This window comes from Neovison vison, chromosome 1 (genome assembly GCF_020171115.1).
Source record: "Neovison vison isolate M4711 chromosome 1, ASM_NN_V1, whole genome shotgun sequence".
Taxonomy (NCBI): Eukaryota; Metazoa; Chordata; class Mammalia; order Carnivora; family Mustelidae; genus Neogale; species Neogale vison.
Genome location: NC_058091.1, coordinates 181,584,648 through 181,728,826, shown reverse-complemented (window position 1 = coordinate 181,728,826; position 144,179 = coordinate 181,584,648). Strand labels below are relative to the sequence as shown.

Below are 144,179 nucleotides of genomic sequence, written 5' to 3'. Positions count from 1 at the left end.
TAATTTTAGCCATTCTGTCAGGTGTGAGGTGGTATCTCACTGTGGTTTGATTTGTATTTCTCTGATGCTGAGTGATGCTGGGCAGTTTTTCATGTGTCTGTTGGCCATCTGGATGACTTCTTTGCAGAAGTGTCTGTTCATATCTTCTGCCCATTTCTTTTTTTTTTTTTTTAAGATTTTATTTATTTATTGGACAGGGAGAGAGATCACAAGTAGGCAGAGAGTAGATCCCAGCACCCTGGGATCATGACCTGAGCTGAAGGCAGAGGCTTAACCCACTGAGCCCACTGAGCCACCCAGGCGCTCCATCTGCCCATTTCTTGATTAGAGTATTTGTTCTTTGGGTATTGAGTTTGAGTATTTGTTCTTTGGGTATTGAGTTTGGGTATTCAGTTTGAGAATCTGTAAAAAATCTTTACAGATTTTGGATACTAGCCCTTTATCTGATATGTCACTTGTGAATATCTTCTCCCATTCTGTCAGTTATCTTTTGGTTTTGTTGACTGTTTCCTTTGCTGTGCAAAAGCTTTTGATCTTGATGAAGTACTGGTGGTTCATTTTTGTCTGCTTCCCTTGCTTTTGGCAATATTTCTAGGAAAAAGTTGCCGCAGCTGAGGTCGAAGAGGTTACTGCCTGTGTTCTTCTCTAGGATTTTGTTGGATTCCTCTCTCACATTGAGGTCTTTCATCCATTTTGAGTCTGTTTTTGTATGTGGTATAAGGAAATGATCCAGTTTCATTCTTCTGCGTGTGGCTGTCCAATTTTCCCAACACCATTTGTTGAAGAAACGGTCTTTTTTCTGTTGGACATTTTTCCCTGCTTTGTCGAAGATTAGTTGACCATAGAGTTGAGGGTCAATTTTTGGGCTCTCTATTCTGTTTTATTGATCTATGTATCTGTTTTTGTGCCAGTACCATACTGTCTTGATGATGACAGCTTTGTGATAGAGCTTGAAGTCTGAAATTGTGATGCCACCATCTTTGGTTTTTCTTTTTCATTATTCCTCTAGCTATTTGGGGTCTTTTCTGGTTCCATACAAATTTTAGGATTATTTGTTCCATTTCTTTGAAAAAAGTTGATGGTATTTTGATAGGGATTGTGTTAAATGTATAGATTGCTTTTGGTAGTATAGACATTTTCACAGTTTTCTTCTAATCCATGAGCATGGAACATTTTTCCATTTCTTTGTGTCGTCCTCAATTTCTTTCATGAATACTTTATAGTTCTCGAGTACAAATTCTTTGCCTCTTCAGTTAGGTTTATTCCTAGGTATCTTGCTAAGAAAAAGCAGGCTCAGGAAGAACCTTTCACCTCCCCACTAACTGCCTAAAGGAACCTAAGTAGAGAACCATCTTCAGGAAAGAAGCTATCATCATAGAAAACTGTAATATAATATGAACTATGGTAGACAGAAGGAACCTACCAGTATCTGTTTGATCAAAGTACTCTCTCTGTCCCATTGTTTTTGGATGGCCCCATAAACATTTATTTACTAAACATTTATTCTTTACATTATTCCTGCGAATTGTCTTTCTTCCTATAGAACAGAGCCACATCCTCTCTTCCTTAGTCCGGAATGATGTATAAATCTCATTTTGCCTGACTGTCCTTGGAATATCCTATGTTTATGTGGATTCCCTGTGCTTGTGTAATTAGATTTGATTTTTGCCTGTTTATTCGTCTTATGTCAATTTAATTCATAGACCAGCCAGAGAAACCTTGAAAGTACAGGCAAATTTTCCCCTCCAGCAAAAATTACCAGTGACAAAAATATAATCAGAAGCGAAGGAAAAATCACTCTCTACCCTTCAAGGTCTTCTGGGTAGAGTAAGACTTAAATTGATGTGAGACAGATAACATGAGCAAAACCCAAGGTTTTATTATATGCTCACAGAGGCCCAGTAATGAAATTGAGACCAAAGAAATGAACAAGGCAGGTGGGCAGTTTTTACACTTTTTAGACAAAGAGACAATAAATCTGTGAGGAGTTGGCAGGACAAAGAAAACTTAATTTTGAGAACTTCAGTTAATAAGGAACTCTAAACAGAATTTGGGCTGTGGTAGTAAGTTGGTTAAAAAAAATTATCTATCTATCTATCTATCTATCTATCTCCAGGGTTGTTTAAACAGCCTTCTTAGTTCTAAATTTCCCATCTCTGGGGATAAACATGTCTCTTTACCTCCTGGTATAGGAAGGTCCTTTCACATGGGAGATTGACTTCCTGCTTTCAGGGGGACAGAGGAGGTTCTGAATGACCTTGTTGAATAACTTTTATTTAAAATAATATGCCAGAGTAGCATGTGTTGGGACAGGCTTTGGCCCTTACAATCACAAATAATGGTCTTAAAATTGAATCTAAACCTCACATCTCCATGATGTCTTAGGATCACCATGCTAAATGGGTTTTGAAAGGCAATTGAGCAAACATTCTTCTCTTAAGCCAAGGCAAGTTGTTCCAACAAGATCTAAATAAAATATATTTTAGAATTTCTGGGGAAGGTTTGCATGACCTGAGGCAAAATGTAAATTCTTGAGCTTTTGTCATATTTAACAGAAAATGCAAACTGAGGGGCACCTGGGTGGCTCAGTCGTTAAGTGGCTGCCTTCAGCTCAGGTCACAATTCCAGGGTCCTGGGATTGAGCCCCACATCAGGATCCCTACTCAGTGGGAAGTCTGCTTCTCCTTCTCCCTCTCTCTGGCTGCCACTCCCCCTGCTTGTGTGCTTTCTATCTCTGTCAAATAAATAAATAAAATCTTTAAAAAAAAAAGTACAAACTGAGTTAAAGAATGGTTGTATTCATCTTGTACATATGATAGTCTATGATATGTTTGATGGTTAATGAGTTGTGATAGAACATGTAGTCTGTGATAATGTTATTTTGGGATATCTTTGGAATTTGTTTTTTTTTTTCCCTACTAATTATGAGATTTTTCTAAGTATTATACTTTGGATTTAGGACAAATCCACAAGGTACCAACTATGGTAAGAAGAGCATGGGATTTGGAATTAGAACACGATTCAAGTGCTTTTCCTTGATTTATTCCCTTGGGTAAGTCCCTTAGCTTGGACTTTGCCTTCCTTGTCTGTAGAATGGTAATACTAACGTGTGCCTCAGTTTTTAAATCATTTTCTTTGTGTGTAGCTTGAAGGCAAATCATACAAAAGGGCTGTGTAACAGGTTCCCGTTACTATTGTATGAGGAGGCGTGTTCATATGTTTGTCTCTTATAAGGAGGAACTGCAGATTTGTTGTTAATTCCATTCATTTATGAGGTGCACATCTCCGAGAAGAGTGATCCTTAAGTTAGAAAATAAAAAAGGGAGGGGCGCCTGGGTACCTCAGTTACTCAGGTTTGTCCTGGGATGGAGCTCAGCATGGGGCTCCCTGCTTGGCAGGGAGCCTGCCTCTCCCTTCCCCCCACTTGTGCTCTCTCTTTCCCTCTCTCCCTCAAATATATAAATAAATCTTTTTTTTTTTTTTTTTTAAATAAGTGAAGGGGCGCCTGGGTGGCTCCGTGGGTTAAAGCCTCTGCCTTCAGCTCAGGTCATGATCTCAGGGTCCTGGGATCGAGTCCCACATTGGGCTCTCTGCTCAGCAGGGAGCCTGCTTCCTCCTCTCTCTCTGCCTGCCTCTCTGCCTACTTGTGATCTCTCTGTCAAATAAATAAATAAAATCTTTTAAAAAAATGGAAAATTCTTTTTTTGTCTTTCTAATGGATGAGCATCACAAATTTTTATGGACCTTACCTGATATTTAAGTGGAGGGAAAATTTTCCTCTACCTCTTAGGTTCAGTAATGGTGGCATGTGAATTAAATGGATAAAGAGCAGATTAACGAGAGAAAAAATACACAGATACTAATTATAATATTGCATATTATAATTATATATAATATAGAATTATACTATAATTGATTATAAACTATGTTACAGAAAGTAGGCCTTGATGCTGAGGATGCTGGCTGGCCTGAAGTGCATACTTGGGAAGGGTCACATGGTGTGAGCCAGGACCTTGGCAAAAGGCAGACTTGAAGCAACTGACGGGGGCAGGAGGGAGAGCAGTGTGATAGCCCAAGGCTGAACAGTACATGATAAACGCTTTGCCCTGGACTTCTCACATCACAGGTGAATCTGTATATTTAGGAACTTAAGTTGGATCTTTTGAGGAAACTGGTGAAGACAGTGGAGTCCAGGACCCAGAACTGGCAACACAGGTACCACAAAGAAGCAGTAAACCTATCAAACCAAAAAAGTGTTCTTTTAGAGCAAAAACTAAGGAAAAAACACAACAAACCACACATAAAATGGTTAATTTTATGTGTCAGTTTGAATGGGTTACAGGCTGTGTCTGTGACAGTGTCTTGGGAAGAGGTTAGCATTTGAGTCTGTAAATTCAAGTCAAAAACACGTTCACCAGTGTGAGGACATCCGACCCTGTGGGGCCAAATAGAATTTGAGCTGTGACAGCCATCTCCTGCCGTTGCACGTCAGTGCTCCATGTTCCCAGGCTTTTGAGCTCAGACTGAAATATACCTCAGGCTTTTCTGAATTTCCAGCTTGCAGATGGCATATTAAGAGGCTTCGTATCTTCTCTAATTGCGTGATCCAATTCCTATAATTAATCTCCACTTAATGTATCTCTATATATCCTATCAATTCTGTTTCTGTGGGAAATTCTAATATAATACACTATGCTATATCTGGTACCTTAAATTCCAAAAGGAACAATATCATCCAGAATATATTATCTGACCATACTTGTCACTAAAATTCGAAATCAGTAACAGAAGAATAACTTAAACATCTCACATGTTAGAAACCAAATACCATCACTAAATAAAGCTTAGATTTAAAAAGAACTCAAATTTAGAGAAAGACAGATACCATATGATTTCACTCCTGTGTGGAATTGAGGAAACAAACAGATGAAAAGAGATGGGGAGGCAGACTGGCCTGGTGGTGGGTATTATGGAGGGCACGTAATGCATGGAGCACTGGGTGCGGTGCATAAACAATGAATCTTGGAACACTGAAAAAATAAAACTAAAAAAAGGAGCAAACTAAGGTTTGGTGGAGAGAGGTGGGTGGGCAAGATCAGAGACGGGCATTACGGAAGGCACTTGTGATGGTCACTGGGTGTTGTATGTAAGCGATGAATCATTGAATCTATTCCAGAAACGAGTCTTCTACTCCCTATTAACTAACTAGAATTTAAATAAAATTTGAAAGGAAAAAATAAACTTAAAAATATATTTTAAAAAAGAACTCAAATTAAAAAAAAATTAAGCAATATTTGGAACCAAGTGACATGAGAGATGAGACAGCTGCATATTGGACCCTCATGGACTGAAGTCAAGTTGACAGATCTTTAAGGTGCAAGAAGACCAAAACTGTCATGTGAGTCTTTGAGCACTAGAATCAGCCTATTGCTAGAGAATTCTGAGGCCTTACTTTCAGCATTTTACCACCAATAATGTTGCAAAGCCTTTACCAAGTAAGTACCCACCTAGATACTGGGAATACCCCTGCTTTTATGGAAGGATATGTTGTTGGTGTATGATCACTTGGTGACCTTAAGTCCTGGATGTCCTGGGACAGGTGCCATTTATACCTGCTATCCTGATGAAACCACCATTTACTCTTAGAAGTGTCTTGATGTTGGGGCACCTGGGTGGCTCAGTGGGTTAAGTCTCTGTCTTCAGCTCAGGTTGTGATCCCAGGGTCTTGGGATTGAGCCCTGCATCGGGCTCTCTGCTTGGCAGGGAGCCTGCTTCCCCCACCGCACCCCCTACCTGCCTCTCTGCCTACTTGTGATCTGTCTCTGTCTAATAAATAAATAAAATCTTAAAAAAAAAAAAAAAAGAAATGTCTTGGTGTGAATGATGGTCGTGATCTGGAGATATTGGTATTTTTGTATTAAATAATGCATTTGTAGGGGCGCCTGGGTGGCTCAGTGGGTTAAGCCACTGCCTTCGGCTCAGGTCATGATCTCAGGGTCCTGGGATCAAGTCCCACATTGGGCTCTCTGCTCAGCGGGGAGCCTGCTTCCCTCTCTCTCTCTGCCTGCCTCTCTGCCTACTTGTGATTTCTCTCTGTCAAATAAATAAATAAAATCTTAAAAAAAAATAATGCATTTGTAAAACCATTATTATGGTTTTCTTTTGGTATTGTCTTGTGTAATTGTTCCATTATTACCATTTTGACTGATTTGTTCCTCTCTTCATTCTTTGTTACCGAGCTTTTCCTCCCCTGTGGGAAAGTTGGAAAGGCTGAAGTGGGCAGGCTGTGGGAGACTTTGTCCCCTCTAATGGAATACGGTAAAAAAAAAGTGTGAGTCCTCTTTCTCTGTGGCCCCTCCCTGTTGTGAGGCTGACTTCCTGTTTCCATGTATTTTCATTTCTGTAGAAGAGCACACATCTGGGGATTCCTTACACTTAAATATACCAAGAAATTTCCTTGATGTGGATGTAGCATATTTAAATTTAAATTTAAATTTAAATTTCACCACTCCTGTATTTGTATTTCCTCAGGAGTACAAAGCACAAGTTGATGTGAATGACCATCTAGGCCCCGAGAGGCTCCCCATTCTGAGAGCCAACAATATGCTATTTCAAGGACTTCTTTCTTTGGTTTGGGAACACAAACATCTCCTTACCTCTGGAGATGCTCTCAGCTCATGATCTGCTTTCGACATGCACTGATGAGTTTGCGTCAGGGAAATTTGTGGTTTGAAATGTGTTCTGACATCCCTCAATGAACATTTTTCTTCGTGCTCTGTGTTTATGTTGATTTAGATATCTGTCTTTCCATAAATAAATCACGAACGGGCATAACCAGTGTATTGTGTAACCATGAAGGCAGGTCCTAGGTTACATCCTCAGCCCAAAAGAGGAATATGGGATAGCCTAAAGGAATTTGGGGGCTGATCTGAGCTGAATACAATGTTGGCTGCTGCTTCCTACTTCTTAGAACCCACGGACATGGATTTTGCTTGTATTGAATGGTCCTTCATTTCCTAAAGGACCTCATGGTGTCCAGCCAGGGTCAATTTGGATTTAATCTATGGCTCTGGCGTAAGTGAGTGGCACTAGATTCCCACACCCAGCACTAGAGACTTTAATTCAGGAGATTTGATAAAGATGTCAGGATCTGTTTCAACAAACATCTTTCTCCCAAGGGTTCTGTCACAGGCATTCCTTGGACACTAAAAGAGTGTCCAGGCACTCTTTTAGGGTAGGGATGGGGTGATGCTGTTAAAATCTCAGTGAGGTAATCCCAGGGAAGGACATAGTTACTGACTAGAACAGTCAAATCAAGAAATTCCTCCTCTGGGGTGCCTGGGTGGCTCAGAGGGTTAAGCCTCTGCCTTTAGCGCAGGTCATGATCTCAGGGTCCTGGGATCCAGCCCCGCATCGGGCTCTCTGCTCAGTGAGAGCTTGCTTCCTCCTCTCTCTCTCTGCCTGCCTCTCTGCCTACTTGTGATCTCTGTCTATCAAATAAATAAATAAAATCTTAAAAAAAAAAAAAAGAAAGAAATTCCTTCTCAGGGGCACCTGGGTGGCTCAGTCGTTAAGCGCCTGCCTTCAGCTCAGGTCATCATCCCAGATTCCTGGGATCAAGCCCTGCATCAGGCTCTCTGCTCAGCGGAGAGTCTCCTTCTCTCTCCCTCTGCCTGCCTCTCTGCCTACTTGTGCTCTCTGTCTGCCTGTCAAATAAATAAATAAAATCTTTAAAAAAGAAGAAAAATAATAAAAATGAAAAAAGAAAAATTCCTCCTCAGAGTGGGCCTCATGGTCTCAGCATCATCAAATACAGGAGGGTGTGTTGAGGCAGGCCTGTGTTTTTTCCAGGACCAGACAAAGTTAGGAGAGCAAGGGTCCTGTGACAGCTTGAAAGGTAGATGAAATTTAATACCTAGGAAAATGAGCAGCTGATGCTTCAAGTGTTTCATCCTGGGCAGTGTTTGTGTCCTAGCTGATTAAATTAGGGTCTCATCAGGGAATTACAGTGTCTAGTTATACTGTTTGGGGTGTGTATTCATTACTAGTGTCAAATACCAAATATAAATAATACCATTAAATGTGACATAAGAAAGTGTTTATAGGATCCTAACTCCGTAATGAAAACCATATTTTTGGGAGGAAGAACTATCTTCCATCTTTTGATCTCAAACCAGGATAGGTGTGTACAAACAAAAGCATCTACGTGATAAGCTCCCAGATTTGAAAGGAAACAAAACCACCTACAGCAAGTTCCCTTTGCTCAGGCCTCCAGAAAACTATTTCACCTCACCATCTCAGGTTCTGTTTGCAAAGTTGGAAGCAGAGGGTGGGAGCGATGTCTTTTGTCCTTTATAAATGTCACGGGTTGATTTATTAATATTTATCCACATGTCAGGAAGTCTTTCATTTGCAAAAAGCTTGATGGTACCCAAACAAAAGACTGTAAAAATATTGATTTAGATAGAGATACACCCCCTCTTTTTTCCAGGAAGACCGTGTTCCTCGTTCTCTGCGTTCACCTCAGTAGCAGGTGTGGTACCATAGGAATATTTACCTGGAACGGAACCAGATAGAAAGCTGATGGCCTTTACCACAAATCTATTCGAGTCATCATGGGTTCTGATCTCAGAGCTAATATCATCAGACTGTAGTTCTGTGCCATTGTATAACTTCAAGGGCTTTTCAGGGGCCCTGGCTTCCTATTCACCACCACTGCCACAGACGGTATTTAGAACTTTGAACCTTCCCTTTGGCTCCATGTAAAAATGGGCTACTCTAGTTCTTTTTTCTGGGGGATAGGGGAGATGCTAGTTCTGATTGGACTCAGTCATGTTCTTCCTTCCCTGGCTAAGTCAGGGCAGGATATGTTGCAAGAATCATCTTCTTTTCTTTTCTTTCTTTCTTTTTTTTTTTTTAAGATTTTATTTATTTATTTGACAGGGAGAGAGATCACAAGTAGGCAGGGAGGCAGGCAGAAAGAGAGAGGGAAGCAGGAGCCCTGCCGAGCAGAGAGCCTGATGCGGGGCTTGATCCCAGGACCCTGAGATCATGACCTGAGCCAAAGTCAGAGGCTTTAACCCACTGAGCCACCCAGGGGCCCCGTAAGAATCATCTTCTGGTGAAGACAATTTGACATGGCATTTGGATCCCCACCAAACTTCACATTCTGCCCCTTAAAAGGAGAAACGATTCAGGGTGCCTGGGTGGCTCAGTGGGTAAAATCTCTGCCTTTGGCTCAGGTCATGATCTCAGGGTCCTGGGATGGAGTCCCGCATCGGACTCTCTGCTTGTCGGGGAGCCTGCTTCCTCCTCTCCCTGCCTGCCTCCCTGCCTCCCTGCCTACTTGTGATCTCTGTCTATCAAATAAATAAATAAAATCTTAAAAAAAAAAAAAAAAGAGGAGAAACGATTCAATTGCTTGAGAAGGTTTACAGTTGTTACAGACCTGTTTTTATATCGTTTATTCTTTGAAACGAATTATTCCTGACATTGAAAATACACGGAAAAAAACTCGGGAGCCCCGAGGGGGCTCAAGCCACTCAGAAAGTCCATCCCTCGTGTTACTTTCTTCTGAAACATCCTTCACAAATCTGTTCATGCAGTAGGGTCACAAACCTTCCAGACAGACAGTACGTAAGCTGGATTTCGTGTGGTGGCATCACAGAAAGCAGTGTTCAAGGAGAGCCTGAAAATCATACACGACTCCCTGAGCATACAAAAGGATGTGAAATACAACGGAAAATCTCTCTGAAGTTTTTTCGAGAGTTAAACAGTGGCAGCAAAAGGAGGTGTATGCTGACCCAAAGCTTGTTGGCTTCTTTTTTACCAAGATTGCCAGTAAGATTTTGTTCATGAGCCTCTGGATGGAGACAGCTGGACGGGGATGAGCCTACCAGGTCAGTGCAGGTCAAGATCACCTCGTATTTCCTTGTGAGTTAATCCCTCTTCCTCCTTGTTATTTCATTTTCTTCATGCCATGGTGACAGCTGGATTTACACAGCGTTTTATTCACTTCAGCAGACACTCGGCTTTGAGGGTCCAGTCAGTCCTCTGCCTTCGGTTCTCTTCCGTCAGTAGACTACCTCCCAGGAACACCTGCCTGGTGAATGAATTGGGTCACAATACGCTTGTCTGTAAAGCCCAGAGCACCTCACAGCATCCACACAAAGTTACGCACATCAGCCATGTCAGAGCCCTGGCGTTCTCATGAGACTGTTGTTCTTAGTGTAGCACAAAACGGTTTCGTTTCCCGTGGGCGAGGTTAACCCTTGAACAGAATGCTGCCACCGCTTTCACCATGTGGGGACGTGTCGTGGAAGATACGCAATTGCTCAGTTGTCCCCAGAACTATGGAATGCCAAGCAATCTAGGAAATTTCTTCATAGCCTCCCCGGCAGCTGACTGGCTCTGAATGACTTCCTCACTGAGCACTTAATAAATACCATTTTAACAAGTCCAATGCTGAGCAAGGCAGAGCAGAGCCTATAAATCGCTCTTTTTGGGGGGTTGCTGAGGGGAAGGGTAGCTCTAAGGGCTAGAATCCTTGTCCTGCGTTCAATCTGAAATAACCTATTCAAATTTTAATCTTTAAAAATAGAGAATATTGATGGGGAACCTGGATGGCTCAGTCGTTAGGCGTCTGCCTTTGGCTCAGGTCATGATCTCAGGGTCCTGGGATCAAGCCCCACATCAGGCTTGCTGCTCAGCTGGAAGCCCGCTTTTCCCTCTCCCACTTTGCTTGCTTGTATTCCCTCTCTCGGTCTGTGCCTCTCTCTCTCTATCGAATAAATAAATAAAGTATTTTAAAAAAATAGAGAATATTGATGGTCATTGAGTTTTTTCCTGGCTTCAGCCTACATGAACCTTCCTTCACTATGGTTGACAGAGCTTCAGACCAGACCTGGCAACAGCCTTGGGTGTAGCCTCGTCCTCCTGCAGACCTGCCAGCGCCTGCGGGATCTCTTCCCGCACAGAAGGCAAAGAGATTTGTCTTCTTTGGAATAGATAGGTATTCTCAGTATTGACCTGCCTTCCTTGCCCGTAATGTTTCTGCCTTGTTCGTGGTCATGGTCATTCCACACCATAGTGTTTCTGATCGGGAAGCTCATTTCACAGCAAAAGACTTTCAGCAGAGGGCTCGTGTCCATCGAGTCCACTGGGTTTTTTTGTTGCTGTCATTTTTTGTTTGTTTGTTTTTTTGTTTTTTTGTTTTTTACCACATACTTAGAGCTGCTGGCTTAATAAGCAATGGTGTGGCCTTATGGAAGACCCTATTAGGCTCCCCGTTAGGAGAGACACCCTGAAAGCACGGGGTTTTTTTCTTTTTTCTTTTTTAAAATATTTTATTTATTTATTTGACAGAGAGAGATCACAAGTAGGCAGAGAGGCAGGCAGAGAGAAGGGGAAGCAGGCTCCCTACTGAGCAGAGAGCCTGATGCAAGGGCTCGATCCCAGGACCCTGAGATCACGACCTGAGCTGAAGGCAGAGGCTTAACCTACTGAGCCACCCAGGCGCCCCGAGATTCTTGCTTTTTATCTCTCCAGTGTTGAGCTCTGAGACTGTGGTTCCCAGTGGACACTTTTTCCATTGAACTAGAAGTGAACACTGCCAAATACCCATTTTAGTCTACTAACACCATTGAACCAACAGGCAACCAACACAGCAACAACAACAAAAAATGAAGAAAGAAAAAGGTTTGGGAATTGAGAGCCTTCAAGAATGGAGATTTAGATCACCTGACCTCATAAAGAATAGTGAACAGCTATAGTTCTTTATGAGGGCAAAGAGAAAATGAAATGGATAGTGAAAGGGGGTTATAATATCTTTGTGATTACTTATAGAAATGAAGACTAGCAGCCATGCATTTTTTTTTCTCTGTGTGTGTGTGTGTGTGTGTGTACAAACATCTGTGTGGTATATTAGCATAGAAGTGTGTGTAGTAACAGTTTTTTTCTTTCCTCTCATCCTTCCCTTTAATATTTTATTCAGGTTTTGCTGGAGGCTAACTTTAGAATATAGTCATTAAGGAACACAATTTTCTGATGGGGATGTGATCAAATATGAGGAATAATTAATAAAAATAATATTATCTGTTACTTTGAATTATTTAAAAGAAACTCATTATTGTCTAAAGGGAGCTTTGAATTCATTATTTTTCCCAGTCTCTGCCTAGTTACACACAGAAATATCCTCCTGGGGTGGTAAGACCAGGAGACAGGGGCAGGCACCAGGGAGACAGAGGGCAAGTCGGTGGCAGGCATTGGAAGAACTGGTGTCCTGGGGAAGGATCCCGTCTCTTTCAGGGCGGGAGTGGGGGAGGTGCAGGTGCCGGATTTCCTCTGCCTGCTTCAGGTGCCCGGCTACCGTTTCCACCTTCTCCTGGCAGGCATCGCACGTGTCACTGGGAATTGCGCACCACGCGCATGCCACCTGTGCTGGTAGCCCTCCAGAGCGGCAGGGCCTGGCTGATGGGCTCTGAGGCTCAGTGCAGATAGCAAGAGCAGGCCCTCCTACCGCTTCCTCCTTTTGCCTTCCTGGCCCCCAAGAGGCCTGCTGCAGCCTCTTGGACTCTGCCTGCATCGCTGCCCACTTGGTTAACGTGGGGTCCGACTGGAGCCTGCACCGTCTTCCCTGGAGAAGGGGTCAAAGAGGGCAACCTTGGCCTCAGTGCGTGGGGCACTGCAACTCGGAGCCTCTGTGCTCCCACAAAGAGCAGAGCCAGGCTCCAGAGCCAGGCTTGGAATCGTCTACACCTGGGCCCCCTGGTAGCAGGAAGCCCCCGGCGGCGTTGTTTGGAGGCTGGGTCTGCGCGCAGCTCGTCCAAGTAGCGGTACCGCCGGGACCTACCCTGCGCAGGCTGGGAGTCCGCGTCGCATCGTTTTCAGATAAGGACAAGGGTGGCTTCTGTGAAACATAGTTGCATCACTTGTTCTCCCGGAACCTGCAGGTGAGTTTCTTGCATGAGAGCTCACATAGGTATAGAAGAGCGTGCATGACTCCTGGGGAGCCAGAGGGGTGGCTAGTAGCCAGTCATGAAGCTGTCGTCCATCAGCTCGAAGCCCGCCTTTCTAGATTCCGCTTTGTCGTGGTAGTGTGGAAACTTCTAGAAACCATGTTTCCGAGCCTCCAGCTGCTCCGTGTTAGATTTCTGCTAAAAGGGGCGTTAAAGAGAGCCGTGAGGCCGGAAGAAGGGACTGCTCCTTCCTATTTGTTCCTGAGACCTCAACTGCTTTCTGTGCAGGTGAGTGTCCGCTTATCCTCACTTCTTCATCCTGATGGTCGCAGTTGATTTCTGCAGCAGCCGCTGAATCCACTTTGCATTTGTCCCCGAATTTGCAGAAGCAGCGTCACTGGGTCCCTCTGAGACATGAGCACCACCTGTGAGCCCCTTGGATGGCTGCCTTTCAGCTCCCTGGAGCCCTTCCTGAGCGTCCAAGCTTTATAATAGTCTCAGCCACTTCTCTCTTGTTCCCCAAAGCCTAGATTAGCTACCTGTGTGCTTTGTGTTCCATTTCCCTTTTCTGTTACCAAGTTGACAATTCTTTCAACCCGCTTCGTAGTCCGTGGGACGGGGTGTTCTCTGGTGTGGGATTTCCATTTCTTCCCAAGATGGAGTTAACAGGGACGAGATTTAACTTCTCACCAGTGTGGAAAGTTGGAAGTAAAACCATTGTATCACTGAAGTAGTTACAAGTAAAAACTTACTGTGCATACTCCAAAAAGGCTGAAACCTGGATGGCTCGGACTGAATATAGAATGAGAACCAGGGATTTTAAAGAGGTGCTCTTACAGCATCTGTATTGTTATACAGATGTATAACACCTGTATTGTTATAAAGTATATAAGGTTATACTTTGAGAAAACAGGGACTGTTCATTCTTCACAGTGATTGGTTATAATATTAGAATATTCTCAAGTAATAGGGAATTGGTTCGTGGTTATCTTTTACCAACCTTTGGGAAACCAGTCAGGTTTTGCCTCGGATTTTCAGACGTCTATACAAGAAATGACTCGGGTGAAGTTAGTCTTGCCAAATAAGTTCAGTTAAGCTTGTCTTGTATGACTAACCTAGTTCTGTTGACTCAGAATTTTCAGGGCTGGTCACCACTTGTTTTTTGTTATTAACACTTGAAACGACCAAGTAATACTGACAAATTATAGGAACAATGGTTTTGGAAGACTCTGGAGATCAGGTAATGAGGGACAGTCATGCCTGAGAGGAGGGAGACAAAGGAGATGAGCCCTTCTACAATCGGTCCCACTGACTTCCTGGAGAGAGCTTTCAAGCTGCGGTGGGGGGAGGAGAACCTAGCTGGAAATGGATCTGGGAGTCAGCCCAAGAGGCTGGAGTTCGCAGAGCAGAGCCCTGGCTGGAAGAGAATCTCTCTCTCTTTTTTTTTTTTTTTAAAGATTTTATTTATTTATTTGACAGAGAGAAATCACAAGTAGGCAGAGAGGCAGGCAGAGAGAGAGAGGAGGCAGAGAGAGAGAGGAGGAAGCAGGCTCCCCGCTGAGCAGAGAGCCCGATGTGGGACTCGATCCCAGGACCCTGAGATCATGACCTGAGCCGAAGGCAGTGGCTTAACCCACTGAGCCACCCAGGTGCCCGAGAATCTCTCTTTAAAAGACGTTAAGGGAAGGAAAAGATAGGGGAGCCTGGGTGGCTCAGGTGGTTGGGCATCTGCCTTTGACTTACTTAGGTCGTGATCCCAGAGTCCCAGGATCGAGTCCTGCTCAGTGGGGTGTCTACTTTTCCCCCTCCCCCTACTTGTGTGCACTGTCTCTCTCAAATAAATAAATCTTTTAAAAATGGCGGGGGGGAGAGAAGAAAAGGATAAACCACAGTCTGGAAAAAAAAATAGTTGCAAATCACATATCTCATAAAGGACTGGAATCCAAAATAATGAAATGTCAAACCTCAATAATAAAAAATATGGTTCTAGGAGCGCCTGGGTGGCTCAATGGGTTAAAGCCTCTGCCTTCAGCTCAGGTCATGATCCCAGAGTCCTGGGATCGAGCCCCGCATCAGGCTTTCTGCTCAGCAGGGAGCCTGCTTCCTCCTCTCTCTCTGCCTGCTTCTCTGTCTACTTGTGATCTCTGTCTGTCAAATAAATAGATAAAATCTTTAAAAAAAATGGTTCTATAAAAATGGACAAAAGATTTGAACAGACTTCACCAAAGAAGATACACAGATGGTGTCAAGTAACACGGGAAAAGATGTACAGCATCTGTAGTCATTAGGGAATGTAGATTAGAGCTGCAACGAGGAACCCCAGTGCACTAGTATTAGAAAGTCTGCGCTCGTAAAGACAGGTCATATCGGGTGCTGGTGGGGATGTAGAGGAGCTGGCCTTTTCATACACCGCCGGTGGAAATGTCAGCACACTTGGGAACAAGTTTGGCAGTTTCTTAACAAGTGAAGCATATCCCTTCTGTATGACCCAGCCATTCCACTGCTAGGTGCTTAGCTGAGAGAACTAAAGTGGCCGTCCCTATGGAGGCTTGTACAGGAAAATTCACAGATGTTCTGTTTCTAGTGAAGAAAAACTAGAAGCAACCCAAGTAGCCATCCACAGGCTGATATACAGTGTGTGGTGCACACACACACACACACATTATTCAACAATAAAAAGGAATCAATTATTGAAACATGCAAAAAGTTGATAAATGTTAAACTACTCTGAAAGGAAAAAATAGGCGAAAGAGTACTTATGGAATTGTTCATTTATATAAAATTCTAGAAAATACAAATATGGAGACAACACATCAGTGGTTGCTTGGGAATGGGCATTGTAGAGGGGGGTATGACAGAGGAGTTGCAAAGGAATTACTTTTGGGGGTGATGGCTATGTTTATTATCTTGATTGTGGTGACAGTTTTGCAAGCGTGTACTTAGGTCAAAACTTAAATTCTACACTTTAGACATGGATAGGTTACTGGATATAAATTATACCTCAATAGGGGTATTAAAAATTAGAAACAAAACGAATTAGCATGCTTTGACAGTGATTCTGGTTAGATAAAAACCACACACGTATTCCTTTTGGCCGCTAACAACCCTGTTTCTCTCCTGTTTCTACTGCTTTGGAACACACTCTCACTAGGGTGGCTTACGCTGGGGTAAGCCCCCAGCTCTAGGTCCTGGGCAGGAATTTTTTTGCTTTCTTTCTTTCTTTTTTCTTTTCTTTCTTTTTTTTTTTTTTTAAGATTTTTGTTTGTTTGTTTGTTTATTTGACAGAGATCACAAGTAGGCAGAGAGGCAGGCAGAGAGAGAGAGAAGCAGGCTCCCTACTGAGCAGAGAGCCTGACGTGGGGCTCCATCCCAGGACCCTGGGATCATGATCTGAGCTGAAGGCAGAGGCTTTAATCCACTGAGCCACCCAGGCGTCCTTTTGCTTTCTTTTTTAAGTGGAAACATTGTAAAGGTGTAGTGAGATCACTGCCTGGCCAGGGCATAAAAGTGAAGGAGGGCAAGAGCCTACATTGCTTAGGTTCAGAGGTTAATGGTTATTCTATCATCCCATTATCATATGGGGAGAGAAAATGAAAAAAAATATATAGGGTTGAATTTATTTATGGGCATGTAGCTTAAGGACAATTAGAAACAGAGTGAGGAAAATGTGTAACTGTAGCTTTCTAGACACAGAAAGGGGCTTACTAACCAGATCAGTGCAGTGGAGGCCAGAGGGATAAACACGCTTCCCTGTATGACATACTTTGTCACTTTTGCGTCTCAAAAGGCCTTTTATAGTCAGTTTCAGGAAGAACAGTGAAAGTGACTTTCTGGAGGAACATATATGAGAGAAGTTTTTTTTTTTCCCCTAAAGATTTTATTTACTTATTTGACAGAGAGATCACAAGTAGGCAGAGAGAGAGAGAGAGAGAGAGAGGGGAGGAAGCAGGCTCCCTGCCAGGCAGAGAGCCCAATGTGGGGCTCAACCCCATGACCCTGGGACCATGACCTAAGCTGAAGGCAGAGGCTTTAACCCACTGGAGCCATCCAGGTGCCCCATATTTGAGAAAAAATTTTTTTTTAAAAGATTTTATTTATTTATCAGAGAGAGAGAGGGGGAGAGAGCAAGCACAGGCAGACAGAATGGCAGGCAGAGGCAGATGGAGAAGCAGGCTCCCCGCTGAGCAAGGAGCCCGATGTGGGACTCGATCTCAGGACGCTGGGATCATGACCTGAGCCGAAGGCAGCTGCTTAACCAACTGAGCCACCCAGGCGTCCCCATATTTGAGAAATTTTTAAAGGTTGAAGGAGAATGGGCTACCTGGTTCACTAAGACCCCCTGAGCTAGTGGTTTTGTCTGTGCCAAGACAGGGCCATCTTCCCCTCCCAGTTTTCATTACCACATACCTGGATTATTGATATGGTGGAGTGCGTGTGTGAGAGAGTGAGAGAAAGAGAGAGAAGGTAGTTTATATAAAGTGGTTAGAAACATAAAGAAATAAGAGAAACTATAACAATTCGTGACAACTATCCTGTCTGGTGTTTTTCAAGTTAGGAAAAGTAGCATTTCAAAAAAAAAAAAATATTACCTTCTGTAATTATCAGATAATAGCAGTATTAAAAGGAACTGTTTTGCAATGGGCAATTTCATCACCTTAACAAAAACACGTATTTTCATTCCTAGGTATTCCCTTCCAAGGATTTGTCCATATAGCTGAGTATTTTTACCTGGATGTTGTTGTGTAACTTCACACCCACATGTTTTTCACTAAACATTTTAACATCAGGCATCCTCTTTGCTGCTTTTTAAAAATGTTCTGGGAAAGGCTCAGTGGGTTAAGCCTCTGCCTTCAGCTCGGGGTCATGATCCCAGCGTCCTGGGATCGAGTCCCACATCGGGCTCCTTGCTCTGCAGGGAGCCTGCTTCTCCCTCTGCCTCTGCCTGCCTCTCTGTCTGCCTGTGCTCGCTCTCTCTCTCTCTGACAAATAAATAAATAAATAAAATCTTTAAAATAAAATGAAATGTTCTGGGAGGGGGAAAAATGTTCTTTGAGGAAATTCACTTCCCTAGAAGGTAGAGTTAGGCCTGTAACAGCTATTTAGGTGGTTGTAAATTGGGCTTTGCTCATCACGGGTGGAGCTGCCATCTGTCACAGTACACCAGTGTTACAATACCATCGACTTCAGGCCCTGTGCTTGTACCTCCCCTCCCTTGCGCATCCCATAACTAGAGTCTGTACTCCCCACCCCTCCCTTCACCTTTTTTTGCTCCTCTCCCCACACCTCTCCTCTTTGGCAACCACCAGTTTGTCCTGTGGGTTTCTTTCTGCTGCTTTTGTGGATTTAGTTTGTTTTTTAGATTTCACACTTCAGTCAAAGCGTAGTATTTGTCTTTCTCTGATGTACTTCATTTAGCATAATACCCTCTAGGTCCAGCCATCTTCTTTTCTTTTTTCTTTTTTTTCCCCCATTTTTTTCCCAATTTATTTATTTTCAGAAAATAAATTTTCCCAATTTATTTATTTTCATTATTTTTTCACCACACCCAGTGCTCCATGCCAGCTGTGCCCTCTATAATACCCAGGTTGGTACCCCAGCCTCCCACCCCCCCACCACTTTAAACCCCTCAGATTGTTTTTCAGAGTCCATAGTCTCTCATGGTTCACCTCCCCTTCCAATTTACCCAAAAGCACATACCCTCCCCAATGTCCATAACCTACCCCCCTTCTCCCAACCCCCCTCCCCCCAGCAACCCACTTCAAGCTCTTTTTTCCCCCATTTTAACTATTTTATTTATTTATTTAATTTCTTTTCAGTGTTCCAGAATTCATTGTTTATGCACCATACCCAGTGCTCCATGCAATACGTGCCCTCCACCATACCCACCACCAGGCCCTCCCAAACCACCCCCCCCAAAATCCCCAGTTTGTTTCTCAGAGGCCACAGTCTCTGATGGTTTGTCTCCCCCTCTGATTTCCCTCAACTCACTTCTCCTCTCCATCTCCTAATGTCCTCCATGTTATTCCTTATGCTCCACAGGTAAGTGAAACGTGATGATTGACTCTCTCTGCTTGACTTATTTCACTCAACATAATCTCCTCCAGTTCCATCCAGGTTGATACAGAAGTTGGGTATTCATCCTTTCTGATGGAGGCACAATACTCCATTGTATATATGGACCACATCGTCTTTATCCATTCGTCCGTTGAAGGGCATCTTGGTTCCTTCCACACTTTGGCGACTATGGCTGTTATTGCTATGGACATTGGGGTACAGATGGCCCTTCTTTGCACTACATCTGTGTCTTTGGGGTAAATACCCAGTAGTGCAATTGCAGGGTCATAGGGAAGCTCTATTTTTAATTTCTTAAGGAATCTCCACACTGTTTTCCAAAGTGCCAGCCATGTTCTTTATCCATTCCTCCATCAGCGATTCCCTTGGGTCACTTCCCCAGCTTGGCTATTGTAAATAATGCTGCAGTAAACATAGGGGAGCCGGTATCCTTTCACAATAGTGTTTTAGTTTTCTTTGGGTAGATACTCAGTAATTAAAAAAAAATTAAGGAACCTCCATACTGTGTCCACAGTGGCTGTACCAATTTATGTTCCCAGCAGCAGTGCATGAGGGCTCCCTTTCCTCCACGTCCTCACCAACACTTGTTGTCTCTTGTGGTTTTTCGTAGTAGCCATTCTGACAGGTGTCAAATGACCCCTCTTTGTGGATGTCTTCTTTAGAAAAATGTCCGTTTGGGTCCTTGCTCATTTTTAAAAAAAAAGTATTTATTTATTTGTCGGAGAGAGAGAGAGAGCACAAGCAGGGGGAGCAGCAGGCAGAGGGAGAAGCAGACTCCCTGCTGAGCAAGGAGCCCGATGTAGGGCTCGATCCCAGGACCCTGGGACCATGATCTGATCTGAAGGCAGTCACTTGACCAACTGAACCTCCCAGGTGTCCCAGGTCCTTGCTCATTTTAAATCAGGTTATGTGGGAGTTTTTGGTGTTGAGTCATATAAGTTCCTTATATATTTTGGATATCAACCCTTTATCCACTATGTCATTTACAAATACCTTCTTCCATTCGGTAGGAAGCCTTTCTGTTTGGTGTTGGTTTCCTTCACTGTGCAAATGCTTTTTATGTTGATGTAGTCCCAATAGCTTGTTTTTGCTTTTGTTTCTTTTGTCTGAGGAGCCATTATCTAGAAACATGTTGTTAAGATCAGTGCCAAGGAGGTTATTGACTATTATTTTCTTCTAGGAATTTTATGCTTCCAAGTCTCACATTTAGGTTTTTAATCTATTTTGAGTTTATTTTTGTGTATGGTGTTAGAAAGTGGTCTAGTTTTATTCTTTCACATGTAGCCATCCAGTTTTCCCAGCACCATTTACTGAAGAGACCGTTTTTTCCCCAATTGTACATTCTGGCCACCTTAGTCGTAGGTTAATTGACTGTGTAAGTGTATGTTTATTTTTGGGCTCTCTATTCTGTTCCATTGCTCTGTGTGTCTGTTTTTATTCCTGTGCCATACTGTTCTGATGATTATAATATTATAATAATCTTGAAGTTTGGAATTATGATACCTCCAGTTTTGTTGTTCTTTCCCAAGATTGATCTATTATATGTACGGATTCTTTTGTAGTTCGATACAAATTTCAGGATTGTTCTAGTTCTGAGAAGAATGCTGTTGGTATTTTGATAGGGATTGGCTGGAATACGTAGATAGCTTTGTGCAGTATTCGCATTTTAACAGTATTAATTCTTCCAGTCCATGAGCATGGGGCATCTTTCCATTTGTTTGTGTTGTCTTTAGTTTCTCTCATCAGTGTTTTATAATTTCAGAGTACAGGTCTTTCACCTATGCGTTTAAGTTTATTCCCAGGTATTTTAGGCTTGTTGGTGTAATTTTAAATGTAATTGTTATGTTAATTTTTCTTTCTGCTGCTTCATTATTAGTGTAAAGAAATGCAACAGATTTCTGTAGATTGATTTTATATTCTGCAACGTTACTAAATTTACTTTCAGCAGGTTTTTTGGGTGGAGTTTTTAGGGTTTTCTATGTGCAGTGTCATGTCACCTGAGAACAGTGACAGCTTTACTTCTTCCTTACCAGTCTGGATGCCTTTTATTTCTTTATCTTGTCTGGCTGTCGTGGCTTAGACTTCCAGTACTATGTTGAATAGAAGTGACAAAGTGTACATCCTTGTCTTATTCCTGACCTTAGGAGAAAAGCTCTTAGTTTTTCATCACTGAGTATGATATTAGCTGTGGGTTTTTCATAATATGGCCTTTATTATGTTGAGGAGTGTTTTTTCAAAACCCAATTTTTTGAGAGTTTTTTTTTTTTTATCATGAAGTCAGATTTTTGTCAAAAACTTTTTCTGCTTATGTTGAGATGATCATATGATTTTTATCCTTCCTTTTGTTAATGTGGCATGGTCTACTGATTGATTTATAGATAGTAAACTATCCTTACATTAGCAGAATAAATCCCACTTGATTGTGTGTGAAAGATACTTCTAATGTATTGTTTTATGCAGTTTGCTAGTATTTTGTTGAAGATTTTTGAATCTGTGGTCATCAGGAATTTTGGCTCTAGTTTTCTGTTTTTTGTAGTGCCTTTGTCTGGATTTAGTATGAAGGTAATGGTGGCTTCTTATAATGTCTTTGAAAGCTTTCCTTCCTCTTCTATATTTTGAAATAGTTTGACAGTGCTGTTAACCCTTCTTTAAGTGTTTGGTAGAACTCACCTATGAGTCCATCTGGTCCTGGACTTTACTTTGTTGGGAGTTTTTTGATGACCGATTCGATTTTATTATGATAAACTGGTCTGTTCAGATTTTCTGTTTCTTCCAGGTTCAGTTTTAAAAGATGGTATGTTTCTAGGAACTGATCTATGTCTTCTAGGTTGTCCAGTTTACTGGCATATAATTTTTCACGGTAGTTTTCAAAGAACTAGCTCTTGGTTTCATTGATCTTTTCTATTGTTTTTTTTTTTTTTAGTCTCTGTGTCATTTATTTCTGCTCTAATCCTTATTTTTTCCTTTCTTCTACTAACTTTCCGCTTTTTTTGTTCTTCCTTTTTTAGTTGCTTTACGTGTGTGGCTAGATTAGTTGAGACTTTTTTTTTTTGTTTCTTGAGAAAGGCTTCTGTTGCTGTAAGTTTCCCTCTTAGAACTGCTTTAGCTGTGGCCCCAAGATTTTGGACCATAGTGTTTTCATTTCTGTCCATATATTTTATTGTCCTTTTAATTTCTTTTTAAGATTTTACTTATTTATTTGAGAGAGAACCCTAGAGCATGAGCAGGGGGAAGAGGTGGAGGGAGAGGGAGAAGCAACTCCTTGCTGAGCAGAGAGTACAATGTGGGGCTCAATCTCAGGACCCTGGAATCATGACCTGAATGAAAGGCGGATGCTTAACTGATGGAGCCACCCAGGCGCCCCTCCTCTTTAATTTCTTTATTGATCCGTTAGTCACTTAACAGCATGTTATTTAGCCTCCATGTGTTTGTGGGGTTTTTTCCAGTTTTCAATTTTTCTTGTAACTGATTTCTAGTTTCATAATGTTATGGTTAGAATCAAATGCCTAATATGATTTCAGTCTCATTAAATTTATTGAGACTTGTTTTGTGGCCTAACATGTGATCTGTCCTGGAGGATGTTCTATATACACTTGAAAAGAATGTATATTCTGTTGGTTTGGGAAGGAATGTCCTGTTTATATCTGGTAAGTTTATCTGGTCTAATGTGTTGTTCTGAGACACTGTTTCCTTATTGATCTTCTTCCTGGGTGATCTAGCCATTGAGGTAAGGAGGATGTTGAAGTCTCTTCTATTACTGTATTACTGTCAGTGTCTCCCTTTATGTCTGTTATTATTTGCTCCATATATTTAGGTTCTTTAATGTTGGCTGTATAGATATTTATAATTGTTACATCCTCTTGTTAAAATGATCCCTTCATCATTCTGTAATGTCCTTGTCTGTCTTTTATTACAGCATTTGTTTTAAAATCTGTTTCATCTGCTATAAGTATTGCTATCTAAAATTCTTTCTTCCTCCATTTCTATGGAATATTTTCTTCCACCCCTTCATTTTCAGTCTGTATGTGTCTTTCGGTCTGAAGTGAGTCTCTTGTAGGCAGCACGTAGATGGGTCTTGTTTTTTGTCCATTTCATCACCTCTTTTGATTGGACCACTTAGCCCACTTACATTTAAAACAATTATTCATAGGTATTATGGCCATTTTGTTAACTGTTTTCTGGTTGTTTTTGTAGTTCTCTATTTCTTTCTTTTGTTGCTTTTGTAGTTCTCTATTTCTTCCTTTTCTTACTCTTTCTTTGTGATTAACTTTCTGTTGTGCTATTCTTGGCTTTCTTTTCCTTTTCTTTTCTTTTCTTTTTTTTTTTTTTTTGTGTGTGTGTGTGTGTCTGTAATAGGTCTTTGGTTTGCAGTTACCATGAAGTTCGTATATAACATCTCAAGTATATAGCAGTCTATATTAAGCTGATGGTCACTTAAGACCCACATTCTTTTTCTTTCTTTTCTTTTCTTTTTTTTTTTTCAATGAGAGAGGTACATGAGTGGGGAGGGGCAGAGGGAGAAAGAGAGAGACAATCTTAAGCAGTCTTCACTCGCGTGGAGCTCAGTCTACAACACGGGGCTCAGTCTCACGACCCTGAGGTTATGACCTAAGCTGAAGTCAAGAGTTGGACACAACTGACTGACCCACCCAGGTGCCCCCAGACATGTTCTGAAAGAACTTCATTTATTCTCCCCTCCTCATATTTTCATCTTTTATTTTGTGAATCCCCTTAAGTATCATTTTTTTTTAGATGTATTGATTTTACTCCTTTTGTCTTTTAACCACTATACTAGCTTTATAAGTGATTGGTCTATTACTTTTATAGTGTGTTTGCTTTTCCTCATGAAATTTTTTCCTTTTAATTTTCTTCTAAACATGGTCTTTTCCTTTCCACTTAAACAAGTTCCTTTAACATTCTTACAAGGCCAGTTTACGGGTGATGACCTCCTTTCACTTCTCTTTTCTGGGAAACGTAGTATTTCTCATTCCAGTGAAAATCTTGCCAGGTGGAATATTTTTGGTTGTAGATTTTTTCCTTTCAGCACCTTGAAGGTATCATGCCACTCTCTTCTGATACCTCGAGTTTCTTCTGCAACATCAGCTGACAGCCTTATAGGGTTTTCCCTGTACATAAATAGTTGCTTCTCTTTTGCTGCTTTTGTAATTCTCTTTTTATCTTCCATCTTTGACATTTTATTTTATTTTGAAGATTTATTTATTTGTTTGAGAGAGGAGGGAGGGGCAAAGGAAGAGAGAAAGAGAGACAGTCTCAGGCAGATTCCCTGTGAGCAGGGAGCCTGATGCAGGGCTTGATCCCATGACCCTGAGATCATTAACCTAAGCTGAGATGGAGAGTCGGATGCTTAACTGACTCAGGAGCCCCTCTTTGGCGTTTTAATTATTATATGTTTTGGTATGGATGTCCGTGAGTTCAACTTGTTTGGAATTCCTTGTGTATCCTGAACCTGGATGTCCGTTTACTTTCCCTGGTTAGGGAAGTTGTTAGCTGTTGTTTGTTACTTGAAAAAACAAGTAAGTTTTCTGCCCCACTTATCTCTCTCTTCTCCTTGTGGATCTCTGTAATGCAAATGTTTGTTCCCAGATATCCAAGATATGGATGTTATCCAAGATAACCCATCACCTGTCATTAAAAAAGGAAATTCTTTTCTCCTTTCGCTTTTTATCTTAGATGCTTGCCCTCACCCTGTCTTCCATTTGCTGATCGCTTCTGTAACCTCTAATCTACAGTCGATTCCCGCTAGTGTATTTCCATTTTACTTTTTGTATTCTTCAATTCTCACTGGTTCCTTGTTGTATTTTGTGTTTGTTGCGATTCTCACTGGGTTCATCCACTTTTCTCTCTCATCTGGGGAGGATCTTTATAACCATAACTTTGAACTGTTTATCACATAGACTGGTTTTCTGTGTTTCATTTAGTTCTTTTTCTGAGGTTTTGTCTTGTACTTTCATTTGGAGCACATTCCTCTCTCTCGTCATTTTTAAAAAAAATTTTATTTATTTATTTGACAGAGATCACAAGTAGGCAGAGAGACAGGCAGAGAGAGGGGAAGGGAAGCAGGCTCCTGGCCAAGCAGAGAGCCCAATGCGGGGCTTGATCCTAGGATCCTGGGATCATGACCTGAGCCGAAGGCGGAGGCTTAACCCACTGAGCCACCCAGGCACCCCTCTCTTGTCATTTGTTTTGAATTTCTTTGTATCTGTGAATTAGGTGGAACAACTACTTCTCCAAAACTTGAAGGAATGACCTTGTGTATGCTCATCCCCTGTGGAGACTGTGTGTGCCCACTAACTGTGGTTGGCTGCCTAGAACTGTGATTGGTATGGACTGAGAGTCCCTGGACACTTTGTACTAGGGCTGCCCTGGTGGGATGGCTAGAGCTGATATGTGCATGAGCTGGGGAAGTCCCAGGGCTCTCTGCGCAGAGGGCATCTCTGCAGGATAGCTTAAGCTGAAGTGGGTGCCAACTGTGGGGTCCTGAGGCTCTCCGCTTAGAGGGCACCCTGGAAGGACAGCCCAAACTGAAGTGTGTCTGGGCTGAGTTAGTTCCAGGCTCTGTTGAGGGCATCCGGGAGGTCAGCTGAAGTTGAACTGCATAAAAAGCCAGGATATTCTGGGGTGCTCCATGCCCCCTGTGAGTTGTTTGGAGCCAAAGTGGTGTGGGCCTGGAGTCCTCTGAGGTGCTTTACACCTGTGTCACCTTGGTGGAGAGGCTGGAGCTATGGTGAGCACCGACCAGGTGTCCTGTAGTGTTCCACGCTGAGGCTGGTATGGATTGAGCAAGGGGCTCAGTGAGGCAGCTGGCTGACCCGGGTGCCCATACTCTGCTCCTGTCCATGCCGTCACGGTGGAGATGAAACATAAATTGTGGTGCCCACCAGCCGCTTCAACCCACAGAGAATTCCAGCCACTCCCCTGCTGTGGGTCGGGCCCTAGGGCTGGATCTTTCATGTTGCTCTTAGAAACTGTGGTTTTTTTTGTTTTTGTTTTTTTTTCCCCTGTCCCCCAAGGTCGTTGAATTTGCTCTGGGTCCCCCCACCACTCTCCCTCCTCACTGCAGTTTGCATCATCAAGGGTCAGTTCCCTTTGCACCCATGTCCCCAGCTCTCAGCATTCTCTGTGTGGTTTCTCCATGTTTTGGTGTATGGAAGCTGCTGAGTTAGCACTTAGTTCAAGAGCAACTGATCTATACAAACAGATACAGATTTGGTGTATCCACGGTGAAGGTGAGTTCAGGGTGTTCCTACACTGCCGTCTTGGAGTGGAACTCCCAAGATTGCTTTTTTTTAATGGAATAATACACATATTTAATGGAATAATAGATATTTAATGTGATATCATATTTCGTTGTATATATACACTGCATTTTCTTTATCCATTCAAGTGTATATTCTTCTATATACTTAGCTTGTTTCCATATTTTGGCTGTTAGGATTAATGCCACAATGTCCCATTTACATAGGAGCATGTGTATATTTTTGAGTTAGTGTTTTTAGGTTTTACTGGATAAATATACAGCAGTGGAGTTACTGGATCCTATGGTAGCTCTCTGTTTAATTTTTTGAGGACTCTTCATATGTTTTCTATAGTGATTGCACCAGTTTACATAGTCATCACCAGTGTAAGAGGGCTCCCACTTTTCATGTCCTAACCAGCATTTACCATGTCTTGTTCTTTTGATAATAGCCATTCTAAAGGTAAAGGTGATATCTCACGGTGATACTGATTTACATTTACTTGATGGTTAGTGATGCTGAGAATCTTTTCACACACCTGTTGGTTATCTGTATGTCTTTAGAAAAATGTCTGTTCAGTCCTTCAGCCCATCTTTTAATCAAGTTGTTTGTTTTGCTATTCAGTTGTGTGAGCTTATGTATTAAATGTTATTCCCTTCTCAGATCTATGATTTGCAAATATTTTCTCTTATTCAATAAGTTGCCTTTTCATTTTCTTGATGGTTTCCTTTGCTGTGGAGAAGCTTTTTCGTTTGATGGAGTCCCACTTGTTTATTTTTTTCTTTTATGGTATTTGTTTCTGGTGTCAGGTCTTAAAAGTCATTGCCACGACCAGTGTCAAGAAGCACACCGCCTATGTTTTCTTCTAGAAATTTTATGGTTTCAGGTTCTATGTTCAAGTCTTTAATCAATTTTGAGTTGAATTTTGTGTACAGAGTAAGATAGAGGTCCATTTCCATTCTTTTGCATGTGACTGTCCTGTTTTTCCAAAACTTTATTGAAAACACTTATTTTTTCATGATAAATTTTTGGCTCCTTTGTCATAAATTACTGGCCATATATGCATGGGTTTATTTCTGGACTCTATTCTTTTCCATTCATCCATATGTCTGTTTTTATCCCAATAGCATACTGTGTTGATTACTATAGTTTCATAATACAGTTTGAAATCAGGGAGCATGATGCTTCCATCTTTGTTCTTTCTCAAGATGCTTTCTATATGTTTTTTTGTGATTCCATGCGAATGTTATTTGCATGCGGTTCCATGCTGTTCTATTTCTGTGAAAAATGGCATTGGAATTTTGATGGGGATTGCATTACATCTACAGATTTCTTTGGTAAGGCTTAGCATTTGGAAAACACAAAGGATGGTAGAAACTCAGTGGTCAGAGATGCTTTATTTAATGTCCTTAATTTTTTAGTTTAGTTAAAAACTCCTAATATGGGGCACCTGGGTGGCTCAGTGGGTTAGGCCTCTGCCTTCGGCTCAGGTCATGATCTCAGGGTCCTGGGATCTAGCCCCGCATGGGTCTCTCTGCTCAGCAGGGAACCTGCTTCCCCCTCTCTTTCTGCCTGCCTCTGCCTACTTGTGATCTCTGCCTGTCAAATTAAAAAAAAAAAAACAAAAACAAAAAACCCCAAACAAACTGCTAATATTAACATTATTTGTAGGGATAGGTTTAAAAGAGGCACGTAAAAAGAACATTATACCACTGGGCTCCTTTGTGAGACGATCAGGCTATGAATCCCAAATGATAGCATAACTATTACCAGGGTGTAGAATTTTGACTTAAAAAAATGCTTGAGGGGTGCCTCACTGGCTCAGTCAGTGGAGCATGCAACTCTTGATCTTAGGGCTGTGAGTTCAAGCCCCACAATGCGTGTATTTTTACCTAAAAATAAAATCTTAAAAAAAAGTAATATTTGAGAGTAAAATCACCTGAGCTATCTATAATCTGTTAGTGTCCCTAACCTTCAGGTCACCAGAAACAAACAAGGAGAGCATCACTCGAATTTCACTATTAAGACACATAAAACAAAACTACGAAAGAGAAAATTTACACTTAAGTGGGAAAATTTTCAATCTGATGCCATGAATTTATGAATTAGGATGAGTTGTGGAAGACAAAAAAACAAATGTGCCTGGCTGGCTTAGGCAGAGGAGCGTGGGACTCTTGATCTCAGGATTGTGAGTCTGAGCCCCACTTTGGGTGTAGATTATTTAAAAATAAAAAATAAGGGACGCCTGGGTGGCTCAGTTGGTTGGACGACTGCCTTCGGCTCAGGGCGTGATCCTGGAGTCCCGGGATCGAGTCCCACATCAGGCTCCCAGCTCCATGGGGAGTCTGCTTCGCTCTCTGACCTTCTCCTCGCTCATGCTCTCTCTCACTGTCTCTCTCTCTCAAATAAATAAATAAAATCTTTAAAAAAAAATAAAATCCTTTTTTTTTTTTAAAAAGATTTTATTTATTTGACAGACGGAGATCACGAAGAGGCAGAGAGGCAGGCAGAGAGAGAGGGGAAAGCAGGCTCTCCGTTGAGCAGAGAGCCCGATGCGGGGCTCGATTCCGGGACCCCGGGATCATGACCCGAGCCGAAGGCAGAGGCTCTAATACACTAAGCCACCCAGGAGCCCCTAAAAATAAAATGTTAAAGGAAAATACATCTGTGATGTTTTCAGAGAATTGCATAAATGAATACCTGGGAAATGCCTTGGAGTGTTGTAGAATCTATGTAGGAAAGTATCTTAAATATTCACAAAGCTTGAGAGGTCAATAATAATTGCATTTTTAGTTTAGGTGAAGTTGCTGGTTTCTGCTCATCCAAATAGTATATATTTCATCATACATGAAAATATTAGGATGCACAGAAGTAGAAATACAACCAGTTAATCTCTTTTTTTTTTTTTAAAGATTTTATTTATTTATTTGACAGAGAGAGATTACAAGTAGGCAGAGAGGCAGGCAGAGAGAGAGAGGAGGAAGCAGGCTCCCTGCTGAGCAGAGAGCCCGATGCGGGACTCGATCCCAGGACCCTGAGATCATGACCTGAGCCGAAGGCAGCGGCTTAACCCACTGAGCCACCCAGGTGCCCCAGTTAATCTCTTTTTAAGTTGTCATTTTTTCTGAAAGGTAATGCTGAAGTTTTAAAACATAAGGTATATGCTGGACATTTGCTGTTATTGGGACGGCTCAACGTCTGGAACTCTTTTCTTTAGAATTCCCTAAATTTTTTTTCAAAGATTTTATTTATTTATTTGACAGACAGAGATCACAAGTAGGCAGAGAGACAGGCAGAGAGAAAGGAGGAAGCAGGCTCTGCGCCAAGTGGAGAGCCCGACATGGGGCTCGATCCCAGGACCCTGGGATCATGACCTGAGCCAAAGGCAGAGGCCTTAAACCACTGAGCCACCCAGGCGCCCCATAGAATTCCCTACATTTTTTAATCTCGGTGGTAGAGGCTGAAAAATCCCATATGCTTACTCCCCCATGCTTCCTTGGATTTAATAAGTATGCATATGACCTGCATATTGGACAGGCATATGGACATCATTCAGACCCATCTGTACCAGATTTAGATTTAGGAGTTACTAAAAACAAAACAAAACAAAACAAACAAAAAACCAAGTAACAGCATACCCAGAGCAAAAATAGTCACTATATTTAAAAATGATGTGTTCTCTTTTTGGGAAAAAACTGTAGTGGATGTTGGAATGACAACTAAAGAAGGCGCTCGTGGTACAGAACTAGGGGCTGTGTTATGGGTGGGGTGGGCACAATAGTAAGATCTCATTCCCTGCTGAGAGCCATGTAATGTTTCTGATCAACTTCTCTGATTAAAAAAAGGTAGTAACTGCTCATTGTACCAAATTTAGAGAAGATAGGCAATGTCAGTGTGTGTGTCCTTCTGTATGTACATATATATGTGTATAGACACATATATATATAGGAATTTCTTCAGAAATTATGATCATACCATATAGTTTTGTGCCTCACTTTTTAATGGTATATTTGATGCCATTCTTAGACAATGCTTTGACAGTTCTCCATAGTTCTATGATTTAATTGTTCTGCTATTGAATGCTTAAAATCTATAATATTTTGCAGTCATAATTTCTCAAAGAATATTCTTGCGTATAAATCTTAGATTAGATCTCTGCCTATTGCTTCAGGATAAATTCCTAGATAGATTACCAATTCCTGAAATTCAGACCTTTTTTTTTTTTTTTTGATAAGTGTACTCTTTAATCCTATGTCACTCATCGCCCCCATCTACTCCCCTCCGGTAGCCATCAGTTTGTTCTCCGGGGTTGAGTCTTTTTCTTGGTGTCTCTATTTTTTTCCTTTGTTCTTCTATTTCTTAAATTCCTTATATGAGTGAAATCAGGTGGTTTTGTTTTTCTCTGACAGACTTATTTCACTTAGCATAACACCCTCTAGCTCCATCCATGTGATTGCAAATGGCAAAATTTCATTCCTCTTTATAGATGAATAATATTCCATTTTCCATTGTTATGTATACACACAGTGATATATACGTATTATTCTCTCATATATCACTGCCTCTCTGTATCTATCACTTCTTCATCTTTCAATGGGCACTTGGGCTGCTGCTGTAATTTGGCTATTGTAAATAATGCTGCTACAAACAGGAGTGCATGTCTCCCTTTGAAACAAGTCATTTTGTATCCACGGTGGGTAAATATGCAGTAGTGTGATTCCTGAATCATAGGGTAGTTGTATTTTTAACTTTCTGAGGAAGCGCCGTACTGTTTTCCAGAGTGACTGCACCAGTTTGCATTCCCACCAACAGTGCAGGAGGGTTCTTTTTCCTCCAAATCCTCACTAACACCTGTTGTGTCTTGTGTTTTTTATTTTAGCTATTCTGACAGTTGTGAGGTGATGGCTCATTGTACTTTTCTTTGCATTTCCCTGACGGTCAGTGATGTTGAACATCATTTCATGTGTCTGTTGACTATCTGGATGTCTTCTTTTGGGGGGTATAAGTTCTTTATATTTTTTAGGTACTAACTCTTTATTGGATGTGTTATTTGCAAATACCTTCTCCTATTCTGAAGGTTGCCTTTTAGTTTTGTTTTCTTTACTGTGAAATTTAAACCTTTTAATACATTGGGTATTTAATACATTGGGCATACAAAGCTTTTCATCCGTTGTAAAGTTTCTCTGTATAGGTATAGGTAGTTTACCCATTCTTGAATTCCTAATGGGTTTGGACTATACTGACTTAGAACTTTTATGAAACTGGAATGTCAGACATGAGAACATTTTGAAAAATAATGAATATGGCCCTTGTTATGAGAGTATACTATTGGCATGTCACTGATGGGCTCTGGAGATATCATCACATTTGATCCTCTCAGTGACACTTTTTGTTGGTACTTTTAGTCACATACATAAAATGGGGGAAAACGGCCAAAGATCTCCAGGTCACACAACTTATAAAACATGAACCCAAGAATAAAGCATTATTTTTATGATTTAAGAGTTCATTTTCTTTCCCTTGTATCATTGCCACCCCAGAATTTAAAATTATTTTTAAGTTTTGAAATGGATACTTGGGAAGAGAGAAGTATGGGTGAGTTGGAAATAGTAGAGAGGAGGGAAGAAGCAATTAAAAAGGCCACGTTGTCTTAGTTAAATGAGTTTACAAACTGACAGAACACAGTGTTAGCAGGGCATTTTAGCCAATGAGTATTTATTAAAAGCCGGGGGTGGGGGGTGGTGCACCAGGCACAGTTCTTGTCCAACAGGCTGACAAATATAAATGATGTAACCAATTCATTTATTAGCTTATCTGATTAAACAAAGTACATTTCATAGAAATGATTATAAAATGCATTGCCAATAGAAACAGAGTATCATTTATATTACAGATCTTATGGTACCTAAATAATTATTAATAAAAACCAGCCAACCCATATGGTAAATAGAAGTTAGGAAACTGCCAGTCACTTCTGGTCAGTAAGAGAGAGAAGCATTCATTTGTCGTGCTGGGAGGGGTTTCAGCATTCCATGTAGGCAGCCTGTTTCAAAACTAACATCATCCACCTATAAACTTAAAAACTCAGGGTTTTTCATCCAGTATCAAATCATATTGTACTTTTTGGTTTAAAGATTAGTTTTGGTTTTGAGTAAGTTTAATTTAGTACTTCAGCTGCATGTGGTCATAGATTCTTGATCTGGGCTGGGTGACGATCAGTCCAATTAAGTATTAGTTACAGGAACAAAGCACAACATAAACAGGGTACTTTTAATCTGCTTTGTGATATTCTTGTCCGTACTGAATTGAGAAGATACGCAGGGTGATTTAAAGCAGAACAGAACAGCAGAAGGGTGGAAAAGAAAAAAAAAAAATGCTGGTGTTCTTTGAGGGAAGTCTGTTTTGGAGAAGCAGGGCTCATTCTTGAAAGGACCGTATCAGGTTTTTGGCACATGATCTCTCCCTTTGTTGGAACGCTGGTTCAGAGAGGTGTAAAGGAGAGAAAAGGAGCACAGAAAGGACTAAAAAGGCACGGAGTGGAGTGTGTTTGCTGATACAGTCACGAGAACCGTGGCACCACAATCACCAGAGTGTCCACCAGGCCCTTCCAGAGACCTCCAGACATGGGTCTGTTTTGTTCGGGCAGCAGCACTGAAAACTTCCTCAGAGAGACAGGGTCAATGTTTATTGCACAGGAACCAGAATTATTCCCCCTCCCCCACTTCCTGAGCTGGAGACCTCCAAGTGCAAACATGGCTGGGGATGCTGGTCCGCCCGCTCCTCTGGCCAGCAGGGAGCGCTCCACCAGAATGCCTCGGGGAGCACCTCCAAAGGGACGCGCGATCGAGGTATCATGTCGGCCTGAACGATTGACCCGGTCTGTCAGTCACCATTCTCAAGCAGCTTCTGGAGGTTGTTTTGTATCTGGAAATAACAAGAGAAGTTCCTGTTCTTAAACAGAATGGCTTCTACCAAGAGCCCATTTGCCATGATCTGGATAATGTCTGAGATTCATCTATTCTACATTGAATAAAAAGTGGCTCCCACATTCAGTTGAGATCAGGCAAATGCTGCTTAATGGAAGTAAACTCTGTTGATAATCCACTTTAAGATGAAAAAAAAGGGGGGGGGCTAAAAACAAAGAGTGGCACAAAGATGCAAATGTTAGGAGAAACCAAAAGAAATCAGATGGAAGGAAAAGAACAAAAAGCCTTCACAGCACCAAGTGTGACCTAAATACAGATAATGGGAAACTGAGCCTTATGGAGCATGTGTGTCCTGTGGTGTCTGACTCAAACCATCAAAGTTGAACACTCCTACGAGATATTACCCATTTCCCAGAAGACTGAGTTTCACAGGCCCAGGTCCGTGACATATCTTTGGATCTCGAGACCACAGGACAGTGTTGGGCATTAGAAATGTGCTCAGTAGATATTTGCTGAGTAAGTGAACTTTCAAGAATTCTGAGCAAGGAATTCTCAACAAGCAGTATGATGATGGGAGTGGGGAACCCCATGGAAGAAAAGATACACACACACGTGTGTATGTGTGTGTATAAAATGGAATATATATATGTATGTATATACATATATGTATATGTGTGTGTGTGTATATATATATATATATATACAATTTTTTTTTTTGAGAGAGTGAGTATAAGCACAAGGTGGGAGAGGGAGAGAGAAACTCAAGCAGACTCCCCACTGAGCCGGATATGGGGCTCCATCAAGCCACCTTGAGATCATGACCTGAGCTGAAAACAAGAGTCAGATGCTCCACTGACTGAGCCACCCACGTGCCCCAGATAGTATCTATTTCTTTTTTTTTTTAAATTTTATTTATTTATTTGACAGAGATCACAAGTAGGCAGAGAGAAAGGTGGGGGAAGCAGGCTCCCCGCTGAGCAGAAAGCCTAACACGGGGCTCGATCCCAGGACCCTGAGATCATAACCCGAGCCAAAGGCAGAGGCTTTATCCCACTGAGCCACCCAGGTGCCCCTATCTATTTCTATAGACCAGTCTGTAATGTCCTGCAGGCACCCAGGGTTGGTGAGGAGCAAAGCATCTAGGACGTCTGCGCTGGGAACTTCACAGGTGCTCCCCTCAGTGCCCTCCGCCACCACACACAAGTTTCACACACGAACTGGGAGATCAGCCACATACTCAGTGGCAGACGAAGGGTGAAAACAGAGGTCTGCCGCTTCTGCTCCGCCATGAATGTCATTTGCGGCTCTCAGACAGTAAGTTTACTTATTTATCTCATGACCTGTAAAAGGCATTGCCTTTGTCCCCACCCTGTTACTCTGTCCTGTCTTTCCTACCTACTCCACAGGACCGGAGGTAAACAGAAAAGCAGGTGTGCAGAGGAAGAAAAAGAAAGGACATAAAGACCCTGATAACCAAAATATCTAAAACACACCTCCAAAGACAGAAACCTGGAAGTAAGAGCTGGGGGGGCCAGCTGTGAGTGCACCTCGAGTCTGCACCCCCCGCTGCGGACGGCCTCTGCAGAGCGGGGAGGACCCGTAAGCCAGAGCAGGATTGTTCATGCCCAGAGTCCTTTGAGCTGTGTGGGCAACTTACAACTTTTAGAACTTCCACAACAGCACTGGGGCCCTAACCCCACTTACTTTACTACTGCTGCTTCGGGACCAAGGTTTCTGGTGGGAGTGCAGGCCTCCGAGCTGAGGAGCTGGGCTCTAGAAGAAGCTGAGGCGGAAGGCAGGAGACGCAGCCATGTATGTCTGCCCCCTGTGGACAGGTTCTGTCCCTCATTACAGTGGGGTGCCCTAGCTGGGCCTGGCACCAGAGCGGGAGGGAGTGCAAAAGGGGATGGGCAGGAATTTGGGTGCTTCTAGCCCCAAAATGCCCTTGTGTACCAGTGTGAGCAACTGGATGGAGAATGATGACCAACCTGTTCTCCAGGCCAGTGTGGAAGCCCGACGTCTGTAAGCATGGCGGGACACTTAAAAAAATATCTCTTCAACTCTCAGCAACTCACATTTTAAAAAAGAAAACTCTTTGCGTGGCTACACCCAACTTTCTCTAGGATGATTTTGGATTAAGAAGAGTAAAAGTTTCCAAGTTTGTCTATGGAAACAGTAGGAATTCTAGGTCATCCTTTGGTTTCAAGCAGAACTTTGGAAACTCCTTGGCTCTTAATCCTTCAGTAACTGAGTGCTAGCCACCATTTAGTCTAGCAAAACCAACATCATTTGGTTCATTTGTATTTCACATTTCTTACCAGGTAAACATAACTGCACTGTTAGGGAGAGTTACGCTGGGCATTTGTGGTAACAGTCTAAACTGAACCCCTGTACCTGAAACCCTTCCTTAAGGTTTAGGGCAGAAACAAACCACCAGATGAAAGAGAGGGACATACCGGAAGGAGAGGTGAAGAAATGTTAGTTAGGTTTAATTCTGGGCCGGTTCTCCTGTGCCAATCTTCCTGTCCGCCCTCCTCCTGGCTTCGAAGAATGACACAGGTTTTAGGACAGATCTGCTCGAAAACTGCCCTACTGTTAGATACTTCTAGAGGGTAAATGTACGTCAGAGGTTTACTGGCAAGGCCTCAGGTTGGCCTGTGAGGAGCAGCAAACACAACAGTGGAATCAGACCTGGTTCACATTCCAGATCTGCCAACTTTCTCTGTGTGTCTCTTTGAGCGAGTTACTCGGAAACTTGGACTCTTTGTCTGCCGGACAGAACAGTGACATCTATCTGGCAGGGGTTCCAACAGACTGAACACAGTATTTCATGGATGGCAACAATCGGCCTGGGTGGGGCTGGGCCCCACTCTGTGGTGAGGATACTTCCTGCTGTGTCCCTTCCACTGAGCCCTGTGTCAGTGGTCACTGGCCGTCGGGCCCTTGTGGTAGAGAGAAATCTTTCTAAGGAGGAAAAGCCAAAGCCACATGGAGAGTGAGACTGAAATCTGTTTCTGGGTGGAAATAAAAAAAATACTCTTTTTCCCATTTACAGTGACATCCCCTGGCTGGCTCTGCTCACAGAGGCTGCTTGCTACCCCATGCTGGTGTTTGTGTGCGTGACCCGTGCTGTCTGACCATCAGCAGACACCACGGCTCTCACCCCAGCCCAGGAAATATGTGAGTCACCTTTTCTAATTTCATTATGTTAGCCGTCAGCTCTTGGCAGAGGACCTCCACATTTAATTGTACTTGTGACCCCAGGCCGGATGGTGCTGTCTGTCTGTAAGAACAAAGAGAAAAATGATTATGTGCAGCGGTGGCAAAGGAAGGGGAATGAACACATTTAAAATTTATTTGTACAGAAAACTGGGTTACAGTCGCCAGGCGTGAGCATTTCACTTGTTAACATCGGAAAGGCTGGACATCTCTTAACCTGTTTTTGTGGAAGTGGCCGTGTTGTACCTTGGCTTCTGAACCAAAAAAATCAGGCAATTCCGCTCAAGCACATGGCTTCTTAGACCTTATTCACCTCGAATATCCTTGCTGTCCCCACCAGACCAGAAATGAGCAAGAATTATTGTTCTCAGTCATAGACATATTTTTGGAGGAGAGACCAGGAATTTTATTTATTTACACAGGAATTTTAGTCAAATTGCTGCTCAAGTGTGAGACTTTTCTAGTTTGGGATTTGCCATGCCTAGAGCTGGCCTTGTCTTACAAGGGAACGTGGATTCATTGTGTACCGTTTCAAGTATTTACGTCATGGCCTCTTCTCCAGGGCTCAGTGGGGTCCCATACCAGCTGAAACTGTAGGAAATTGAGCACTGTGTGTACATTTTCCTGGAGAAGTGGTCTAAAGCCTTTGAGCAGATTTTCATGCTAAGGTTAAGAACCATGGTCTCTAGCTTCTCCATATTTCTTGGCTGTAATTTATTTAGCCATTAAGGTTTTAGATGGCAGTGATGGGTCTAATTATTTAACACAGGTACTTGGTGAATGACTGAGGATCCTCTAAACATTAAGAAAGGAATTAGATGTTTTTCTGTATACTAGTACTAAAAACAGCTTTGTGTATCCCTGAGCTGCACCATCAAAATCTTAGATCCCAGACAGGAAGCTGAATGGGAATCTGTCAGTGTCTAGAGAGAACGGAGACCCACGGAACTGATGAATCAACATTAAATCCTGACAGCATACAGGCTACTGATGCACCAACAAAGCCAGTAAAAGGAATGGATTCTGCGACCACTAACCGACCCACTTACAAGTGTGGATCCAGCTATGGGGCAGCATGGCTGGATCACCTTGGTGAAAGGAAGATTAGGCTCAGGTCTTATAAATCACTTTATGAACATATTCTTCCCATCATGGGTGTTCTTGGTCCCATGTCATAATCTTTGTGATTTTTCCTTTAAATGATGATTCTTTACACTACTTCTTCCTGGGTTGTTTCTTTTTTTTTGTGTGTGTGTGTGTGTGTGTGTGTGTGTGTGTGTGTGTGTGTTTTAAGATTTTATTTATGGGCAACTGGTTGGCTCAGTTGGTTAGGTGTCTGCCTTCGGCCTACGTCATGATCCCAGGTCCTGGATCAAGTCCTGCATTAGGCTCCTTGCTTAGGGGAGTCTGCGTCTCCCTCTGACCCTTCCTACTCTTGTGCTCCTTCTCTATCAAATAAATATATACAAAATATTTATTTATTTGAGAGAGAGCACACACAAGTAGGGACAGTGGCAGGCAGAGGGAGAGGGATTAGCAGATTCCCCACTGAGCAGGGGACCCAATGTAGGGCTTAATTCCAGGACCCTGGGTTCATGACCTGAGCAAAAGGCAGACTCCTAATGACTGAGACACCCAGAAGCCCCAGGTTGAGTAAATAGTGGAATGAATATTCCCTTTGTTCTTTTTAGTGGGAGTTTCCCCCTCATTATCACCAAGTGAACAAAATGATAAAATCAGACATAAGGTACATTTTTGTTAAAAAAAAACAACCCTCGGGCACCTGGGTGGCTCAGTGGGTTAAGCCTCTGCCTTCGGCTCGGGTTGTGATCTCAGGGTCCTGGGATCGAGCCCCACATCAGGCTCTCTGCACAGCAGGGAGCCTGCTTCCCCGCCCCCATCTCTCTGCCTGCTTCTCTGCCTACTTGTGATCTCTCTCTTTTAAAGAAAACAAAAACGAAAACAAAAAACCAATCCTGTATATGATAGTGAACTAGGAGGGCACACTATATTACTCTGGCCTAAGTATGTTAGCATTTTGAACAAGAAGGGAGAAAGTAAGGGCAGGGTATAAATCTATTCTAGACTGTTCTTTATGTTTCCACTATATTGGCTCAAAAGTATATGTTATGGTTCAGAAAGAACCTGTATGCCAGCAGACATGTAAGCCACAGAACGAGACTTTAGGTCATTATTTGAGCATAAAGAGGCCCTAGAATGGCATAATCTAGTAATTCTCCAAGTACAGACCCATGCCAGCACCATCAGCATCACCTAGAACTTGACAGAAATGCAAATTCTTGGGCCCTCCATTCTAGTGCTTCAGAAACTCTGGGGAGGGGCCCTGCAGTCTGTTTTAATAAGCCATCAGATGATTCTGAAGCACACTCTATACAGTCTAATCTAGTTCCTAGGCTGTTCCTCACAACCAAGCCACTGGTAGATGGGAAAGCCTGTCCTCCGTGTAGTCATACTGACTTGCATCTGAGACCTGATTTTATTATAAACTGTATGACAGTAAATTATTTCTCTGGGTCTTAGTTTTCCTCATCTGTAAAATGGGAATAAAAGTTGTCTTAAAAGGCTGTGGTGCTGTCTGTCAAATAAATAAATAAAATCTTTTTAAAAAGTCATGGTGAACATAAAATTAGAGAGAATTGCACATATATATATATTTTTGTTTTGTTTTGTTTTGTTTTTTTAAGATTTTATTTATTTATTTGACAGAGAGAGAGCACAAGTAAGCAGAGTGACAGGCAGAGGGAGAGAGAGTAGCAGGTTCTCTGCTGAGCAGGGAACCTGATGTGGGACTTGATCTCAGTACCCTGGAATCATGACCTGAGCTGAGGGCAGCTGCTTAACCAACTACACCACCCAAGCACCCCGCATGTTATCTATTTTAATAGAGTCTCTAGCAGGTGGTATAAACTCTGTAAATGAGTACCACTACTTGTAGAACTTGAGTTGGGCACCTGGCTGGCTCAGAAGAGCTTGTGACTCTTGATCTCTGGGTCATGAGTTTGAGCCCAACGTTGGGTATAGAGTTTACTTAAACTAAAAAAGAAAAACCCAACAGTTAAAAAAAAAAAAAAGAAAGAAAGAAACTTGGGTTACAAGTATGCTTTCTAACATGGAGTAATTTATTTCACTTTTTGGTAATGGATCAAAATCCTTATGTATATGGATTTGAAGGAATGAGCTCGGAGTGGGTGAGATAGAAAATTCTTCACAGATGTATTCAGCTAATTACTAGTCACAGAGGTCTTAAAAGTACTCAAGAATTTTGTGAATATATGAGTTAATGTAAAGAGTTAATATGTGATAAATGAGCTGAGTTATTTGAATTGCTTCTTTCCTATTAGTGTCTTCACTCACTGCCATTTTAGTAAGATAAACTGGTATATTTTACTAAGTGGGCCAAGGTCACAGCTGAGTCTTGGGCTACCAAAACAAGATAATGTAAAATCAGGCATGTTTCTTGATAATCTGGCAACACTCTAGCAAGAACAGTTCAGAATCCAGGCATTCATTTCTAGGACCCTCCCACCCACCCCTTTATCCCCCCTGGATGCACTTAACAAAATGTCTCCTATGGAATGTAACCTCAGTTCACATTTGCTAAGAAGGATGGTAAGCGCCCAACATTAGACTAGTCTCAGGAGCAAGCAGATGATAGCACGGGAGGGAATCGTCTTACTCCTGATGATGAGTGTCCACGATGGAGGTTAGTGACCCCAGCCTCTCCTCCAGATTATTAATTCTGTATCTCATGTAGAAGGTCGAGATGATTAGTGCACAGACACTGGAAAGGGATAAAAGAGAAATTCTTAATAGGTTCATGAACTGACATTCATGAAACTGTCAACTCAGGGCCAGTGTTGTATCTTTAAGGCAAGGTATTTTCCAAAATTAACTTGCCAGAGAGACTTGAAAAAGGTCTTTTTTTCAATAGGCTGATGGCTTGTCACGAAACTTGAGAGCGAAAACAGGATTTAAAATCTTCTGGTCCAGGTTCCTCAATTTATAAACAACGGCCATTCTACTAGGGTCCCTCAAGGCTATGCCCAAGGTGGATTACCAAGCCTGTGCTCCTCCCATGTGGTGCTGTGTCCCTTACTAGGAGGGCCTGGCCAGTGAGTGCCCAGTCTCGTTCTCTGGTGACTCACAAGTTCCCTTCTTTATCTGGAAACCAAACTGGGCACATTCTCCCTGGTAGTAAGGAGAACCTCGAACTGGGTCAGCCTATTTTCAGAAAAACAATTGGTTAAAGGCTGGAAGCTGAGGAGGAAAGGCCTTAAAGTTATGCCAGAGTTTTCACAGTAAAAGGGATGATGGTATTTTGCAGTTGTTTTGGCCTCTGTCCAGAGAACATGGGATATTTGAGAAGAGAAATAGTAAGGCCAAAGACGCTTCATCATTCACAGAACAGTTTTCTTAACTACTAGTATCCACTCATAACGTAGTCCTCTGCTGGAATTGGCCCAATTTGGTCTTCCTTCCTTCCATTTACTTAAATAAGGGAATGAATAGGAAAATGTAACCTAAGCCTAAGGAAAACAAAATGTTGGAATAGGAGACAAAACTGTCAAAGGTAAGATGTGGGTCACATGAGAGACAACTGAGATTTACAAGGACTCTTGGAACCGTGAGACTGTTCTTTTAGAGAAATGAATGATTTTAAGTCACTCATAGTAAATTCATTTACTTACACAATTGCGTAAAATATAAGAATATGGTGGAGAGTCGTACATGTCTGAGACTTGAATTTGTGTAGGACTCCAGTGGTTTCTGACTGACCTGTTGGGAGAAGAAAAAATGGTTTTAAAACTACAACACACCTCCTTCATCCAGCAAAGTCCCTGCAGGGAAGAGGTACTTGAAAGAGGTAATTATTCCAGGATAATAGACATTGAAGAAAACATTGAAGCCTTCCAGGTCTCATATCAGTATAATTGGTAAACAGCTATTAGGATACTTATTAAGTAAGCAATAATTTAATTTGAGTTTCATCACCAGTTTTTGAGTAACATTCTCAAGATACTAAAAATAATGAAGGGACCTCCAGGAAGACAAGTCACCTCTGTATCCCTCACAATAAAGCACAAAGCTGGATAATGTTTGTTGAATGAGTACATGAATTAATATGCACAGAACAAAGACCTACAGTAGGAAAGGAGGGGTGGGAATATGAAAGGCAGTCATAAACTGAAATATGAGTGCCCTTTATTTTTTATTGAAGATTTTATTTATTGAGTGAGAAGGAGGGGCAGAGGGAGGGGGAGAAGCTGACTCCCCACAGAGCAGGGAAGGCAATGCAGGGATTGATCCCAGGACTCTGAGATCATGTCCTGAGCCAAAACGAAGAGTGGGATGCTTAAGTGAGCCACCCAGGGGCCCCTGATATATGGGGGTCCTTGAAAAGTTACAAGCTGATGACTACCACACTCCCTTACCCAAGACATTCTGTTCCTTACCATGTACAGGGAGACTCTTGGCTTTTCCTTCAGGCACTCTATTCACATGGGCATCTGCCCGGGTTGGTTTTGTTTCTCCCTTGGAGACGTTCAGAACTGTCTGGGATTCTGTCACATGGAAATCTATCAAGCCAAAATGGGGCTGGCTAAGTTTCCTTCCCAGTGCGTTTAAAAACACAGCATCAACCACAAAGCAAATTAATCTCACAACATGCATAATGGCTGAGAATATAAATGGATCTTCTCACAAGTTGGTTCAGTGGTTAGGTATTGAAATTCAATGCTTAAGAAGTAAGAAAATGATACAAGGACAGTCTGTCCTTAGCCCACTAACTTACTGGGCCCATTCAGATAGAACAGTGAACAATATGACTGAAAGAAGAGGTAAAACAAAACAAAACATTTTGTGTGTTTCTCTTTGAACTGCCCTAATATGATGTCCATTTAAGAGATTTATTAAATGTGTATAAAGAGAAATTTTTTTTTAACCAAGCAGACAATTCTTTTCCCTGAAACTTTCAAACGACCCTTTCTCCAGAGTCTCTTATTGAATTTTAATTGTTAATTAGTCCCTTCCTGTTTGACAAGGTGGTTTTTGTTGGTTTGGTTTTGTTTTATAGGGGTGAGATGAGGATATCTGGTGGAGCCTTATACTTTAGGTAACATACAGAAATTTCTCAGACCTCGAGAGTTCTCAGATTCGGGAGTCTGAGAACCAGAGCTGCTGTATCCTTCCATGTCTTGCCTTCTTTGTCGAACCACTCCATCCAGATCTGAGAATTCATCGTTGAAATCCTGAAGGGAAACAAGGAAGCGTACAGAGTCCAATTCCCCTCAGTAAACAGACAGGCCTCTGTAACCCCCACACTTGGGCCTCACCTATAAAATACTGAAAAAGAAGGGAGGATTACCCCATGCCCCTGGGATTTCCCCAACAGATCAGAGTATCTGGTGAGCAAACCGATTTTTCTGGGCCGTTAAAATCCTATCAACAGTGGCCAACTTGTTTGAAACAACAAATGTTTAGAAAAAGCACTGCTGATGATTGAAAAAGCTTCCAGGGTCCAACTGGAAAAGTCTCATTAGCATTCTGTCAAGAGAAAAAGTGATCGACGCAGACATATAGGAGAAAAGAAATAGAAGCACAGTTTTCTAAACCCATGTTCTCAATGCAAAGGTGTTCTTTAAATCATAGTATAAAAAAAGGAATTTTAATGAAAGGAAAAATGCCTTTAACAAATTAGACACTGAAAGCGAAGTTTTAGCTCCTTTCCACCAACCAAATTAAAGGAGAGGCTGTGCTATAACTTGTGAGTTATAGAAGGAGGATAGAGGCGTGAGCAGTAGGGAAAAAGCAGGGATGTTTAACTTTTATCCCACTTGTTTCCTCCAAGTGCTTAAGTACTGAAGGGACCACAGGGGTCATTAAAATGTACCCTTCCCCACTGCCAGGAGGTGCAAGTAAGCTGAGATTTTCACAGCTGAGTTAGCTGCCAAACAGCAAAGGACCAGCCTTTCAGCTTACACTGGCTATCTGTGGATCGTTTCAATAATTCATTTCCGTTCATTTCAATTTCATGCAAAAATATACAGGAAAGAGAAAGTTGAAGAATTCCAGTCTCTTGGATTTAGTAATTACTGATTGAAAGCCTATCATGTATCAGGCAGTACGCAAAGCTCCTCAGACCGACGACTGCGCTTAATCTTCACAGCCACACCATGAAGTTGGCATTTGGCTGGATGAAGAAACTGAGTCGCAGCAGTTAGAAGTGCTTCTCTGATGGCGTAACTCAGCTGGGCGGAACCCAGATTTGAAACCAAGTTTGTTGGATTCCAAATTATACATCTTGGTTGTTTTTTTTTTTTTTTTTAACAACTTCCCACTACTTTTTTTCCCTAAGGTGTTTTTTTTGAGATAAAATTCAATGATACAAAAATCATCATTTAAAGCATACCATTTAGTGGTTTTTAGAATAATCAGAATGTTATGCTGCCATCACCACTGTCTTATTTCAGAACGTTTCCACCACCCGCACAGTGAATCCCTTTACCTAGTAGCAGTCACTTCTAACTTCTCCCTCGCTCCATCCCTTGGCAACCACTCCCCTACTTTCCCTGTCAGGTTGTCTGTTTGGGACATTTTGTATAAATGGAATCCTACCGTATGTGGCCTTTTGAGTCTGGCCTAGTGTCGTGTGTTCAAGGTTCTTTCATGTTGTATGTGTCAGTACTCCTTTGTACGGACAAATCATATTCTATTGTATGGACACACGACATTTGATTCATCCATTCAGCAGATGATGGACATTAGAATTGTTTGTTTTTTGGCTATTACGGACAGTTCAACTGTGAACTTTTTTTTTTTTTTTTTAAAGATTTTATCCATTCACCTGAGAGACCGCGAGAGAGAGAAAGAAAGAGTGAGAGAGAGAGAGAGAGAAGCAGACTCCCTGCTGAGCAGGGAGCCCGATGGGGGACTCAGTCCCGGGACAACAAGATCACGAACTGAGCTGAAGGCAGACACTTAACTGACTAAGTCACCCAGGTGTGCCAGCTGTGAACATTCTTGGATGACTTTTTATGTGTACATGTTTTCAATCCCTGTACTACTTAATAGCTCTCAGAAGATCTGTAGATGTGAAAGCCATGGGCTCATACTATTGCACTCAAGGTATTCCGGTATTTAACAGGAATCAATTTGGGAATAAGGACTTGAATAACTATGGCTAGGACTCTCTTGGGCTGACATCACAGCATCATAAGTACAAATGGGGGGAACTACTTTCCACTGGAGATTTACTATTCAGTCAACAAAATCTAAAGGGGGAAAAAAATCTCTTTCACTTGGTGACTACAGAGTTCTTTTACAATTGCAAAACACTGACAAGCAAAGACAGCAAGATTTTACAAACATCTCCACTGACCACTTGCTCACCCAGACAGCCCACTATCCTGTTTCTTTTCTAGGATGGCTCTTTAGTTACGTGAAAAAAGTTTATGGGCTCCTATGGCCCCCTTTTCTTCAGCACAGAAATGCCCTTGTCTTCAGATTTGACCTCAGATTTTAAGGTCCTATGCTACTTCCGTCCCTTGATCCTGGTGTAAGGAGAAGTGTCATTGTGGGACACGTTCCCTTTCTGTGGCTTTTAGATTGTTACGTAGGCAACTCACCAGAGGCAGAGATGAAGGGCGGTCTGCGCGGAAACTGTTTTCAAGAGAAGATGGGTTGGGACTGTTCCCGACGCTCGTATTCTGAAATTAATGAAACAAAATGAAAAACTAGATCAACTAGGAAACCAGCAGAATTAGAAAAGAGAGACAGCAACTGAGGCTCAGGGATGTTGTACTCACGTCTAAGTGTCCACATACAGATTTCAGTAGCTTGTAAGTAGAATCTCTGGAGAGGAAGGAGACAAATATGTACTGGAAAACAAAATAGTCATTATTAACAGATACTGTGTGGAAACACGTGAGAGTTCAGTGTGCAAAAAAATTTATATAATTTTTTTCCTTTTCAAAGGAAAGACTCATTCACCCACACATTTTTTTTTTTTAAATTCCATTTCCATAATAAACCAAACCTCTTCCGCCACAAGGGCAAAAAACCCCTCAAACCCCATTTAGGTAATAGCAATGTGAAGGTGCTACAGCACTGAAACAGATGCCCCAAACAAGCACACACAGGCTTAAAATAAAAAAAGTCATAATATTAATAAAAAAAAGGCTAGTGATACTTGCTAGATCGTCTTTAAAGCTTGTTCTCCCGCCATCCCTCCCCCCCTTTCTTTTAAGGTATTTAACATTTCCCAAGGGTCCTCTTTCTCTGTTCTGACCTAGATTTCCACTAAGAATTTCCCAGAGGCTCCTAGAGGCTCCTTTCTTTTTCAAGCCACTTTCAGATTCTCCCTTGTACAAATATGGAGATTTTTCTAGTGGATGCATGTAAATGTAAGTGATGGGCAAAAAGTGAAATCAGACTAGAGAAGGAATTTGGAGACACATGACATAAGGAAAAATGAATTTACCATGAACATGTTAAGTGGGGGCGCCTGGGTGGCTCAGTGGGTTAAGCCTCTGCCTTTAGCTCAGGTCATGATCTCAGGGTCATGGGATGGAGCCCCGCATTGGGCTCTCTACTCAGTGGGGAGCCTGCTTCCCCCCTCTCTCTATCTGCCTCTCTGCCTACTTTTGATCTCACTCTCAAATAACTAAAATCTTAAAAAAAACCATGTTAAGTGGTAAAGTGTTACATATGTTAAGAAAATATTAAAAATCACTCTTCCTCTGTTTGAGCCACAGAATCTTTTCAGAGCCCCCTTCCAGAGTATGTGAGGGGCAGAGAGAATCTCAAGCAGACTCCGCCTGCCTGCAGAGCCCATAGCAGGGTTGGATCCCATGATCTTGAGATCAGGACCTGAGCTGAAATGAAGAGTTGGACCCTCAAGTGACCCTTGGCTTCAGTTTTCTTTTCTTTAAAGATTTTATTTTATTTATTTATTTATTTAACAGAATAAGAGAACAGGAAAGCACAAGCAGTGGAAGGCAGCAGAGGAAGAGGGAGAAACATGCCCCCCCGCCAAGCAGGGAGCCCAACATGGGGTTCGATCCCAGGACCCTGGGATCATGACCTGAGCCAAAGGCAGACGCTTAAGAAAACAGGCCCAGGCGCCTGGTGGCTCAGTTGGCTAACAACACTTACCCCTTCTGGGTGGCAGTGTGGAATCAATGAGAAAATAGAAGGAAAGCATTTAGTGTATGCCTGGCAAGAAGTACTTAATGCCTGTTAGCCACTCGTATTATAAACTTTTTTTTTTTTTCCTCAAAATATTAACCTATTTCCTACTCTCATCAGAATAGCCTCTTTTCCTCCACCTTCTTTCCCTCTCCAAGTTATCCAGTAAGGTTGGAAATGGAATGCAGCTTTTATGCTTTCATAGAAATAGTAGGTAAGAATTTAAAAAAAAAAATAATTTCAAGTGAGAAATGAGTAACCGAACTATTCCACACCCTCTTTCTGGCTAAACTGAAATAAACACCACTATCGATGCAAGTATCCGGTCACACATGTGTGGCGCAGCTCAAAAGTCAAGAGAAATACAGAATTTCTATACAGAACAGTACTTGATGCAACCTGGAAACAAAGAGGTGCTAGAAACTGGTCCCGAAGCTGACCTCACATGGCAAGCACCGGGTTCATATATCGGGGATAGCTCTGGTGAAGGACCGAGTAAGGTTCTGGGTCCCAGAGACTCTTCAGTCCCATCCCCTCAACAATGCAGTGGTGGTGGTTTTAAATATTAAAGAAACTCAATATATCAGTTTAGCCTCTTCCAAGAGATACTAGAGAAAGGGGAGTAGGGAAAGAATTTTCCGTTTCTGACCTTGGTCAAGCAAGTAGAATTAAGTCAGCAGGAAACGCAAAATTGTCAACAATTATATTAGAATAAAGCATCTTGTGAGGGGAAACACTATACAAACAGGACAAAGCGAAGGCGCCCTCGTCTCCGAGGCCTACTCACCCGGTCTGTGACTGTTGCTATAATTAAGGCATTTGGCACGAGGAGGGCAGTTTTGGTTTTCTTTATGAGGGTGACTGAGAACGCCGGAATAGAGATCTGAAACAGAATCAGTTCACACTGGTTGAGTGTTCACTGAACACGACTTCAAATCTTCATGTAGAAGGAAGAAAAAAATTTTTTTTAAAGTTTAACGAAGAAATCCAAAACCACCAGGGAGCTCTCCAGCCTCCAGGAAAAAAAAGCCAGTCTCCTCCAAGTTCTGCTTCCAAAGCCAGAGGGTAAATCTGCCTCATCAATTCTACTCGAAGGGTTGGGTGAAAAACCTTGATCTTGAGACAAGGCAATGAATGCAAAATGCACATTCATCTTAAAGGTAGGCCCTGGCTCTACAGAAACAGAGTGCTTGTGGCTATCCCCCTAGGGCTAATCTCCACACACCACCCTCTCATCTATCCTTATACATACGCAGGTATGGAAAACCTTGACTGACGCTGTTATAGTGGAATCACTACTGGACAGAAAGTCCGGGACCTGAATTCTCAGTTGTTACTTTTGTGAAAGCGAATAAAGGAAACCTTATTTAAAATGCAATCTGGACGCCTGAAGGGGGAGCTCTCCTGTACCACTTCTGGTCCTCAGGTGCAGACCCCAACAGGAAGAAGCCCACTTGACTACCCACCCCAGCCAGAGGAAGGAAGGATTTTTCCTTGCCCAGCAACAAGCTCAGCCAATGAGAAGGCATGAATGCTCAATTCTCTTCAATGAGCTTTTGTCCAAAGAAGCCACCCCCCAACTTCCTCCTTTGCTCTATAATTTAATATTTCTCTCCTTTGATCTCGACTGCGTATGGTTTGCCAGAGCTTTGCATGGCTCAAAGTGCGATTTCTCTCCCGTTCCTGAATAAACCCATTTTGCTGATAAAACCACTGGCTGTTTTACTTTTTACAGTCCATACTATCTGCGTTGACCTACTCGATCTTACAAACCACACTTTCTAAGTCTCAGGTTTCTGATTTGTAAAATGGAGATAATCTTCCCTGCTTCCTGGGATTTTCTGTGGATTCAGTGAGATAATATATGGAAAATGCCTAGCACTCTTTAAGAAAGTAATGTATTGTGCTCATTTTGGCAGGACATATACTAAAATTGGAATGATACAGAGGAGATTAGCAGGGCCCCTGTGCAAAGATGAGTGGAAATTCATGAAATGTTCCACATTAAATAATAAAAAAAAGTCATTCATTTCCTCATTCATCTTATAAAAAGAGGATGAGTGAAATAAAAGAACTTAAACAACTTCTCTGGTTTGAACAATAGAGAATTAGAACAGATGAGAATGTCATTTTAATTAGGACAGTCCTATAAAGTACATGCTCTGAGACTAGGACATGTGTTTACAGAGGTAGGTGACTTGTCCAAGGTCATAAATGGGTTATGAGAGAATCTGAATCAATCCAATCCAAAATGTGGGTTCTTTTTCATCCAGTGTATTACAAGCATGTAGCAGATAACATGAAGAATAGATATTCCAATATTTTTATGTTATATCCCCCCAAGCCAGTTTGGTTTCAAAAAGAAATGGGCCATATCACTTTAATCATGATAAAGAGTCACTTGCATCCACGGTAAAATGAACTGACTCCCTCCACAGATACACTTATTCAAGTGTACATTATCTTGTAAAAATGCTTCACATATTCTAGAAGAGAGCAACAAGGTCAGTGGGGAAGAGGAGGGCCTTAGGTTAGTACTGTCAGTTTGAAGGAAGAAAACTGAGCTTTTAATTCTGAACACTGTCTTTCCTGTATTTAGGTTTATGAGACAGAGATGTTCTACTGCCCCTCCAAGTTCCAGATGGGAAGACTATGGAAGAATGAGGGGCTAGGGCGCCTGGGTGGCTCAGTGGGTTAAGCCGCTGCCTTCGGCTCAGGTCATGATCTCAGGGTCCTGGGATCGAGTCCCGCATCGGGCTCTCTGCTCAGCAGGGAGCCTGCTTCCTCCTCTCTCTGCCTGCCTCTCTGCCTACTTGTGATCTCTCTCTGTCAAATAAATAAATAAAATCTTTAAAAAAAAAAAAAAAAGAATGAGGGGCTAATCTTAATGAGATATTTCCTAAAAACCATTGCTGAAAAACTCTACTGCCCAAAATTTTGAAGTGTAGGAGATAACTCATATGGTAAACATTAGGATAAATTTGGGGGAAAAAAAGTTAAGTCTGCCAAGATGGATGAGGATATAAAAATGAGTTTAATTTTGTTTCTGAGCAGCAGCACAAGCACACAGAGACTACACATTTGGTTTTTTTCATAATCTAAGGCATGGAACACTCTTAAGGAGTTTTCAATCAACTGCTTAATAAGTATAAAATGACAACCAGATCACATGTGAGAAATAAAGTATAAATCATTTTTCAGTTTGAGTCTAGATGGGATATGATACATGCATTTAATTTTACCAGTATCTGAAAATGCAGTCAGACTGACCAAAATGTCCTGATTACATTAAGGCTGCACTTTGTTAATATTTTTCCAGGGAAGGGTGCTTAGAATTTCCCTCCCTAGAGTGAATTGTGAACTGCCTTTAGTTTACGCGGGATCGTGTTGGACCCAGTTCTGTTGGCAGTATGGGAATTCTGCCACAGATCTGTGGCCCCAATCTCCTTGCCACCATCCTGGGAAGGGAAGAAATGTACAGATCACTACTACAGTTCTCAAGTTCCTACCTCCTGATGATTTTTAACCCCTTGTCTCTTAGATGAGCTATAGCACATGCAAAAGCAACCCCGCTACTACCTTTTTGGAAAACCAGTGTGTTAGGCCACTCCTTTTCTCTTTTTTTGGTCTGGTCATTTCTCTTTTAGGTAGATAATGGATTTTAAAACCACTGCTAGGATCATATTAGCTTCAAAGTACACTTACTGAGTTTAAGAATTCCCCCATCCCTTAACAAAGACTCATTCTTCCTTCACTAATATCTCCAGCCCTGCTGCTTTCATCAGAGGTGTTAGCTCTAAATTCCTGGGAATCATCTTATCACATTAAACTGTGGAGATTCCTGGATCAGTGGGTTAAAGCCTCTACCTTTGGCTCAGGTTATGATCCCAGGGTGCTGGGATCGAGCCCTGCATCAGGCTCTCTGCTCAGCAAGGAGTCTGCTTCCCCACTCTCACTCTCTGCCTGCCCCTCTGCCTACTTGTGATCTCTGTAAAATAAATGAATAAAATCTTAAAAAAAAAAATACCAAAAACTGTGGAGATTCCTGCTACCCAATCCCTTCCCTCCTCCATGAACAAGTTCTTACAACTGAGCAGTCTAGAAATCCGAAGTAAAACTGCTTAATACTGCTTTGCGTTATACTGATTCAGGTGATCATATTTATCAAAATGTTTGTCTAAACACAACTCTACATAATTATAGAACAACATCAAAATAACATGTCTGACCTACAGAACAATGTGCTAGTCGGCGGACCCAACACCAACAAAATCAAGAATTTTCCCTTGTATTTGTTACATAGTCATTATCCTAAAGATTGCCAGGGGCTTTAGGGAGAATATTTAAATAAAACATAACTACCACTCAAAAAGTTTTTAGTCAGCAACTTCATGAATATTAAAGCAGCTTGTTCATGAATCAGAAGGATTAACAACTCATTAGGTCACGCAAACCTAAGAAGTTTCTCAGACTCCTTGTTCTGGTGGCCCGAATGAACTGTAGTGTGACATTGCAGGTCAAAGGGAAAGAATGTCAGTGGGATGGTATTATCTTTTTCCTTCTTATGACATAGTCCCAGGGTCCTCCTTTCGGAAGGAGTGGCTTGGGAAAGCTGCCAATTCCTCCAGGCTATCCTCCTTAACAGCTCAGGTGTCTTGGGCCTGTGTTCCCCCAAATCTGTTTAATGAGGATGAGAACTTGTCAATCATTGTCCACTGGGGAATGTGGATGTACGACTCTCTCAGACCAGGCCTTAAGTGTTCTAATTCCTGCTCCTTTGGTGCTGGTTATGGTACAAAATGAGCTCCCTTAAGCCTGTTTTTCTACATGTCTGATGTGATAGGAATAAGGTGTAAAAATCGGTATTTATTTAAAAAATGGTCTTGGGTTTAATATATGTCTTTGAAACAAATGATGGCACGCTCTCCAAATGGACAACTTTGAGAGTTCTCTAGTGACATCTGGGTAAGGATTGAGCATATGATTGTGGTAGAGATCTATGTATATAAGGAAATAAACTGAGAGTGGTCTTTAGGAGAAAAGGGAAGTTAGTATCAGTTAGAGGTATTTAGAACCTGTAATATTTGGAACTATGATAAGGGAAATAAAGACATAAAGGTATAACAAGAGTAAATATTTATCAACATTGCTACACTTAAACAAACTTGACTTTCACAACATATAATAAAGTGCATAGCTTTCTTTTAAAAAATTATACCAACCTTAGTGTCTTTTCCAAAGACCTTGGAATGAAAACAAATCCAGTTTTCTGATACAAAGAGCTTCCCTTGGTATAATATCTCTTTCTGTAGAGCACAGGTAAAACCTGGGAAAACAGACACAGACAGGTATAAGAGGACTTGCAATTTCCAAATGAAATAAAAATCCCGTAAATATGTTGGTGACTTAGGATTGGCAGAGATAATATACTCATATTCAAAAGATCTTTCCCCTCTTTGTCAGCTGTCTTCCGTGGAGTAAAGCTATGGGCATGAGAGTTTGTTTTTTAATTCAAAGTCTGACATGCTTTGGTATGAAACTCAAAATGGCCAGGCAAGTCTAGCACTACAAACGAGAGTTTGAGAATGGAGTTTCAAAATCCTCTTTTTAAGGAAGGCGTGTCACCTTGAGCTCGTTTTGGCATTCCTGCCCCTCCTACTCTGGGACGGTCACTAATGACTCCTTTGGAAACTGATGGTCTCAGTGTGGGAAGAGCATGTGACCCACATGATTGGGCCTCATGGCAGGAATCCAGCCTCCTGCTTAACATGGGTATACTGAGAGGCCAGAATGGAACCTTGGTCCTAATGAACCTAAGAGGAACAGAGGTCTTCACTGGCATGCTGAGCAGGATGTCTGGGGGTGATCCTTGCGCCCCACATCTAGGGATTGACACATCTGCACATTAGAATCTGTGCTTCCTTTCAGCCTTCTTCCAGTGTTCTCTGTTTCTCCAGTCTCGTTATCTTCACTCTCAGGACAATCCATGCACAGTGCATTTCAGCCATCAATACAGAGGTGAGGAGATCATTCTGGAATCCTCTTAGAGGGTCCCTGTTATGAGGACAAATTCAGTTCCTGGTCTACTTTCCTTCAGGTGCTTGGTGACAGCTGAATGAAGTTGGCACCACTGCTACATTGTGACTTTCAAAAGCCTGTTCCCCTGGGTGCTTCAGTCCCAAGATGGAGGCCGCTTTCTACCCCCAAACCAATTAGCATCTCTTCAAGTTAAGTCAAACAGACCAGAACTTACTTTGCCTCAGTGGTTCCTCAGTTGGGACATCAAGGAACAACTTGTGGAAGTGCATATTGGCCTTGTACTACAATGAGAACACAACACAGGCATCACCACTCACATTTCTTGGTGAAACATTGTAAATTTTGACTTCAATTTAAATTACAAAACAAGGGATGCCTGGGTTGCTTGGCCCATTAGAGTCCAACTCCTGATTTCAGCTCAGGTTGTGATCTCAGGGTGCTGGGATCGAGCACCACGGTGGGCTCTGCACTCATCGGGGAGTCCGCTTGTGGATTCTCTCTCTCTCTGCCCTTCCCCCCAGCTCATGCACCTGCACTCTCTCTCTCACATAAAACTTTAAAATAAATAAATACACCTTTAAAATACATAAATAAATAAATAAATAAATAACCTAACAAATTTCCCCTCCCTTGATACAGTCGCTTTAGGAATTCCTTCTCTCTGACCTCACAGTCTTCAATACAAGCCTTCAGAGTGGGCAGGGCACAAGGTTTCATTTTCCAACAAAATTAGTGACCTTCCGGTTGGACAGACATCTGTGACCATGCTATAGCTGGTGGTCACCGTTCTGCCCAGGTGGCTCGACAAGGATGTCCCTAATAACAAATGGCATGAAACTCCAAGGGATCTCACCAGGGAAGGTAGCAGATCTCAGAGCCCTCCAGATACAAGGACTTTCAGAGGGGGGCAGAGGTTGAAGGGTCAGATAAACCCAAGTTCAAGTCTTGGCTACACCTCTCCTTTGGTGTGTGATTGTGGCCGAGTGAGGGAGCCTGGCTGAGCCTCAATTCTTCTGTGCCAGAGGACAAATACACTACTTGCCTCAAAGGGCTCCCATAAGGCTTAAATGGTACAATTCATCTGAAAGACCTACCACCTGGTATTGTCACTCTCACTACTTTTGTTGTGAGAGCATTTCCTTAGTCAGTGTCGGGGGAGAGAACTCTCGAGGGCGGTAAGAAGACATGTGTTTAGACAGCTGTGACAACAACAATGGACAGCCAGCAATTTCCATTTGGTAACTTGCCTTTACAAATACCATTCCCAAAATAACCTGGGGAACTGGTGTCCCCATTCCATGGGTCTGGACAGTGTGCCTCAGGGAAACTGAATCACTGAACTGGCGCCACACGGCTAAGAGGTAGAACTGGTCCTCCTTCCACAGGACCCCTGCCTGACAGGATGCTTTTGATAAAAAAAAGTCTTGTGAGCCGAACAGAGAGATAGTATAAGCAGGCCCTTCATGTTTTATTATCCAAACTAGGAGTGGTCTCAGTGACAGGACTGGCCCTAATACTGCTCTAAGGAATTTAGAAAGGTCATGAAGATGAAAGACGGTCCCCACAAGTCAGCTATTCTACAAACACCTCATGTAAAGTAGGTCACCTCATGCTGCTTCCTAAAAGTACATTCAGCATTCAGAACATTACCTGGATTAAAGCTAGGTATTTCACGGAAGTTTTCCTGAGGTTTTTTTTTTTTTTTTTTTTTTTTTTTTTAATGGCTACAGTGAGAATCAGCTACATGACTTGATTTTAAAAATAATCTGGGCCACGGACGCCTGGGTGGCTGAGTCTGTTAAGCATCTGCCTTCAGCTCAGTCATGATCTCAGGGTCCTCAGATCGAGCCCCACATTGGGCTCCTTGCTCAGCAGGGAGCCTGCTTCTCCCCCTGCCTGCTGCTCCTGCTGCTGTGCTCTCTCTTGCTGACAAATAAATAAAAAAATCTTAAAAAACAAACAAACAAAAAAACCCCCAAAAAACCTGGGCCCAAAAGAAAAAAAAAATCCATGAAACAAAAAAACCTGAACATGGATTCTTAAAAAATGTGAACATAATAAAAGGAAAAAAAAAATAGGTGGTGGGAATGATCTATATTAAAAACAACAGATAAATGGATAAATGCAATCATGCCTCCTGACTGGATTCGGGGGGTGGGGGCAAAAAACATTTATAAAGGCCTCCACAGGGGCGCCTGGGTGTCTCAATTTGTTAAGTGGCTGCCTTCAGCTCAGGTCATGATTCCAGGGTCCTGGGATCAAGCGCCGCATCAGGCTCCCTGCTCAGGGGGGAGCCTGCTTCTCCCTCTCCTTCTGCCTGCCACTCTGCCTGCTTGTGCTCTCTCCAGCTGTCAAATAAATAAAATCTTAAAAAAAAAAAAAAAAGGCATTTACTACTGGGACAATTATGGAAATCCAAAATGGTTTTTATGTTAACACGATTTTGGTATATTTACTGTTAAGTTACATTTCTTGTGTGTGCCAATGTTTTTTTTTGTTTGTTTTATTTTTGTGTTTTTTTTGTTTTTGTTTTTGTTTTTTTTTTGTTGTTGTTGTTCTTAGGAAACACATATTCAAGTATTTAGGGGTGAAGTGTCAATAACCACCTCAAACCATTGACTCCAGTAAGTATTCCCCACTCTAAGACACTGAACTGGGCTTTCACACCCATCTGGGGGTGTTTGAGAGCAAAAATGAACTACTCCTGGACAAGAATCATGATCCTATTCATAGGTTCCCCAACCCCCCAGCCCCGGTGCAGCTGGGGAGCCTTCCATTCATACAGGTGCTGTATCAGGCTCTTATTTTAATGCAAGGCTATCAAAGCTCTCCTGGTCTCAGTTAATTATTAGACCAGCATGTGACCAAACTGTTCCCTGCTCTCAGGGTGCTTGTCAGAGTTAGGGGGCACGGTGTGGAACCCACCACTGCCCAGGATATACTGAAAGGTCATTGAGGAAATACAATCTTGATTAAAAATCAACCAAAGGAACGGCAATCTCGTCTTTCTTCCAGATTCCCAACCACACCTGCCTATGGGAGTCCTGACCAGCAGGGAGATGCACACTTGGGTTTAGTGTCCCTGCCGTGACATGACGCACAATGCCTTCCCAAGTTACCTGGCTGGAAGACGAATACTTTTTCCTGTCCACCTTAGATTCATTTTTGCTTTCTGCTTTACAGTCGTTCTTGTCGCTTGCTAAAGAGGTACCATCAAAACTGGATTTGGACCTGAAGAAAGAGAATCCAGGGAGTCTGTAAGATGAATTTTGTATGCTACTCATTGACTGTATTGTGACAAATCTTGATTATTATACAATCACATGAGAAAACCTTACATTTGTTTTTCTCTTCTCGACCTTGGTGATCACTCATGATACTCTGTGAGCATTTACACGTATAGTGTGTAGGAGACTGGGATGATTTCACCAGGCCGCAATCTTAAACTGGAGAAATGTGAACTTGTAGAAGGGAGAAGTATCAGCTGAACTGTGAAGGTCATTATACCATCTCAAAAGTCTTTTAAGCAGTCAAAGAGGAGCAATATAGGCAAATTATTAAACAAAACTACAGCTATAGTTCAAGCAAAGAATATTTTTGTTTCAGATTTTCATTAATATTTAACATGTGTTAATTGAGGAGGGCATTTTATTAAACCCAGGAGGCATACAAGGCAGTCTTTTTCCTTAAGGAGCCCAAGAATTCATCAGACATCTTTTTTTAAAAGGCAGTACAAGATTTAGCACCAAATAATACATACCAGGGGTATTGGGGACAGGTAGAGAGATACAAAGTCCAACAGGAGATAAGAGAAGAGGGGCTCAATAGCACTATATGGGTTTAATACACTGGGTCCCAGAGGATGAGCAGGAGGTGGGTATGAGAAAAAGAGAGACAAAACATCCCAGAGTGGGGAAAACAGATGTGAAACCAGGATAAAAATGAAGAATGTATTTGAAAGTCAAGTCTTCCTTTGTTCTAGTGAGGGCAGAGGTATTTCTGAGGTGACTCTGATCCTGGCTCTCCGTTTGAGTACATATGCGAATTTGCACATGTCTTCAGGCCTACAGACACACAGAATCATTTCAAAGTAGAATGCATGTATGATTTTTTGAGGTCTACATAGGACCAACTTTTAGGATACAATTATGTGGGATTATTTTTGATTATTGGGAAAAATAGCACAGGAAATTCATGATTCCACAATATGATTCCTTACAAAGAGGCTCAGTTAAAACTACTATTTGGTTCAAAGCAGATGTAAGAATCTTTTCTTTCTTTCTTTTTTTTTTTTTCAAAGCAGATGTAAGAATCTTGAATAATTCGGGAGGTTTGAGGGTACGACTCAGAGACAGAAATGACTGATGTCAGATTTTAGACTCTGGGTCTCTCAGCTATGAAAAAACAGGCTATCGGATGTTTTGGGCCCTTGCCAGCCCCAACAGTTTGGATCCAAGTTGCTCTAGCCACAGGTGAAGATTTGGACTTAGCTACTGACCACTGAAACCATTCACAGATACAAATTCCTTCTGAATTCTAGCAATTACTTTTCTCTTTGAAATTATGAGTAAAGACTGTACTCCAAAATAAAATTATTATTTTTTTTTTACAAATGTCAAATTACCTACTATTTATACTATCCACTAATCTGATTTAATTACCTCTACTGGTTCACATTAGTAAATGTCAATGGAATTGCCAAGGAAACGACCTCTTGAAGGACTCAGCAAATGCACCCAGGAGGGCAGCTGTATACTTGACGAATTCAAGAGCCACCAGCAGAATGGACTTCTGCATAGCACAGCGCTCTGTGAAAGGGGGAGGAGGGCTGCTGATTTACATAGCATTGCTATCTCTGTATCTTCGGAACTGTGGTACTCGCTTTTCTCACAGGTGACTATGAAGGAGACGGAAAGCCCAGTGCAAATGAAAATGTCTGGCCTCTTACTCAAAAATTAGGAATTTCCAGACAGTGAGAGCAGAGCAGTAAAGCATGTGGGGGGCTCTCCGTGACCACACAGGCAACTCACCCACACTGTTTAATAAGCCACTCTCACGATGAGTGTGTGCTTCTCATCGGAAGCCTGGGGGAGGTGGGGTCAAAGCAACTTTTTCCAAGACCCCCGCTGGAGCCAGCCAGTAATGGTAAAAAGATTCAAGAAACGACATACTTTGTGCCTTTGCCCAGAGACTCTAGTGGTGAGTAAGGGGAGATGCTCAGACAGGAAACAGCTATAGGTGTGAGATGTGTCAAGCCAGCCATGCAGAACTGAAGACGAGAGAACGAGGAAGCCAGAAAAGAAAAATCTCAGGCACAGCGATGAGACTTACGCTTGGTCTTGAATGAAGCAAGGATTTGGAGAGAAGGAATGGGCTGGGAAGCCAGGAAGGAAAGGGAAAGGCAGGAGTTACTTCATTACCCTTCAGCAGAGGCCACAAGACCCCAAAGGAGCAGTTCTGACAGATGCAGTCTCAGGGAGGAGAAAGGAGAGCAGTTCCCCCGCACCACCCGGCACAGATCCCTGGCCACACTTCCCGAAACTGACCATAGGTACACCCATTCTCTTTTCAGGGCAAGAAAAGCAAGCTGAAGTTCCTTCTTCTTCCTTCCGTGTGAAAGCAAACACATAACTGGAGTCTGAGAGAGCGCCAGGGACCATGGCTCCTCTCAGAATGGCCTGTTCCCCTGCCCCAGCCTCATGACCAAACTGCTGCCGGCTTCCAGCTCCGGCCCCCAGGAAGCAGACGGCCCCCTGAGCCATGCACACCCTGGCCAGGGATCCCAGGCAGGTGGCTGCCAGAACAGCGAGGCAGCAGGTGAGCACACGCACAGGCAGAGAAGCCCAAGCTGGGCGGGCCTTGAGGGCTCCTTGGCCAGCCTTTCCAGGTGCTTCCGAGGTCTATGCCAGACAGGGGGCTATGTTGGCTTTATCTGGTAGCAAGATCTGTCCTTGAAGAATGGGGCAGGTGTTCTGCAGTAGACTGGGGCAAGAAGGAGGAAAGATGCCACCCAAAAGAAATGAGACAGGAGGGCAAGCACTGGTGCCAGGATATCAAAGACGGACACCCTGCTTGTTTCTCAGGGGTTTATTCGCCTACACAAGATCCTGATTCTCAGCCACCACCACCAAACTAGAAACATGGGCTCCTCCCAGCAGCCCCTCCTCCCGAGAGGCCCCAGAGAACCAAGTGTCACCATGAGGACTCACCGCAAGGAAAGGATTCTCTTCTGGTCTGGGGACTCGGCCTCAATGGACGGGGTTGGGGACTGGACTGTTGGCGACTTGCAGATCTTCTTTTTCTCCTCCACACCATTCTCAGCCTCTGAGCTGGAGAAGAGAGAAGCACGCTTGATCTTAGACATCCGGGGAAGGGGGTGGAAGGAAAACCGATGAAAACACCTTGCTTTCTGGAGGAGGGAATAATGTTCAATCCCCATAGCAGACGGAAGTCAACTTGGATGGCAGTGCCCTTCCCAGATCTCCATTCTGCTGCCTCTCCGCTGATCCCTCAAGGGCATGAGCTCCAGGTCATGCCTGCTGCAACAGGTAAACGTCCGATTTTGTGGGAGCTGGGTGGCTCCCAGGTGTGTGCCCGTGGGCCCCACACCGCTCGGCTCCAGCAGGCTAGCTGTGTGCTGGGGCAACAGATCACCCAGAGGCTGGGAGGGCCTGTGTACACACGTGCTCAGCACACACGCTCACGCATGGCCTTCTGCCAGGTGTGAGCCTTTCTGCTGCGAGCCCCCACCCCTTTGTTTGCATTTCTCTTGTGTCATTTACCACCCACTGTGGTAGTTATATATAGGTCCCACTTGGGGTTGTTGATATTTTAACCAAGCACTTCTCTGAGCCATTTACAGTCTCTAATCTATGCAGCCACCTGGGCTGGGTAGGAATTATGACACCCCTTCTTAACAGATCTGGAATCTGAGGCCCTCAGATATCATCCACCTTGCCCAAGTTCACACAACCAGTATCTGTCTGAGTTGGGATTCAAGCTAAGATCTGTCCATCGAGGATGCCTCAGGGTACACACCCATCCTCATATCCTTGTCTCTCTTTCCCCTGCCATCCACCCACCCACCCGCCCAAACCATCTGTCCCTCCATCGAGCCCCCTCATAGCTCAATGAGCTCCCGGGCGGGGTAAGGATCTTAGTGATTTTTATACTGACCACGCGGTTTAGGTGAGTGCTGGTATCTAATCATGATCAATAGGCTTTTAGACAACGAGGGCTGACTTTGGTGACAGAAGGATTAGAGGGGAAATCAAGTGAGGAGGGTTTGCACCCTGTACCACTAACAAATGAGGGTAACCAGTGGGGTGGACATGGGAGCTGAGCTCCCTCAATCTTAGGGACCAGGGACACTAATTTTAGTTTGGGAAAGAAAGAGGAGGGCGAGGAATGTGGGAAGAGAGAATACATGGTGTTTTACATGGACCGACCTTCTTCTGTACCAGTCTGCAAAGCACAGAATTCACAAGACACGTTTCTGAGAATGTGAGAGCTCTAGGGTGGCTGAACATGAAGGGAAACATATTAAGATAGCATTGTGATGACCGTTTGGCTACTCTGAATCCTCATTTCTCACCATTTGGTGCCTTTACCTGCACATGACCTCACAGGCAGGAAATGTGAGTGGTTAGCTGAAACTTTGTGGTTGCTCTCTTACCACTTCTCACAGTATGTGACAGTTCCGGCCCATTCTAGTAAGACCGCAGTAGTGTCAAAATCAAGACCAAGTGTATCTGACAAGGTAGCCAGTTAACCATCCCTACAGATGGTGGGTGTTCTTTCACTGGAGTTAGCATTCCACTTCTTAGTACATCAGCATTCCCCAACCTTCCATGTCTTCCATTCTCAAAGTGCTCAAAATCACTGAAGTATGTTCAAAGAGCTCAGTTCGTAACTGAACTGCGTGATGTGACAAAAGGCACATGGAAGTCTTTGCCATATTAATAGGAAGACATCGCTTTGGTTTGAAATAGAGGGCTTTATTTAATTTTACCATCAAGCTGAATTCCCAGACTCTGAATTTTAGAAGGCTAAGGGGCTTTAGAAGATACTTCTGCCCACCCTAACCCTCACCAAGACATACACATTATCCCCATTCTTCAAAAGCATCAGATGGGGGACACCTGGGTGGCTCAGTTGGTTCAGTGACTGCCTTTGTCTCAGGTCATGATCCTGGAGTCCCAAGACGGAGTCCCATGTGGGGCTGCCTACTCAGTGGGGAGTCTACTTCTCCCTCTGACCCTCCCCTCTCTCATGATCTCACCTCTCATACTCACTCTTAAATAAAATCTTAAAAAAAAAAAAAAAGCACGAGACGGTAATCCACTTGTGAGGTCCTCCTTAAGTAGGGAGAGTAAGCGTGTGTAGACCCTCCATAATCCATTTGGCATTTACTTATGTGTTTCCTGAATTTTGTGCACGAGTCTGAGGTGCTGCTATCCTGTATAGCACCTCTGCATACCGAGAAAGGACCCTCCCCCAGGAACCACTCACCAAAAGCTACCCATCTGTTTGGAGGAAGCCCTATTGCTATGTGGCCTGGCAGAGCTAAGGTACCCCTAGCTTGGGGCAAATGTCTTATTTAGCCAACTCCTAGACTAAATTCCTTATGCACAGGGAACATCTGAGTTCTTCCATGGCTCTCAGCTCAGCATTTGGCTCCTAGTGATCGTTTATACATGTTGACTGATGTGGGATTCATTCTGCAGTGTCTCACACAGAAATTCATGTAAGGGCCCATTCAGTTTTAGAGTTTTGTCAACTTTAAAGATGGCACAGGGGCACCTGGGTGACTCAGTTGTTAAGTATCTGCCTTCGGCTCAGGTCAAGATCCCAGGGTCCTGGGATCAAGCCCCCATCCCCACTGTCAGGCTCCCTGCTCAGCAGGGAGTCGCTTCTTCCTGTGCCCCTCTCTCTACCCCCCATGCCCCATTCATGCTCTCTCCTTCAAATAAATAAATAAAATCTTAAAAAAAAAAAAAGATCCTACAGAAAATCAAGTAAGTGAATTCCTAACACAGGAGAGCTCACTCCCACAAGAACCCCTCCCCCTTGAGGTCTTGTGGCAGAGGACTGAAACCATAATAGAATCCAAACAGCAAAGACTGGCCGAGCATGGGAGGGCAATGGGATGGTTCCACAAGGCCCCTCTGTCACTTTAAAGTTACTGTCAATAAAGCTGAACTCACTGACAACGGAGATGAAATAACAGGTCTTGTTTAAATCATGAAAAAGAAGAAACCAGGTATTTTTCTTTCTTTTTTTCTAACCAAGAAGATAAGGCCTTTCAGGGACATTGGCTACAAGAGTCAACTAAAAAACAAGACAAAACCAAACCAAACCAAACCAAAAGCAAGTCTTCCTCTTTTTTCCTTTCTCTCTCTTTTTGATACATAAACAATTTACTAATAGATAAAGCCTCAAGATTTAAATTTCCTCTTGGAAACACCCGTGGTGCGGCCTTAGCAGCCTATGATCTTAAGTGTTGGCCTTGAAGTCCCCAAAAGTGTTGCAGCCCTGTTTAACCCCAGTCTTTTTCCATTGCTGCAGGTCTTCCCAGAGTTTGCTGTCCAGACCATGAGCCAGGACCTGGCTGTATTTTTTTCCATGCTTAATATCCTTTAGTGTGTTCAAGAACCAGTCTGGAATTTTATACTGGTTTGGATTCTGCATAATGGCAATCACACGTTCCATCTCATCCTCCGTCAGCTCTCCTGCCTTCCTGGTGAGGTCGCTATCTGCTTTCCACAATACCACGTGAGCCTGTCTTTGTCCCACACCCTTCACTGTAGCGATGGCAAAGACTCTTTTCTGCCCAACCATCAAAACTGGTATTGAGTTCTCACAAAATATGCTGAACTTCTCAGGGACCACTAGAATGTGGCCCTAGTGGTGACCCTAATGGCAGATAATCCAACCTTCCTCTTTCCACAAATGTTTACTGGAAGGGTCCCTGCTAGGCCAGCAGGATGCTGAGCTGGGCAGGTGACACAGAGATAAGTGACTGACAGTTTTACTGTATCCTCAAAAGAACCAGATGCTGGAAACGCACGATCAACCTTCACTTGGCCTTAACGAGTTATTTCTTCTCCCATCTCCAACCCAATGTAAGTATCACTTGTGGGCCCTGAAAGCTTTTCAGTGAAATTCCAGAGCACTGAGACAGTCCTGCTTATCCCAACCAAGCCTGACGTTACCCTTTGGGGGAATGCATTTTTATTACCAGCTAGGAGGTACTGGTTTCAATAAGACACTGCCCCACACTGTTACACAATCTATAAAAAAACAAAAACAAAAACAAAAACGGGCTGGACAATCCCTACCGAGAGGACAATATGAGTCAATTCCCAGACCTCATTAAGCTGATGATGAGATGACTCAGATTTCACAATTTTTTAGAATTGGAATTCTTATATTCCTCCTGGGAAGACTGTCTCTGAGTTGAAGGTAAACTCAGCATTCCTTTCTCCCATCCCATTAACTTCCCTATCACTTTGTCCCTCATGCTGAGAATGAGCCATCATCCCAAGCAAGTCAAGGTAAGTACATATTGGGCAGAATGGTGATTAGGGTGCATCTCAGGTGAGTAAGTGGCGTCTCAGGTAAATGAAAACAAGTGCCTCCTATGGTTCAGTCCAGGCAGATGTGTTCCTTTCTGATCACAGTGGTGAATCCCTAGAGTTGAATCTACCTTCAAGTTAAATCAGTCTAAGCTAAAGCACAAGAAATGTTGTCAACTCCCTTATAGTAGCATGGGTGAGGGTTAAATCCATTGTCACTTTAAAAAAAAAAAAAAATCCCTGATCACCATATGCTGAAACCACAGTTTTGACCAACAAGGTTTGGAAGTGACTTGAAGATAGGCTATGTTTCACCAGAGGATTTCAAGGGGATAAATTTCTGGATAGGGGATCATAGTGATTAAGGCCAGGTCTGTCACAATACAGTGCTGTGCTGAAACCCTATACTGGAAACATAGGTGTATACCTGGCACCAAGACCCTAGGGCACCAAACCCTTGTTATTTTATTTTTTATTTTTTAAATTTTATTTTATTTCTTTAAAGATTTATTTATTTGAGGGGGTGGTGGTGGGGGAAAGGGAGACAGAGAATCTCAAGCACTCTCCACTGCTTACAGATCCCAACATGGGGCTCGATCTCACAACCCAGGGATCATGACCTGAGCCAAAACCACAGATCAAACACTTAATCACCTGAGCCACTCAGGTGTCCCACCAAATCCGTGTTTTTGGTGTGTTGTTTGCTTAGTGGTTTCAAGGCTGGCTGGCAGGCAAGGGCAGTACTATGTGGGACCCAAGAGATGGACTACAAGGGTAGAGGAGGGATCTATGGGAGGCGTGGCAGCAGCCATGGGACAAATCAGGAGACATCACGATAATGGTAAGAAGGGTGCAGAATAGGGCACAAATGTACAGGAGGTGGTGATGTACACCAGAGCCTCTCCAAGACCCCTCAGCCTCTCCAACTGCAAAGTAAATGCAAAATCTCCCAAACTAGATTTTCATAAGCCAGGAAGAAGTCTTTCATCTACAATTTTGATACAGTAGATCTTTATCTAGAAACTTTATAATTTTAATGTATCTATCTACATATTCATTTCTGTGTAAGTACCAGAAGCAAAAGTACACAATACAAAAGTTACAAATGGAACTCTGAAAACTATAAACCACTGATGAAAGAAATCAAAGATGATACAAACAAATGGAAAGACAGCCTGTGCTCACTAACTGAAAGAATAATGTGACAATGTCCACAGTAGTGGACAAAGCAATCTACAAGGTGCAATCCCTAACAAAATACCAACAGCGTTTTTCACAAAACTAGAACAAGTAATCCTAAAATTTGTATGGAATCACAAAAGCCCCTAAATACCCAAAGAAACTTTGACAAAGAAGAATAAAGATGGAGGTATCATAATCCCAGATTTCAAGAAAAACTATGACACTGTAGTCATCAAGACAGTATGGTAATGGTCCAAAGGAGACACATAGATCAATGGAACAGAATAGAAAGCCCAGAAATAAACCCACACTTATATGGTCAATTAATCTATGAAAAAGGAAGCAAGAATGTACAATGGGGAAAAGATAATCTCTTCAGTAAATGGTGCTGGAAAAACTGGATGGTTACCTGCGAGAAAAGGAAACTGTACCACTTTCTTACACCATACACAAAAATAAACTCAAAATGGATTAAAGACTTAAATGTGAGACCTGAAACCATGACGCTTGTAGAAGAAAACATAGCGAATAATTTCTTTGACATTGACCTTAGCAACATTCTTCTAGATAGGCATCCTTAGGCAAAGGAAATAAAATAAAAACAAATTTGGGACCACACCAAAATAAAACGCCTTTACACACGTAGGAAACCATGAACAAAACAAAAGGCAACCTACTGATTGCAAGAAGCTACTTGCAAATGATACATCCAATAAGGGGTTAATAGCCAAAATATATCAAGAACTCACATAACACCAAAAAACAAATAATCTGACTAGCAAATGGACAGAGGATCTGAACAAACATTTTTCCAAAGAAGATATATAGATGGCCAACACACACATGAAAAGATGTGTCAAAGCATCAGCACTCATCAGGTAAATGCAAATTCAAACCATAATGAGATACTATCTCTTACCTTTCAGAATGGCTAAGACTTAAAAAGGCAAGAAATAATAAGTGTTGGTGAGGATGTGGAGAAAAGGTAACCCTCATGCACTGTTGGTAGGAATGTAATTCGGGACAGCCTCTGCGGAAAACAGTGTGGAGGTTCCTCAAAAAATTAAAAATAGAAATACCACACAACTCAGTAATTCCACTTCTGGATACTTACACAAAGAAACAAAGAAACACAAAGAAACTTACACAAAGAAACAAAAAACATGTAAAAAGATATATGCACCCCTAGGTTCATTGCAGCATTACTCACAATAGTCAAGCTACGGAAGCAGCCCAAGTATCTATTGATAAATTAATGAAGAAAGAAGATGCAATACAGACACACAATGGAATATTACACAGCCATTAAAAAGAATGAGACTTTGCCATTTGTCACAACATGGGTGGGTCCAGAGGGTGTTATGTTAAGTGAATTAAGCAGACAGAGGAAGACAAATACCTTATGATTTCACTTGTATTTGGAATCTAAAGAACAATACAAATGAATAAATACAAACAAAAAGTAGAAAGAGACCCATAAATACACAGAACAAACTGATAGCTCCCAGAGAGTAGGGGTAGGAGAATGGGCACAATGGATGTAGAGGACTGGGGGATATAGGCTTTCAGTTATGGAATCACTAAGGCAGAGGGATGAAAGGTATAGCATAGGGAATATAGCTGATGGGACTGTAATATTGTATGGTAATGATGCTTGTGGTGAGAGCGGCATAACGTACAGACCTGTAGAATTACTGTGTTGTACCCCTGCAACTCATGGAGCATTGTGTATCAACTCCACCTCAATTAAAAAGTTACAAATCACACAAAACAAATCTCCCCACTATCCCTGTTTCATGGTGGTCCTGTTTGTCTCAAGAGGCACCCACTACTGTTCCTAGTTTCTGTATGTCTTTCCAGCAACAATCTGTGTACATGCAAGTGTATGTATTGTCTAAGCACAAATGATAGGATACTATCATACAGCTGGCTTTTCCCCTTTTTACTTAGTATATATCTTGGTGCTCTTTCCCTATCAATAGACACAGAACTTCCTCATTCTTTTTAATTACTGCATAGAGTTCCACCAAGATGGATAAATTATAACTTAACCAGTTCCTTATTGATGAACATTTAGATGGATTTCAGTCTTACTACAAATACAAATAACACTGCAACAAATGTCATTGTATGTTTCATTTCCTTGTATGGAAATGAAACACCTGTGTCAAAATGTACACAATTAAAAAAATTAATAGTTATTGCCAAATTGCCTTCTGCAGAGGTTCTGTAACCCACACCCTTCTGTAACCCACACCCACAATACAAAGCAGTGTTAACACATTCTTAATAATAAAATGTTAAGCAAAAAAGAGTTTTTTCCCAAGTCCCTAGCAGAGTACCTACACAAAACAATAACAAGCACATAAAATAACAAGAATAATTTTAATGAACACCAGTGTTAAATTTTTGATCTTTGCAAATGTGAGAGGTTAAAAAAATCCATTATAGTTTCAATTTATCGTTCTCTATGAGTAAGGTTGAGAGTATTTTCACATATTTTGAAATTTCCTGTTTTGTAATTTAACATTTAAACACCTTGCCAATTTTTCTATTGGGCTGTTGACTGAAACATTCAGGAGCAATACTTCTTTTCACAACTATATCACTGATTCTTGCAATATTCTAGAACTGACTTTTTAAATAACTGATATTAAACAATTAGAAGTTAAGTGGATATTAGGGTTGGGCCTAACATTAAAATAAAATGTCGATGACAAATTGACTTTTTGATAGGCTGACTGGCAGGTAGGGGGAAAAATGCCCCAAACGTAGTATTCTTTGGTTTCAGCAAAACCTTTCATGACCTCACAGGCTTCTAGTTCAAGAGGGAGGAATGGAACACAAATGTTTGCCTCTCCTTTCTGAGGCCCGTTAAAATAAGTATAAAAGAAGTAATTCTCCTGCTTATAATCCTGGAGGGAAACCATCAACAGAAAAGTAATTCCCAAATTTCTGGTATGTGGAAAGTAGAAAGTAAAGTACAGTATTAACTCATGCAGCCAAGTAAGGAAGCTGTAGTTAGAATATGGGCATCGGGGCGCCTGGGTGGCTCAGTGGGTTAAGCCGCTGCCTTCGGCTCAGGTCATGATCTCAGGGTCCTGGGATCGGGTCCCGCATCAGGCTCTCTGCTCAGCAGGCAGCCTGCTTCCCTCTCTCTCTCTCTCTCTCTCTGCCTGCCCCTCTGCCTACTTGTGATCTCTCTCTGTCAAATAAATAAATAAAATCTTAAAAAAAAAAGAAAGAAGTTATAGAATATGGGCATCAGTGGAAGGTAAGAGAACAGTAATCTGGTCTGTCAAAGTCCAATGAGGGGGCTATAAGAGGATGGCTAAGAAGTTGATGAATATAGTAGATTAAATTAAAGGTGTATGTAAGAGATCTTTGACTGCCTCCTCTTGATCCTGGCCCCCATCATCAGGCAGGAAGACCATTAGCCATGGAGGTCAAATATCAGAAGGGATGTCAGTGAAAAGACAGAGTGAACTTAGTTTTACAAAGCCAGGGTACCCTGTATGGAGGGTGAAGCCTTACAGTAAACCCTTCTTATCCTCCCATGGGGAATCGGTAGTCCCCAGGCTAGGTGTCAATCCACTACCCATGCCCTTCCAAAGAGCCCAGAAGAGCTCACTAGTCCCTCTTTCTGATATATGAAATGACAACAAAGGATTGCCAGACCCTTGAAGAAAACCTGAAGTCTTAAAGACAAGATCGAGATAAACCAACAGGAAAGTAAAACCCTTAGGGAACTGACTTCAGAGAACAGAAGAAAACTTAAGGTAAACAAGCGAACAAGAAAACAACAACAACAACAACCCATCACCTTCCAATGAATATCTTCAAAGAGAGAAGACAACACCCAGAAAATGGATCACAGTAGTATGGCAAGGGAAAACCCTCCTGGACTCCTAAATTCTCCGAGTCCAAGTCCTCTGGAGCTTACAGGCACTTGGTGACCTGCCCTGTTCACCCCTCCTCAGCTCCTGACCCCCTCACTCACTTCCTTCCAACCACAGTCCCAAACTCTCACGAGAAAACCTGTGCACTGGCTGTTCATCAAATGTAGATTGATGTATTCTTTAAAGAGGTAAAAGAGAAAGTAGGATTTAGAAAGAGGGATATGCCTAGGCAACATTAAGAGTAGGCAGACGGAGGCAGGGAGCTAGTCTGCATTGACTCTTATGTTCCATCAAAACAGGAAGTGAAGAGATAAGGTTTAAAGATTAATAAGCAAGAAGGAGCAGGATACAAACATTTTTACAGATAATGAAGTAACCACTGCAACTAAAATCAGGCACAGTTAGAAGAAGCTACTGGGGAGGCACATGGAGAAGAAGGGAGGTGAAATTGAGTTTGTTATAAATTTTAATGCACTTTATTAATTTGTGAACACTTAAAAACAAGTTAATACCTTATAAAGAAGATGTAAAATATAGCATGGATCATAAAAATAGGTGGATTTGCTGTCTTCAAATGGCTGAGTTCCTGCTATGTGCAGAACATACTGCCAGGTGCTGCCCTCTCCAGGACTGTGGCCTCTACTGGGAATTTAAGTTTAGCACCTAATTAACACATAATACAGGTTACAAGGGATGTCTACCATACACACAGTGCCTTGGGAATTAAGAAATAAAGCTGTGAAGAGGAGAATCAGGGAAGATTTGTAGAGGAAACCAGCATGACATTGTGGGCATTTATGAGGGGAGGGCAATATTTCTTTTCTCATTTAGTTGTCAGAAATACACTGCAGAACAAGATCACAAGTGTAAATAATATTTCTATTAGTGCTGTAAATAAAAAGATAGACCTGTTCCTTTGGATGAAGAAAATCAGACCCTTCCATTACCACACTGTAGTCATCTCTGCCATCTCTCTACCTGGAGAGACACTGTATTTGTGCAACCGTCATGGGGGAAGGATTGATGTTGGAACTGGGGACATACAAGTTAGACTTGGCTGAGATACCAAAAGGGCACAGAAATACAAGGAAAGGCAGTAGCAAAAATAGGCAGACAAGGAAGAGTTACATATGCACAAGAAAATGGAGCAGGCTGGTTTTCTCTGGAGTGCAGGCAGCAGAAAGAAGTGGCAATTACGTTGCTGGAAAGTTTGATTCCTAATGAGAGTGGGCTGCTTTTAGTCTTCACTTGGTTGGCAGCAGGGATAAATGAAACATTTTTAAGCAGAAGGAATGAAGCGGCAGGGTGTGAAGTGCCCATCTTTTCCCACACAGCCATCGTGAGGGTCTGAAGAGCTACAGACTCTGGAGGGATTATACTATATCAGTGGCTAAGCACAGGGTAGGGGTAGGGGGCTGAGAGTGAAGGCAAGAAGCAGTAGACCGCACAGGAGAATGGATCTAGAGATAACACCAGAAGAGAACAATGGGGAGCAACATCCAAGATCACCCCAAGGTTATCTGGAGGATGGAGAAGACAGGATTGCCACCAACAGCTAGAACACAAGAGGAAATGTTGGGTGGGAGGGATCTTGCAAACCTAGTTTCAGAAATAACAGATGTCTATTGTTAGCAATAGACGTCTAACGTACCGTGAGAAAGCTGTATCTAAGAAACCAAAACAACCCAAAAGAACAACAGCAAAAAGAGTATCTGACTGCAGAGGAGAGATTCTGCCAGCTGGAAACTTCTTTCTGCTAAGTCCCAAGCACATGGCCATAGGCTAGAGCGACAGCTTCAGCTGCAGTATCCTAGGCATAGAGGAGTGGCTCACCACGGGCCACCAACTGGGCCCAACACACCTCTTTAAACTGGTCCCACAGAGCTCCCCTAGGCTCGTATTTCAGTGGACAAATATCTGTCCCAGAACCCATTGTGTGAGTCACTCCCACCTTTCTACCTTCTCCTAATTCTGTTTGCCTACAACACTGCTTAGCTTTCAAAGCCTAAGGCGACTCAATTCCAAAAAGCATTTGATCACCAGGATTCTGGTTCCGAAGGAAGAGAAACCCAATTCAAGCTAGCTTATGTTTACAAGAAAAGAAAAAAAAAAAACAAAAAAACCCCCCGAAAGGGCTTTTGTCCCTGCTTCAAGATGAAGTCACCAGGGCAGAAGAGCTGCAGCTGCAGACCTTTGCCTTCAATCCCTGAACACACAGCAGTCATCTATCTCCGGGGTCCCCCTCCACAAGTCGCCTGAGCTATCAATGCCCAATTCATCCTCCAGAGACACTGCCTCCCCAGCGTCAAGCCGCCACTCCAGAACCAACAATGGCTTTCTATCGAGCATCTGGATTGCGGCGTCTGGATATAAGCCAAGACCTGCCAGAGTTATGCCGTGTTCCTCTACTTTTCAACAAGAGTTCTGCGTTCCAGCCATGCTGGTCTTCTCCCCATGACCTCACTTACATCATGTTCCATCCTCCCTCTGTGCGCTGGCTCCAGCTGGGCTATCCTCTCTGCCCCTTCCCCACTCCCCACTATCCTCTCTGCCCCTTCCCCACTCCCCACAACTACACACTCTCCTCCCTGCTGCTTCCCAACTCCCCACAACTACACACTGTTCCATGCCTGGGGCATATCTAATTATAGACCTTTGTCACACTGGCCCCCATCTCTTTAGCTATGGTGTCTGGGTATAAGAAATTGTGCAATTAATACTTACTGACCAGACAACTTTGAGTATATTTGCAGTACAGGACAAAAATCAGCATTTTTTTAAAAAAGATTTTTAAAAAGAGAGAGAGATCACAAGCAGGCAGGGAGGGAGGCAGGCAGAGAGAGGAGGAAGCGGGCTCTCCGCAAAGCAGGGAGCCCGATGCGGGGCTCAATCCCAGACGCTGGGATCATGACCTGAGCTGAAAGCAGAGGCTTTAACCCACTAAGCCACCCAGGCGCCCCCAAAAATCAACATTTTTTAAAAAAAGATTTTATTTATTTGACAGAGAGAGATCACAAGTAGGCAGAGGCAGGCAGAGAGAGAGAGGAAGGGAAGCAGGCTCCCTGCCTAGCAGAGAGTCCGATGTGGGGCTCGATCCCAGGACCCTGGGAGCATGACCCGAGCCGAAAGCAGAGGCTTTAACCCACTGAGCCACTCAGGCGCCCCCCAAATCAGCATTTTTTAAAAGTAATCTCTATACCCAATGTGGGGCTTCAACTCAAGACCCTGAGACCCCAGAGTCACATGCTCTACTGACTGAGCCAGCCAGGTGTCCCCAAAATCAGCATTTTAAAAAGGGCTTTGGCTTACATTTGCTTTCAGCCTACGTTGTCAACTCTTTACCAGGTGTGCCTTACACTTCTGTGGGAAAGGGGCCATGTCGAAGGGGCCAGAAGGGAGGAAAAGCTCGTCTTTCCACTTTCCCTTACACTGAATCAGCAATGTGTACAGAGTTATTCCTCACACTCATTAGTTAGGTAAGCGAGACTTTGAATCCCTGTGACAACTCAAAGAGACTGTCTTCGTTGTTGGAAGAAATGAGGATTTCAAGCAGAATTATAATCAAACTAAGTAACTTCTCAGCAGTGGTACTCTGAGGCCAAGCACAAATGGAAAATAACAAAATAAAGTGACAAGAAAATACATCAAGGAGACAGCAGTTGACTTTTCCAATTTCCAGGAAAAGCAAATTGATGACGCTGACAGCGAGTTCCCTTTTGTTACTTACAACCTCGGCATGTAAATAGTGTTTTGTATGTTGCGTTGCTCAGTGCTAACAAAATTTCTAAAAATATGTTTAATACGGCTCCTTTAAACAAGAATATAATTTTCTCACGGGCAAGGGCTTTAAAAAGTTTTTATATTTCTATCTCCACTCCTTTTTTGAAGTTGTTCTCCATGGGCAATTGCTAGCTGTCAGAATAAGCCATTTTCATGTATCTAGATATATTCAAGGACATTTATTAAAGCTTTGGCCTGAAGGATGTGTTTGGGGGAGAAATAAATTTTAAAAGCAGAATGAAACACTTAGAAAAGCAGAAAGGTAGGAATACAAAAGAAAAGGTCATGATGGGATGCCTGGGTGGCTCAGTGGGATAAGCCTCTGCTCGGGTCATGATCTCAGGGTCCTGGGATCCAGCCCCACATTGGGCTCTCTGCTCAGCGGGGATCCTGCTTCTGCCTCCCTGTCTACTTGTGATCTCTCTCTGTCAAATAAATAAATAAAATCTTAAAACGAAAAGAAAAGGGCATGAAATCCAGGAAAAAAATACTTAGAGAAAGTACAGTATTAACAAATCTATAGCTATTATGGAAAGTACTCAAGTACTATAGCTATTATGGAAAGTATCAGAAGTATTAAATAATATCAGAAAGTACCTCTGGTACTTGAGAAATAACTGTAAATTAAAACCCAGAATATGGAAAGCAACTGGATCATTGGGAATGTATTTACAGAGCACAATACAGAAAAAGAATATGCCCTAAGATAAAATAGCCATTTGCAATTATAGGCAATTCTGAATGATTAAAAGCAAAGCTGTTTTATATAAGTTGGACTTCTAACTGCTCAAATTCATAAATGTGCTTACTGCCCAGAGCAGGAATGCTAGAATTTAAGGAAAATTAAGAAGTTCTTTCAATGAGCTTGGGGGAGGGCCACAATTTCTAAACACCTCTATACCAGAAGAGATCTGATATCCAAGATAAATAGCCACATGCCTCGTCTCTGAACCTACCACATCCTGAACATGGCAAGGAAGAAGGGAAGAACAAATATTTAAGGACAGTCTCTGCTCTCAACAGATTTACATCTGAAATAAAGGCAATTGGCACACATAAAAAAAACCCAAAGGCACTGTTCTATCAACCTCATTAAAACCCGGATTAAAGATGTTAATGCCTGTGTGCGGTTCCATCAAAGAATAACAATTTGGAACCACATTTTGAAGGAAAAGAGGACCAAGGATAGTACAAAACTGGGAGAATAAAGGCTTCAGGAAGAAGTCATAAAACGTCGAGTGTGCAAGGAAAGATAAAGGAACAATGAACATGGATCTTGGGAGTGCCAAAGAGAAGGTGTCTTTAGCGGAAGAGCATGAGAGGCGAGTGCAATCAGAAAAAAATCAAGTGGCGGAGGCAGAAAGGTGTTGGTAAGCAGAGGACCCTCAAAATTCTGAGAAAGTAACAGAGACCTACCCTAAAATGAGGCACAACTTTTTTTTTTTTTTGATTTTTTTTTATTTGACAGACAGAGATCACAAGTGGGCAGAGAGGCAGGCAGAGAAAGAGGGGGAAGCAGGCTCTCCGCTGAGCAGAGAGCCCGATGTGGGCGCTTGATCCCAGGACCCTGAGATCATGATTTGAGTCAAAGTCAGAGGCTTAACCCATTGAGCCACCCAAGTGCCCTGAGGCACAACTTTCTTAAAAGGATACCTGTGAAGGGTACCTGGGTAGCTCAGTTAGTTGAACAGCTGACTCTTAATTTTGACTCAGGTCATTATCTCAGGGTCATGAGATGGAGCCCCATGAGACCGGCTCTATGCTCAGTGAGGAGTCTGCTTGAGATTCTCTCTCCCTCTCCCTCTGACCCCCCACTCACACACACATGCTCTCTAAAATATATAGATAAAAAATATTTTAAAAAATGATACTCCTGAGATAATGACATTCTAACCTCTGATAGATGGGTACTGGATGAGAGGAATGTGAGGGAGTCTGGATTTATAGGTACTCTTCCAACAAAGAGAAGGTAGAGGACCAGGGGGTAAGAGAGAAAGGAAAAAGTAGACCTCTACCACCTCCCCCCAGGCCAAGCAGGACATCCCTTATAAGTAACATGGGCAGAACATGAATTTATGTTAATATAAATACCTCCTGGGCCGCCTGGGTGGCTCAGTGGGTTAAGCCTCTGCCTCCGGCTCAGATCATGATCCCAGGGCCCTGGCATCGAGCCCCACATTAGGCTCTCTGCTCAGTGGGGAGCATGCTTCCCCCTCCCCCTCTGTGTACCTCTCTGCCTACTTGTGATCTCTGTCAATTAAATAAATAAAATCTTAAAAAAAAATACAAATACCTCCTGAATTAAGTTTCATTTCTCTTGTTACCATGCATGAGAGGAACTTTTATTACGGAGACAGAGGGGATGTATCATGTCATAAATACATGTACTTAACCAGAAGGGAATATTTCACCTATTAATAGCACAGTACCATAAAAAACAAAAAACCCACCCCAACCCAGGGCCACTGGAAGCCAATTTGAAGAGCAATGTTTGTTCTTGTTTTGAGGAGCCCCCACTGTGTCCGTGGAAACCGGCTGTGCTGCTTTGGCCCTCAGCTGCTGGAGGAGGCATTTGCACGGGAAGCACGGGAGACAGGAGGAAAGGGGCGGCCTCGTGCCACCTTGGCTGTCATCTCTGATGATGCAAGGGCTTTCTTCCCTCTTATACCCTTCATTTCCTGGAACTCTTTCTGTTCTATGCAGGTTAAAAACAAAATAAAACAAAACCTAAAAAACATCAAAAGCCTGAGAGCTGAAAGACCCACGTACACGCACACTGCAGCAGAGTTAAAAGTTGCCACAAGGCTCCAAAATAGCACCAGAGAGCGCTCCGGAAACCTGTCTCTCCTTTGTTTCCCCCACTCAAACTCGGCAGTGCTACCTCCTCAGGCTTCTGTCCTCTGATCTCACGGCTCAGAATTGCCTGTGTGTGAGGACAGCTCAGGATGTTCGCCGGGCTGGCCCATACAGGAATTTCCAGAAGTCGGCTCCAGGCTTCCTGCCACATCACCCCCAGGGACTGAAATGGACACAGGCTCTTTGGATGTCATCAGCGCACAGAAAATTCTCTTTGCTTAAGTGCTTTGTATTACTAAGACTCGGCTTCTTTCTAATGAAAATTAATGGGACTCAACCACTAGATAAGAAAGTCACTGTTGCTTTTTGTTCTTTATTTACTTGCAAACTAAAATTTTTAAAAATATTTGAGAGAGAGAGAGCGAGAGCGTGCGAGAGAGCATGTGAATGAGGGGAGTGGCATGGGTCAAGGAGAGAAGCAGACTCCACACTGATCACAGAGCCTGATGCAGGGCTCCACCTGACAACCCTCAGATCCTAACTTGAGCGGAAATCAAGAGCTGGATGCTTAATGGACTACACCACCCAGGCTCTCCTGCCACTTTTTAAAAAATGCAATATCCAAACGTTAGAGAAAACAGTTTCCTTTAAAAAGCCATGGTTTAACCAAAAACGCTTCCAAACAAGATACTTAAGCAAAGAACAGTTTATGCTACCCTATGGGAATAAATAATAAAAGAGTACTTCCTTGGTTACTTTGAGTTTTAAGATTCAAAAGTATGAATGTAAGCTCCTCACGAAAGTAAACCCATTAACTGTATCTTATCTGGGGTTTTCTCCCTTGGAATCCATCCCCATGTTTTATATGTATTATTGCCAGAGAATTATTTGACATTTATATCATGATCTAATCATATAGATGATATATAATTATCATATGTATCAACATATGTAATAGAGTAACTCCTCACTGTTGTTGAGAAGAAATGTTTATCCCAGTATTTTAAAGATAACTAACTTGCACAGATACAAGAATTAGAATTAGTGTAATTTATACATGAAAATTAGTACCTTTTTCAAGAAAACATAAGCAGTAAGCCTAAACAGATTTTTTTTTTTTTTAAACTCAAGCACCTGAGATCTGGACCTGAGCTGAGATCAAGAGTTGGATGCTAAACCCACTAAGCCACCCAGGTGCCCCAGATACATTTTAACAGATCTTACATTCGACATCCTTATTTCCTGTTCTTAATTTCTATCACCACAAATACATGTTTTCTCAACCTGTGCTGAAAATATACTGCTTGGCCAAACACCTCTTCTCTACCTCCTCCCTCTTCCCTGCCACCCCTTTGTTCTGGATTTTCCAAATAACTTTAAATTTGCATTGCTGTTCGCAAAGAGCACGTACACCGATCATGCATGATACCCTACCAGTGTTCATGAAATGTGGACAAGGTGAGTGTGTACCACACCAGTTATCCAAATGTCACAAATAAGGAAGCTAAATAAGAGGACTGAGGGACTGCCTACACAATACCCTAAGTGCCTAGAACCTGTATGTAAACCCGTATGTTGACTGCCTGTTTCCCACCAAACTCATTCAGACACCAAGACCTGTGGAATTCACCTCCTTAATATTCTCCAGTTATGCCCCTGCTTATTTGTTCCCAGTTTTCCTGGCTTTGCCAGGATCCTCAAGGCCTTCTGCCTGGACAACTGTACCTCCCTACCTCATCTGAGCTCTGACAGACACTTCCTCCATCTCACTCCTTCTGACTATATGGAAGATCACTTTACCGTGTGATCTTGCAAAAACTCAAATATGATAGGATATCCCCACCCACATCCCATCGAAGCCTTTCTGGTTCTCCAGTGCCTACAGGATGCAGCTGAAGACGAATTAAGGAGGCTCTCTGCAATTTGGAACCTCCCTCTTTGGCTTTTAACCTCCTGTCATGTTGCCCCAGTCATAAGCTTGGCTGCCTGAGACATCTTTCCCATCCCCAGCAAGCACTGATTATATTCCAAGATTTAGCTCTGGCTGACCATCATCCTATAGGGAACCCTGCCCAGTGCCCAGTGTGCCCTGAGGACTGACTCTTCTTTTCAGATGCTCCCTCCCAGTACCCTATAAGGTATGGCTGCCATGGCAATTGTATGCTTTAATGGGAGGTTTGTTTTGAAATTATGAATGCCTACAGTTTGCTTGTCTTTTCCCTCCTTGGATCATAAGCCCCTGGAGGGCAGGGTCCAGGGTTTTCTGTATCCCTTGGAGGAAAGGGCTCTATTCATTTAGTTTAAGTATTTCATGCTCCTCAAATCAGCACTAGAGGCCAGGCATTTTGATTTCTAGCCCAGAGCCCTTTCTGGCTACACCAGACAGCATAAATAGCAACAGGAAGGGATGTACTTCACTGGGGATTCCTGGACTTGGGAAGATTGGCATGGGAAAGGCCAGAGAAATTTTCTACTAGAGGGTGGACCCTGTTCTGGCAAACTTGGACCCAACTGATCAGGGGTGGTTTTAATGAGGCAATGGCCTGCCCTTCCAATTCTTCCAGGCAAAGATCTGACAAAAGGATACAGCAAATACTGTGGGTCAAGAAGGAACCTTTCCATTGAGGAAGCTTTACCGTTTCTTCCCAGAAAACTGTGTGACAGGTAGGAGAGTCAGCCTTATGAAACCAGCATGAGCTCATCATTGCTGATGGGAGGGGCCATCACAGCTTAGTTGGTTTTATTGTTTGAAGAGTCTAAAGGGCGATGCTTAGATATTGCAGGTTCCAAGAAACCGAAAGAACACAAGATTCCTTTTCTTCATTTTGCATCTCTGAAATGGATAAGGCTCAAGGAAAAGAACCTATTCCCGGATCTCTGGCTTCCTGAGAGCAGCCCAATACGTGGTTTCTGGGAGGGGCATCTTCATAAGGGTTGTTTATCACATTTCAGTTTCGGAATGAGATTCTGGCTTTCTTGCATCCACATCAGGTCCCCATTCCCGCAGCATGTACTACAGAGCTGCACTGCACAGAGCTGCTTTCTTCTTATCATGCTTGATATGAAATTTTTCCTATCATGCTTGATTAGATTTTTCCATTTTTTAAAAAAATTTGGGGTAAAGGAGCATAGGATAATGTATGCATTTTCTATTTGGCCAGTGAAGGTAGGTGGTGTTCAAAGAATAGTGACACTGTTTAAAGATCGGTCATAGATCTCATTAGAAAAACTCAGGCTGGCCTAATTTTGGGGACTAATACTTAGTTTACATCACAGCTAACTGAGTAATTAAAAGTTCCCACTTACTTTCATAAATGATTAGAAAAAATTTCCAACTGTTTACTCTGAGTATTATGATATATACAGTAGACAAAAGAATGATTATTTACTCATGGCCAATCTCATTTCATCTACCTCTTCTCCCAAATCCTGTTTATTTTGAAGCAAATCCCTACATTATCACTGCAAAGATAAACACAATACCAATATAAAACCCAAAAAGGATTAACAATTGTAACTGATTAAGAAAATACGTGAGGGGCATCTGGGTGGCTCAGTGGGTTAAGCATCTGACTTCAGTTCAGCTCATCATCTTGAGGTCCTGGGGTGGAGCCCTGCATGGGACTCTGCTCAGCAGGAAGTCTGCTGCTCACTCTCACTATGTCCCTCCCCCAACTTATGCTTTCTCTAGCTCTCACAAATAAATAAATAAATTCTTTCAAAAAAAAAAAAAAAGTAAGTGAAATCTATCTACTGTTCAGGGAGGGTATTATCATTACATATTATTATTGAAGAGTAATATTGAAGCAGGACATGTCCCCCCCAAAAGATGCTGCTTCAGTGTGTGGACTAGTTTGAGCTGTAGGTATTTGAAGGAGAGCAAATGCATGAAGCGGCTTTCTCTGACCTCCCCTTCCCTGCCTAAAGACAGATTCTCCAAAAGGATTTCCCTGGGAGTTCCATCAACCATGAAGGATTGACTCATCACAAAAGAATAGGCTAGAAGTTCACAACACACCACCCAGACAAACCGTCAGAAATTGTTATACCTCCTGCCTATTCTTCTTCAGTCCCTTCATCTTTCATAAAAATCATTTACTGTCCCCCGAGAGGCCCATATCCTCCCTCCCCTCTCCCTATTAAGATGGAATTTAATACTGAGGTCTAAAGCCACCTGAGTTACTCATTTTTCCCTGGGTATCTCCCACATATACACAAGGCCAACATGTTAATAATGTTCTTCTCTTGTGAATCTGCCTTTCATTGTGGAAGTCTCAGCTAAGGACTCAGAAGAGTAGAGGGAAAATTATTTTCTCCCTCTGCAGTATTTAGGGTTAGAGTGAACTAAATCATCTCTGGGACACATGTTGGATATTCAGAGTATCCAGTATGGGACTTGAAAGAGTTCATGTTCCCTGCATTAATCCACATGGCTGTCACCAGGTTGGCAATAGGAGGTAACCCTTTGGTATCTCCATGGGCTGGGGTTTCTTTTCTTTGGGGCCTAGTTGCTCTAGCTACTTTGGGGAGAAGAAACAGAAATAGCCCCTAATCTCAACACCTGGGCCAAATTAGGTCTTCTTGGGGATGAAGGAAAAGAGATTTGCAATTACTTGGGTCAACAAGAAGCTGGTTGTCATTGTGAGCACAATGTATCGAAATGGATAAGCCACTGTGACAGTGGGTGGGATATTATTAGTGCCACAAATATATTCTGCCTGCAGCTCATGCTACACTTGCTCTTCTCCACTCCCCCGCCAAACTCTGCCTTTCAAAATCCAAGCGATATTCTTGAGAGAAACCTGCTGCTCCGCAGACACACATGGTGATGTGACAGCACAACCATCCATTTCCTCTAACCCATCAATATTATTTGTCAATGAGGTCCTGGGCTGTGCTAGTACTTGAGGCTGTCTAGGCTTTCCTTGCAGGGTCAGGTCAGCCCTCCTGGGCACAGGGAAGGGATGGAAGGTAAGCATCTAAAAAGAAAGCAGTATGTGGGTTTGAAATAAAATATGGCATTCTAGGTGCAACGATCAGCTCTCTCTCAATGGTATTTGGTTCTCAGACTTTGTCCATCACAAATACATGCCACAAATGACGACTGCCCCCTGATCTTTGCAAGAAGTTCTTGCCAATTCTTAGAACAAAACCCCTAGAATCTTGTCCATGAAAAAGAGATTTAATGTAACAGTAATTCCTACTCTCTCTTTGAACAGCTTCAAATACTAAATTGTCAGGTTATCTTGAAAGAAGGCAGAGGCAATGTCTTTTCTAAGCTGAAGGCTAGCTTGTTTCAAGAGTAGCTACCTACACAGTATTGTTGGCTAAATTGTAGGAGAAAATGGCAAGCCCATCTTTTGTAGTATACTGGAATCCCCTTTCCACCATCCCTGTTTGCTCCTCCAACCCCCAACCCGTTATCCTCCCCTATATTTCTTTGGAATAATCTCTGAAAAGGTAAGCCAGACCTGGGGAGGGGTTACTAGAAGGCATCTCTCTCTTTTACTGTTATGAAGATACCACCACCAATTCATGAAGTCACTGTTAGCGTCCTCCTGCCACTGCTGAGAGAAGGCTGGTTTTACAGAGGCGGCACAGCAGTAAATCAATTACTGAGATCATGACTTAGGCTGAAATCAAGAGTTGGATGCCTTAATAACTGAGCCACCCAGGAACCCCTATGTCAAACTCTTTTAAGACTTAAGTCTCTTGCTCACTAAAATCTTGTAAATACTGAAGTGAATGGAAACCAAGCCAAAGATTATTAGGCCAAGCAAGAAGCAAATTGGTTAGTTTTTATTCTTTCTCGCAGTGATCTTACAATGCGGGCTGGTAAAGAGGGGTAAATTTATCAGCACAAACTAGTACTTCTAGAAAAATAATCTTCGTTAATGATAAGTATGTAATGCTACCTTCAGGTATGAAGTTTCTATATTAGTCAAATGCACTATCCAAAATCAAAATACAAACCATGTTTGAATTTTGTTTTGGAACAGGAAAATCTCTAATTTTATAATGCATAAATTTGAATACACCTTCAAAAATACATTTTAAATAAGGTTTTGACTGAGTTTGTTTCAAAATTATGAGTGATGCAAATATTCATTTGAAGGTGGCTGGCGATGACATCAGGAGTTAACAGGTTAGATGTACTAAAGTTAAATCCTAGGGGCGCCTGGCGGGGGGGTCGGTCAGTTGAGCATCTGCCTTTGGCTCAGATCATGATCCCCAGGGTCCTGGGATCAAACCTCTTGTCAGGCTTCCTGCTCAGCAGGGAGTCTGCATCTCCCTCTACCTCTGTCCTCCCTGCTGCTTGTCCTTGCTCTCCCTCTCTCTCTCTAATAAGTGAAAAGAATAAAAATAAAGGTGGTTGGTAACGAGATCAGGAGCTAACAGATTATATGTGTTAAAGTTAAATCCTAGAGCTTGAGAATCCATCACAACAGGCCACAAGTCTACCTTCTATCATTTAGATTTAGCCTGGATATTCTCACAAGCTTATTCTTTCAGAGGAATTTTAGATTCAGTTTATAACACTTCAGAGAGTCACTAAAATTTAAGGAACATAACCATCTATATGATGTCAAGTTTTTCTTCCCTTTCAAAGAAGGTACATCTCTCCATTAATTAAGTTGTCTCTGGTGGCTGTATTATTTTTAAGTCTTCTTAAATTTATTTCTGGTTATTTCATATTTCTTGTTGTTTGTACATTTTCCTCCAATTTGTTTTTAAAATTTCTCACTGTTGGTAAGAAAAGTAATTGATTTAAAAATATTTTTTGATGACCAGTTAACCTATTGACTACTCGTTTCTATTTGTGTTCATTCACTTGAGTTTAAAAAATGAAGTCAATTATCACTTCTCAGTATACAGAAAGTCCAACCTCCTGTGGGTTAATCTTAACAGAGCTGCATTTAATGTTCCTTATTGTCTGCACCTTCCAACATACGGACCACCTCCCTTTGAAACCTGGATCCTTCAATGTCCACATGAATGGCATCTGACCGCTTGGTATTAACTCCATTAAATCACTGCTCAGATCACTCCATATAAAAATGGCTCTCTCTTGCTGTCTGCCTGTAATCTTCTATCATCCCAGTTCCTGCCCGTCATCACTCCCACTACAGATAGAGATAATAGTCTTTGATATTCCATGTTCTCTTGGGCTGAGCAATGCCTTCTGGACTTATTTCCTGAAGCGGCTCAGACCACTTCTATGACAGATTCACCCCTAGGTATGGCGGTCCTTCTGCCAGCATCAACACCACAAGATCAGCTCAACATCAGCCTTTTTACTTTCTCAATCCTAGATGGTGAGCACTGCTGAAGGTGGAAAATTAGCCCTTACTGTGGACTGAGGCTGCTGTCATGGGCCCATGAGCAGTCCTTGGCCATCTTCCCCTGCTATTCCCTCAGCCTGCCTTCTAAACACTCTCCATGCTACCAAGCCCCTTACCTACACACAACCCATCCCTGTGGATCAAAGGGGCCACATCACAGCTTAGCCAGAGAAACAGAAAACTGAAGTATTCATAGGAGTGAAGCAACATGTGTTCCCCGATCTACAATGGCATGTATCTGATTCTACTGCATCTGCGTGTCCCCCAAGTTTCAGAAGACAAGGTCTTTCTCCTACTGACATCCAAACCCATTTTCCCACCCCTCTGGGCTTGCGGTATATCTTCATCTTTCCCCTCTCTGCTGACTTTCTGGGAATTTATATACAACCTTACAAAGTTCTCTCATTTAAAAACCAAAACTGTGAGCCGAGTCCAAGATGGTAGAGAGAAGACTTTAGTTTTGTCTGTTCCCAGGAATCCAGCTAGACAGCTATCAAATCTTTCTGAACACCTGCGAACTCAATTGGAGATCTAAGGAAGGAATAGATGCATTTCTACAAATAGAAAAGCAACCACTTTCTGCAAGAATGATAAAACAGAAAAACTCACCTCAAAAAAGAGAACAAGAGGCACTACTGACTGCCAGGGACATAATCAGTATGGAGATAAGATGTTGGAATGAGAGTTCAGAATAATTAATATAAAGACACTAGCTGGGCTTGAAAAAGCATAGAAGACACTAGAGAATCACTTTCTGGAGAAATAAAAGAACTAAAATCTATTAAAGTTGAAATAAAAAAGGTTATTACTAAGAGGCAATTAAAAATGTAAGTGTGATTAGTGATATAGAAGAGCAAATGATGAAGAATAAAGCAGCTAAGAAAAAGAGATAAACAACTATTGTATCACAAGGGGAAGATTTGAGAGATAAGTGATACCATAAAGTGAAACAATATTAGAATAACTGGGATCCCAGAAGAAGAGGAAGGAAAAAGAAAGAGAAAGAGAAAGAGAAAAAGAGAGGAAGAAAGTATATTGGAACAAATTATAGTGGAGAACTTCCCCACTCTGGGGAAGGAAATGGACATTCAAGCCCAGGAGGCACAGAGAACCCCTCTCAGAATCAATAAAAATATCTGACTTATAATAGTGAAGCTTGCAAATCTCAGAGACAAACAGAAAATTCTGAAAGCAGCTCAGGACAAGTGGTCTGTAACCTCTAAAGGCAGAAACATTAGACTGGCAATAGACCTATCCACAGAGACCTGGCAGGCCAGAAAGGACTGGCATGACATATTCAGGGTGCTAAATGAGAAAAATATGCAGGCAAGAAATCTTTATCCAGCAAGGCTGTCATTCAAAATAGATGGAGAGATAAAAAGCTTCCAAGATAAACAGAAACTGAAAGAATTTGTGATCACTAAACCAGCCCTGCAAGAAATATTAAGCATGATGAGACAGCCCAAAAGTAACACAGACCAGAAAGGAACAGAGACAATAATCAAAAAGTGACTTTACATGTAATACAATGGCACTAACTTAGTATCTTTCAATCATTACTCTGAATGTAAATGAACTAAATGCCCCAATCAAAAGACACAGGGTATCAGATGGCATAAAAAAGCAAGATCTATCAATATGCTGTCTGCAAGACTCATTTTAGACTAAAGACACCACCAGATTGAAAGTGAAGGGGTAGAAAACCATTTTTTAAGCTAATGGACATCAAAAGAAGAGGGGGTAGCAATCCTTCTATTAGACAAATTAGATTTTAAAAGAAAGACTGTAATAAGAGATAAGGAAGGACACTGTATCAGAATTAAAGGTCCATCCAACAAGAAGATCTAATAATTGTAAATATTTATGCCCTTAACATGGGAGCAGCCAATTATATAAACCAATTAATAATAAAATCAAAGTAAAACACTGATAATAATACAATAATAGCAGAGGACTTTAACACCTCACTCTGGGAAATGGACAGATCATCTAAGAAGAAGAACAAGAAACCAAGGGCTGTGAACAACCACTGCACCAGATGGACATCACAGATATATTCAGAGCATTACAACCCAAAGCAACAGAAGAAACATTCTTATACAGTGCACATGGAACATTCTCCCAAATAGTTCACATACTGGGTCACAAATCAGTTCTCAACTGGTATCAAAAGACTGGGATCATTCCTTGCTTATTTTCAGAACACAATGCCTTAAAACTGGAACTTAATCACAAGAGAAAAGTCAGAAAGAACTCAAATACTTAGAGGTTAAAGAACATCCTACTAAAGAATGAATGAGTCAACCAGGAAATTAAAAGGAGAATTAAAAAAAAATCATGGAAACAAATGAAAATGAAAACACAACTGTTCAAAACCTTTGGGATGCAGCAAAGGCAGTCTTAAGAGGAAAATACATTACAATACAAGCCTTTCTCAAGAAACAAAAAAGTGTCAAATACACAACCTAACTTTATACCTAAAGGAGCTGGAGAAAGAACAGCAAATAGAGCCTAAACCCAAGAGAAGAGAATTAATAAAGATTAGAGTAGAAATCAATGAAACAGAAACTAAAAGAACAGTCGAATAGATCAACAAAAATAGGAGTTGGTTCATTGAAAGAATTAATATTATTATTATTCAAAAAGAAAAAGAAAATATGTTAAAAAACATATATTCAAAAAAGAGAAAGGACCCACATAAATAAAATCATGAATGAAAGAGGAGAGATCAAAACCAATACTGAAGAACACAATCCTAAGAACATATTATGAGCAACTATATGGCAACAAATTAGGGCATCTAGAAGAAATGGATGCATTCCTAGAGATGTATAAACTACCAAAACTGAACCAGGAAGAAATAGAAAACCTGAATAGACCCATAACCAGCAACAAAACTGAAGCAGTCATCAAAAATCCCCCAACAAATAAGTGTCCAGGGCTGAATGGGTTCTCAGGGGAATTCTACCAAATATTTAAAGAAGAATTAATACCTATTCTTCTGAAGTTCTTTCAAAACATAGAAATGGAAGGAAAACTTCCAAGCTCATTCTATGAGGCCAGCATTACCTTGATCCCAAAACCAGAAAAGACCCCACCAAAAAGAAATACAGACCAATATTCCTGATGAACCTGGATGCCAAAATCCTCACCAAGATACTAGCTAATAGGATCCAACAGTATATTAAAAGGATTATTCACAAGGACCAAGTGGGATTTATTCCTGGGCTGCAAGGATGGTTTAGTACCTGCAAATCAATCAATGCGATACACTACATTAATAAAAGAAAGGACAAGAACCACATGAGTCTCTCAATAGATGCAGAAGAAGCATTTGACAAAGTAGGGCATCCTTTCTTGATTTAAACTTTTCATAGTGTAGGGATAGTGGGAACATAACTCAATACCACAAAAGCCATATACCAAAGACCCACAGCAAATACCATTCTCAATGGGGAAAAACTGAGAGACTTTCCCCTAAGGTTAGGAACACAACAGGATGCCCACTATCACCACTGTTGTTTAACATAGCACTAGAAGTCCTAGCCTCAGCAATCAGGTAACAAAAATAAATAAAAGGTATCCAAATTGGCAAAGAAGAAGTCAAACTCTCATTCTCTGCAGATGACATGATATTCCACCTCAAAATTGCTAGAACTCATAGTGGAATTCAGCATGGCAGGATACAAAATCAATCCAGAAAAATCAGTTGCATTTCTATACACTTACCAGTAAGACAGAAGAAAGAGAAAATAATGCGTCAATCCCATTTACAATTGCACCCAAAACCATTAAAATACCTAGGAATAAATCTAAGCAAAGAGGCAAAGATCTGCACTCAGAAAACTTAGAATACTCAACAAAGAAATTGAGGAAGACACAAAGAAATGGAAAAATGTCCCATGCTCATGGATTAGAAGAACAAACATTGTTTAAATGTTTATGCTACCTAGAGCAATCTATACATTCAATGCAATCCCTATCAAAATACCATCAACTTTTTTCAGAGCTGGAACAAATAAACCTAAAATTTATATGGAATCAGAAGAGACCCCAAAATGCCAAAGGAATGTTGAAAAAGAAAACCAAAGCTGGTGGCATCACAATTCTGGACTCAAGCTCTATTACAAACTATAATCATCAAGACAGTATGGTACTGGCACAAAAACAGACACATAGATCAATGGAACAGAACAGGGAACCCAGAAATGGACTTCAACTCCATGGTCAGCTAATATTTGACAAAGCAGAAAAGACCATCCAATGGAAAAAGGACAGTCTCTTCAACAAACGGTGTTGGGAAAACTGGACAGCCATATGCAGAATGAAACTGGACCATTTCCTTATACCATATACAAAAATAAATTCAAAATGGATGAAAGACCTAAAAGTGAGACAGAAATCCATCAAAATTCTGAAGGAGAACATAGGAGACAACCTCTGTGACCTTGGCCTTAGCAACTTCTAGTTAAACATATCTCCAATGGCAAGAGAAACAAAGGCAAAAATAAACTATTGGGACTTCGTCAAGATCAAAACTTCTGCACAGCAAAGGAAACAGCCGATAAAACCAAAAGACAACAGACAGAGTGGGAGAAGATATTCACAAATGACGTATCAGATAAAGGGCTAGTATCCAAAATCTATAAAGAACTTCTCAAACTCAACACCCAAAGAACAAATAATCCAATGAACACACGGGCAGAGGACATGAACAGACGTTTCTCCAAAGAAGTCCTACAAATGGCCAACAGATGTGTGAAAAAAACCTCTCAACATCACTTAGCATCAGGGAAATACAAATCAAAACCATAATGAGACACCACCTCACACCGGTCAGAATGGCTAAAAAAGTCCAGAAACAACAGATGTTGGTGAAGATGTACAGAAAGGGGAACCCTCCTAAATTGTTGGTGGGAATGCAATCTGGTGAAGCCACTCTGGAAAACAGTATGGAGGTTCCTCAAAAAGTTCAAAATAGAGCTACCCTATTACCCAGCAATGGCACTACTGGTATTTACCCCAAAGATACAAATGTGATCAAAGGGGTACCTGCACCCCAATGTTTATAGCAGCAATGTCCACCATAGCCAAACCATGGAAAGAGACCAGATGTCTATCAACACATGAATGGATAAAGAAGATGTGGTATAAATATACAATGGAATACTACTTAGGTACAAAAAAAGAAATAATGTTGTTTACAACGAAGTGGATGGAACTAGAAGGTATTATACTATGTGAAATAAGTCACTCAGAGAAAGTCAATTATCCTATGATCTCATTCATATATAGAATTTAAGAAATGAAACAGAGGATCATAGGGGAAGGGAGGGGAAGAAAAAAAAACCCAGAGGATATCAGAGAGAGAGAGATAAACTATAAGGGACTCTTAACCATAGAAAACAAACTGAGGGTTGCTGGAGGGGAGGAGAGTGAGGAAAAGGGGTAACTGGGTGATAGATATTAAGGAGAGCATGTGATATAATGAGCACTGCGTATTATATAAGACTGAGGAATCACCGAACTCTACCTCTAAAACTAATACTACACTATATGTTAATTAATTGGATTAAAAATTTTTTTTTAAAAGGCCCTATCACCCATGATGAAGCTGAGATAAAGAAAGGTTCATGTCTGAGCCGATCACATTAACCCCTCAGTTCCCAATTACAGGCCCTGCTTCTGAATCTACCATGATTTTTTAACATTCAGTTTTGGTTGAGCTTCAGTCATGAACAGCTATGGGGATAAAAGCTCAGTTTTCATCATGTCACTGTTCCAGGATGGTCATTATCTTTCCAATTTTTTCCAAATAAAGTCTTTGTGTGTGGGAACCCCTCCCCCACCAACCTTGCACTGTATATGAACTAGAATTTAAATTAAATTAAAACAAAACAAAACAAAAAAACCACTTTCCTCTGACCTCACTTCCTCTAGTTACCTTCCTCCCCTTCCTTCATTTCTCAGTGGAGTCTCTTGAAACTACTGCCTACCCATGCTGTGTCTGCTTCTTTATTTCCCATTAATTCACTAGAGTCTGGCCTCCATTTTCCATGCTACACTAAAATTTCCCTAGCAGAGTTCCCTGTTGATCTCTGTATTACTAAATGTCAAGGGCTCTTCAGGAGTTCTTCTGATGCTATTGGTAGCTCCTGCTCATGCTATGCCTTGGGATTCTTCTTCCCTTGATCATTTTTTCATGATTCTATTCTATGCATTTAATATTATTATTGCTTTGTTTTCTGCTGTGCCATTTATTTTTACTTCACCTTTGTGGCCTCTTCTTTTGTCCTTCATTCTAACATAAAATCATTCCTAGGTTCTCTCTTTGGGACTCTACTCTTCTCTCCATTTGGAAAATTTCAACCATTCTCATGATTGACTTTATCTACTCAGTCCCCACCCTGGGGCACTTTCTCTTCTGCTATTCTTTTAAAAATAATTTGTACAGATTCTTGTTTATCACAATAGATTGAAATTCATATTTAATGTCATATTAAGATATTGCTCAAATTGTAGTGAAATCTGTTCTAGAGGGCAGGGTCCATGTCTAATGCAACTTAATATCCTTATAACATAGTACTGTGAACCTTAATAAAGGAAACCTCATGGAAAATGGAGTCAGGAGGCTGGAACATAAGGAGCTCTAGTTGTACCACTAGTTGCCCCACTTTGCAGACTCAACAGAAAGAGACAGACCTTGCATTCTCCAAAGGAAAAAAACCCATTTTACTACCATGGCAGGAGGTTGGAAGATTTTCTCCATGCCTGGCAACAGCCCAGTCAATGAGAGACTGCTGCCAATCAGCCAAAGAGTTTACACCAATGGCCTTTTGTTTATAACAGTCCCTCCCAACTCCCCTATTTTCTCTGTAAAGGAGCATTCCTTTCCTTTGTTCTGTGGACTTGCCTGGCATTTGCTAGCATTTACTTGTCCCAGATTGCAATTCCTCTGCTGTTCCTGATTAAACCCATTCTGATGGTAAAATAATTGGTTATTTTATTTTAATGGGGACAGTACAGTACCTAACAATAGTAAGTTCTCGGAATATGTGCTAAATTCAACTACTGGTGTAAATAAAGGTACTTTAAAAAAATATAAAATTTTTTTTTTAATGCTGAAGTAATTATTAAGTTGAAGTAGTAAACGAGTATCACTGGCTTCATCTCTGAGGAAAAAGGCTTTTTAACCTTAAATTTTCATCTGTATTCCAGTATAATGGTATATTATTTTCAGACCTGAACTACAGCTGAGAAGCTTGTAGTTCTGCTGGTAAGAAGTTTGGTCTGCCTGCGTGTTATGGGTTTGACATTAAGTTACTTGATCGGACATTTCTACTATGACTGGTCCAGCAGGCATTGTGACCCTGTCAGCTGCATCCAAAGGGCAAAGCAGGGATGCCTGAATGCAACATGAATGTTGATAAGCATCTACAAATTTGTGAGAGGACAGTCTAGGTATGTACAAATGGCAATCCTGCCTTAGCCAGGTGTAAGTTTACCTAGGGAAAGGAAGGAAAAAGATAAAAGAGGATAAAGCCAAGTAAGGATGCAAGGATTCTATTCATACTCAATAAACTCTCCTTAGTTATTCCAGTCTGATAAAATTCTTTACACAAAGGCTAGAGCGGAGTGCAGAGAAGTAGGACAGTTTCTTCAAAGACTCTTCCTTTTCAGGTTGGAAGCAACCTAACAAATCAAGTCATTCAGCCCTCCTTCTTTACAGAGGAGGAAAGCGAAGACCAGAGTGAATGACTTCCCTAAAGTTCCAAAGATTCAGTAGCAGAGCCAAAGCCAGAAATGAAGAAAGAGAACAAAGCCAGGAAGAGCATTCTAAATGGGGGCTCCAGGTCTGCCCCGACTCTGTTCTTTTTAGTTCTCCTGGCCACCACCATTTGAGCCACAGAAAATCTTTACATATGTGTCAAAAACATGATTCTGAACTCTCAAGCAACCTATCTTTGTTCTTCCTTCTGCCTGGAATAATTTTCCCCCTCAAGCTGAGGCCAGATTCTTTACTGCCCTTCAAACACACTTCAACATCACTTCTTACTTCACCTCACCTCAAAGAAAACCAATTGCCTACATGTCTGTTCCCATTAGCAGTAGACAACTACTGTGAAATTTCTATCACATGGTATTAGTTATATGTGTGCATATAGCTGTTGAATTCCAGTGGATTACAGAAGAGCAAAGACAAAGTACATACAGGTTACCAAACACTACACAGCATTAAAATCAGATATCAGGTGAAACTGCTATGCTAATAAACCCATTTCGACCAAAAACTGGGAACGAGAAAATATGCTTATCTTTAAGAAGGCTCTAGAATTGGGGCACCTGGGTGGCTCAGTTGTTAAGCAACTGCCTTTGGCTCAGAGTCCTGGAATCCAGCCCTGCATCGCACCCCCTGCTTAGAGGGAAGCATGCTTCTCTCCCTCTCCCACTCTCCCGGCCTGTATTCCTTTTCTTGATGTATCTCCCTCTGTGTCAAATAAATAAATAAAATCTTAAAACAAACAAAAAAGAAGGCTCTAGGACTTAACAGGTAGTAGTTGATCAATCATCTCACAGATATTAACTAATAGGGGACACTTAGACAAAAGTGGAAAGCTTCACACTGAAAACTGATGGCCATCCTGTGGAAAAGTCAGGAGTGATGCCTGGCATGTATGAGAAAAGTCCATCTGGTGTAAACCTCTGCTATGGAGAGAGGGCCTGAAAAATTGTAAATAGCATACCAATTCCCTTAGTCTATAATGACAGACAAGATAATATAAGAAGATTGTGACATGTGAACTTCACTTACTTTAAACTAAACTGAGGACAAGTTTTTCACAAATTGTTTTCCCTAGTACATAGAGAATACACTTCGATGAAAAGACATCACATGCTACATTTGCATACTCAAGTATTTTTTTAATGCTTATGATATGTCTAACACCTACCTGGGTATACTGTAAACACTAAAAAATGATTTTAGGGCAGAATAAAAACTGTAATAGCTTCCTGTTCTCATAATGAGGTTACAAAATAAGAACCAGAATTTGGACATATAGAAACTAGGTTGTAAATATCACAAACTTGGTCTTACTATTCTATAGTCGCAACTTGATTTTGGATCAAAAAGGATCCTATCCAAAAGTGTTTTAAAGGGATTTAATTTATCTTTGTCCACCTTATTCACCACATTTGGCTTCAGGTTGTTTCTAGAAATGGAATTCATTCTCAAAGGACAAGGATTTGCCAACCTTATGACTATTCAAAGAATGGGCTCCAGGCTTTGGAAGTAACTCTGTAAGAAGAGTTTCAAAAAGGTTTTGTGCAATTGCAGCATTTTTGGAAAAGTTCTTGGGTTCCTTTGGTGACTACTTTTAAAGAGACAACATTCACATGTTTTTATAACAAAGCAATCACATTACTTTGTAGAAACACTCTATGCTTATGCAAGGAAGAACCCAACCACGGTTTTAAAAAACCAGAATCTATGAATGACTGTTGCACAAATCACAGTAGAAAGCTGAAACTGCAATGATCAAGTTCCTGGTGGTCAGGTCTGAGTAGAAGGAGCCAGACAGGGATGCCTGTGTCTGACAATACACAGACAAAGTCCCAGTGCCCCAGAGTTCGCTGAAGATGCTCCCCCTATCTACCCTGTCCTACCCTGTCCTCGGCATAACATTAGAGATACTTTCAATGTTAGAAGTGTTGAATGGAAAGGAATCTTGGATTTATAGTTGAGAAAACAGACTGATCAAAGTCAAGAGGTCTACTCAAGGATCAGAGACACTTCATGGAGGTATTCTGCCTTCTGTGTCTTTACCCTTCCTAAATCTACTAAGGTTGTTTGAGTAAGGAACCATCCAAGGGGGCTGGTTCAGATTAGACTGCTGGGGCATTTGAATTTTGGCTTCAATACTTCAGAAGCTGCTGTGATCTTGGGCAAGTTGCTAAGTCTCTGTGAGGCATAAAATGCAATGAGAACCATACCTACCTCATATGTAAAAGCACTCTGGTGTCTACCACATAACAATGATATCACACCTCACCTAAGCTTTAATATATTTTCAGAAGCTACCTTGTCTCTCCTTTGAAAAAAAATTTACTCTCAAAATATTCCTTTCCTCTGCTCTTATTTTCCTTAGGGGCAAAGGCCATATGTTCTTCATCATGGTGACTGCCATGACACGCTACATGGTACCCAACATACACAACTACCTAGTCAATGTCAGTTGAGAATAGGAGCAAATCTCTCAGTTACTATCAGCTGTTAAATACTGCCTTTCTCCCAAGCCACTGATTATTCTCTCATTTCAGGTACTGATGAAAAATCTGATGTTTTGATTTTAGTATCTGATTTCCATAAAGGTGCTGTGATTCTTTGTAAAATTTTTAGAAAAGATTCTGATCAAGTCAAGAACAAGTGTAAGAAATCTACTAACTTCATGTGTACTTTATATACTATATACTTTATTCTAAAAGGAAAGGCAAATATTCTTGATGTTTCCTGTAAGCTCTCACAAGACCACATTTTATGTTATGTAGCATAATATTTAAGCTGTTAGGATCAAGTGAGGTGTTATTTTCCAAAGATTTATAGAAACAATACTGTGATAATAAAAGCTGTCACAATGAATTAGTTTTTCATCACTGTTATCCTATAGCAACTCAATTCGCAATACACTCTTCTTATGGAACTACACCCTAGGGGTTTCAAAATAATTTGTAGGATCCCAAGATCATGGTCTTCAGGTACTAATCCCTAATAGTAAAGGACACAAGATTTAGGCTATTTCTAAGGTTCTTCCCAGTTTTTAACTCACTGCATGAGATGGAAGACATAATTTGAAAAATCCAGAAGGTGACAAATAAGGGTATAATAATAAACCTGATATATAGGGACTTATAGAAAACACCAGCCTTTACACGCAACTCAGTATCTCCATGAGGGAAGAGGCATGTCTGCTATACATTGCAGTGTCAGAGACTTCACTGACAGCATACAGAAGAGCATATGGAGAGAAGAAGAGAAATAGAACAGGGAACCAGGGATCCAGGGGACAAATAGAAAATTGTATACATTAATGTTAAATTAGCATTTTTTCTTTCTCTTTTCCATGTAACTCGATATCCCTCCTGAGTTCTTCTTTCTTCTCTCCCCCCTCCTTACTCACTGTTGCTACCTTCACATTTCTACTTCTCTGCTCAATCTCTTCTTTTTTTAAACCCATCTCATCACTATTGTGCCCTTCATCTAGTTGTTCACATCGCAGCCCAGCTATAGCTACCTCATCTCATCAAGGGCCTGCCTAGTGTCCTTCGTTTAGGAGAGGGGAACAGAAGAGATGAGAAAATGTTTTGCTAACTGGAGGACAGCGCAGTCAGAAATCAGACTCTCCACAAGGCCACGTTGCTAAGGTCCACTCAAAGTCACGTTCTGATGGATTTATTTATCCTTCAATGCTAGAATTGAGGAGGCCACTTTATTGGTAGATAACTACTATGCAAAGAAGTTTGAGCAAACAGTGCTTTATGAGAATACCGTCTGCCATTTAGGTAGCTTGTGTACTAGGTATGCTGTCCAAGTAGAGTATGATCACTCTTAGTCCTCCCACGGTCTTTCATTTTACCAAGTCCAACATACTTATATGCATACTGGGAGCTGAATATTCTAAAACAAATCAAACAAACAAACAAACAAAAAACCTTGATTCTGGCCTTAAGTGCGAGAGAATACAAAAACCTCAGCAAGCAGTTACCTTTGAAATAAGGGCATTTAACGTGGGAGACAGGAACAAAGCCCTCAATTTTCATTTTGTACACAGCTTACCTTGTTTTATTTTTCTAACCTTATACACATATTGCTTTAAAATAGGTCAACACAGATGGAGGAGATTATGGTCCAGTTTTAAAATTTCTTCTTTCTATTATTCTGTCATAAAATATGTGATAAATGTTTTATGAAAAATTTAAGACGTTGTAAAAAATGTACCCAAGTATGACAGCCAGAGTTATCTTTGTTAACATTGTAACACCTGTTCACATCTTCAATAACACTGCAGTTTGGAGGAGTTTTCAAAATTGTAAGTATGAATGTCACTCAGTTAACAATCAACAAATGTTTACTATGTTACGGAGTATAAGTCACTGATCTACCTTTAAAGTGCTTAGAATTTTGCTTCCCTGCACTGTGAAAGCATTTTCTCTTAAATCTATACCATGGGCCCTCACACATTGCTAGGAGAAACATCAAATGGCATAGCTGCTTTGGCAAAAATCTGCCAGTTCCTCCAAAAGTTAAACAATTATAATATGACCTAGCAATTCCACTTCTAGGTATATACTCAAGAGAATTAATAATATATGTCCACACAAAGACTTGCATGCAAACAGTCATAGCATTATTCATAATAACCAACACGTGGAGACAAACTAAATGTTCATGAACAAATGAAGAGACAGACAAAATGTGGTATATCTATATAGTGGAATACTATACAGCAATAAAAAGGAATGAACTGCTGACATATGCTATCTCACAGATGAACCTCAAAAACCCAATGTTAAGTGAAGGAAGGCAGATATAAGAAATCACATACTGGGGCACGTGGGTGGCTCAGTCAGTTAAACATCTGCCTTCGGCTCAGGTTATGATCTCAGCATCCTGGGGTCGAGCCCCACTTTGGGCTCCCTGCTCAGTGGGGAGGCTGCTTCTCCCTCTCACTCACACACTCTCTCTCTTATAAATAAATAAATAAATCATAAAAAAGAAGAAACCACATATTATATGATTCCATTTATATGAAATGCCCAGAAAAGGCAAATTTGTGGAAACAGAAAGTAAACAAGTGGTTACCTGGGGCTAGGTGGGAATGGGGAACAAATATGCCTAAGGAGTCTTATGGGGGGTGGTGAAAATGTTCTAAAACCAGGTATGCCAATGGCACACCACTTAGTAAAGTTACTTAACTGTACACTGGAAAAGAGTAAATTTTATGATATTTTATATATATCTCAATAAACTTGTTAAAACTAATCTGGCTCTTGAGACATCATGTCCCATTCTGAATGGGACACGGAGAGACTTATGACAACATCCAAATTAGTTTCTCTTACGGAATGCAGTAGAAGTTGGTTCTGCTTCTCTGCTAGGAGTAAATAATCAAATTTAAGTTCAGAAAAAAACACCCGTTGTCCTTTGAGGAGAAAGAATGGTCACTGAGATGACTGTGGCAGAGTCTTTCTTGAGGACCTCTGCTTTACGCCATTTGAAAATGTGTGAAATGCTTAGAGCTGAGCATTTAAAGAATCAGAAAGATGGTGAAGCAGAGTTCTACTGGAGTGCAGCAAATGAAAAACAATCAGCAGTTTAAAGATGAGGAGCTGCAAGATAAAACTCAGTGCCAGGAAGCAGGATGTGAAAATCAATGGCTTGTAGATAACAGTCCTGGACAACAGATGGGATAACAACCAAAGCAGTAAGCAATATTTAAATAAGCTGGTAGGTCACTGAACAATTACAATAGGAGATCCTTTTAGCATAAACTAAAAACCAAGCTGCCATGTAGGTTTTCAAGGAAATGCTCAGGTACCTCCTGAGAGTCCTCAAGGTCTAGCTGATGTAACAGAGGCTCACTGAGTACATCACAAGGGCATGAGATCATCAGGCAGGCCTGTTGAATTTTGATTAATTTAATTACTTTTTATGTCAGCCTCCCTCCCTGCTACCAGCCTACCTTCCCTATCTCCAGGCTACCCTCCATTGCGCAGCAAGCCCCAGACCTTCAACAGCAAAGATGAGCATAGCTATGGTTACTGAGAGCTCATGATGTCAGGCAGTAAGGGAAGTGAATTTCTTAATTTCTCATTTAAACATGAAAGCAGGCATCTGTGAAGCAGCTGACTTAAGTTTTCCCCTTTACAGATGACAAAAGGGAGACTTAGCGGTGCTAAGTAACTGGCCAGGGTCACACTTCAGGAGACAGGAAAGTTAGATTTCAAATCCTTGTTTCCCGAGCCTACATTCTTAACGTCTTTATGAACTACCTTGATAAATCAGTGATCTCCCTGGATAGTACCCTCAAGCCAGAGGACTGATTTGACTCATTAAATCCCTTTCCAAGAACATTTTAGACCAGCACCTTGTTTGATTTTTCTCCATCTTTTTAAACTCCTCTGATTGTTTCACTTTAATGAAAATTTAATGGTTTCTAATGTTACAGTATTTTATTCCTATTCCAAAGTTTCTATTAAAAAGTACACTAGATAACCTGTCAGAATTGGTGACCTGGAAATTAGGATTTTAGAAAAATGTGTACACACCCACAGGTACACACATGGAAAGAGAGATAATATATAGGCAATATACAATATGGAGATTTTCTTTCTAAATGAGCACTTTGGAAGTTTGGAATTAAACAAGCACTAAGAAATCAAGCTATCCTCAAACATTATTGGTTTTTGCTCCTCTTGCCTCCAAAGCAAGACCCCGTCTTAACTCCAACCTTTATTCTGTTTGTATGATAAATGCTTTTGGGGCAGGTCACTTATTTTTACTTGAATTCACTAATGTCAAATATGTTCCTAAAATCTTTACTACTTCTTGCTAATACAAAAATTTCCTTTTGAGGTAAATGTTTATGTTGTCCACATCCATCCTCTCTTTCTCCATATATATCCAGTTGAATAAATGTCTAGAATTCTTATGTCTCAAATTATTAAAGTATGTTAAAAATAAAAACTGCATTAGAAATATGCTACATGTGATAAAATTCATTATTTGAAATATGAATCAAGGTAAATTTTTACCAGAAATATATCAGTCAATTTAGATCCTTTTTGCAATTCATTGAAAATAACTTAGCTGGGCGCCTGGGTGGCTCAGTCAGTTAAACCACTGTCTTCTGCTCAGGTCATGGTCCCAGGGTCCTGAGATCAGGTCCCACATCAGGCTCCTTGCTCAGCATGGAGCCAGCTTCTCCCTTTCCCTCTGCCTCTGCCTGTTGTTTCCCCTGCTTGTGCTCTCTCTCTCCTTTTGTCAAATAAATAAATAAAATCTTAAAAAAACACAAAACTATGAAAATAACTTAGTATTAATAAATGAGATCCACAAGAGAGTTTATGAAATTGAAGTGTATCTGAGAAAATGTGTGTCAAAAAAGTTAGGTTTGTTACAAATGTCTATACATTGGGAACAGAACATTCAGAATGAAAAAAGTGCTGAAAGGAGAAAACTAGGATCTCAAAAGGAAATATACAGCTAAATTAATGCATTTTGGTGATGAATAAATGTGCAGCCTCACCTCACTGCTAATACAAAGATGAGTAATTAAGTCAAAATTCTTGGGCCAGTACCTAAAAATTCTAACTGCTACAGACAGAAAATTTGATTAAGAAACTTTAAAAGCAAGATTTCCCTGGAAATATTCAAGTGGAATATCAGTAAGTAGATTATATACCTTAATTAGAGGGCTGGGTGTCAGCCTCTCTCACTCACTAAGAGACAGTCATTGGAAGAGATTATACATTGGGCACTCTGAGAAAATCAGTAAGAAAAAATATGATGTGAGTCTGCTAATATGTCCTGGATTAGTACGTGAGTTAGTATCTGTTAACAACTTAAAATAGTACTTTGTACATAATAAATGTCCAATAAACATTAACTATTAATTATCAGCAATAATAGTGGCAGCTAAGTTCTCTGGGGTTGATCACATGCATGCAAGGTGAGCCCAGATAAGGGAGAGCTAAGTATGGCCTTTCCTTGCCCAAGGAAACACTTTCAAGAAAGGAAATTTTGAGTTGACTTGTAGAAGTACACTGAGACAAAGAAAAGAGGGAATTGCTTGAGAAAGGAACAGAGGCGAGGAGGGAGTGAAGGGAAACTAACTCAGAAGTACATTTGGCTCATCTGTTTCTTATTCTTCCGCATCCTCACCTTCTAAGTAGAGGGCCACTAGTGCAACTGCTTAGCTATAAAGATGTGCATGCTAGTATTAGGAATGAGACTAGTATTGTCTCATTAGGTGTGCATGCTAGTATTAGGAATGAGACTAGTGCATGCTAGTATTAGAAATGGTTTATGTGTGCTCAGATCATGAAAGGTCTGAACTTCTTGGCAGAGGAGAGGAGGTCATGGAGGGCCATCAGAGATTCTGGAATACAGAAGTAGGGATAAAGTATTCAAGTTCAGGACTAGAGTGAGCTGTCCTGGCCTTGAATTTGAGCTGTTCTATGTTAACTAGGCCTCTGCCTAGTTGCTTAACTTCTCAGACCTTCCATGTTCTTATTTGTAAAATGGAGATGACAGTATGTACCCAATCCTGTATGAAAATGAACGTGAAGGGTTAAGCACCCTGCCTGCCACAAAGCGAGGATTCTCAGTAAGGGCCAGCTATTATCATTATGAACCTAGGTTCTGGGTGATAAGGGCTGTGTAGGAAGACAAGCCATTCTAACACTAGAGAAGAAAATGTCCATTGGGACACTCGGACTCCAATGACTCTGAGCTTAGTGATAATTAATCTAAGTTACAAAGTTCAAAACCACGAAGTTAGACTGCGTTTCTAAGCATCAAAATTTTGCTCCTCAAATGATTTCAGATATGTAATAATCACAATGCATGTTAACACTGACAACGTATCTACCTCCCTCTTAAAAATCACTCTTATTCCATTACCAAAGCAAGAATTCAAATGCTCAGGAAGTAGAAAGTGTCTAAAGTTTTCGATTGACTCAGAAGTGACTATAACAGGCCTAGAAATTACTACTTTGTAACAAACAAAATAAAATAAACAAAAATCTCCATAAACCTAGAAAAATTTACTAAAGAGTGCCAAATGGGCAAACATCCCAACTGTGGAGAGGATTCAGTTATAGGCCAAACTTTTTATAGAACTATCTTGTTCATGGGTTTAATATGGCCAGGGACCCCAATGTCCTCTGAACTTCAGTAATAGATAAATACAGAAATATCTATCTATATATGTATGCGTCTCCTCAACACAGCTCTTGAGTTCCAGAAGGGCAGATACCACAACATCTTCATTCTGTATTCCCCGCCATTATGGAGCCAAGAGTAGGTATACCAATATTTGCTGAACTGAAATGAATTTGTCAAAGTAGGTGTTCCAAACAAAGGTCTGGCTATTTGGGTTCTTCTGCTTCAATATGGTTAAGATTATTTTCTATAAAATTAGTTTGCCAACATCTGAAGAGTTTTAAGTTAAGAGAATTCATCTAAACAGCTAACAGATTTTCTCAATCTACTAAAACGATATCCTTAACTGAGTAGACTATTGGGAATGTGAAGATGTAAAAATTTAGGCGCTGCTGGGTGGACCTGAATCATTCCGCTTTGTGCAACAGGAATATAACACTGCCTGCGGCGGACTCCTGGACTAGGGGGTCACAGTCCTGGGCTCCAGCCTTATTTGTGCCCCTTAATACTCCTGTCACCTCAAACATCTATCAAGGGCTGTTTAAAATGCTACATATACCTTTTTTTAAGAGAAGCTTATATAAGAATGATTAAGTGCAAAGGAGATAGATGGCCTTTGCTAGTTTACCTTTTTCTTGGGCTTGAACAATTAGAACAGAGTTAGGATTTTATTTTAGGCTAAGAAAACAAAAACATTTTTTAAGGGCTATACCTATGGGATTTTTTTCCTCAATCAAGTGTCATCTATCATTGAAGAGGAAAGAGTATCAGCTTAAGTTGACAAAGTTGAGAGGCAGAAGAAAGGGTAGCCAAGGAAAGCAGACACTGGAAGAGAACACGACCAAAGCCTTTGAAATAACAAATCAAAGCAGCTAATAAAAGCTATTCTTCTTCCAAAACTTCAGCACAAACTCTGATACACAGATGGAAGATGCTTTTCCAAACACAAGTCTTTATGTGGAACCAGGCTGTGTCATTAAAAAAAAAATGAGTACATGTTGAAATTAAGCAGATAGAAATCTATTTTTTAGTTGCCGCCCAACAGGTTGGTACCAAAAAAAAAAATTGGGTTTATTTGTTCATCTTAACATTTATATATTTATTTTAGTATCATTTAAAGTTACAGTGATAAAGGGGCCGCTGGGTGGCTCAGTGGGTTAAGCCTCTGCCTTCAGTTTAGGTCATGATCTCAGAGTCCTGGGATCAAGCCCCGGATTGCGTTCTCTACTCAGCAGGGAGCCTGCTTCCACCGCTTCTCTCTTCCTTGCCTCTCTGCCTACTTGTGAGCTCTGTCAAATAAATAAATAAAATCTTAAAAAAAAAAAAAGTTACAGTGATGTAGAAAAGAAGAGAATAACAAAAGATTCTTTTCATTTTTCAAACAAGAAGGTTTGGGGATAATAACTATGGAAATAATACTTGCAGCTTTTTAAAAAAAGCTATACAGGGAAGATAAATAAGTTTTATTACAGGAAGCTAATCCTTGTGACCAAAATATTTCAATTTTCAGTTTCTAAAACCATAGGAGTTTATAGGCCCAACAATGTGCAAATCCTATTATGAACACGGATCCTTTTTTTTTTCAATTTATTTATTTTTAGAAAAACAGTATTCATTATTTTTTCACCACACCCAGTGCTCCATGCAATCCGTGCCCTCTATAATACCCACCACCTGGTACCCCAACCTCCCACCCCCCCCACCATGAGCTTTTTTTTTCCCCCAATTTATTTATTTTCAGAAAAACAGTATTCATTATTTTTTCACCACACCCAGTGCTCCATGCAAGCTGTGCCCTCTATAATACCCACCACCTGGTACCCCAACCTCCCACCCCCCCCCCGCCACTTCAAACCCCTCAGACTGTTTTTCAGTGAACATGGATCCTTTAAGAGGATAGTCAGAACCCAATATCTGAAGTGTTTTATATTATTATATATTCCTGTGCTCCCTCATCCCATTCCTACACCCTCTCTCTCTCTCAAAGGAAAAAAAAAAAAAAAGTGTTGAAGAAGTTTGTGTCCAGTTCTCAAGCAAAGCCAGACAGTCTCTAAGGGGCAAGATAAAGCACAGTCCATGTTTTCCACCACTTTCCCCCTCTCTGGAGGGGAAACAGGAAAGGGGATGGGAGAACAACACCCTGAAGCTCTGAATCGAACGACAAAGCACACATCACCGCGACGCTAACTACCAGATGACATCTATGAGGCAACTTCACCTTCCCACACGTCATCAAGAAGTAGGGCAACAGAAACAAATGTGGGCTGCTGCTTCCTGACCGGCCTTAGAGACCTGACGGCTTGCCCCAGACGTCCCTCGGGAACGACCAACCTCCAGTCGTTGCCTTCGGGTCCGATCCCTGGCATCCCCACCGGACTGCAAGTTGCAGCCCACTCCTGACGCACTACCGTGCCTTTTCCTCTAACACAGCATCGGAGAAGGGGAGAAAAAGAGGCGACCCGGCGCCACCGAAAGAATTCAAGCCACAGGGCCGTCCGTCCCCCGCTCAAGTTCCACTCCAAACCGGTCCCCGGCAGAGACGTCTGGCCGGGCATCGCGCTCTCGGCCGCCGGGGCTGGGTCCCCGCAAAGCATACTCACTGGGCTGAGCCCACTCTGCTCTCTCTCTTCGCGAGCACTTTGGCAGGCTTTGTGTCTTCCACATCTTGCTGTAGTTCGGTCATCGGGGCCTCCTGTGGAGGGCACCTTCAGGCGTTCCCCCAGCGGCTGCCGGCGTCCGGGGCGCAGGCCCTGCGAAGCGCGCCTTCCCCCGCGCTGTCCCCGTGCGCTCGGGGACTCGGCGCATCCAGGCCGGCCCGGCGCGGCTGGGCCGCCAACCTGGACACGTCCGGCCCGCGGCGATTGGTCGGCTCAGGCGTGCGAGCCGGGGAGGGAAGGGGCGGGAAGGGGCGGGCCGAAGCCGAGTGACAGCCTCTTGCACCAATCGGGAGGCCCGGGACGGGCTCGAGGAAACCTGTTGAACTAGTCCGGGCTGGGGGGAAGGCACCTAATTGGCCACGCAGGTGAAACTGCGCCAAACTAGGCCCCGTAGATGTAACCTCCCGATGTGGGGGGCTGTTTGCCTCCCCGACTGGAACCCGGGAGTTTGAGAAGCGGGCGGCCCGGCTGCGGCTCCAGGAAATGGTTACGCCTGCGCGAGGCGCTCTCGCACACAGATGTGCTGTGTGGGCTGGCTTGGGGCCTGGCCTATATGATTCACACAGGATGTTGCCTCATGGGGGACTGCTCCGTCGAGGCTTCATTAGTAGGTCAGTTGAGTGACAAAGGTAGGGAGACCTGGTTGTCTCTAGGGGTGGTCTGGTGAACCCTTCCCTGGGCTAGCGGCGGGGACGGGATGGGGATGGGGAGGCGTCCTCAAAACCTCCTTAGCAACTCAGCAGGGGCTGTGCCCCCGCCAAGTACAAGGAATGTCTGTTCTTCCAGCTTTTTGGTGAGGTTCGAACGTGGTGAATCGATCTGAAGTTTTGCATTTCAAACATCATTTATCGCGCAGGTTTTTTGAGAGCTGCCGTGTTCCAGGTATCGTTCTAAACATGCCCGTATTACACCAAGTGAAGCATGTGTTGGTGGTTTTCTACTTCTCCAGAGTAGTTGAGAGGAAGAGTAGTTTTACTTGCTGGAAGCCTACATTTCCTTTCAAACAATGACAAGGGGCAACAGTAGCTCATGACGTGGCTGGGTGGGGGAGCAATCACCAACTCTGTGCTCTTTCTGGGGCTGCAAGTCCTTCATTGTTCTCTTAAAATTGACTTTAGATTTCAGAATAATGACGAAGACTACAGAACCGTAGCGTTCACATGTATGTATGTATATGTGTGCATATATGGTGTGTGTAAAATAAAACACCTACCTTTTCAGATAACTGCAAGGATTTGGGGGATCAAGTCCCTTCCAAAGTTCTCTTTTTCCCCTCTCCATTTATTAGCTATATGATTAGGCTGAGAGAACAAAAGCATCTTTTAGTAGCCTGCTTGCTCCGAAATTGATTGACACTTGCAAAATAAAACTCAAAGAAAAATGTTTACGTAAATTCCATGAGAGTTGGCCTGGTAGGTCGTGCGCTCTCTCTCTACCTCCAGATTTTTAAAAGATTTATTTATTGGCACACATGCACCCCAATGTTCATAGCAGCAATAGCTACAATAGCCAAACTATGGAAAGAGCCCAGGTGTACATCAACAGATGAATGGATAAAGATGTGGTGGATGTGTACAGAGAATATTACTCAGCCATCAAAAAGAATGAAATCTTGCCATTTGCAAGGACATGGATGGAACTAGAGGGTATTATGCTAAGCGAAATAAGTCAGAGAAAGACAAATATATGATTTCACTCATATGTGGAATTTAAGAAAACATGAACACGGGGGAAGGGAAGGAAAAATAAAATATGATGAAATCAGAGAGACAAACCATAAGAGACTCTTAACTGTAGAAAACAAACTGAGGGTTGCTGGAGGGGAGGTGGATGGAGGGGTGGAGTAACTAGGTGATGGGCATCAAGGAGGGCACTTGATATAATGAGCACTGGGTGTTATATGCAACTGAAGAATCACTAAACTACCTCTGAAACTAATAATACACTATATGTAATTAATTGATTTTAAATTAAAAGGAAGAAGATGTTGGTTGAAAAAAAAGATTTATTTATTTTAGGGAAAGAGAGAGAGCAAGAGCGGGAGGGCAGAGGGAAAAGGGGAAAGAATCTCAAGCAGACTCCCAACTCAGTATTTCATTCTTTTTTATGGCTGGGTAATACTCCATTGTATATTCCACATTTGTTGATCCGTTTACCTGCTGGTGAATAGTTGGGCTATTTCTGCCTTGTTGCTCTTGTGAATAATGCTGTTGTGGACATTGATGTACAAATACCTGTTTGAGTCCCTGCTTTGAATTCTTCCTGGTAAATACCTAGGAGTGGAATTGGTGGTCAGATGGTAGTCACATGCTTAACCACTTGAGAAACCCCAGTCAGGCCCCTTTGGATGCCTGAATAAGGGCAGGTGATCAAAACTTCCTCAGCATGGGCTTAGAGCTCATTTAGTGAGCACATGAGTACCTTAGAACTTGTTCTGTAGTGTATGGGCACATGAGTACCTTAGAACTTGTTCTGTAGTGTGTGGGATGAAGACTTAGAATAATTCAGTCTTAAGTGAGAAAGCAGGGGAGGAGGATGGGTATGTAGGAAGGTAAAGAAAATAGCACATAGGGGAAACTGGGTGGCTTAGTGGGTTAAAGCCTCTGCTTTCAGCTCAGGTCATGATCCCAGAGTCCTGGGATTGAGCCGCACATTGGGTTCTTTGCTCAGCAGGGACCCTGCTTCCTCCTCTCTCTCTGCCTACTTGTGATTTCTGTCTGTCAAATAAATAAATAAAATCTTTAAAAAAAAAAAAGAAAAGAAAATAGCACATGGCCCTTCCTAGAGTGGAGAGGAATTAGAAGGGAGCAAGTAAGGGGTGGCTGGGTGGCTCAGTCATTTAAGTGTTTGCCTTCTGCTCAGGTCAAGATCCTAGGGTCCTGGGATCGAGTTCCATATTGGGATCCTTGCTAATGGGGAGTCCGCTTCTCCCTCTGCCTGCAGCTCCCCTGCTTGTGCTCTCCTTTCCTGTCAAATTAACAAATAAAATTTAAAAAAATAAAAGAGCAAGCAAAAAATATTATTTTACATAATAATATTTGCCTGGGTTTAAAAGACATTGTCAAACAGCTTCCTAATTTGTTTATTCATGGAGCTATTTTACAATAAAATGGAATTCAGTATTTTAAAAGTAGTAGTGGCAAACATTAGGGGAAATTTCACTGTAGTATGACAAAACTGAGACCTGAGCGTATGCCTACTATATATTTTACGGGGCTCTTTGATTTTCTCTAATAAAATACCCTTTACTTTTCTTCCTCCTAGCCTTTCGGAACATCATTTCTTGTTTCTAATATCAAAGAGGAGTTCTAGCTGTTACTTTTTCCAGTTACTGAACCATGTCCAGTAGAAAATGCCTAATCCATCACCTTTCAGGAGGTAGGAGACTTCTACTTAACAGCTTGGAATATTGATCGAAATTGTTGTCTTTTTGATGTTGATCAGATACATACACTGTACATCAGTCCATAGTCTCAGTGGCAGAGTTCAAATATGAGCTTGGAGATTTGAGTGGAGATGATGGTATCATGTAATTACCTAATCTGCTGGGTGATGTTTGGGTCAAGTAATTATACCACGTGGCAGGCTATGTACTTATTAACCAATGTAGGTACATATCAAGTGTCATCACATGCTTGGGATTTTGTGCCTGTTGTCTGAGGACATGTTTAAAAAGGTGGCTGATGCTCTTATCAAGGTATAACTTGTAATAATTTAACTATGCATAATATTCAATGAATTAGTGTCCTAAGTCAAAGAATTTCATGAGCACCGATCAGACCACTCCTGTTTTCAATTTAAATTCAATATCCAAAGGAGAAAATGGGAAAACAGAGTTCAGCAGCAAGCCCTACGGTGACACTGAAGAATTTGATTTTAAGACTTCTAAATAGAGTTTTAAGAATGAAAGTTGAGAAGCATTATTTGAAGGGGATCTTTACTGATATGAAAGGCAATTTCCTGATGAGTACAGCTATTAAAATTGCAATGGAAAGCTATAGTATGGCATGAAATCTCATACTCTATAGGCTTTTGAAAATAATATAAAGAAAAACCACATAGAATGGTTGTAAACCAGTATTTTCCAAGTCAGTTATACTGCAGATGGGAAAATTTGAAGTATTCTCTTCCTTTCTCTTAGGGATGAAGCACCAACCAAGCTTAGCACCCGTGTTTAGAGAAATGGACAAGATGGTAGGGGCTTGCTACGATAGGAATAGGTGGTGGTTGGCACACACTAGGATTAACTCTGATTCTATGAGAAAGCAAAAGCAGTAAAAAAAAAAAAAAAAAAAAAAAACACAAAACCTCTTCCAGCCCCATATTATTTAAAAATTAAAATACACGATGCCCCATAAAAAATACATTAAAATCATTCCCAAAGTTTTACAGAGGCATCCCTGTCTAAAATCATTCCCAAAGTTTTAAAGTAGATGTCTATTTTTTGCATGGTTAATGTCACGGATCACATGTGAGGTAAGGAGGCCTCTGAGACCATCCCTTATTGTGGTTTTCACATCAGGTTCTGGAGGAGTCTGCTGGATGGTTTGAACTAGAGAGCGGGAGAGCTGGTGATTGAAGGAAGGTCTTATGACACCAGCCTCCCTCTTCCCACCACTCAGATACAGCCTCTCCTGCCTCTGCTAGACCCCTCTCACTTTACCTCTCTTGTGTGTTTGTGTTCTATATTGGGTTCTACTTCAGGGAGGGTGAAAGGGTTGCCTGCCACACACTAAACAAAATTGAAAAGTAAAATCTGAAGTAATTTTTAAGAGAAGAGCCTGAGCTTAAGAGGGTGTATGTAGGGCCTCAGCCAAGATGACAGTGATCCCCTGAGGATGAAGATGCAACTTTCCTGACTTTGGGTGGTTGTAGGGGTGCAGAAGAACGGACAGGGTAAAACCAAATTTCATTAATGGCAGAGACGCACACCTTACTGAAGAGTGTGTGTGAAGGAAAGCCCAAGGACACTGACACATCTGTAATGTTGGCAGGGAAGGAAATGTTTGAACCTAGAGCTGTCTTTGGTGGCTGCCTTTTGGAGTTATCTATTGCTGCATAACTACCTCAAGGCTTATGGCTTAAAATAGTAATTTATTATTTCTGCTCCTGGTGCAGTGGACCCTCAGCTGGAGGGTTCTCACTAGAGGTCTCTCCCGTAGTCGGCGTCAGATGGTGCCTGGGTTTGGAGTACCATCTGAAGACTCAGTTGAGTTTCAGGTGTACTCCTATGTCTGGTGCTTCAGCTGGGATGGCTAGAACAGGTGGGGACTAGCTGAACATTTTGTCTCCCTCCATGGCCCACTACATAGCTATCCTGGGCTTCCTTACAACATGGCCATCTCAGTATATGTAGATTTCTGACGTGGTGGCTGACTTCTCCAGGATATGTGTTGTATAAGGCTAAGGGAGAGTCTGCAAGGCTTCTTATGTGATAACCTTGGATGTCAGGCGGCTTCACCTCTGCTGCTTTCTTATGGTCAAGGATGAGCTACAAGGCCGCCCCACATTCAAGGTGTAAATAACAGGAGTGCATTTCACTGGGGACCATCTCTGGAGATGGGCTACCACAGTGCAGATAATAGATGAGGCCCTCTGAGTTTAGATACTTTGTCAATGTGGATGTGGGTGAATGGGCATTTCTAACAGCACTGTTCTAAATGCGTGAGATATACAAATGAACAATACAGGCAAAACCCATGGTGTTTGGTGGGTCTTGCATTCTAGTGGAGGAACTGAAAATGAGAAACATAAGCACATAAAGAACACAGTTTCAACAGATGGGAGGTACAAACAAAATAAAATCGAAAACAATGGAGAATGAGGGAAGCCCATTTTACATAGGAAGCCCAACCTCGTTGAGAGGTGATTTGTCAGATTGGAAAGAGGGGAAGGAGGGAGCATGTGAAGTCTGGGTGCAAAGTTTGGCAGCCAGTGGAGAGAGCATGAGTAAAGGTGTTGAGGCACGTCTGAGCTCGGCACATTCTAGGGATAGTAAGAAGGCCCCTGTTATCTACTCTGTCTGGAGTAAAAGGAGGGAAGAGAAGGTTGGTGGGAGGTGATCTCTGAGAGATACTATCTTCTCTGTCCATTTGTTTTTTTTTAATCTGTCCTCTTTCTTGTTTTGGAATCTTCCCCAAAACAACTTGGGTGTTGTGTCTCCCACTCCATCCACAACACCTGGTTCCTATTAGTTGCTCAATAAATATGTGTTGAATGAATGAAGGAATCACTGGGTCGTTGTTTCTAACCAGTGTTGTTCAACCATGATCTTCTGGAACTCTAGGGAACCTGAAATGTTCTTTTCTTTTCTTTTTGTTTCTCTTCTTTTCTTTTCATTTTGGAATTTGCAGGGAAAAAAGAGAGTGAATGAAAAAAGAAATTTAGGGGTGCCTGGGTGGCTCAGTGGGTTAAAGCCTCTGCCTTCGGTCAGGTTGTGATCCAGCGTCCTGGCATCTAGCCCCATATTGGGCTCACTGCTTGGCGGGGAAACTTCTTCCCTTCCTCTCTCTGCCTGCTTCTCTGCCTACCTGTGATCTCTGTTCTGTCAAATAAATAAATAAAATCTTTAAAAAAGAAAAAAGAAATTTAACTCAAATCCCCCCCCAACCCTAGACCTCCAACTAAAAAAAGAAAAGTAGCTTATGCTACTTATCACTTGTCTGCTAGTGGATGGCAAGTGTTTCAAAGGGGTCAGAGAGGTCCCATGACTCCCAGATGGTCTGGCTCCAAAGTATGTCCAAGAATCACTGTTTATAATCCACAGGCAGTGATTTAAAGTTAGGGAATCTTTCATGTTTTCTTAGAGAAACATTCATACAGTAACTTCCTTTCCTTGTTTTGGGAACTAATGATCATGTCATGCTTATGAGGACTTATCTTCCCCTGCGCCTTGGTTTTACATGCTCTCTTTTCCTTCCTGGGAAATGTTCTGACGATGTAGTTTGCATGGTGCAATGAATACATTGGAAGCAGTTAATACTTAATTATTCAAGGAGTTTCTGCTTGTTACTTTTTTTCTTTATATCACCTATTGCACACTTTTTAAAATTTTCATTCTGTTTTACATACTTTTCATGTTATTCCTTTTTGACAATTCCTATCAGCATTTTGTTGTCTTCTAATTTGTCTTCTAATAGTATTCATTTTTTAAAAAGGTTTTATTTATTTATTTGACACAGAGAGAGAGATCACAAGCAGGCAGAGAGGCAGGCAGAGAGAGAGGGAAGCAGGCTCCCTGCTGAGCAGAGAGCCCGATGTGGGGCTCGATCCCAGGACTCTGAGATCATGACCTGAGCCAAAGGCAGAGGCTTTAACCCACTGAGCCACCCAGGCACCCCAATAGTATTCATTTTTAAGAATTATTTAACAAACAAGAAAGCAAAAGAGGAATAGGGGAGAAGTGAATACAGAAAACACCTCAGGCAAATAAGAAAGTTTTTCTATTTCCCTCAAGTAACCACAGCTTTTACTTTGGGTTTGTTTAAATTTTATAAACAGACCCTTCATTTGAGGTAGATTGTGCAGTCTGTTCTTCTTTCCTTCCTTCCTTCCTTCCCTCCTTCCTTCCTTCTTTACTTCCAACCTGGTTTGGTTTTTGTTTTGTTTTGTTTTGTTTTTGCGTGTGCCAAGCTATATTTCATGTGATGGAGATGTGAAATGTGCCAAGCTATATTCCATGTGATGGAGATGTAAAAAGAAAGAAGTACCTATGTGTTACAAGGGAGTTCATTGTCCACAGGGAAAGAGTTCAATAAGTGGTTATTTACAAGATACATATACACAGAACTTGAATCCAAACCTATCACAATTCTATATCACAACCAGACGCTTGGTTCAGACAATTGGGTAGCAGATGGTGGGAAGGGGCAGGGGATGGCTATGGGATGCTTCACGTTCTTCTGTTTTGGGTCACACACAAGTCATACCCAGTCCCCACCTAACCCCCTTACATATCCACACAACTTGTTGAAAGGCAGTAGGCTGGAAGTCAGAACTGGGCCCTAGTCCAGGCAGTGTGTTTTGTGCTGGAATGTGCATCTATTAATGGAATACAGCATTGAAGTAAGAGAATGCTGGCCTCAAAGAAAGCACTCTAGACCTCATGCTTCCAGCTGTATCACTTTTTGTCTTATAGAGACTAAAAGAGGGAAGGGGGAAGAAACTGCTTTACACAGAAATGTTGGAAGTACCTATTGTGGAGTGACAGTTTTAAATAAATTTCATGAAGCAAGAGTGCTTATTAAAATCTATTCACTTGGCAAACTAAGTGCATTTACCTTCTTCCTATAGGGCTTTCTGCTTCTTTGTATGGGCTTCTACCTTTAAAAGCATAGCAGATGAAAACAGAATGTTTCCCTGTATGTTGCGATCACAGGCTGACTAAAATCAGAATTTATTCTATTTCTAGTAGAGTAGTAGTCAAAGTAATAAAAGTTCATCTTTCCTATTTATCAAAAAATAAATAATAAGCTCTTCAGTAAAACACACATTAGCGGGAGATTCAGACATTGGAAATGCTTGGTCCTATAGAATCCCAAGCCTCCAGATTTCTAGAAAATGTATAAATTAGTAGTAGGTACTACAAAGAAGCAGGAGGTGAGAGCAGGTGGCTGTGGTCTTGATGCCTGGCTTCTCAGTTGCACTTCTCATGTGGTCCTACAGAATTTGCTCTTTTGCCCCTTCTTTCTGAGGGATTGTCTGTGGTCTCCTTTCAGGAAATAGCCCTCCTTGTTTGAACTCCTTCAGGGAATTGTCCTGTGGCAAAAGAGTCTCAGCAGGGGAGGGGTGGTCATGAGGAGAGGTCAAGTGATTGAGATTCGGACTGATCTAAGAGTCCTAATATGCACTTGACCACCTTGGGCACCTGGCTTACCTCCTATAAACCTCCATTTCCTCGTCTGGGGGTAAAAACAGAAATATCAGTAGTATCTATGTTATAGGATCACTTGTAAATTTAGAAAGCTTATATATGTAAAGGAATTAGTAAAGTATTCCAGGTACCTAGTAAGCACTCAGTTCATTTAAACTATTGATTATCATCATATTATTATTACTGACCAGAATAATATTTTAACTACCCTCCCTTATATCATCAGCTGTCAGTATTTAATGAAAACCCACAGTGTGTGGAGTATTGTGTTGTATGCAAGAAGGCATCACTAAAGCTGTAGAAGGTGTAACATCTATTCCCCTCTGAGTTCTCAGCCCTCTTCAAGCTGATATCTGTATCAGAAGCTAAGGCTCCATCCTTAGATCAGTGATATCGATATGTTTAGCTTACTAGATCTCATCTGTAATCTCTCATATGTCCTGGGTTTTTTTCCCCTCTCAAATATCTTTGCCACCATAAAAGTTTTAGTTTAATAGTATAGAAGTCATTGGATTTAAGAGGTAATTAATAGGAATTCTGAGGCTTATGGAGGCTTATCAGAGCTAGGATGACTGAACATTCTCATTTGTTTGAGAGAGTCCTGATTTATTCCCACTATTATGGCTTATTTATAGTAGGGTTCCCTTTTTAAAGGTATCCCTGTTTGGAAAACTTATTGACAGGTAATCTACATTTGGACCAAACTAAAATATTGTATTAGCTCAGGTGTTTAGATTAAGCAGGAACTCTTGGATTTGATTGCTTTGCTGCCTGGTAGAATACCCTCTGTCACTCATTGTATTCCCAAATTTTACTAAATGACCTTATACTTACCAGAACAAATGTGTTGCAAAAAATATTTTCAGACTATAGTGCTATGAAACCTGAAGTCAAATATAAGCAAAATTTGGAAAGCCCACAAATACGTGGAGGTTAAAGGATATCCTACTAAATAATGTAGGGGTTAACCAGGAAATTAAATAAGAAATACAAAAGTAATTGGAAGCAAATGAAAATGAAAACATGACAGTCCAAAGCCTTTTGGATGCAGCAAAGGCAGTCCTAAGAAGCAAGTATATTGCAATAGGTCTGCAAGAAAAGTCTCAAATACATGACTTAACAATACACCTAAGGGAGCTAGAAAAGGAGGAGCACATAAAGCCTAAAGCCAGCAGAAGAAGGGAAATAATAAACATTAGAGCAGAAGTAAATGATAAAGAAACAAACAAAAAACAAAGAAGTAGAACAGATCAATGAAACTGAGAGCTGATTCTTTGGAAGAATTAATGAATTTGATAACCCCCTAGCTAGACTTAACAAAAAGAAAAGAGAAAGCACTAACTCAATAAAAGTCACAAATGAAAGAGGAGAGATTACAACCAACACCACAAAAATAGAAGTATAAGAGAATACTATGAAAAATTATATGCTAGCAAACTGTGCAATCTGGAAGAAATGGACAAATTCCTACAAACCTACAAACTACCAGCTGAAACAGGAAGAAATAGAAAATTTGAACAGACCCATAAACAGCAAAGAAATTGAATCAGTAATTAAAAATTTCCCAACAAACAAAAGTCCACGGCCAGATGGCTTCCCAGGGCAATGCTGCCAGACATTTCAAGAAGAATTAATACCTATTCTCAAACTGTTCCAAAAAATAGAAATGGAAGGAAAACTTCCAAAGTCTTTCTATGAATCCAACATGCCTTTGATTCCAAAACTGGACACAGACCCCACTAGAAGGGAGAATTACAAGCCAATATCCCTTATGAACATGGGTGCAAAAATTCTCAACAAGATATGAGCAAATTGAATCCAACAGTACTTTGAAAGAATTATTCACCGTAGTCAAGTGGGATTTATTCCTGGGTTGCACAGATGGCTCAATAGTCATAAATCAATCAACATGAGACACCACATTAACCAAAGAAAGGATAAGGACCATATAATCCTCTCGATAGATGGGGGAAAAGCATTTGACAAAATATAGCATCCATTCTTTTTTCTTTTTTTTCATTCTTTTTTTTTAAGATTTTATTTATTTATTTGTCAGAGAGAGACACACCGAGAGAGGGAACACAAGCAGGGGGAGTGGGAAAGGGAGAAGCAGGCTTCCTGCCTTGGAGCAGGGAGCCCAATGCAGGACTCGATCCCAGGACCCTGGGATCGTGACCTGATCCAAAGGCAGATGCTTAAAAGCTGAGCCACCCAGGTGCTCCTGTAGCATCCATTCTTGATAAAAACCCTCAGCAAAGTAAGGATAGATGGAACATACGTCAACATCATAAAGGCCAAATACGGAAGACCCATAGCTAATATCACCCTCAAAGGGGAAAATCTGAGAGCTTTTCCTCCAAGTTCAGGAACAAGTCAGAGATATCCACTCTTACTATTACTATTTAACAAAGTACTGGAAGTCATCCTCAGCAGTCAAACAACAAAAAGAAATAAGAGATATCCCAATAATAAGGAAGATGTCAAACTCTCACTATTTCCAAAGGACATGATCATCAAATAGAAAACCTAAAACACTCCACCCAAAACTTGCTAGAACTAATATGTGAATTCAGTCAATTCACAGGATATAAAATCAATGTACAGAAATTTGTGGCATTTTTATACAACAATAACAAAGCAGCAGAAAAAGAAATGAAGGAATCTACCCCATTTACAATAACCATAAGGTACCTAGGAATAAACCTAACTAAAAAGGTAAAAGATCTGTACACTGAAAACTATAGAACATTTATAAAAGAAATTGAGGAGGACACAAAGAAATGGAAAAGCATTCCATGCTCATGGATTGGAAGAACAAACATTGTTAACATGTCTATCCAATGAAAGCAATCTATACATTTAATGTAATCCCTATCAAATTACCACCAGCATTTTTGCAGCCTTAGAAAAAACAATCCTAAAATTAGTATGGCACCAAAAAAGACCCTGAATAGCCAAAACAATCCTGAGAGGAAAAAAAAAAAGCAAAGCTGGAGGCATCATGATTCCAGACTTGCAGCTACATTTCAAAGCGGTGGTGATTAAGACAGTATGGTACTGGCGCAAAAACAGACACAGATCAGTGGAATAGAATAGAAAACCCAGAAATGGACCCACAAATATATGGGTAACTAATCTCTAAGAAAGCAGGACAGAATATCCAATGAAAAAAAGACAGTCTTTTCAACAAATGGTGTTGGGAAAATTGGACAACCACATGCATAAGATTGAAACTGGACTACTTTCTTATGCCGCACACAAAAATAAATCCAAAGTGGTTGAAAGACTTAAATGTGACACAGGAAACCACAAAAATCCTAAAGAACACAGGCAGCAAGCTCTTTGACCATGGCCATAGCAACTTCTTACTAGATACATCACTGGAGGCAAGGGAAACAAAAGCAAAAATGAACTATTAGGACTTCATCAAGAAAAAAACCTCTGTACAGCAAGGGAAACAATTAACAAAACTAAATGGCAACCTAGGGAATGGGAGAAGATATTCACAAATGACATATCTAATAAAGGGTTAGTATCCAAAATCTATACAGAACTCACCAAACTCAACACCCCAGAAACAAATAATCCTGTTAAGAAATTCTGTTAAGAAGGTATGAGTAGACATTTTTCTAAAGAAGACATCCAGATGGCTAACAGACACATGAAAACATGTTCAGCATCACTCATCATCAGGGAAATAGAAATCAAAACCATGATGAGATACCACTTCACACCTGTCAGAATGGCTACAAATAACAACACAAGGAACAGCAGGTGTTGGCAAGGATGTGGCGAAAGGGGAACCCTCTTGCTCTGTTGGTGGGAATGCAAACCGGTGCAGCCATTCTGGAAAACAGTATGGAGGTTCCTCAAAAAGTTAAAAGTAGAATTACCCTACGTTCTTGCATTTATACCACTAGGTATTTACCTAAAGGATACAAAAATACAGATTTGAAAGGGTGCCAATGTTTATAACAGCATCATGTTAAATAAACATTGCATGCCAATGTTTATAACAGCATCATCAACATTAGCCAAACTATTCAAAGAGCCTAAATGTCCATCAACTGATGGATAAAGAAGATGTGGTGGGTGTGTGTTTGTGTATAGTCCACTGCACATATATATTACTCACCCATCAAAAAGAATGAAATCTTGGGATGCCTGAGTGACTCAGTCATTTAGGTGTCTGCCTTCAGCTCAGGTCATGATCCCAGAGTCCTGGGATTGAGTCCCAAATCAGGCTCCTTGCTCAGTGTGGAGCCTGCTTCTCCCTCTGCCTGGTACTCCTCTTGCCTTTGCTCGCTTGCTCTCTCTCTCTGGCAAATAAATAAAATCTTTTAAAAAAGAGATTGAAATCTTGCCATTTGCAATGATGTGAATGAATCTAGAGTATATTATGCTAAGTGAAATAAGTCCGTGAGAGAAAGAAAATACCATATGATTTCACTCATATGGGGGAACTTAAGAAACAAAACAGGTGGACGTTTGGGCAGGGGAAAAGAGAAAAAAAAGGTGGGAGGGAAACAAACCATAAGAGACTCTTTTTTTTTTTTTTTTAAAGATTTTATTTATTTATTTGACAGAGAGAGATCACAAGTAGGCAGAGAGGCAGGCACAGAGAGAGAGAGGAGGAAACAGGGTCCCTGCTGAGCAGAGAGCCCGATGTGGGACTCGATCCCAGGACCCTGAGATCATGACCTGAGCCGAAGGCAGCGGCTTAACCCACTGAGCCACCCAGGTGCCCCATAAAAGACTCTTAATGATAGAGAACAAACTGAGGATTGCTAAAGAGGAGATGGGCAGGAAGATGGGTTAAATGAGTGATGGGTAGTAAGGAGAACACTTATCATGAGCACTGGGTGTTGTATATGTAAGTGATGAACCACTGAATTCTATTCTTGAAACCAACATTGCACTGTATGTTAATGAACTAGGATTTAAATCGAAATTTGAAAAGAAATGTATTGCAAAAAAGAAATGTATGCAAGAATGTCAAATTATCATAGTTAGAAAAAAACCTCAAAGTTCATGCTCTGTTGATATCAAATGGGAGGCATCTCTGTGTACAATTGATGGCTTCATGATCCAATCAAGAGTATGGTCCTAAGTGACTCATGGTTATTACCTATCTTGGCTTGGCTAACCGCAAAGCAGAATTTGAGTCACTAATGAGTCATTCTTATTGACATGGAGTTTGCAAACAATCTGGCTTAATTCTCCTTAATTCTCCTCTTAATGCTTTCCTTAATCATTTTCCTCTAGAAGAAAAAATAGGTCATTTGACTCTTCCGGAATAAGAGCGTCCCAGGCTGTGGCTTTCAGTTTATCATCCAGGGAGCGAGTTCCTTAGAGCCTTGAGATTCTATGGTTACTAAACTGCCTGTGAGTAGTTTTTATGGTGAAAAACTCTAGCACACACCAGAAGACACAAATTAGGTTTAGGACTCCTTTATTTTTTCATTGATCATTGCCTATTTTTGTTACAGTGCTGAACTAGGAAGTGTAGATAGAGGTACCTTTTGGTATCTGCAAGGGGGTTGGGAACGTTCAGGAGTGCTGAAAATGTTCTATATGTTGATCTGGGAGATAGTTACTTAGGTGTGTGCCTATGTAAAAATTCATTGAATGTACACTTAAGATTGGTGTACTTTAATATATGTAAGTTAAATCTTAGCTTAAAAAGACATTAAAAAGGGAAGAAAAGTCTGAAATCTCTTGAGCCACCACTGGTTAAAAAATAATGTATTCTGAGTTAATGAAAGAAGAAGTAAAAGCTCTGTTTATATATTCTTTTTTTCTCTTGGATATCAGTATGGTCTCTGTCTTTTCTGGAGTATGCATCTTGATCTCTATCTTTACTCGATCTTTGAAAACAAAGCTTTAAATTATGGCAGGTGTTTTTGGATAGGACTTTATTGTCCACTTCCTTTCACATTTATTTTAGTATGTAACATTACAAAGGTTTTCATTCTTTCAGCTGTGCACTTTTGCATGACTTGAGGAATGCTGAAAGCTTCCTAGGCCATATGAATCATAACTTATAAATAGCACGTGTGTGTCTTCACCTCTTGGTTTCCAGTTGATCATGTGACTGTTCAGTAAGGTAGTTGAGTTGTACAAGGAAAGAGATCAAGAGAAGGACAAAGTATTTTAATATAAAATGGATGCATTGCAAATTAAAACCTTGCAGATATTTTGGCAAACATTTCATAGCCTCAAATATTCTATCTTTTGGGGTGCCTGGGTGGCTCAGTGGTTAAGCCGCTGCCTTCGGCTCGGGTCATGATCTCGGGGTCCTGGGATCGAGCCCCGCATCAGGCTTTCTGCTCAGCAGGGAGTCTGCTTCCTCCTCTCTCTCTCTCTGCCTGCTTGTGATCTCTCTCTGTCAAATAAATAAAATCTTTTAAAAAAAAATTCTATCTTTTATTTTTTAATCTCCCTCCAAAGGGTATTCTACTAACGTGTGTCCAGTTGCATATCCAGGTCCCTCATCTAAGGTGTAAGGGAGTTCAAGAACTGAGATTTTTATGCAACTGAAGAAAAGGAAAGGGAGAAGTAGAGACTAAATTTAATCGACTGTCCCCTGTGTGCCAGGCACTGTGTGTCGATTATTGAATCTCTACAACAACCTTATGAAGATTATCCCAGTGCAAAAATGACGAAAACTAAAATTCAGTAAAGGTGCACAAATCTCCTAATGTCACATGGCTGTTATTGACTCATTTTCTTCCAAAGCTTGCTCTTTTTTTTTTTTTATTAAAGATTTTTTTTTATTTATTTATTTGACAGACAGAGATCACAAGCAGGCAGAGAGGCAGACAGAGAAAGAGGATGAAGCAGGCCCCCCGCCGAGCAGAGAGCCTGATGCGGGGCTCGAACCCAGTACCCCGAGACCATGACCTGAGCCGAAGCAGAGGCCTTAACCCACTGAGCCACCCAGGTGCCCCAAAAAGCTCGCTCTTTATGTACTGTTTCTGGTGATGTCACTGATGTCACAAGAGGTGACATATTGAGTTCTGAAGTGATAAAAAGATTCAAAGGAACCCAAGAGAGAAACTCATCAGTCTTACTCAGAGATAAGGAAACAAAGCCTAGGGACCCAGTTATTTTGTGGGAGGTTATATTGTGTTCATTGAGGCACCATAAAGCTCAATTGCCCTTTCCTCTTGGAAGCTCCCATTTCTCTCCCTACCTCCCTACCTCATCCTGCCCCCATAACTCACAACAGACAGAATTAGCATCATTTGCATGCTATACTGTGTGGTGGGCATCTGGAGCCTGGGTTTAAGTCACTAACATACCACTTAGGAGCTGTGTGACATTAGGTAAGTTACTCAGCCTCTCTGAGCTTCAGTTTTTTCACTAAAATAGCAGAATAATAGTACCTGTCTCATAGATTATGATAATTAAATGAAATAAAACATGGAAACCCCTTTAGAATGGGGTGTGGCATGTAATGGATGTCTTGGGAGTATTAATGATCACCTTTAGTTATTATGCTGCACAAGACTCTATTTATGGTTATATGTATCTCCCCAAGGAGATGGAGGTGATATGTTGTACATCTTTGTAATTCTCCCTTCAGTGCCAAGATTAGTGTCTCATAATTGGAAACACTGAACAAATGCCTACTGGGTTTATTTCACTTTCCTGATTAATGAACTTCCAAATTTTCCATATTGTCCAAATTTCCCTGGTGAAAGACCTTATCAAATACAGAATCCACACCTCCCAGACCTTATTCTGCTGCTCTTGAGGATCCTGATTATTGCTTTCCAGGCTGGCATTTCCATCCCCTGGGAGTTCTCATTGCATTTAAAAATCTGAAAGTAGAGAGGGAGTTGCATATGCCCATGATTCATTTCAAGACTTAGTTTTTTCTTTGTTTTTTCTTCAGGGGCTTAACATCAAGTATGGACTGACTTTCTGTTCTTGGCATTATGTGGCCGATGCAATCTGGGTTAAGACAACAAGCACATAATTCTTCTATGTGTTTTCTACCTACAGCTTCCCATTTGTGTTGACACTGGTGCCTTCAACTCCCCATGGGAGCTGCCTTGTGGAGAAGTAAGGCCTCTTTTCTTTTCACTTCTCTTCACATGTGCCTTCTACCAAATACCACTACCATGAAAAGGATGTGTGTAAGACCAAGGCTTTGTTTCCTTGGGTTGTGTTGTGGGATACTGGGATTTCCTGATTTCAGGGAAGGTAGCTGTTATTTTTTGGTTTCCACTTAGAAAATCTAACCTTGGCATTTCAATAGCGCTAGGCTATTGTTTTCAGAAGGTTGGTATGTAGAATGTTGAGACAGGTTTTCTAAACACGTGGACTATAGCTATCAGATCAGACATTAACGTTCCATCTTCTTTTGGCAAAGTTGGGATTTTTTTTTTAAATGATGAACTTCAGCACTATTGTTTTAAGATTCAAATAGTGTTCTGTGTCTCACTTTTGGGAAAATGATGCTTTTATTCTGCTGAGACTTGGTAAATTGTTCTTTTCCAGGCAGCTTCTTTCTTCCTAGCAGAACTTGGAGGAAAAAGATATGTAATTAGAAAGTTTCTTATGCTTGTGAAGATTTGGAGATTTTATGTTACTCAGTGTGAAACTTTTAGTGTGTCAGAAACTCTGGATCAGAAAATATGCAGCTGCTTTTAAATAAGATGAAACGTACCACAGGAGACTTGGGATGTATAGAATTACAACTAGAAAACTGTGACTTTATTGAGTGCTTGATTTTACATTGAGAGGCATTTACTTTAATCTGTATTACATTTCTCCCCCTCTCATCTCTCTCCTTAGTGTCTGAACAGTGTGAGGACTGGTTCATTGTCTCCTGTTGAACCTTCTATTCCTAGAACCTGTTACAAGTGTCCAAAAAATATTTCTTGGACAATAAGTGATGGTGCTTAGAAGAACACTACATAATACTGCTAACATAAAACTTAGAAATGCGTCGTGTTCTATGTGGCATTTTTGAAAGCAGAATACATTTTATCATGTAAAGAGTCATGTAAAAAGAATTTGGATTCCAAGTCTGGCTCATAAAAGTGAGCTTATTCTATATTGTGGATTCTATTGCTTTTGCTACTCCATAAGCAAACTTTTCTGGCTTAGTGAGGGAATCAAATAATCATTTAAAATTTTGTTTGTATAGTGAGGGCAGTTCTTATCCTATGGTGAGCTCCCCACTGAATTCAGGAATGGATTTTCCACACTATACTCTCCTTCCTGGGGTGAATATTAGCCAACAATAGACAAAGAGATGAGACGGCTAAGGGGTAAATATTGTCTTCTTTAGGGGGACACTCTACCCTAACCCCTGGCTTTCTAAAAGTACTCCCCTCCATTAAATTCACCACTAAATTATGAGGAATTCTAATTTCAATATGTGACCTTTTCCTTTTAGCCACAATATCCTGCATAATTCATTCAGCCCCCTGGGGGAAATAGTGAAGGAAAACTCTGGAATTAATTTTGAAGCTACTACAGATCCCCAGGCCTTGATCCAAAACCCATGGGGCCAAAATTGTTTTGGATACAGAGAGATTTTTGGATTTTAGAAAGTTATATGACACATATGCTGCATGTTAGAAAATACCCCAGCTTGATTCAATCAGATAAGATTTCTTCCACTAAACGTGAGAACATTCCCACTAAGTGAACTAAATAGGTGTTGCTTTGAGTTTCACAGCACTTGAGTTCACATTCTTCCAGCAAAGTTACAAAAGTTGTGTGGTTTCAGAGCTCTTTCTATCTCAGATTCACTGGTAGTAGTTTGGGGGTCTGTAGTACCATAGAGATTATGCCTCAAATAAGAAAACACTGAAGCCTGTTCCCATTTCAGCAGGCTGGGTGGGTTCTTGAGCAACAGGGATCCTAGCTAGAGATAGAGGAGCATCGCCTCCTGGGACCACAAGGCTGAGAGTATCTTTCTCGCTGCCATTCATCTGCACTTCCTGATTCTGCAAACTCTTAGGTTCATTAGCCTTAAATTTCTTATTCGTGGGCCTCCTTGCTGATGAAGCCAGGCTTTCCAAGTTGGCTGAAGGAACTGTCATACTTGGAGAGAAGACTTCTTTCCCCTTGGGGTGGGGCGATAGGAAGGCACATGGGTGGCCTGGAACCCCAGTGGGCATGTTGGCAGAAGCCCCACAGATAGAGGAAAAGGCAAGATATAAGGGAAAATGCCGGGGAGGGCTAATACTAGGACAGGGTTGGGCCTGAAACCTGATTCAAGGACCCGCACCTACAGTTTTAATTTTCTCTCTGTCTAGTTCCACTGTTAGGAAATAGTGACCCTCAGCTAAGCAAGCCAACCAGTGTGTTTTGTTAGAATTTGAAAGCCTAAAAATAAACTGAAAACTTGCCAGTTTGCTCTTAGCCTCATGATCCTTATTATCTTACTTCTGTGATTTATTCATTTTTGCGTGTGTATGACTAGAAGTCATAGGTTTATCTAAGTGTTTAATTGTCTGAGTTGGGCAGCAGAGACACGGTCTGCTCAAGAATATGGTTAGAAAACTGTATAATAATGTAAAGTATCATTGTTCTTTTTGGTGTAAACCTTTCTCTTTAAGTACAAGGTAAAACAGGTCTGTATCTAGAAGTTTCTATAAAGCATTCCCGCTTCTTCTGGAAACTGAATAGCAAGTTCTCTCCTGATGCTTATGACTTTTCAGTCCCTGACCTTGTTCTTTTTCTTGTTTTTTAAACTTTTAGCATTCTAGCATTGATTAGTACATAATTTGCTAATAGATTTTTTTTTGTATTAGTCTTAGTATTTAAAATATGCTTAAAAAAAAAAAGGAAAAAAAAAGAAGTGAAAGGAGCTTTTGTTAGTGCTGATTTATTTTCCATGAAGACGTGTTTGTGAATTCTGTGTTGCCGGGAGCTATTCTGGGAGGCTCACTAAAGCGAACTTCCTGGAATTTTCCCAGAGCTTCTCACCTCTGCCCCCTGGTCAAGTTAGGCAAACTCGCAGGGCCCTTGTGGCTATAACAGGTAATCTTTCCAAATCATCAGGTGGTCCAGTTTTAAGATCATAGTTGTGAAATTAAAAAGATCACATCTTGAAGTGTGCTGATTACCAAAGTGATTAGAAAATGAACTTCACTAATTAGGCAAGACTTGCTAATAGGCAAGATTAGATTGTACTTAATCAGCATTCTGTGTTAAGGAATTAATTTTGAGAATAAATGCAAACGATTAAGAAGAAACTTTTTCATCTTTTTCTTTAGCATATACCAGTCTTATGTTATGTTCCTACTTACAGAATACTGTCATTCTATTTTTCCAAAGGCCAGCTATCTTCTAACCGTAAAGCATATGTAACTCTAAGTTGTAAGTACTATCACCATCAGCAAAAAGATGATTCTAAGAGCTCACTTTCAGAAAATGGACTTGAACCCTCTTCCTTAGGTTCTTTGGAGACCCACAGTTAAAAGTTTAAAGGCTTAATCCCAACAGTCTCCAAAATATTCTTTAAACTAGCTGTAAGCTGTTCCGTAACCAAGAAGTTATTAATCTGGCTGGCTCATTCTTGGCAAGAAAAAAAATATTTGGGGCTTCCTAAATGTAGAAAAACCCATGGCTTTATTTCATGGAATGTTTCCTGAGATTCAGAAAAACTTGACAGGTCCTATCTGAGTCCTCTCTAGCGATTAACTCAGAGTCTACCTCTGAGCTGATGACCTCACCAGACTCAATTGAATAAGAGCAGGAATCGTAACCCTTTCATTCACCTCTGTGTAGCCAGTGTTGAGCCTCTAGAGTGAACACTTAATAAAGGTATGCAGAATGTTGAATGAATCTATCAAATGCTTGAATACCTCAGGCTACAGGGAACTCCTTACCACTCACAGCATTCCCATTTCATCCTTGGGAATTCTGATTGTTCTGAGTTCTCTTTTATAGCAATTGGAATGTTATCTCTTCTTAGTTGTACCTTTTTAGCCCTTCAGGCCATGTACACTGACTCTGTCACGTGACAAACCTTTAAATATCCAAGTTGACCCTCACACCCTACTCTCCACACTGGCTTCTGAGCTTTGCTTCTGCAGATTAAAAGCCTTAGCTCTTGCACAGCTGACAGAGATCTGCATATTCACTCATGCTCTCAGATCTCTGGGTATGCTCTAGATTGTGACCTTTCCATAGAACCCACGATGGTTCGGGGAAGGCCTGACACACATAGGATTGTTACCTCTCCTAAAGTCTACTTATGCTCTATGATACCAAATTACTTTTTCATTTTTTGGAGGAAGCAATTTTTTCACTTTTTTGGAGAAAACTTCTCTTTTAGTCCTAGTAAAACCCTGCCTCAGTAGAAGGCAAATGAAATGGAAGGCAATTATTATCTTGGAGACAGGCTCACCTGCTAATGGGTCATCTGTTGTGTCTTGCATCTAAGTTGACTTTCTTAGATTCAAGACAGTTTGACTCTCTGTGAAGATTAAACATGGATAGTTAGATGCAGGGTCCTTCCCTGGGTGACTGATCTCTGCCAGGAAGGTCTCCTCCCTCTCCGTCAAGTCAATCACCAGGGGTACAAAGTGTGATTCTGGGAAACTCTGATTTTCCTATGTAGCTGCCTGATTTTGAAGGCAGAGCTTTGAAGATTTTGAAAGGCTGCTAAATAAGAATTTATTGTCTCTTTTTTCCATAGGGCTAAAAGTACAACTTAGCAAAAAAGAATTTACTGATTTTCGTGAACTTGAATATTTATGGAAGGTACCATTAAAAAAAAACCATTAATGTGGGAGATGCAGGTACACACATGCTAACACAGCAGTGTTTATTAGGAATCATCTGTCAATGAGATACCGTCTTGTATCTGGGTAATTCTCCCAGATATTGTCAAAGAAATTGTCAAAGAAAACAGTTGGCTGCAGATAAGTGAACCTTTGGAAATTACAGTCAGTTTCTAATTCTTTGGGGAGATGGGAGGGATGGGAAGGAGGGAAAGAGGAGGAGGCTGATCGGTGAAAGAAGTAAAAGGAAAATGAGGAACCCAGGATAATAGAGAAAGATACAGAGAAAGTAGAAATTCTTAGAAATTCTAAGCAGCCACAGAAACCTAAACCATTTTCATGCCTGGCATGCACTTTGAGTCCTGCCCTTTAATGATGCATTTTGTAACTCACTGGTCATAGTTAGATAATTCTTATGTAACAGAAATATATTCTAGGGGGGAAAAAAAGACATCCCTTCCACTTTATTTTTCAAATACATTCTAGTTGACCTCTGGTGGTTACTGACTCCCAAAGGAGTTGAGACAGCAGTCTTCCAGTCTTCCATGAGATAAATTCTCACTAAGCATTTGCAGGAGAGAAAAGGATGACCTCATGTCATGTCATGTTTATTTCTTGGGGTTGCCTCTGTGACCTTCATCTGGGCTACTTGAACACCTTGTCTGGTAAGTGTTTCATGAACTCTGTTCTTGGTGATAAACCATTTCACCATCTGTACATCAATGAGGATTCTTTCTTGAATACCACAGGGGACGATAAAGGTCAGAGACCTTTGCACTTCATCTCTCTTTCCTTTTATCTCTCCTGCAAAAGACACACCTATTCCAGGAAAGTACTAAAGGAGGTGCCTTTGCCTGGACAACTGGAGAATGGAAGGCCATGGTGATGGTAGAAGCTAGGAAGTGAAGCTAGAAAATCCTGGGATCACTTCAAAATGATCAGGCCCATCTGGGCTTAAGGTTCTTCCTTGAGCCTGTCCAATTTTTCCCAGGTGGTGGATGTGGGTAGACTTTTGATCTAGGAGCCAAACCTTACAGTGTCCCCTTGGCCTTGAATCCTCTTAGTCCTCTTTGTCTTTCCCTCAAGAATCTGTGTTTCATTGGATGGTAGTTTTGAGGTCCTGGTTTTCCACCCCTGCTCAGGATAGAGTTACAGTAGAATATGAAGACCTGAGACTGGTCTTCTTAGAAAGGTATCTTTGCAAGCCTGATACTTGGGAACTTTGGTTTTGGGAGTGTTCCCACTTTTCCCAGGCTGATAAAAGTAGCTCATCAGGGGGCGCCTGGGTTTTCAGTGGGTTGAGCCTCTGCCTTCAGCTTGGGTCATGGTCTCAGGGTCCTGGGATTGAGCCCCGCATTGGGCTCTCGGTTTAGCATGGAGCCTGCTTCCCCCTCTCTATCTGCCTGCCTCTATGCCTACTTGTGATCTCTCTGTGTCAAATGAATAAAAAAAACCTTTAAAAAAAAAGTGGCTCATCAGGCCTAGGCTGTGCAAGCAATATGATTTATGTTCAACATCTGCTTTCCTTCTGGGAGATTAAATTTGGCGCATGTCTAGGAAGAGGGTGCCTATGTGACTAGCCTCCAGTAAAAACTCTCTGATGGGCTTCCGTGGTCAGAAACATTGTACACCTGTTGTAGCATTTGCCTTGCTGGGGGAAGAAGGTGTTTATTCCCTGTGACCCTTACTATGAGGGAAAGGGTATAAGGAAGCTTATACGTGGATGCCCCCAGATTCCACCTGCATCTTTTTCTGTTATGACCCAGTTTACTATGTCCCTGTGGTAAATCTTAGCCTTGTGTACTCTACTGTATGCTGAGTTCTGTCAGTGTGTCTAGTGAATCTCTCAGTGTGGGCTGGTCTTGTGGGCCCCTGGCACAAACCCTTTCTTGTGGTACTTAATCTCTCACATCCTTCCCTTAACCTGGCACAGTTTCAGTGAGAAGATGAAAGGGAAATGTTTTCAAAGACTTAAATGGTGTGTGCGACTCCTAATCTCAGGATTGTGAGTTAGAGTCACATGTTGGGGGTAGAAATTACTTAAAAAATAAAATCTTAGGGTCACCTGTGGCTCAGTCAGTTAAGTGTATGACTTTTGATTTTGGCTCAGGTTGGGATCTCAGGGTGGTGAAGTCAAGCCCTATGTTGGGCTCTGGGCTCAGTGGGGATCCTGCTTGAGTTTCTCTCTTTCCCTCTCCCTCTGTCCCTCACCCAAAGTGCATATGCGCGCGTGTGCGCTCTCTTTCTCTCTGATGAATAAATCAAATAAAAAAAAACAACAACAACACAAAAACTTAAAGGGCACCTGGGTGGTTCGGTCAGTTAAGCATCTGCCTTTGGCTCAGGTCAAGCTTCCAATTAGGCTTCCTGCTCAGTGGGGAGTATGCTTCTCCCTCTCCTTCCCACTTGTGCTCTCTCTCACTATCCCTGTCCCTCTCCCTCTCTCTCTCTCTTTTGCTCAAATAAATAAATAAAATCTTTTAAAAAGTTACATGGCAAATAAAGTAAATGTTGATCTAGAATATCTAGTTTAATAAAAATGTGTCATTCCTTTTGAAATCAAGAGGCCAATTTGTCAGTCATGAACAAAGTTATTTTTATGTTTTGTACTCACAGAATGTGAGTTTTTTTAAAAAAAGAATGATTTTTAAAAATTTTTCATTAAGTTTTTTTAATCCTTTTGAGACATAATTTATATACTGTGAAATTTACTCTTGCAAACTCTCCAATTCACTGGTTCAAAGTTGTGTAACTATTACCACTAATTCCAGAACATTTTCATCACTACAAAAAGAAATCTTGTAATCATTAGTAGTCAATCTCATCGTCCTTTCTTCTAGCCCCTGGGAACTACAATTCTACTTTTATCTCTGTGGATTTGCCTATTCTGGACATTTTATTTAAATGGGATTATGTGGGTGCCTCATTCAGTTAAGTGTCTGCCTTCAGCTCAGGTCATGATCTCAGGGTCTTGGGATGGAGTCCCATGTTGGTTGTAGGGCTCTGTGTTCAACCGAAGTCTGCTTCTCCCTCAACCCCTCCCCCAGCTCATGCTCTCTCATGCTCTCTCTCTCTCTCTCTCAAAGAAATAAATAAAATCTTTTTAAAAAATGGAATCATGTAGCTTTTTGTGAGTAGTTTCTTTCATTCACATTGTGGCCTAGAATAGTACTTCATTCTTTTTTCTTTTATCCAATTAATAATCCATTCTGTAGTCAAGCTACATTATATTTATCAGTAGATGGACATTTGGGTTGTTTCCACTTGATGGCTATTATGATACCCATTTACAGGTTTTAGTGTGGGCATGAGTTGTTAATTCTATGGTTATATACCAAGGAGTGGAATTGCTGGGTCATATTGTAACTCTATGTTTAATCTGTTGAGGAACTGCTAAACTGTTTTCCAAAGTGCTCCCACCATTTTGCATTTCCACCAGCTTTGTAAAAGGGTTCCAATTCCTCTGCATGCTTTTCAAGACTTGTTGTTTTCTGTCTTTTTGAGTATAGTCATTTTGGTAAGTGTGAAGTGGTACCTCATTATGGGTTTTTTTCTCTTGTTGTTTTACTTTGTCCTTATGACTAATGTGAAGAACCATATTGCATCTTATTGGCATTTATATATCTTTGGAGAAAAAAAACTCTTCATATCCTTTGAATTTCTTTGTTTGTTTGTTTAAAGTAAGCTCCACATCCAGTGGAGCCCAATGTGGGGCTTGAACTCATGATCCTGAGATTAAGACCTGAGCTGAGATCAAGAGTCAGATGCTTAATAGATTGAGACCCCCAGGTGTCCCACCTTTGCTTAATTTTAAATGTGTAATTTTTTTCATTATTAAGTTGTAAGAAATCTGTATATATTCTGGATACTAGACGTTTATCAACTTCATGATTTGCAAATATTTTCGTTCACTCTGTGGATTGTCTTTCACTTTCTTGTGGGTGTCTTTTGTATTTAACTTTGATGAGGTCCAGTTTATTTATTATTTCTTTTGTAGCTTATGCTTTTGGTGTCACATCTAACTCCCACATCAGATGTTAAGTACCCCACTTACTTCAGAAGGTCTATATTGGGTTCACCCAATTCTGTTAGTCCACAAAGGAAGGAAATTAAAGGTTGCAAGAGTGGGAGTACAGTAAAGTAGGAAGAACATGGGATTTAGAGTCTTAAGATGGAGTCCAACTCTTACATCGTGGGAATCAAGTACTTCCTTTTTTTTTTTTTTTAACCTTGGTTCTTTATCTGGGAAATGCAGTCATAGAGTTCCTATTTCATAAGATTATTGTGAAGTCTGAGTTAGCTAATCTGTGAAAAGGGCTTAGTATATACTTGGTACAGAGGATGCATAGAATAAATGTTGCCATTTCTATGACAAGATTGTGGAATCAAGGCTGGTCCTTATTGAGAATTACCTCACAGAACTGTGGTCATCACACTGCTCTTAACCATGTATTTTTGAAAAGCTGCAAAAGTTACATAAAGCTATAGGTTTGCTTATGGTTACATAGTGTCTGGCACTGTGGAAAAACCTGAGAGGCACACAGTAGAAAGATTTTACTTCTTTTGGATTCAAGAAAAAACAATGCTTTTGCTTTTGGGGATCCAAAGAAGGGACAAAAAACGGGTATCGGCATGATTGAGTGTTTTATCACAATGTGTATTTTCTCTTATTTGTCTTTAATTAAGGACCATTGATAGAATTACAAGGAAATTAACAAAACTCCTTCCCTGTCATTCAGTTATAAGACTTTAAGAAGGATGGTTTGATATTTCCATTAAATATTTACCATGATTTATAGCATTACCTCAGAACTTACATATTAATGATCCAGTAATTTAGTGTTCACATGTACATCATGGTTTAGGGCCACAATAAAACACACTTTGTTTTATTACTGTAAACCCAGATATTGTTGCAAGTTCAAAGTCAAGTCAGCTTCTCAGTCACCTAGTCCTACAGGCTGACAAAAGAGGCAACTTCCAATAGACATGCTTATTAATTCATAGTTATATTTCCTAATGTGGACAATTTAGCAAGTATTAAAAACCCTTTTGAGGGGTGCCTGGGTGGCTCAGTGGGTTAAGCCGCTGCCTTCGGCTCAGGTCATGATCTCAGGGTCCTGGGATCGAGTCCCGCATCGGGCTCTCTGCTCGGCGGGGAGCCTGCTTCCCTCTCTCTCTCTCTGCCTGCCTCTCTGCCTACTTGTGATTTCTGTCAAATAAATAAATAAAATCTTTGAAAAAAAAAACCTTTTGAAATAAAAACAAATAATCCTATGCCATGAAACATTTAAATGACTACACAGTTTTCTGTTTTAGCTATTGTCACTAGTGGGAGAATGACAGTCAAGTAAAATGAGAAGTTTTCAGTCATTGCCCAGGGTGCTAAAGCAGTTTGTGAGACTACAGCCCAAGGTAGAAATCAGCATAAAGTATTTTATTTTTTAAAGACTTTATTTATTTATTTATTTATTTGACAGAGAGGCAGTGAGAGAGGGAACACAAGCCAGGGGAGAGCGAGAGGGAAAGCAGGCTTCCCAATGTGGGGCTGGATCCCAGGATCCTGGGATCATGACCTGAGCTGAAGGAAGATGCTTAACAGCCTGAGTCACCCAGGTGCCCCCAGCATAAAGTGTTTTTAAATAACATTTATGCAGTGCTTGGCTATGCTAGGTAGGTTTCTAGGCACTTCACAAGTAGGGCAGCTCATTCAATCCCTATGAGAACCTCATGAAGTAGAAGCTATCACTCCCTCTTTAAGAGGAGCAAAAACTGAAGTACAGACTTGTGAACCACTTCTATGAGATGGGACCCCATGTCAGTCTACTTGCTTGCTCTCTATTTCTCCTCCCTCCCTCCCTCCCTCTCTCCTTCCTTCCTTCCAGATTTTATTTCTTTATTTGAGAGAGAGTGTGTGTGCGTGCAAGTCGGGGGAGGGAGAGGGACAAGAGTGCTCTGCACTGAGCTGAGCTGATCCCCAAGTGGGGCTGGATCTCAGGACCTGAGGTCGTGACCTGAGCTGAAACCCAGAATCAGAAGCTCACTGGAGGGGCCACCCAGGCACCCTACGGAGCTGACGTTCCTAACTACTGTTCTGTGCTACTTCTCACCTCAGAGAGGAATTATTATTTGGATTTCTGGAATCTATATTTCTTTAACCCCCCCAACGTGTGGTATATAATAATATAGATAGAATATTTGATAATATTTTTCTTCTCTTTCGAGAAGGAAAATATACTACCACCTTTATCTATGTTTTATGCTAAAATTAAATTCTGCATTATATGTTATATACCCTAGTATATGTGGTTCATGAATTATATGGTTTATGTAATGTGACCATCCTGTATAAATGACAATATGAATATTCTGAAAAATAATACATGCACGTAGGGGATAAGTTGTATTTCCTTCTATTCCAGGAATCAGTCATTTTGGAAATACCCATTCATACTATAGTAATAGTTTCTTGTTAAGTTTCTTGCATAGATTTGTTAAGCTGTTAGTAGGATATTATCTCACTGATGATGATGAAACACCGATGATACCATTAGAAAATTGGTCTTGGTTGAAAAATGTGTATTTATGTTAAAAACAGCAATTGGGGCAGATTCAGTTTTGTAGGGCCTGCAGCTTATATGATATGGGGGACTTCTTGAAGAAAAAAAAACAAACAAACTGAAAATCAGGTGCGGACAGAGAATATTGAATTAGAAGAGCTTAATTCAGGTGATCAGCCCTAAAAGTTCAGCTTCATTAGCTTTGTGGTAAGTCCCCAACTTCAGATAGCAACTAAAATAAATATTAAATACCATAAGAATAAAGTAATCCCGGAAAAGGATTCTTCATGTTTTCCCCAGAAGGAGCTTATAATTAAATATCTATGTATCTATATATCTATTTCTCTATATCTATTTATCTCACTTCATTTCATTCCCCACTGTCCCTTAACTTCTCCATTGTCTGGAAAAAATCCTCTTACTGGTAGATTTCTCCATTTTGTGAGATGGAGAAAAGGAGGGGATCAGTGATTTGTTCTGGGTCCCAGAGGACTGTCAGGGCTAAGCCTGGGCTCTTTCTACTTAAACTTCCAGGGCACAAATTTGGAGAGTTAATATTCTGAGTACACACATGAAGAAGTTTTTTCTCATAGGGTCTTTACTCTTATTTTACTGGGGAAGAAATGAAGGGTGGAGAAATTTGCATCAAAGGCAAAGCCCAAACTCTCAAATTTCTGAGTAAAGAATATACTGTAACCTTATAAATCAGTAGCTCTGTTGAAAAAATGTTCCATTTTGACATCACACACCACTTGACCACTGGAACTTGTGTTTTTCTCTAGAGATAATCACACTTCTTTCCAGAAAAACTGTGATTTTGAGAAAACTCATGAATGCAGTATATTCCCTCCACCCTTACCTTATTTCCAGGTTTCTTTAAAGTCATCAGAGTATGGATTTCAACCATATGGGAAAAATGCAAGAGCCTGACAGCTCTTGCTGTCGAGTTTAGATCTTAAAGTTTTCATGGTTTCTACATCTATTCAAATATATAAACAAAAATACATGTTTTTTAGCTTTATATACTGCTACCAACTGTGTTTAGCTTGAAGTCGTTTGTAAGTTATAAAAGAATATATGAGGAAGGGGCACCTGCATGGCTCAGTCGTTAACCATCTGCCTTTGGCTCAGGTCATGATCCCAGGGTTCTGGGATTGAGCCCCGTGTCAGGCTCCCTGATCAGTGGGAAGCCTCCTTCTCCCTCTCCCACTCTCCTTGCTTGTGTTCCTACTGTCAACTGTCTCTCTCTCTTCGTCAAATAAATAAAATCTTTAAAAAAAATTTTTTTTTAAAGAATGAGGGAAAAGAAACAAATCCAAACAAACCCTTAGAGTTGACCCAGGGTTGTGTGGGTAAAGACTTCCAACTGTGTTGCTATAGTAACATTTAGCCTACTTTGTAACTATAACAGTTAACCATTCTCCAGTATTCGCCACAGTATGTACATTCTCCATACCTAATCCTCAAAACCAGTCCTCAGATGTAGGTGTTATTTTTCCATATTACAAATGAGAAAGCTGAGGTTTAGAAAGTTCAGGTAACTGGACTAAGGTGACACAGCACGTGCCAACATTGTGATCAAATACAGGCCTGTGCAAACAAACAAAAAACCCCCAAAACACAACACAAACACAGGCCTGTGCAACTGTAAGCCAGCTGTCCTTCCAGCATATACTTCCAGCATATACAGCATATACAGATTAGAAATATGTGGCAACCTTGATGTCACCCCCATAGCCCTTGTAGTGACCAGCCTCCAGGATGGCTCCAAATGATCCTTCTTTCTTGGCATTCTCACTCATGTATTGTCCCCTCCCACACCGAATACATAGGACTGACCTATTTCACCAACAAGATACTGCAAAAATGATGGTGTAGTTCAGAAACTGGGCTGTTAAAGACATTGTGTCTTTCACGGTCCTGTCTCAAGAATCACTTGCTCTGAGGAAAGCCCCAGCTGCCATGTTGTAAACAACGCTCTCTCCAGTTGGAGAGGAACTGAAGCCTCCTGTAGATACCAGCACTATCCTACCAGGTGTGGTTAGAAATGCACCCCCTAACCCCAGTCAAGCCTTTGGATAATTGCAGCCAGGGTTGATAGCTGACGGCAGCTTCACCAGAGTCCCTGAGCTAGAACCACCAAGCTCTTCACTTCCAGATTCAAAACACACAGATACTGTATGAGAAAGTAGATGCTTACGATTTTAAGAGGTGAAGATTTGATGTAACGAGCTGGGAGGCAGCTGGTAACTCATACAGCCTTTGTTGGCCATTCTTCCCCACTGTGGGGTGAGCCTCCTGGTTAAACTTCATGTTCCCCTAAATGAGTGATTTGGAGTTGGATTTGCCTTTGGATGTCGGGCAGTGTGGAATCATGCAAGGGTCAGCGGGCAGAGCCTGGATGCTGATGGTGAGGCACAGCCACAAAGGAGAAAAGAATATCTTTTGTTCTCCAGAGGTGGCACTGGAGGCAGTGACTGCTAACTTAGAGTTTGTATTAGTTGGATACAGTCCCTGACAGGGAGAGAAATAGGAATGATATATATTTTTTCTGGAGGGTGTTTTATTTTGTTTGGAACTTGGGACAAAATTCAGTTTCTGAACTTCATTTTTATGCTTTGAGGAAAGTGTATCTGTGCTCCGCATCCTTTCCTCTGATTCTCCCACCCCCTCCGTGTGCTCTAGAGACACAGGGTTCTGTCAGCCATCTGAAATGGGGGTTCTTCTCTTTCACAGAGAATAGCAAAAGGCTAATTCCTCAGTGTTAGGTTCTAGCTCTTTCTCTCTTTGCCACCCCCTCGCCTCATGCTCAGTTCACCTCTTACCTTCCATCTCTCTTTTTTTTTAAGTATTATTATTTTTATTGAGATATAATTGACAAGTACCATTGTGTAAGTTGGGAGTGTGCAACCTGTTCACCTGAGACATATCTATATTGTAATGCGATTACTGAGGTAGGGTTAGCTAACAGCTATATCACGTCACAGAATTACCATTTCTTTGTGCTGGGAACTGCGTCTCCTCTGCTATTGCTTTACGGCCTGGAGGTTGGGTTTCTGCCCTTTGGTCCCTTTACCTGTCCTCCTCTATGTAAGACACTCAAAATCCTGTCCGTGTGTGACTTCTTCTGAGGAGAGTAATTCAAGAACATAGGCCACCCCTGTTGTATTCACCGCCGGATTTCTAGTGATGTTGATTTAGTGATTTTGGAGGGAGATGTTACTCCGGGCAGAGAGAGCGAGCTTAGAGGCATGAAGTCAGGAAAGTGTGCAGCATGTGTGGGGGATCATTCCTTAAATGGAAAACCAATGTTTTGGGGCACCTGGGTGGCTCAGTGGGTTAAAGCTTCTGCCTTCGGCTCAGGTCATGGTCCCAGGGTCCTGGGATAGAGCCCTGCATCAGGCTGTCTGCTCAGCATGGAGCCTGCTTCCCTTCCTCTCTCTCTGCCTGCCTCTCTGCCTACTTGTGATCTCTGTCAAATAAATAAAATATTAAAAAAAAACGATGTTTTGTTTCATTCTTTTTTCTTTTATGCCAAGTTTAATTCAATTTTACAGTCATTTAGTTTATTTGTAAACTGAATGCAATGTGAAAATACATTAAAATCAAGTGTGCCCTTCAATTTATGGAAACAGCCATAATTATTTATTTATCTCAGCCTCTTTGGCTTCTTGTAATTCTTCCCCTCTCTTTTCCCAACTGCAAGGATAAAACATTTGGGACCATGGTATAGGCAAATGCTAGTTCAGATCTAATAATCAATCACTGTGGAACAGCGAGAAGGTCCAGAACGGGTGAGTCAGAAGGTCTGATCCATCCTTCGGCTTTGTCTCTAGCTGCCCTCCTGCACTGAGCCGGCTCCTCCCTGTGTGCTCTTACTGTGCTATGGAGCCTCAGCCTTCCTGGGGCCAGGTCAGCTGCACCCCAGCAAACACCCCAGCAGGGGCCAGGTTTACCTGTCATCTCAGGGGAGCTCCTCACTGCTCTGTCACCCACCACCCTCTGACATTTATTGTTGTCTATTTTGTCCTGGGAACTATGCTGAATGGTTGGGTTAGAAATAAGGCAGCAAAGTGAGGAAGAAAGACAAATGTAACTAGAGTAATGCAGCTTGTGATAAATGTGGTCATGTAGGTAAACAAACATAGCCGAGAAAAGGGTGTCAAGGGAGGCTTTCCAAAGACAGGGATGTTTGGTCCAGTTTCAAAGGACCACACAGAATTTACTCTGCCAGAGTGTTGTGGGCAGATCAGAATGTGCAAAGGCAAGACTCACGTGCATGAGTGGAGTGGAAGCTTCCCAGAATAAGATATAGGACTAGGGAAGCTGGCCAGGTCACAGCTGGTATTTCCCAGTGTTCAAAGGACAAGTCTGGGAGATAAATTCATGCACTGGTATGATTTCACCATTCCTGCTTCTTGCTTTATTACCCTTGTACAGGAGTGTGTTTGGAGTGAAGCTTATTCATGGCCCACTGTTCTGCCCCTGTGGGTTTATTGGAAGTAATAATAAAATAGGGCTTTGTGTTTTGTTTTGTTTCTCTCAGGAACGTCCTGACAGCCATTAGTTTTTCACATTAGGTAAGGTTTATTTTGTGGCACTAAGCATTTGAAATGTGCAGTTATTTCTAGATGTAAGTTTTGCAACATGGGGATCAGCCATACACATGCTGAGGGAAATTACAGATTGGAGAGTGAGGCTAATAATACAATCTTCCTAGTACATGCACATTGCCTGCCTTGTATAGTAGCCGGCAGGTGTGTCTGTAACCAACAGAAATTGGAGCCCCTAAAAGCAGGAGCTGGGTTGCAGCCATTTGCTTACTTTGCAAGGCTCTCTTCTTATTACAGAGTTTCTTCTCTGTGCCAGATACTATTGATGGAGAGGCAAGGATGTATTTCTAGCTTCTAAGAGTTCTAGGTGGTGAGTGAATATACCATTATTCCTCTGTAGATCTTCACTACTGCCTTATAATCACCTCGTTAGAACATTTGCTGTCCAAGCACTTTATATATTGTCTTGTTTAATAGTATTGGCTGTCTTCAGATTGTCCCCATTTTACCATCAGGGAAAGTGAGGCACTGAGGGTTTACGCCACTAGTAAGTATCCAAACCAGATATATACTAGGCAGTCCTCCTTCCAGGCAGCATTATAGAAGGGATTCCAAAGCTGTTTGTTAAATGAAATTACCCATCATACTTGTTCTTTCACCATTCCTGAAAATTATCTAAGACAAATACCCTTGTCTTTTTTGCAAATAAATTTCACCAAAACCCATAGAATCACATAGTAGGTCAATAGAGAATAGAGAATACCGGGTAGGTCTCCTTAACTTTGTTCTTTCAAAGAGAGTCACATGCTTACTTCTGAGGTTGTGAAAGTCACCCTGGGTGGGCTGAAGAAACCGAATTAAATGACTCTTGAGGATAGATTTGATTTTTTTGGAAATAGCCCACATAATTTGAAGTCACACCGGGTGAATATATTAATCAGTGAAGTTGGGTAATGCCATTCTGTTACCTCTCTGGCTGTGTGCTCATTACCTGAACTAATTTTGTTAGCTTAATTTTGCCAGACAGCCGCAGCAGAAAACGTCTTTTCCTTTTTCTGTTCTTTTCTTCAATATCTAAGCACTAGAGAGCAACTACCATAATCCATCCACCATAGCAAAAAGCCGCTAAGGTCAGTAAGGTCACATCTGTAAAAAGTTCCCACGAGTAAGACTCTGTGCAAATAGTAGAGGTTATTTCTGTGCCATTGGCTATAAAGAAGCCCTCATTCATCACTCCTGTACTTCTTGGCAGGGCTGGCCAATTTGCCCTCTTACAACTCCACATAGTTACCCATTGAGGGAACTGCTGGAACTTGCAGCTCAGGTATACTTGCCTGGCTTTGCATTAGACATGGAGGAAAGAGAGAGGGGAGAGAGAGAGAAGGAGGGAGGAGAGGAGGTAAATGAACCTGATTGATTTTTTTTTTTAAAAATCTGTTAAGATAAAAAGCTTTTAATGAAAGTAGGAACTTAAAGATAAGCTCATCCAAAATAAATATTCATGACATTTGAAAATGTCATTTAAAAAGTGAGTCAAGGCTTAATGCATAGGTTATTAATTTTTTTAATTATTTTTTAAAAACAAGTTTAGATGTCATGAAAATTTAATGAACTGGACACTGATGAGAAACATTTGTATAAACTTAGTTTTTCTATAAATATGTTCAAGATCACCCCAAATGAGAAACTTCTAACAGGTAGTCACTAAGAAGCCAGCATGCATTCCACTCACGGATTCATGCCTAGGGAATTACATCCATTCCTTCCTCAGCACTGTAAGTATAAAAGAGTAAAAATAAGATGTGGTCTATTCTATGACACATACACAAAAGCAATGGCTGTTTTTAGTATTACCTTGGGTTTGTGTCCCATAAAGACAGAAATTCTGATAAATCATGCAATTACCACCAAAGAAGAAGAAGAAAAAAAGTTTGTTGTACTTAAAATGATATTAGCTACATTATCAAGTTTATGGTCCTAACAGGAGAGAACTTCTGTTTTGTGTTGGCATTAATGAGGACAGAGTCTACCACATCTGATGACTGGAAAAATTTACCAGAAACTGGCTTCTGGTCCTATACATATCGAGTCTTGTTTCTCTTTCACTGCCTACATACTGCTGATAAACGGTACTGGGAGGACATATTCTTATCGTGATCTTATCTCTGACCCTTCATGTGTGGTGGGAATATTCCAGGAAGTCAGGTTGGCTAGTAACAACTCACACATGACAAACCACATAAACTAATTCCAGCAATCCCAAACTAAATGCATCTCCAAACAACTTCCCCTTAGCTCATAATGTCAAAAAAGCCCTTGCCCACTGGATAGGAGAGAAAATCGGAGTGAAGAGAGACAGACAGCAGTCATAATGGTAGTTGAAGTATTGTCCAAAAGCCTTACAGAAAGGTATGCCTATCTGAGGAGCTTGCTACAGACACTCCCAGGGCCTTGGAAGGGACCTGCTTAAGTGAAGCTTAAGCTTCACTGACTTTGTAAACTGTACCCCTCCTGACAGTCCATTCTGATAAGTGGTTAATAGTGGATGGGATATCAACAAATAAAAAAGGCAGCTACTTCTGAGGGGTGGAGGTAGAAGTTCGCCCCAGATGTTAGAGAAGACCTTTCTGGAGGTGCAACTTGAAAGATGAATAAGAATTTTTGAGGCAGTCAAGGGAGGGCTCCCAGCATGTTTGGAAGCCTGGTGCAAGAATAGAGCATGTGTGCTGACAGAATATTGAGTGCTTGGTATACGTAGACTGTGGGGAAGTGTCTGGCAAAGTTTGGGAAAGAAACTGCAAGTCCATTCTCTCCGGGCCAGGTTAGAGGCTGGGGAGTTCTTTTCCTTCCTGCAGGGAAAATTCTACCCTTCCTGTCAGAGATGCCTGTTGCTCTTTGAGGAGAGGCATCTCCTCATTCTAACTTCCACAGCCCCATTTCACTACATCCTAGTATACTTCATCATCTCTTTTCTTTCCAATAGTCTGCTCTTCAAGCTCCCTTGAGGCTCAGCAGAGTTCCCAGGTCCTGCCAGTGAACTTTGCCCACTAAGAATAGAGAGGTATGCCTTTCGCTGAAACACCCACACCAAGCTTAGGACACTACGACTGCTACTACTATATCCTCTTAACACAGTACTGCTTTCTTTGGCTGTTACTTGTTCATCCCTTCTCCTAGGGAGGAAAACCCATTTCCCAGAACTCAGCTCCCTCCAGATTCTAAATATAACCTTTACCTCTACAAATCCCAATGAACAGGAGCTGGCATATGGGCTCATCATGAGAATGGGTCATAATAAAATGCCTACAGTGTTCCTCTTCTTGCGGTACCAAAAAGTGCTCCTGCTCTTTCTCTGATAGCGGGGGAAGTGAGTGTGGCTAAGAAAAATCAAGGCTGTTGGGAAGAGAGAGAAAAAGGGTCAATATTTCCTCTGCCATTCACTGGTGGCAGCTGGGACAATAGATGAACAGGGACAGAATCAGTGGGGCCACTGGGTGGAGGCACGAAAGTGACTATAAGTCTACCTTGGACCTGCCATGGTCATTGTTGACTGCAGCCTGGGGTGAGCCCCAAACCAGAGCACTGAAGGAGTCTGAGGAGGCCTAGGCTGGTCCCACCATGGTCCCACCATGGTCCCACATTCCAGCATAGTGCTGCCTCATCTTTTCGGAATTTTTTTTCTTTGATCTGTCTCTTTAGGCGAGGGCAACAAACTAAAAAGCTTTTGCAAAGTAAAGAAAACCATCAATAAAATGAAAAGGCAGCCTACTGAATAGGAGAAGATATTCACAAATGATATATCAGACGAGGGGCTAACATCCAACATATACAAAGAACTCATACAAAAAAAAAAGGCAGAAAAAATCCACAAAACCCTATTAAAAATGGGCAGAGGACCTGAATAGACACTTTTCTAAAGAAGACATCCAGGTGGCCAACAGACATATGAAATGATGCTCCACATCTCTCATCGTCAGGGAAATGTAAATCAAAGCCAAAATGAGATATCACCTCATGTCTGTTAGAATGGATGGTATCGAAAAGATTAGAAATAACAAGTGTTAGCAAGGATGTGGGAAGGAGGGAACTCTTGTGCACTGTTGGTAGGGAATGTTCATTGGTGTAGCCACTATTGAAAACAGTATGGAGGTTCCTCAAAAAATTGAAAGTGAAACTACTGTAAGATCTAGCAATTCCACTCTAGGTATTTATCCAAAGAAAACACAAATGCTAATATGAAAATATGTATGCATGTCTCTGTTTATTGCAGCATTATTTACAAAAGCCAAGGTATGGAAGCAACCTAAATGTCCATTAGTAGATGAATGGATAAAGAAGATATGGCATGCACACACACACACACACACACACACACAGATACAGACACATAGAGCGGAATATTAGTTTAGCCATCAAAAAAAAAAAAAGAAAAAGAAAAAGAAATCTTGCCTTTTGTGGCAACATGGATATACCTAAGGGTATTATGATAAGTGAGACAGAGAAAAGCAAATACCATATGATTTCACTTATATGTGCATTCTAAAAAACGAAACAAAGGAAAAAAAACAGAATCAGACTTACAGAATCAGAGAACAAATTGATAGTTGCCAGAGGGGAGGGAGGTAGAGAAATGGATGAAATAGGTAAAGGGGATTAAGAGGCATAGACTTCCACGGGTGCCTGCGTGATTAGCAGTGGATTTTTTATTTTGGATCAGGTCATGATGTCAGGGTGCTGGGATTGAGCCTGTGTGGAGCCCAACGTGTGGAGTCCCACCATTGGGCTCCACGGGAACTCTGCTTTATTCTCTCTCCCTTTCCATCTGCCCCTGCATGTGTGCGTACATACACTCTCTTTCTCTAAAAATATATAAATAAATCACTGTGTCTCTCTCTGTCAAATAAATAAAAAAATCTTTAAAAAAAGTGTGTGTGTGTGTGTGTGTGTGTATGTGTGTACTTATTTATTTATTTCCAGTGGCAACAGTGGTGTCAAGTATGTAGGAATAAGTCTAAAAATCTGTAAGGTCTTTATGTAGAATATTCTAAAACTTTATCAAAGGATATTAATGAAGGCCTAAATAAATGGAGGGACATACTATGTGCATGAATAGGTATATTTAACACAATATAAGGAGAAGTAGACTTAATTTCCTCAAATTAAGTAATAGACTTAATGCAATTTCAACTAAGAATAAGTCTTCATTTGGTAAACTGATTCTAAAATTTAAATGGAAAAACAAAAGTGTCAAGAGTAGCCAGTCTTTTTTTTTTTTAAAGATTTATTTATTTTTATTTATTTGACAGAGAGAGAGAGAGAGTGAGAGAGATTGTAAGTATGCAGAAAGGCAGGCAGAGAGGAGGAAGCAGGCTCCGCTCTGAGCAAGGAGCCCAATGAAGGGCTCAATCCCAGGACCCTGAGATCATGACCTAAGCCAAAGGCAGAGGCTTAACCCACTGAGCCATATAGGTGTCCCAAGAGTAGTCAGTCATTTTTGAACTAGGTGAGGAGTTTTGTCTTACCAGACAGCAAAACTTTTATTATAAAGTTGTACTAATTAAGACAGCAATGTGTGACAGAGCAAGAAAATACACTTTTAGCAGACAATAGGTAAGAACATTCTAATGACCTCAGAGTAGGTCAAGATTTCATAAATGAGTCACAGGAAGTGCAAATCATTAAGAAAATAAGGCATTGATAAATTAAGAATAAGAACTTGGATATGACAGAGAATGTGAACAGACAAATCATATGCCGGAATAAAATATTTACACCATACATATAAGTAACAAAAAATTAGTATCTGCAATGTTTTTAAAACTATCTAAAAACAAGAAAAAGACAGTCTCCTGTCTTCCCACCTGCCTTCTGCCCCAAAGGGTCATAAATCTATAAGCAGGTATTTTATGGAAGAGGAAATGAAAATAATCAAGAAACATGTTGAAAAGATGCTCCTTTTGTATTAATAAGGGAAATGGACATTAAAACCCCATTGAGATGCCATTTCACAGCTTCTGGATTAGAAAAAATTAAAAAGTCAGACAATGTCAATTGCATAGGCAGCAGAATTATTGCAGGTAGGATCGTAAATGAGACAACACTTTGGAACACAAGTTGACATCATGAGCAGGGTTAATCGTGCCTATAAACTGTGACCCAGTAATGTGTCTGCTGGCTCCATACCTTACAGACACTCTTACACAAGGTCCTGGGGAGACATGGGCAAGATCCAGAATCGCTCACCAGAGCAGAAAGCTGGAAATCACCCAGAGAGGGGCCAGAATGCCCTTCTAAAGGGAACAACACATTGTGAGACTCCCCTATTCTAAACCACCCAGTAGTTTCCCACTGCAGTTAAGAGAGAATCCTAAACCCCTTCTCCAGTTTCATCAGATGCTTCTCTTCCCAGATTCCTCAAGACTTACGATCTTCCCTCCCTTTGGGGGCAGTATGTCCTTTCCATGGTCACTCCATGGTTGGCTCTTTACTCATCCTTGAAGACACCTGAATTATTAATTCCTTAAAGAGTCCTTCCCTTGCCACCCACCTAAGTTAGTTTTCCTTATCTGGTTCTTTTTCTCAGTCCTGTACTGTTTCCTATGATAATAAATGTTAATATAAGAATTATGTATATAGAGGTATATACATTTGTGCATTCATAATTTTTTAGCCTGTCTTTGATGTTAAACATTATAATAAGCTCTTTGAAGGCAGAGACTAGGTTTGTCTGGCTTATGATTGTACCCTTGTGCTCCATATAGCCTGGCATATGACAGTCACTCAGTAAATCTGGGTTGAATGTTTGAGTAAGAGCACTGCATAAATTGTATCCGTGCCTATCTGAAGTGGTTTGTTGATCTCAGAGTACATTTTATTGCTTCTGGTTTGGGAAATGATAATAGGATATCACATCAGCCCCATAAATTCTTAGTATTTATTGAGAAGGTAAAGGGAAGTGTTTACCTGGTCTTATTTTATACCTCAGATAATTAACCAGCATGTGCCTAAATGTTTTCATGAATTATTTGGAATGATTTACTATATAACACATTAAGTAGATTTTTCAACTACACTGAAAGTCCTTCAGTGCCCAAAGTGTTTGGAGATACACATAGTGTTTTTAGATGGGTTCCAGTACACACACACAAAAAAATCATTTCTAGATCCTAATATAGACATTTGATATTTAATATCTAATATGCAGGTAGAATAGGCGTGGGCTGTTTTGAAAGAGGCTTGACTTTAAATTGATGCAGATTTTTATTTTATTTTTATTCTATTTATTTAAGTTTATTTAAATAATATGTGTGTTCATTTGAATTATATTTTCTGTATTTTATATATTTTAAATATTTGTTTTACATTTTAATTTTGTTTTTCCTGATTAGAACTTGAGCTCTTAGAAGAGTTGGCATTATTTACAGAAGAAGTGGATTAAGCAGACAAAATGATTTGAGAAACATTCAAAATTCAGCAAATTATGGGAATAATACAGAGGTTTTACATTACATTTACACTTAATCACAGGAGTTGTCCTCTTGCTCAGACAATGAAAGTCAGATTAATTCATTTTCATGATGGATGGAAAAAACTAAGTTAACCTAAAAATAAAGGTATTTCATAACATTTTGCATAAATTCAGGCTCTATCCCCCAAACTTCTTCTTAAAATTATTTCACTTGGGGCATGTGGGTGGCTCAGTTGGTTAAGCAACTGCCTTCGGCTCAGGTCATGATTCTGGAGTCCTGGGATTGAGTCCCCAATCAGGCTCCCTGCTCAGAGGGAAGTCTGCTTCTCTCTCTGACCTCTTCCCCCTCGTGCTTTCTCTCTCTCTCTAATTCTCTCTCGCTGTCTCAAATATATGAATAAAAATAAAGTAAAATAACATAGTAAAATAAAATTAAATTATTTTACTTATTTTTGTAACCTGACATTCTGATATGCAAACACCATTAAATGAAATGGGATTTCTTTGTTTCCATTTAATTTTTAAAAGCTATAATTTTGAGGAGCACCTTTTTGTATAAATGACTTAAAATGATGAAAAAAAAACCAAAATAAATGATCAACTTTCTGGCTACGGTGTTGTGTAGAAGTAAACTTCCAGTGTGGAGGTCTTTCCTCTGGCTTTACTTGGGAGGTTCATGTGGCATAACATTAAAGTTTACATCAAAGTTGGGTAAGAAACTTTCTTTTAAAATTATTTCCACTTGGATTTGATTTCTACATTTTGTAAGATCCTAGACAATTATTAGGAGGTCATAATGAATAAAGAGTTGATAACATGGGTTTTCATTAAAAATATGTAATTATTGGGGCACGTGGGTGGCTCAGATAGTTAAGCATGATCTCAGGGTCCTGGGATCGAGCCTCGCATTGGTCTCCCTGCTAAGCAGGGAGCCTGCTGCTTCTTCTCCCTCTGCTGCTTGTGCTCTCTTACTCTCTCTCTCTCTCAAATAAAAAAATAAAAATTAAAAAAATGTAATTATCAGAGTCATGTTTATGTAGATATTAATATTTATAGCTAAAAAAGAGTGTGTTCTCAATCAGGCCAAAGCTGCTTTCAATCTGTACAATAAATAGTTGAATCCACAGTATAGCTAATACTATTCTAATAATTAATTTAGAAAGCCCCCAAATTTACTCTTTCGATAATAACACAGGTAATTCTGACACAGAAGTAAGGTTTTTTTGGCTCAACTATTTGACTTCATTTCCTATGAACGTGAAAGTGATCAAGAATTAAAGAACAGCAGAGCTGGCCAGTCACCCAGTACAAAAAATTCCTAAAGAAGGTACTCACCATTATTTTCCCTTAATAGTGGTAATAGCTGTATTTGCTCAGCAAGTCACATTCTTTGCTATGTACCCCCTTCTAACACATTGGCCCAAATGCCCAGGCTGTGCCTTCTCCTTCCCCTTGGCAGGTTGCAGCCTCCAGGGATGAGGACAGAGCTCTCCAAGGAACATGGGTCTGGTGGCTCAGGCCACCAGGGTGACCCACGGAGGTACCCACCTGAGAAACACAGAGCCGGGGCTGTCTGTGGAGCTGTGTGGGGCCTCAGAGCCTGCCTTTCTTGGGCTGCCAGGAATGTCAAACTGGAAGACCGAGTCGCTGGGAGACTGACTTTTCCTCGCCATTGTGCGCGTATTGATCACCAGGTCAGGCAAGAAGCTCAGAGGTTCATTTCTGAATCCCCCCTGTCATGGAGAAAGCTCTGCATTTTAGCTTTGCTCTCCCGCATTGCAGGAAACTTTCTTCACATGACTCCTAATCTAGCCAAAGCTGTTTATTTTTTTTCAAGTCAGTTAATGAGTAACATGGAAGTAGGACACAGAGTGGTTTTCTTCCGACCCACACTTTTCCAAAGGAAAAATAAATGTGTTTGGGAAATTGACCTGTCAGTTTACTAATCCAAACACCAAATACCTCAGGACCCTGTGGACTGAGGCAGAAGAGTCTATGAGAAGATAAAGATGTGAAAGAGGGAGGTGCAGAAACTTGCAGCATCTAAATGTTCAAAGTGGGGATACTTTTCTGGGATCCCCTGGACCTGAGAAACAGGGTGGAGAATGTGGATGCACTTTG

The 144,179-nt window shown here is 41.3% G+C and overlaps 1 protein-coding gene, 1 non-coding gene and 1 pseudogene across 8 annotated transcripts; 1 reads left to right on the top strand and 2 right to left on the bottom strand.

The window, feature by feature from the left end:
- Positions 1 to 31,971: 31,971 nt before the first annotated feature.
- GRAMD2B (GRAM domain containing 2B) lies at positions 31,972 to 143,843 on the bottom strand. 7 transcript variants are annotated; one of them, XM_044264040.1, is made up of 15 exons: positions 143,607 to 143,843; positions 58,884 to 59,003; positions 55,794 to 55,905; positions 52,889 to 52,955; positions 51,858 to 51,961; positions 47,423 to 47,518; positions 45,255 to 45,326; positions 45,075 to 45,155; positions 42,587 to 42,698; positions 41,904 to 42,026; positions 41,139 to 41,226; positions 40,127 to 40,231; positions 36,400 to 36,493; positions 35,667 to 35,751; positions 31,972 to 33,208 (listed from the first exon to the last, which is right to left on the bottom strand). In XM_044264040.1, the coding sequence occupies exons 1-14, from the start codon at positions 143,729 to 143,731 to the stop codon at positions 35,689 to 35,691; spliced, it is 1,362 nt and encodes a 453-aa protein (XP_044119975.1). In that variant the 5' UTR covers positions 143,732 to 143,843; the 3' UTR covers positions 31,972 to 33,208; positions 35,667 to 35,688. The 7 variants fall into 7 exon arrangements, with proteins under 7 accessions (XP_044119975.1, XP_044119947.1, XP_044119965.1 ...); XM_044264012.1 differs by having other exon boundaries at positions 35,667 to 35,747; XM_044264030.1 differs by lacking the exon at positions 143,607 to 143,843 and adding an exon at positions 101,794 to 101,995 and having other exon boundaries at positions 35,667 to 35,747.
- Positions 48,539 to 48,644, top strand: LOC122897937. Its single transcript, XR_006382735.1, has one exon. It is a non-coding gene; the product is annotated as a U6 spliceosomal RNA (small nuclear RNA).
- LOC122895833 lies at positions 62,112 to 101,748 on the bottom strand (annotated as a pseudogene).
- Positions 143,844 to 144,179: the final 336 nt, after the last annotated feature.

Excerpts from the sequence above, each read along its gene's own strand:
- GRAMD2B (XM_044264012.1), bottom strand. The coding sequence starts at position 143,731 with ATGGCGAGGAAAAGTCAGTCTCCCAGCGACTCGGTCTTCCAGTTTGAC. Across the intron at positions 41,227-41,903 it reads CAAGAGTCTCCCTGTACATG|GTCAGTCAGAAACCACTGGA; the intron begins GTAAGGAACAGA and ends TTCTCCCAACAG. Across the intron at positions 33,209-35,666 it reads TTTCTTCACCTCTCCTTCCG|ATACAAAACAACCTCCAGAA; the intron begins GTATGTCCCTCT and ends TGTTATTTCCAG.